The sequence below is a fragment of the Haliotis asinina genome, chromosome 8 (genome assembly GCF_037392515.1).
Source record: "Haliotis asinina isolate JCU_RB_2024 chromosome 8, JCU_Hal_asi_v2, whole genome shotgun sequence".
Lineage (NCBI taxonomy): Eukaryota > Metazoa > Mollusca > Gastropoda > Lepetellida > Haliotidae > Haliotis > Haliotis asinina.
Window position 1 is genome coordinate 23,029,723 of NC_090287.1, and position 118,545 is coordinate 23,148,267.

Sequence of the window (118,545 nt, forward strand, 5' to 3'; positions counted from 1 at the left end):
TCGCCATGGGAAATCGAACTTTGGTCTTCGGTTTTCACAAAGCTACCCCTTAGAAGGAAAACATAACACGTGTGTTGCGAATGAGTTTTAATTCGTTTTGACGGATAAATGTACAAATGAAAGGCTGTTTTCATTTAAATGACCAGTTGTACACCAATCATATATAGCAAGATCTGTAATTTCGTTTTTAATAACGAACGCTTTGAATGATTTTTTTGATATTTACAAAATGATCCAATCAACGTATTTACAAACTCTTTTCAGAAAACAGGCGTTTTCTACAGTTCAGTATCCATGACAACACCACATCTACTCCAGCCAGTAGTAACAGTCACTCAGGAAGTTGGTCACGTGACACACAAGTCCTGAAATCTTCCTGATAAATGACCTGTAAGTTCTTGGCTTCTGTTCACACTGTTTCTTTGGTTTCAAGGCTTCCATTTTCTCAGTTTCTGTTACTGAAAATATAAAAGATGAAGTTTGTGAAACACTGCAGGAACAATATACGATCTGTATGGACAAAATAGACCGAGAGCAGTCCATTAATTCAGCCCGGTGTATAGACATATCGATCTTAGACACAGAAACAGAAAACAGAAACGCAGCAACTTGAGCATGGCGTTGTTCAAGGTGTTGGTGTTCGCGCACCGGCGGGTAATTACCGCTATTTAGACAAAACATATTCCCTTTTTGACTCTTTTAATTAATGTCTTGCAAGAAAGTTGAATTCACCAGTCCACACATTCTTAACCCCGCGAACACACTTTTGAATAAACGTTGAAGCAAGCTTTCTTGTGAGATCCGCAGTCAACAACACTCTTCATACACAATGATCGTACAGTTCAGTGATTGGCATTACGGCTCCGATCTACACAACCGGTACAGGGAGCTTTCAGCAAACATATTAATATCATTAAGTGAGTAAACCTTACACTTCACCGATTGTCTTGAAAACTGAAAATGCGTGTATTTGTAGGTTCCTCTACTTACTGACAAATGGTGTATTTTTCGTCTCCTGTCGTGAATGCCACCCAGATGTAACGTGACTCATCTCTGAGGATGCAAGTTCATCGCAGTTCTCCACGGCATCATAGAACTTGGCCACCTTGGCCATGTCGATCGTCTGCTCCTGGATGATGGTGGAGTGAGACAAGGTGGACGATGGTTTGTTCCAGGGTGCCCTGATGGAGAGATGCTCGCAGTTGGTGGAAATAAACCTCACAGTAGTAGTGAGTCTCCAGCTTCAGAGCACAGGTCTGGGATACAAAATAGTTGGGATCCCGTCCCCAGGATGCATACATCACTCCTTGGTGGTAGGACAGTCGCGTCCTGGAATAACGGGAAGGTTCATTTTTTTAACCTTATCCCACAACAAACGACAACAAACATATTTTGCAAATTCACCTTAAGCCTCTCTTTTCCAATCATTAGAAAGATAAGTAAGTTAACGTTTGCCGAGAAATAATCATCTTCCGAAAAATGTTAAAGTGAAAGCATTTTGTCATATCCTCCCAAACTACTATCGCCCCTCTTAATCGGGGGTTAGGCTTCAAGGATTTGTAACATTAAAATGCTATATCTAATTGAAACTTGTCGAATTGCTTTCCCTTACCTTCTGTCTTGTGCGGGATCCCAGAAGAGGACTTTCTTGTCATCAACCACCAGCCACGACCATTCAAAGGACGAGGACACCGGAAGCTCAACACTGACCTCCCACACATCACTTTCAGAAGAGGAAGCTTTGGCAGTCAGCTGTTTCTCAAGTTTCCACCGGCCCAGTTCACGGATGGAGCCGAGGAGGGCAACGTTGACAGTGTTTCTTCTGCCTTCTTTGTCTGTAAGACATCTTTCAACATTGTCTGGTAAATGGTACAACTTGAATCCGACTTTCACCAAGTCTGGAGCCATGTTTAACTCACGGATGGTTACGTTTTGAGACCAAATAGCCAGAGTCGTATTTCTGTGACTTGACTGAAGCGCTTTGTCTCCAGGAATGCGTGTCTCTAAGGTATGATTGTGACGTCATAGAAAGGGTCACGTGACTTCAGTAGCAATGTTATGACTGTCATGACGTCATAGACAATATATTTCTTCCTCCATATTAGTACGTCGTCTTTCAATATCAGACTTCACTCTCCAACATAGCCACTCTGCCATATACACCATTAAGGGAAGTGAGGATTCGCCATACCCAACTCAGCGCATTCAACAAAGTACACGTTTTCATCCATTTCAGTTCAGAAATATCTACATCTTTACACAAACATATGTCATAAAATAGTTCATTTTCAATGAGATAATATCCTAAAATGTGAAGAACTATTTATGTGGGTACGTTTCCTTTGTTTACGAATCCACATGTAGTCATCTAAGCTTATGGAGTATACTGTACTTAAAAGTGTCAAGATATATATGTTGTCATACTTTTCATGTGTCGATGTCATTGTAGTATATAGCTTAGTAGCTACACAAAAGAGGCGGTTGGGTATCATAGGTGTGTCTTGGACCTCAGGGGAGGTGGGGTATCCTAGTGGTTAAAGCGTTCGCTCGTCACGCCAAGGAACCGGGTTCGATTCCGCGTACGGTCGGCACAACATTTGGTGTTCCCCGCCGTGTTATTACTGGCATAAAACCTCCGTAAAAGTATGCTCACTCATTTCAGGTTTGCAGTGTTTCGATGAGTGTTACCAGTCTGATGATATCTGTAATATAGTCTTCAAAAAAGTAAGGATAATGAACTTTCACTTTGAATAGGAAGTGTCAACGTTAACAAACGTTTCAAGGACCGACATCTTATGAACGCACCACTATTTCCCTCTGTTACCACCCCTAAACACAACGCATGATATGCACGTGCACAACCCAGTAGCCCCCATACACGGGAAATCACTTGCAGCATTGATTTTGACACTCATCTTGCATCACATAGTTGTTAGTGTTTGTTTCTAGTCGTTTGTTTTAAACTGAAAATAGTATACATGCAAATTACATGCCATACACCAATCATCTTTCAAAAGCGACTATTTGTTTTCACTGTTTTCAATGCAAGTAAGAAAGGAAGCTAGAAATGTCGTTCTGTGTGATTTTGCGTCAGTCATGGCGTCACGTTGCAAAGAAACTTTGACATTTCGCATGAATATCTGAATTTCCTCAATTGTATCTATTTCTAATTTCCGATATAAGATACTCCTGTCATGCAGTTTCTAAAAGTATTGTGCCAATGCAATCAATGAAACGACGAATGGATGTCTGAAAATTTGAAAAACTGCTACCCAGTGTAAAAACCGATTTTTTCTTTGTTTACATTTCAAATCCACGCAGAGCTACGAGCACAGAGTTCGTTTTCACACCCAATATCTTTCGTTTGATTTCTTCTTGACAACTGGTTTGAAAGGTCATTTTCAACAATTTTGCTTTGTCTAATATGATAGTCGATGTTATGAAGGAAACTACCCTCATTTTTAGTCTTTTATTGGCCTTCAAATTGAAAGTTGAAGAGGAAGGGCATATATGTCACTGTGGCAGCCAGAGGGTTAATCATAAAATGTGACATTCTGTTATACAAAGTTATATAAATAGTCAAATCATTGTGATCTCATGTATCAGATGACGTCAAGCACAGGTAAACTGTAGTGCAAATGGGTGGCACAGCATAGTGAAAATGATCAGTCTTCTTACGTGCGAGCGAAGCGAGCAAAGGTTGGCAACGTACTTCCCTCGGTTCGGTTCGGATATATACTGTATATAGTTCTAGTTTGATATGCGGTCATCACCATAGTTTTGCTTTCGCATTTGGACTTTTCAAATGTAACATATCCAGATGTTGTATATAGGCGATTTTGTGAACTGCCAAAGTGAGCATTTTGTACATTCACTGTAACTGATATACAAACTGCCTTTGTCACGGCGCTGTATGTGCCGGTAAATGTCGGTAATCCATTGAAGTGATGTGTAGATAATATATTTGTTTCTAAGATCTCATGAATGACACTGAGGTGCATGATCCAGTATTCAATCACCAATGCAGAATCGACTGGGGGCTTTTACAACCTTCTGGGCAGCACACATTGTTCTATAACGGATGTGGCTATCCCTAGCAGCGATGCATGCCCGAACCCGGCGTTGAACTGGGTATAGGTGAGTCTTCTGATTAGGGATCCGACGCAGTCCTTTTGCAGGGCAGCTGCCAGAGCGTTTCTCGTCAGTGGCTGATTTTGGCGTTTCCGAATATAACGTAACAGTTATTACCCATGGTGCTCAGCTGGGGACAGATCCTGAAGAGCTGGAACTTGCATTCGTCAATAAAGTTCAGTCTTCACCAGTTTCGCAGCTGCCGTTGTCGCACAGTCCTGGTTCATCTCAGTTTGGCACGTCGGCGTTGGCACGTCAACGTCTTGCCCTTGAAAAGTCGATTGGCACAGTGACCATGAATGCGGAGTCGACTGGTCACACCCTGTCTGATATCCAATGCTGTTGGCGCTTGATGACGTCACAGTGACGTATCGATTCATCAAGTGAAACCATAAGTACCGGTCCTCCTTTTAGCCAGTGATCTTCAGCATACCACTCTTTGGCCTTTCTGCAGTACTGCCAGTCTGTCGTAGACGTGTGATAAGTCTTCCGATGGTGGATTTGCAGCATCCCATGGTCCTAGCCACATGGTATTGTGTGTGTTCCATCTGTAACATACCGATTGCTGATTGCTCTCTCCCTCTGCTCTGGTGATAAACGAGGCATGTTCCTGGTTGTCAGTCGATTGACATGATGTAAGAGAATAAAGCTGGTTCGCTCTTATATCCTAATTTGATACATCTAACTATGTCCACAGTTTCAGTTTTAGTCGTGTAAAATCACAAAATACGAAATGCAAGTGCAAGTGTTCTCTGAGAATACACATGTTGTGTTCGAGAGATGTGTTTTTCACTATTTTAAAAGAGACTGACAATTATTTTGACAATTTACAGTTGTTTTATTTTGGTGGCGTTTCTTTTGACCGCTTGTTTATACTGAACAGCAAAGGAACTTAAGTTTAAAAAATGAAATCTCATGAAAGTAAAACCTTGTTTAAAACCTTGATAAAAAACAGTTTCGTTTCTTTTGTTGTTCAGTACTGATAGGTAACAAGGACACCTGGACAGGGACAGGTTAGAGATAAATGCACTGATAGGAAAGGTTTGTCCGATATATTGTTCAAGTTTGTATCGCACCTAGCACTGAAAAGGCCTGGAGGATCCGCGATGGGATTGGTTAGGAAGCAGCCAACTATGATTGCAATAAGGAAAGACTGAAAACGTATCTGACTGATCGGGCAGGTTGACGTGCTTGTCATCTTACCTAGACGGTATTGGGCGAGGTTCATGATATGGCAAAGGCAAAGTTATTGTGACACACAGGTAATAAACAGAACCAGTGTTAAATGTTTTACTGCTTCGAAGAAAAAATGATCACGTGGAAAAGTATATGTTTCAGTGCATGCATGGTAAGTTATCCATAAGAACAGCACATATGGAAATATATGTGGATTAACACGCAGTTCAAGGCAGATACTACTTTCTGAGAGAGGGGTTGTGAACAGTTCAATTTCAACGATTTTCACAAGGGCTTCAATGGTCATATACTAGACTTTCAGGACTAAATGGGGTGCGCACGCACGTACACACACCTCTGTATCCGCCTTGACACCCTGGCTCTGAAGCCAGATAAGGACATGGTAGCTTGTGGCTGCCAGAGACGAGTTGAACTAATGTTTTTCTTTTTAAATCGCTGCTGAAATAAGTTGATCTTTAGACATTTCGCAGCAATTCTAACTTATATGTCTGACGAATGTAAAATCGATCCAAAAAGTAGGTTCAAGCCATATCAGACGTCACAATTCCCAGAGCAGAGTCGCACCTAGTCTGTCGTGCAGACCCTGAAGAATAAATATCCAAGAAAGCCCACGAAAGTCTAGAAAATGTGGCAAGTCTAGATTTCCGTATCTTCAGAAAATGAAGAACGTCTCAGGGCTCCATTTCACTACATTATTTTTTTTCACTATGAACATTTTTCAGTAAAATATGTTCATTTCAGAGACTAGCTGTTAGTCTAAGTCGCACCTCTCAGTCTTTCCAAAGTCTCGCGACGATTCACCCTAATTTGTATACTCGGTTTGTCAAGACCATTATCGTGCTCTTCGACTTCAGGCTACAACATGTACAATCACATCTTAAGCTCATACACATTTCTGAAAGAGTGATAACATCAATGATAACATCAATGTATAACTCGTCCCACTCAGTGTTTTTATGTGCTGACTTTGAAAGCCCTATGTGGTTATACCAAACACTAGATAATAATGTTTTGGAAAGTTGTAAAGTGATGATTTTACTGTACGTCAGCAATGATGTCATGTTTGAGCCAGTTATATACTGGGCAAAATAAATTAGGGATATTTGTATTTTTGCGAATGATAATGTATTGATTGACGAAACAGTCATCAGCATCAACGTCAAGCACAGTTACACCACAATCATCAACATCAACGTCAAGCACAGTTACACCACAATCATCAACATCAACGTCAAGCACAGTTACACCACAATCATCAGCATCAACGTCAAGCACAGTTACACCACAATCATCAGCATCAACGTCAAGCACAGTTACACCACAATCATCAGCATCAACGTCAAGCACAGTTACACCACAATCATCAACATCAACGTCAAGCACAGTTACACCACAATCATCAACATTAACGTCAAGCACAGTTACACCGCAATCATCAACATCAACGTCAAGCACAGTTACACCACAATCATCAACATCAACGTCAAGCACAGTTACACCGCAATCATCAGCATCAACGTCAAGCACAGTGACTCAATAATCATCTGAAAGAACCTATCTATAATCATCGGCAACACCGTCAACAACAGTGACCCCACAAACATCAGCAGCAACATCAACCACAGTGACTCAACAGTCAGAAGAAACAACGTCAACCATAGTTACTCCACAGTTATTACCGACAACATCAACCAGAGTTTCTCGATAATCCTCACCTATAACGTCAGCCAAAGTAACTCCACAATCATCGACACAACCCTCACCATTGTCAGCTGAATATTATCCATCAGGAAGCGCTGCTACAACTGACAAAATCAACTCTGCCGATGTTGAGACACCAACTGTAAGGAGGAAATGTGTGAGGGAACCATCGATTAATCATGCGACCGGTGTCTATCAATCACAGACAGCCATGCACATATTTGATCTAACTTGACATATACCCACAACTGCTGTTCGAAGATAAAACAAATCTGATCTAAAAACTATCGAAATTTCATAACAATCAGCTACAAGTAAGTGTATTTGCATATTAGGTTTACACCACTTTCACTGGTCTTGATATGAATACTTGTAACCTTTTATTGCATTATTATATGTTCTAATCATTTTCGTGATTACATGCAAGCTGAGATTGGACAACTGGTAAACTGACCTTTTCAGGGATACCTCTATCAACATCAAACTACAGCTTTGGACCATTGTGTGAACTGTCCCTATACATGATATAGTGATGCAGGTCACTGTCGGGCGAATCTCACCATCCTGGTACAGTAAAGGGAAGCAACTCACATACACTGACGTCAACCCCGAAACATATGACACACTGTCCATGACCATCAAAACGTCACGTGGCCGTGTTGGACCCATCGTGCACCAGGGGATGGTGAGACGGCTGGTGAAGTTTAGTGGTTGACCAGTAGGTCAACACAGAGTGATATGCATGTGTGTGGTTGCATCGATAAGCTTCCCTTCCCATAGCAAGCTGAGTTATCACCACACGACTGTGTTTCCTGTCTACAGGCGTCCCCTTGTTTGTCCCTGGTTGTGTCGCGTAAAGAAACACTTTTGTTAAGTACTACCCTTTCTGTTGACTACATTTAGTTCACAGTGACAATACTCGTTATACATTTCCAAACTACACCGGTTTAATCAAAATCTAAATGGTGTTTGGTTGCTTTAATCGTTTTGAGTATTTATTTCGAAATCCGTTTGTTTATTTTCATCGGCATTCCAAGGTCTCCTGATCTGATTGTATGATTTGTACAAGACATATTTCGGCGTCCAATTCAAAATGTTAGAAAGATAACATAGAATAAAATAAAATATTTAGTAAATATATTTAACCTTATAATCAAATGGTTATGCCCGCTGTTCTATCCAGCCAGAAATACGTTATGACATAATTAAACACATGTTCCTACATTGTTCCTTGCTGAGTGATTTATATATACCAGTATAGCAAGGAGATAAATGTCAATATTCCCATGTTCACGAGCGGGCTGTATTTCTCCGAAAGTAGTACAATCCACACTTTCCCTGATACACATTTCAGAAAACTGATAAAACCTTAAGTCACCTCACCAAACACGATTGTATGTGTTGGACAACAGATATCACAACTAAAAGAAGTATTTTGCATCTGGGTGTCGTTGTACAAAGAGATCTTAGCGTATTGTTGGTTTTTTTAATATTATTATAGGATATTTATATAGCGCACATATCCAGACAGCTAGTACATGCTCAAGGTGCTGGTATTTCCCCCCCCCCCCCCCCTCGATCATTGGATGTTAAGCTAACGACACATTACATTATCAATCTCAACTCCTTGGGGATCATAAAACTCTTACAACCACTCATCCTTACCGGGTACCCATTCACATCCGGGTGGACAAGGACACGTTGTCACTGTACTTTGCCCAAGGTTACTGCACGTTGCTGTACCCGCAACTAGGTGTTTGTAAGTAATCATGTGGCCACCATCTGGTCATATACCAACGGATTCGTGGGTTGTTTTAAGTGCATAGGGTTATGTGAAGTATTTGACCGACTATGTGCTCTTTCAGATGCATGTGTGTGCTATTCAGATGTCCGTGTGTATTCAGTGTTTGTTTGTCTATGGTGTTTAGTTGTTTGTGTGGAGTTGTGTGATTCATGCGCTTCTGATCACAACACAGATCAGTTCATGCTTTACCACAAGTTACACTTCCTCGTAGACGACAGTCTACGTTATTCAGTCACTCTGTTTACCCGGTGAATGTCCGCCATGTTCTTTATATGGCTGTTGGTCTGTTGTGGTGCTGTCTTGTGTCAGGGCAAAGGTAAGTCCTCACGACTTCGGAAGTTGATCCCTCGGTTGTCACTGTCACTTTTATAGTTTTAGGATAATCGAAAAAATGTTTCATTATTTTAAGTGCAATGCATCAGCATTTGCCGTTGATACCAAACGTTTCTAGCATCTAAAATCCTACAGGTAAAGCACGGAATAAATATGTGATATGGGGTCAAATGCTTTTGTGAAAGAGATGGTTTGATACTAAAATGAAAACAATGAAACACAGATCATTTCAATGCTTTTTCTTATTTTAAACAAAACCCCAACACAATGAAATTTGACCAAGAAAAGGCTTGGTGGCTGCGCACAGGAATCAGAACCGTTATTTCATTGTTATATACAGTCTGTAAACAAGTGTTACAAGAGTGTGTTTTCTGTAACTTGTATTGATATTGATTAAGTGATAGTTATTATTGGATCACAATGTTTAGAGTTTTGTGTGACAGTTATTAGGGGTCACATTTCGTGTCATCGGTAATAGTATTTTAGCGACACACACTTTAAGGTAACGCTTTAGAGTTGCCTCCCTTTAGGAACACTTCTGCATATGAGCGTGTGTTTTGACTGTTGGTAAACAGTTGATCGAGGTCGATCGCGAAGGTTCCATACTTCGCTGGAATGCTCAAGAATCAGTGACTGTATATATAAACCTAAAGTGTGCTTCTCACTATATCTTATGTCATCTCTTGTTTTCCCAGAATAACCGGATTTGAGGTTTTGTTTTGGAGGGACAGGTTTTACTTTTCGTTAGTAAGACCGCTTCCCTGGTTTTACTTTTCGTTAGTAAGACCGCTTCCCAGGGGTTACTTTTCCTAACTTTACATGAACATCAACATTCAAATCATACATGAGTGTTTGACAATCAATTGAAAAATATCGATCAAGATTAAAGTCACAATACAAATAGTCCATGGGCAGACATAGCTGGCCCTCACACCCATTGACATTTGATAGCATTCACTCCTTCTTTCAACTACCCATTGCCCACAGGATGAGCAACACTGGGGTGTTTCTTGTCAGTACTGACCCAGATCAAGGTCTGGTGAATCGCACGCTGCATGTGCTCATATGTCTACACCATCACAGCCTGACATGGTCGGTCCCCCCTTGGGCTTGAACTTCCTCATGAACATTTACATTGTTTGTAACTTGACCAACCATATGACAGACAGATGATTCTAAAGACTTCAACATGTCAGTATTTAACTTGCTAGAAACTCCCATCTTGGATAAAGCATTTACCTATTCAGGATGAGATTCAGGAAGCTTAATCGAGAGAACTTAACCGCGTCTGACAAAGGCACATCCTGTAAATGCATGCATGGCTGGAAAGACATTGCAGAGAGAGGACCCTTTCAGATCAATGATACTTTGGACATCGTCTTCGTTTGTCACCAGTGCCTGTGTCCAGTAGAACAGACGCTTTCAGCTTTCAAACGAACTTCAGAAACAGAATCAACACATCAGTGTCACGTGATCGTATCACAACTTGTGCATGGGAAGTCATCCTCGATATCTCCAGGGTATACGTTCCGATAAGTCTCCACTATACCCTGGACGCATCTACGGCGTAATGGTTTGGGGAACCTCCTGCGGGAACGTGCTCTCACTTCTCGTAATTCGAGGGAAGGAAGCTAAATGCTACCGGATATCGTGACCAGGTACCTGTCAGGTATCTCGGGTATGGCCATCGAGATCACCTGTCCTCAACCTACGTATGGAAACCTCTTGTAGAAAATTTCCGTGCCTTAAAACCCCGCAGTTTTCAAGAGCTGGGTGCCATGTTGGTACAGAAATTGAGACAACATTGCTAAGAAGGGGCTTCGCGGTGCTGAACAAGCTCCAATACAGATAGCTTGTCCATGTAAAATCAGAAGTTTTAGTGTAGTGTACACCTACTTTATCCATGAGCCAAATTTATCCACTTGGAAAACACTGGGACATAAAGTCGCTATGCGAAGTTTCTTTTTTGGTAGTACATTACCGTCTCATTTTACCCACCACCGCTGTTATTGTTCTTAGTTCCCGCCCAAACATCCCCAATATGTTATCACGTTTGCTAAAATACTGAAATGCAACAGTAACGCAGAAATCAACACAACGGTGTTCGGACAGCCAGGTGTTCTAGATGCACCTGCACAAGTGCCCACCAAGTTATTGATTCATTTACCTGTGCTGGTGCTGTCTACATCCATTCTGGCTGTCCCCTTCTTTGCACTTCTCCCTCGTAACAAATAGTGAACTGTGTCAATATTTTATTGACCGTTTGTTAAACAACGTTTTTTTTATTTGTATGGTCGTAAATTCTGCATAAACGTCACGGGGGAGGTCTGGTGGGTTTTGATTGTGAGCAAGGTTTATTAGTCTTCGAATTACATTGTAATTCATCGGTCCGCTTTTGAATCAAACCGACTGCAGCTCTGATCTACCTGTGTAGGACACGGTTCGACTCACCATGTGGCTACCCAAACAAACCTGTAGATCTGTCGAACGCAGTGCAAGACTTTCGTACCGACGTCGATCCATCGCTGAACCAAACGCATCACGTATTCCCCAGGTTCCATGCCCGTGTCCTGTTACACCATTGAACACGTCGCTGGCGTTGTAGAAGTGTCGGAACAGGTCCAACGTTTGGTCGATATGCTCGAATTCCCACTTCTCTCAGATTTCTGATGATTTGGTCGAAGATTTTTCAAAGACCCCAGCCCCAGTCCTTCAGTGTCCGCTGTTTTATCAAGTCGGTGACGTAGGTGAAACACCCGGATGAATCGGTCATAAGCAGGAGTGGTCACTCTTGGTCTTCCAGTTCTGGCTTGAGCTTGAGTCGAATTGAAACGGGTATATCGATGCCAATGTATTTCTAAGCGTGCTATGTACTTTTTCTGTGTAATAGTCCTGTGGGCAAGTATGGATGCTGATATGCTGTTATGTTAGTTTAACATGATAAAAGTGATAGTATACTGGCGAGTGTTAGCGGTAAGTGATGTTTTAGCGGGTGGTACTTACGTTGTCAAAATGGAGACATTACTGACTCAATCTAAATCCCATTCAATATTTATTCATTTGTAAACACCACAGAACAGAGTGGAGCGTTTGTTAAAACAGAAGATGGTGTTATACCTAATCTGCTGAAATCGTTTTGTAGAAACCTCTTGGATAAACATTATACATAATGAAGAACGCAACTGGTGGGAGGCTCAAAGGCGATGTAAAGACAATGGAGGCATGTTGTACAGCACAGATGGCTTCCCACCAGACCTATGGTTAAGGCTACACCCAGAAACCTACTACTGGATTGGTGCCATTGAGTACACAGCCTGGCTATGGACAGGTACAGTGAGAGCAGTGTATATGTCTGCTGGCCACGTTTTGCACTGAGAGAAAAAGGATTAAAGTCAATCATTCATTTTCCTGGTCATTTGTTTTCTAGCTCTTCTTTTAAACATAATCATTGCACATGAAATACAGCATGTTGATATAGAATGCCTGGAGTAAAGCTTTACCTTCACTTGTCCAAATGCAGTAGATTACAGTCCGCTGTTCACCTACGCTGGCTTCCTTCCTCTGTGGAGTGTGGTAGGAGAACCAGAGGGAACAGTACTTGATAACTCGGTATGGAAGTGCCATCTTCATTGCCATCCAACACATTTAGTAGGCATGATGGTGAGTTGTATATAATCTCATCAGCTGTATATTAGTTCATCACTTGAAATCGATATAGAAAACTGTATGTCAGTTATACAGGTATGCTAACATACTACAGACTGAAAAGGTGATAAACACAAGGATATTTAATTTCCTGGAAGCGCCTAGCGCTGTCATCTAATAACTCTCTGTAGATAAATCATTGTAGGAGTCAAATCCGATATATCGGTTGAAGCGTTCGTTCGTCATCACGAGTCCGATGTGTGGAGCACATTTCTGGTGTCCTCTGCTGTGTATTGCCGGAGAAAAACCAAACTCGCTCTCTTAAATCCAATGGCCTCATGTCGACGTCTGATTTCTTCTTCAAGAAGCTGACACTATGTCACCAAACGCTCATATTTAAAGAATGCTCATCTACATTCCATACACGTTATGTAATGGTGAAACAATGGTGTTAAGGACAATAGCAACCCAATTACTCAGAGGATTTGGTAATTTCTAAAGATCTGAGGTTCACACTCAAAATACAATTAATGACATCAGTTTGCATTTTGTATTATGTGTAGAGACATGGTGAATTAACTGCTCAAAACTTACAGTACATTCAAGTTTGTCTTGTGTATTGATGTCAGGCAACTGTGTCGTGAACCTCCATGTTATCACAAAGTATCTTATCTGACCTTGTGTGCATACACAGGGAACCAAGTGCTACTGTCTAGGAGATTACAACACTATAAACATCAGAACACCCGAGGACACGTGTCCCGGAAACTTGGAGGAACGGTGTGGCAACATCCACGGACTGTCGGTCTACCAATCGGGTACGACTACGTGAATGTCATCCTTGCAGGTCATTAAATAATGCTTTAGCACGTTTACTGGATCGGTGTCCAAGACAGGAATAATGTAACTGGTAACTGTTATACAGTCTTGTTTCCCAGTTGCTAGTCACTACATTAAGAGAAAACATTCCGACAAGCATATTTGTATTCTGCATATCTAAAATGAACCAAAAACTTTAAATACCGAACGTAGATTTTATGTTGTTGTTGAAATTATATTGATCATTTATACATCCTGTCAGTTTTGATCGCCGTAGCATCTCCGGAAACGATATATACTAAACGCATGGGCAAAACAAAGTGAACACTTTTTTTATTTTGAATTTTTGAGAGATTTGTTCAAGTAAAATCCTTAAAGGCCGAAACGGCCCGGTCAGACGCTTACTAACCATTCTCCTTAAGGCAGCATGTTGACTGTAGAAGCACGTGGATTTGCATCCTCGATATCTCAAGGGTATACGTTCCAAAAAGTCTCCACTATACCCTGGATGCATCTAAGGGTCGGTCTGACAATTTTATTACCTCCCTTTGCTGGCTCCGCATTCTCACAGTAGACAATCGGTTAAGCCGCCGTTACAACCGACCTTGCCATTATCAACAAAGATAGTGGAAGGCTTGTTCGCAGTGCGACTCAGATTTGGGGGAAATCATACAGACAAATTGATATGTTCGAAACTGAAATATATGCAAAAACTCCTACATCATTCAGAAAACCTCTGCATGGTTTGTGTTGCCAAGTTTAATCGGTTAGAAAAATTGAAAAAGCGAAAGTTAGTTTTGATTGGTTTGCGCAGCTAACTACCTGAGTGGATTAAAAGCCAGTCAAGGGAGGTAATACATTTATCGGGAGTATACCCTGGAGATATCGATGACTTTGCGAAAAAAAGACAATGCATGCATTTCGGACATTTTGCAAAATGCTTGTCGAGAAATGGTATAAAAAGGACATACATCTCAGCTGACAGAAAACCACCGAAGCTACGCCACCGGAGTTACTAACAGCGCAAGAGAGAGAGGGCCATGGCACAGGCAAACTGTGTAGCATAGGGAATATGATAAGTCTTCTTATATGCGAGCAAGCGGGTGGGTGGTAACGTACTTCCATCGCTTCGGATCCGAAAATATTTTTCAGGTTAAAATAAACACTTCAGTCAAAATGCCAGGGAGTGACATCCTTATCCTTCCAGTTCTTGACACTATGATAGTCTCCATTCAGAATTTTAGTGCTGATTATTCAAGTAAACGTTCTGTTTGAATGTGATATTTTGCCTTTATTTCCCCCAGGAAACGTTAACTTTTATCAAAATCAAGGTGCTCACTGTGCGTATGTAAAACGTGCTGATACCGATCTCTACGTCAACACAACAGAATGCAGTAACGAAATGAAGTGTTTTTCGTGCTTTATGGGTAAGTTGAATTAATTCTCATTCGCCATTAGAATATTCTGCGTTAATGTTTGGCGTGATAGAAACCAACCTTCCTGTTAGGTTAGCGTTGCTTGTGAAAATGTACAAAATCTTATTGTCTTTTGCCCGAGGAGCCGAGGCGTAACCTCGCGGTTAAAGCGTTCGGTAAAAATATTGCTGGAATATTGCTAAAAGCGGTATAACGCTATACCCACTCACTCGGTTAATTCCTCCTAGTTCGTAATCATTTTTATTCATTCGTTCTGTGACTCTCACAGTAAAAACTCGAGACAGAGGGCAAGCTATAATCCTGGTGAAACCGGGGCTGGGCTATGCACTCCTAACGCTGCAACCATGATCAATTCATTTTCTATAGTGCTTTGTTAGATGTCTAAAGCCCTACTGTCGCACTACCGACATGTGATACACCATAAAGGCCAATGGTTCTGTCTCCAAAGTATCTCAGGGATTGGGAAAGAGAACTTTGAACATTTTCAGGATTATTAGCCATTTTCTGAATTAAGAATGGGACACTGCCTTATCAAAAGTATACTTCAAAATTGTAATGGGCCATTCCTTATCTAATGTGCAAAATACCCATGGCCCCTGCCTTTCCAAATCACTGGTATCCAAGTCAGAAAAGTGGTTGTAGAAAGCGTTGGAATGAACCATAGATGTACATGCAACAGACCTGAACAGCACTTTAAAGCACGTGCCTTTTACGTTATTTTTCTTTCATTTTATAGGCACAGCTACATCTATACAGTGTCGACCTCAGAAGTCATGGTTTGATGCCGATGATACATGCAGTTTGGTTAAACTGTATACATCTGTTCAGAGCCGACTTCTGGACTTCACAAGTACCTTCAAATCCTACTGGATTGGTTTACACAAATACCTGCACAGGCGATGGACAAGCGGTAGGGGCAATACTGGTACTGGTCATTCACATGCAGTAGGGAAACTGATTCTATTGCGAGACGTAGATGCAGTGCAACCATACTGTTTCAATCAGCTTTGGACAGGGCACTCTTCTGACTTCTGTACATGGTCATAAAGTCAGTACTTTCAAGTATCATGTTATCAATAGTCCAGTGAAAACATTATTTTCATGTCTTCAGGATCTGAACTGAACATTCATTGCAAGGCGCTAGCATTGCTGTGTGGGAAAGTAGAGTCGAACTTTATGGCGTCGAATGGTGTCTGAGAGGGGTTATCGGTATTTCGTACTGGACATCCTTTCAATGTGGAAACCGCTGGTTATATACGTAGTAACCTATAATGAGAAAATGGTTTGACTTATATAGGTAATTATGTTGCAGGTGTCCAGCAAACGGATGTTGCTGATGGTTTGGCCATGGCAATTGGTATTGATCTGTATTTCTTTCCAAAGAATGGATAATGCTGTCATAACTGATACTTTCGTTTTAGAAGAGAGCATAACGAGTAAAACACTATTCATTATCACCCGTGACACTGACTGAACAGTGAGTTAAGTTTATCTGAAAGGCTATACTATAACTGAGGATATTCTGTTCAATGCGTTTCTTAGGGGAGATGGCTTTTCACTACGGTGGGTACCAAGGGTCTTCGTCTTTACACACGTGGTGTCTCAGTGTGTACAAGCAGTGGGATGGAGGAACAAGTTTCTACTGGGGACCATGTACAGAAAACAGACGGTTCATTTGTGAATATGGTATGGTTCCTAGTTCTCTTCTTGTCTCCAGTCATCCTGGCGCTCAAGCCAGACACGCACATGGTAGCAGAAACCAGTTGAACTAATCCTTGTTTTAATCGTAACTGAAATAAGGTCATCCATATACATTTCGCAGCTATTCTAACTTATATATCTGACAAAAGTAAAACGGATCCGAAAAGTGGGGTCAAGTAATTTTAGTCAACACAATCCCTTGCGTAGAGTCGCATTCCTTGGTCTTTCCATAATCTCATGATGGGATACAAGATTCAACCTTGTATACTTGGTTTGTCAACACTCATACCATGCTCTTTAGTTGCATCCTAATCACATCTTGTGCTGATACGCATTGTACATCTGAAACAGTGATAAGGGCAACTTAGAACACATCTTCGAAGGTCCGAGGGCGATATGCTCTTTGCATAACTGGGTAATGTGCTGGACATATTGAAGTCGAGATTTAATGTCCAAACATGGACATATAATTGCAAAGAGACCCCTGATGCCGAACCCTAAATATCCGGAAACCTCGTCTTCTATTAGAAAAGTGACTGTCAATAACGGATATGCGGTTTCCGTTTCGGGACAGCACATTTTACAAACCAACTGGTGCAGTTCTTGTAGGAACTAGTTTTCTAACAAATTAGAACATTCAAAAGCTACAAAACCATGATATTATAGTGTGTTTGTGCGCTGGTTAGGTATATTTTTCAAAGGTCAGTTTTACTCTCAAAGTAATGTCCGTGACATCCAAAGACGTGTATATAAAAAGTGGGTTAACTTTGGTAGACTCAGGGTCATGATGAAAGGAGTGCATGTCACTTTCTTATGAAAGCATCTGGCATGGGATGCAATGTATTTCCCTTCACAGAAAGTGATGACATTCTTACATTCATTTACTTGAAGACGTAGGAATTCCTGTTAAATATCATCTAGATTTTGACACGGTGGAATATAATATGTGGGCTCCAGTTAAATGTATTCGGTCTCAAGCGCGTTTCAAGTTACTTGGTGTCTTTGGCCAGATTTAAATTGTCTAGTGTTGGTTATTGAATTTGGTTGAAGACTGGTTTGAACATTAATGAAACTCTAACAGGGGCCATTTTAGTTAAGGGACAAACACGTTAATACACTATTTGTGAATCCCCGCAAATTATTAAATAATCTCATTATTAACATCTTGAAAAATCAGTTGTTTGGGTGTTCTTTTTACACTCAGAAGGGAAACTGTGAAAATGTTACGCTGGCTTAGAAATACAATATTTTCTCAAACAACTTATAGACACACAGCTATTAGATTATTTCATTTACACACTACCCGTAACATAGGATTAATTAATTCTCAGCATCTCTACATGACAGAAATTGCGAAATTACTTTGCTCATTCTTTTCTATTCTTGTATTTTGGTCATAACTCGCTGACTCACTTATGACTGTCATTTGCATATTATTTAAAATAAGGGGATAAAGGGATAGCGTTTGGGTACGATCATGGCCTTGAAGATCCGCTTTAGTTTACAGCAACTGATGGTTGTCGGAAGAGTCAGCTAATGGGATCGAGAGGTCAGGCTCGCTGAGTTGGTTAACTTATGTCATCGTACCCCAACTCCGTAGCTCGATGATCATGATTTTGATTACTTGGTTGTCTTTTCCACACTCGATTGTTTACAGGCCGTCGCCATGTAGCTGGAATGTTGCTTAGTGCGGAGTTAAACAAGCAAAACTGGGGTTCGATTCTGGTAAAATAGTCATAAGTGTCATTTGTGCCATCCCAAATATATCTGTAATTAGGTAACACCAGATTACATAGCAACTCCCATGAAAATATACTGTGATTCGTTAAACATAACTTATTCATTGTGATTATTCAAATAAACATACCTGCATCGTCAGACATGGTCATAATGGCGGACCCGTTACCACCTCGGTCCTCATCATCGGCAACAACGTCAACCACAGTTTTTCCACAAGTATCAGCAACAACGTCAACCACAGTTACTCCACTAGTATCAACAACATCAACCACAGTTGCTCCACAAGTATCAGCAACAACATCAACCACAGCAACTCCACAATCATCGCTACAACCCTCACCGTCGTCAGCTGAATCTCATCCATCAGGAAGCGCTGCTACAACTGACAACATCAGCTCCGCCGACGTTGAGACACCAACTACAAGAAGGAAACATGCGAGGGAACCATCGACTAAGCATACGGTCGGTAGGTATCAAACAGAGACAGTCATGCACACGTGTTAGTTAAACTGGCACATGATTACTATTGCTGTTCGAAGTTCAACTTTTACAACAAACATGATCTTATTATGTAGCGACATTTCATAACAATCACCGACAGCAGGGGTACATGTTACATTTACGTCACAGATGATGCCAGTGTCACCTTCACTGGTCCTGATGTTAAAACGTGTAACGTTTTCTTGTAGTATACATTTTGTATCCTTTTCGCAGTTACAAACGAGCTGCGATGTATATCTGACGTATGGTTGGTGTACACGTGTATTATCTATCTCCAGAAGGGGGTTTCTGTGGACTTGGTGCACTGCTTGTTCTGACAGTCCTCGTTGTGCTCTATCTCTTGAGAAGGTACGGAGACACGTAATAGAGATAGATAAGATATACTCAATCAGTATATCCAGTACCGGAAGAGTAGTCGATGTAATATCATTCCAAACTAAAGTTTTTCCAAACGCATTGCTTGCATGGGATCTTTTGATCTATTTGACTCCATTGGAATAATTTGGTAGGAAAGGAAACAAGAATACCTCTTCCCGACTGAATTTCACATTGCCACTTCGGGTTTCAGGCAAAAGAAACTGTGTTTTAAGCAAAGAGATCGAAATCAAGCAATACCTTTCACTTCGGGCGCAGAGCACATCACCCTTGGTTTAAACACTCACGTACAAACAGAAAGTGAAGCAGATGCTGTGATAACGCACCCTGACACAACAGAGGGAACATCGGTGTCATCAACGGATCCAGAGGCGATCACCCGACCCAGTGTTCACAGTGACACCATCTGCACCTCTCAGATTGATGATGAGAATGGGTACAACGTCCTGTCAACATCAAACACCTCCAAGGTGCCAGTGTCACGTGAGGATCCTTACAAGCATCTATCAGGGCCTGACGGAGGAAGCAAGCACGAGGAAGACTACGACACAGAAAACGTTGGTCCACAGACAGAAGCAGTGACCACTGTCACACATCCACGACTGCCGGACGTATCGAGTGGTCAGATCTTTGAAGAGGAGCAGTACAATGTGCTCGGACAGCATGACTCTCCCACAACAGTTGTTGTTGTTGCAGAGGTGCATGACCACGTGGCTACGGATGAGGTGGAATATGACACTGCACGGTGGGGAAACAATGCCAGCGATGATTCTTACAGTCATATACAGACGACAACTAAACCACGTAAAAAAGATTTGTATGACGTCACAAGTAAAGTGCAGTTGGAACGACATGCTGAGGACCCAAACAACCATGATGTTAATGTTGACGACGTTAGAGGAGGCACGACCGACTACTGCAACACCGGGTATCCTCGTCCTGACAGTGGGTGTCTTGACGGACATGTGGGACGTGATGATCAGGAGAACGTCTCGAGTCTTGGACATTTCTGATGCTGGAATATATCAAGAGGGCGTATACATACGCCGTTGCATAGTGTGTGCTTGTTTTACTGAGAATCTGTTCAGCTTTATCACCTAATCTCTGTTCTTACAGCCTTTTCTGTTTCATAATGTTATGATTTTTGCTCATACCTCATGATTTTGTCATGAGATTTGTGAAGGAGTGGATGATTCAATATGGATACGCATGACATCAAATTTCTTTACATTTTTCCGTACATTTCATTATATTCAATATATTTCAAACTTGTGGATAAATAAACATAAACTTGATTTCAGATTATTGCGATGACAATGTTCAAGATGTTCCATTTGTGATTTGATACATATATATTTGATTGAATATATTTTCTAATGTAGATTTTTTTCTTCATTTCATTATATTCATTTTTGTACATTTCCAAGTGCACATATGTCTTTATAAAACGTAATAATGTCATGTTTTGTTTCTTTATATTGTTAAAAAAAGACTGTGTTCAGGATATCTTTCTGAATACTATAAAAAATTTCTAACGCTTTCATGAACTCCTGGACATCTTTGTGCATTGAACCCTGTTTACGCCAGACGGTGTGGCCAAGTGCGCTCGATAGCGGAAGTGTGACTGTTGGGGCGCTAACCTACACATAGTGATCTGAGTTGCAGGCGGGAAAGGAGAGACTGGCAGCAAATCGGTGCATCGACCAAATTCTTCACTTGTTCCGATTATCAGCCGACTGAAGGATTTGTTTCAACATGTCATCTTTACGCCCAAATCAACATTGTCTCTATTGACTTCCTTCCTGATTGTATGTGCTGGTGTGGTATTATTAGCGTTATAATGTTGACACGAAGCCTTGCTCTCCACATTCACACTCTTGTTGTCGAACGCACTTCGGAGCTACATAACCGAAGTCGGAAGACATGCAGTCAGAGCATTCGTAACTACTCGTGTCATTCCGCCAAGCCGGATGCCGTTAGAGAACGAAACTCGCCGGCAGTTCCAAAGAGTCCATGCCTGTACGTTGATGCTCCTTTGCATACGTTGTCATCGATGCCAGTGTCTGAATCACGTGACAAATGCCAGTCTCGTGGTCCAATTCCTGCCTCTCGTAGACATTCCTCATTGTATAGCCCGATTAAATATATATCTCATTTCCTTGTTTCCGAGTTACCCATTCAGCAACGTCCCAGTTTCTGTAATACACTTGGCCAGTTACAAAACTGACGGATACCGTGATCAGTTATCCACGGGGGTTGTGGTTTGATTACAATCTATCAATTATAATGTGCCAGTATGTCAGGAGTCGACTAGTACCTATGTGACTATAGGTTTATATTGGATCAAGCTGGAAAGAGTGAGTGAGTGAGTGAGTATGATATAAAGTCGCTTTTGTCAGCATCAGAAATGTGCTTCACTCATTCTACCCATGTGGGTGAATCAGGATTTTCGCATGATTGGAGATTGTGAGTGTCGCTATACATGCAGCATTCTTCGAACTTCTTGTTTGTCTGCTCCCATGACATGTTCTCGTTCAATACAAAACATCCAAATGCACTGGTATGACGATCTATCTATCTATCTAATACCTACCCATCCACACACACCCACACATACGTTATTCTCATTAAGCGCTTGTGAAAACAACGTGTATGTTACTCATCATTGAACACTCATTTAGGCAGTGTATCTACTGCCAATAGTTTTAAGAACGGTGCACAGAAGGCTTATGAAAGTTGAGACTAATTGTAAGTCTTCAGATATTTCCGTTACAGCCAGGTGCGGCAGAAATACGCTTCTCAAGTTATGACTTAAGCTTGACATAGTGATATTTAGGTTACTGTGTGGTAACTCACATAGCAACAAGGACCCCCCTTGGTCTTTGTTTCTATGTTGTCAACAAACAGCAACTGTCTGCCCGTAGCAACGTACCAGGAAGAGACAGCTATGCCTTCATTTATGACCTGGTTGTCCAACTGCAGTTTATTTTATTTTTTTCCCGGTGTGGTCCACATGCCTTACATCCATGCTACCGCATGTATACGTATGAATGAGTGAGTGAGTTCAGTTTACAGCGCTTTCGGCAATATTCCAGCAATATCACGGCGGGGAACACCAGAGCGAATGTATTTAGTTTTACGCATTCAGCAATATTCCAGCGTCATGGCGACGGCCTGTAAATAATCGAGTCTGGACCAGACACGTGATGAAAAGCATGAGCACCGATCTGCTCAACTGGGAATCGATGACGTGTCAACCAGGTCTGACCACCCATCCGGGTGCACAGTTGCCTTTTATGGGAAGCAGGAGTTGCTGATGGACTATTCTACCTTGGACGGGTCGGGGGGACACCAGAAATTGGCTTCACTCATTGTACCCGTGTATGGAATGAAACCCGGGTCTTCAGCGTGACGAGCGAACGCTTTAACCACAAGGCTACCCGGCCGCCCCTGCATGTATACGATCTGTGCTTGAGACACTGGATGTCGAGGTATCCAGTCTCGAGTAACGGGATCGAATGGTCATCCTCGCTGACGTCTTGGACACGTCATCGTATCTGGTTTGTTACACCAGCTGACCAGTGAAGATCCGGGGAAGGTCTTCAGCGATCCATGCTTGCCGTAAAAGGCAATGCTTGTCGTAAGAGGCGAATAACGGGATCCGGTGCTCATGCTCGCTGACTTGGCTGACACGTCATCGTTTCCTAACTGCGTTGATTGATGCTCACGCTGTTTATCACTGGACTGTCTGGTCCAGATTCGATTATTTACAGACCGCCGCTACAAAGATGGGATATTGTCGAGTAGGGCGTTAAAGGTCACATGCACACAAAAAATAAAAAAAACAAAAAAAACACAATTATCACTAATTCATTACATATAATATGCATTGCTGATTATGAAAAAACAAAGTTATAACCGTACAATCGCAAATACAAAGTGCAATTTTTTGTACTTGGGTCTGCTACGCTCGAAACGAAAGACCCAGGATACCGAACCAAGTAGGCGCCGGTGGGTGTGCACTCAAGTGTAACTAAATCTTTTCATTTGCTGGCTCATTTCCGATTCACTAATTAAGCCGGCTCTCTCTTTATGTCGTATAAGCTGGATGGGTGTTAATTTCATGTGGTCACTGATAGAAGTTGTGCATTGCATATTGTCATTAGCGGACAGGCAGGCTCTTTAAAGAGGCTGCTTATCACAATCAACATGTCTTTTAAGCAACGAGTTGATTATTTACTTGTGTCACAACCATGATTAGACCACTGCTAACGACTCCGGGCAGGCACACTGTTTCAAGCTCCGCGAACCTATTCATTGCGCATGCGTATAGGCGCAGCGCAACTGTCGAAACCACGATTAGTGAATCTGTTGAACTCCAAAATGGTTAACAGCGTGTCATAATGTACACACACAGCCTGTGACATTTCGTAAAACGGGAATGGGACACTATATGTGGACGAGTGATTTTCTTTTTGCGTCACTTTTTGCAACATTCCAGCGATATCACTGGAAATTGGCTGTACACACTGTGCCCACGTGGGGAATCGAACCCCAACAATAGATCAGAACCCCGATAATTTAAAATCCACGTAGCAAGAATCTTACCGTTTTCTTAACGAACACGCAAACCTGAACAAAGAATACACCTATTTAAGAAACACTTGGAGATTTGGGTGCTACCCTGTACAAAGCATTGAAGGACTATTAATCCCACCCTTTGTCCCTACTACACGCTACAACAGATAATGTTGACACCATCTTGGTAAAGACATTTCACAGAACTTAAACGAAAACCAGCCGATGCTGTATACTGCAGTATGCTTTACGTCTACTCTGGCATGTACACATCCAGTTGAGAGTGGGTTCAATACGGATAGATCATTTCGTGAGAGGCGGGTGGGTATGTTGTCCATGGCGACATCAGCATGGGGTGGCGTGATTACATTTTGTCGTTCAGGGGCCACTTGCACAAAGCGAGCATTCAGACGGCCAGAACTCCCATTTAACACTGACTTACAATACTGCAGGTGGGCACTAGTTGTCAAAACGATTCTCACCCTGGTCATGATGACACAGGTCACAGACCCAACGATTCAAGTGTCCTCATGTCTAGCTCTTTCTATGGGCATTCGCACTGTGAACACTTTTGTTGCCATGGCAGTGTTCATGTTTCCGTAATATGCACATGAAGATTGTTAGGAAATAGGGTAGGGAAATAGAATGGTATTTCAACATGGACAGGTGTAAACTGTTTGAGAGGCATTCTAGAAGTTGCTGAGATAAAGATGACAAGAATTTTTATGGATGATCAACTTCTTTATTGCAGGGTAGCGACGTTTCGGTATAGATTCTTATACCGTTTTGCTTGAAAACGGTATAAGAATCTATACCGAAACGTCGCTACCCTGCAATAAAGAAGTTGATCATCCATAAAAATTCTTGTCATCTTTATGGACAGGTGTGCTGTCTCCTTGCTGTTTTGTATCTCACATGGTTGTGTAAAACACTGTGCTGCTAGTGATGTCAATCACTGGAGTATCTGGTCCAGATTCGATTATTTACAATACTGTCATCATATTGCTGAAATTGAGTGCATTGTTAAACAACCAACCAATAAACACGGACAAATTCGCAAAAGTAAACTACAACTATTTATATCCTTATGTTAGTTATGTTAACATTTTACGTGTGCTTTCACTCCTGGACAGCCAAAGAAGCAAGTCATTTTGAAAAGAGGATTATATTCTGACAACTGGCTTATCACCAATTCTCAAAACACCAGAAACAGTGTCAACAGCCCTAATTAAGTTATATCTGTACTGGGTTACGGAACTGCTATCATCATCCATAGAAATGACTTCCCAGCATTGAAATTGAACAATGATCTGTTAGTGTATGAAATAAGGCCAGACCGACCACCTGAAACAAGCAAGATTTCGGATTGGCAGTGTACATTTACATCCAGCCAACCTGATGGTCTGGTAATTTGTTTTTAGGAAACATGTTCTATACATCTGAGTAACTTTCTTTCATCAAATCCATTTGGGTCAGGTAACATTTTGATATTAGCACCCCGGTGTCTGGCAGTGTTTTGGCTTATTCCATACACTGGATCCCTGCCATTTAAGATGATCACTTGGGTGCCTACATCCAGTTAAAGAATGGGCACTATACAGGTGTAAGGAAAACTTAGTTGATCACACAAACTTCAAGCTGATATTTATTAAGCACTGTTCAACACATTTTATGATGCATGTTTTACATAAATCATGTAAGCAATACTTTCAGTTCTATCACACACTGACAAATATACACAAATTGTTCTGTTTAATGGGTTTCTTTTGAAGCACTTAAGTGTTCAAGATGTCTGTAATATTCACATGTATTTAAAAACATGTATATCTAATACATTTGTTCACTTAATAATCAGTAATGGCTATAGTAATACACATTCATTTGTATAGCGCAGTGTGTACACCTGTGTTGTCTGTGCGCGCATTTCATGCTGATAATAATAGTTATGTAATTTACTACCCATCAAAAGTTTAGATTCACATAAAGCACTATATGTTCTGTACATATGTGTGTGTATAAATGGTTACATTGAATTATTTGGTTTGCAGATAAATTGCATGAGGATCATGCATCAACTTGCTGAAAAGCACGTACAATTATCATGCATGTGACCAGCTGCGTTTTGTTAAGTTTTGTTAAGAATTCGCTAATTTTCAAGGAGTTTCATCTTTTATTGAACTCATGACATTTTAACCATTATGAATATGTTTTACAATACATCACTTCATGTTTAAACAGTACTTTTAAACAGTATGGAATGTTTTGCAAAATCTATTTTAGAACGGTTGAGGGCTATATTTACACTTGAGTCTAAACTTTTGATGGGTAGTATAATAACCATATATTCTAACCTGTTAATAATGACAATAAGAAGGAAAAGGGAGCTCAGTTTGGAAAAGCTGTCAAACATTAACGTTTTTCTTCCTGAAGACAGTAAGAGTATTCATGATAAACCTTGCCCCACAAAAAAACACCAAGAAAACATGTATGAGAAGAAAATATCAGGGTACATTTCTCCAAGTAACCACCCTGGTTTGGAGAGTCTGTTGCGAGACATCTAGCTGATGTCTGAACAGGTGATGGCGACTCCTCTCTCGTAGAAGCTGTGGCCTGCTGCAGTCAGTGGTGTAGTGGGGTCAAAGTCCAGTGTAAACAGCAGATGCCCCCTGGTGGCATTCAGGTACACTGGCAGAGTTACCTTCCCTTTGGATGGATCCTTGCCTTCAAGTCTGTTCGAAACAAGAGGTTCACATTTATGTGTATGCTATAATTTCAGATTCTTAAGACACCAAGGTTTATACTTATTACTTTCACCATTACAGCTGCTCTGAAGAGCATTACTTTCACAACACAGTCAGTCTGATGTGAGAGGAAAGTCTGAATTGATGAAGGGCATTTTTAACTAAGCTGAAACTCACAGGTATGGGAAAACTGAAAAAAAAAACCCTGATAGAAGTGGAATTGAAACCCAGGATCATAAATTTCTGACATGCCCAAGGAACATGACTCTGCATATTGAACTGTGGTAAGTAAGCCCGTGTGATCCTAACTAACTACAAGGATGGCAAAAGGAAAATCGGTTTTCAGCTGAAAACTTAATATTACATCATCGAATGCAGGTTGATAAAATTCATACAACTGATATGTTTAAGATAAAATCAGCGGAAATCCATGGATCCGTGCAAAACTGCCATCCCTGCACCTACGGAAAGTGTGCCCAGTTACAGTAACCATAATATAAGGCACATGTATGCAGCCAGGTCCTGAAGTAGAAGCCTACCTGATCCAGCGCAGCAGAGTGAGAGGCAGCTCTGTTGAGATGGTTGATGACAGCTCCAGTTTGTTATCCTTACACACAGCTCCCTGCAGCTTGAGGCCTGCAGCAAACACGTCATAGTTACTATCATACAAACACATGGACTTGGCCAGCATATGTTGGTTGTTCATATATTATGGTGATGACAGTGAGCAAGAGTGAGTGAGTGTTTAGTTTTACACTGCGTTCAGCAATATTCCAGCTATATGGCAGCTGTCTGTAAATAATCAAGTCTGGATCAGACAAGTGATCAACAGGTTGAGTTTCCATCTGTGCAACAGGCAACCGATAACCTGTGTCAACCAAGTCAGTGAGCCTGACCATCCGATCCCATTAGTTACCTCTTAAGACAAGTATTGTCGCCTGCTGGGTTGCTGAAGACCTATTCTACCCCGGACCTTAACGGGTCTGATATTGCTACAAGTTGGGTAAAAATACACTCAGTCAATATCTATGTGTCTGTGTTCATCCACTTAAAGATAAGCCAGTGAGTTTGAATTTAACATCACACCGTTAATATTACAGCCATATAGTGATGAAAACAAGGTTATCATTTAAAAGATCTGTTGATGAAGGACAGTAAAACTAACTAGATCATCACAGATACAGTAAAGTTCACTTATAATGTACACGCTTACAACAAACAAATTCATAAGTCCCGACTGCTTTCCTATATATGGAAATGAATTCACTACCGTATACACCTAACACTGATAGTACGAATTATCTGTTACAACAAACAAATTGACAGGTCCCTCTGTGCTATTTCACGCGTTGATTGACGTGTTTACAACGAACAGCTGATCCGAATACACTCGTGTGTCATCTCACGTGTCACCAATTAGCTTGTGAAAACAAACCTCACATGGGATCACGGGGATGAATGATCGATGACAATTACATGTTTGTTGGTTTTGTCTTACTTTATTTTCTGTGCGAACATGATCTTGTCAGAACCAGTAACGTGGTGATGATTCTTGGTAATTTTCGAATATTCACGAACATTCCCCAATCGCTTAGAATGAACTTCGCTTACAATGAACTAAAAACAACAGCCCCTTTGAGTACGTTATAAATGAATATTACTGTATATATCTAAAACTAGTTATGAAATCTAAAAAATCTTAACTATAAAGGACAATACAATATATAAATTGGCTGTAGATAATGAACAACTGCCTTTCAAGCATTAACAAGGAAGACTTGTTGCTGTTGAAGATTTACTGCAGTGACATGCACAGTGCTTACCAATTGCTCCGAAGCTGCAAGCATCAAGAGCTCCAGCTTTGCCTGTTACATTCACCTGAAAAAATTTAAAATTTAGAATGAGATAGATTATTAACAAGTAGAGGTGTGAGGTATAGTATACTATCATTTGAAATAAATATATCATATCTTATCTGGGAAGTACTGGAACATTTCAGTTTTCAGAATCCTTTGTCTGTTGACACATAGTTAAAAGCATAACAATTCAATACCTATCACTGTCAATACCCTCAGCTTCTCCCTTTGATTCCCTGCTGCTGTTTGGTATGTCTAAAGCATATCAGTCAAAGCTTGACATTTCTGGATGTCTCATTCCCATCATTTAGGAATTTGAATGGGACAACTACTTACGTCGAGATACAGTTCTTCCAGGGACCATCCGTTGGCCTGGGCCACATACTGTCGTGTCGCTGTGATGTATGCCTCTGGTATGAAGAGTCCACCCAACCACACATTCAAGTTCTGAAACACCAAGTAGGACATTATGAAGGAAGACTGAGTGAGTGAAATGAGCCAAATGGCTATTTGCTTCATAAAACTATTTACGGTAATATTACCAAGCATGTTTATCATGCTTTCTGCAGTACTCCAGCTGTACAATAGCTACCTGTAATGAACCCGTTTCTACACTGACTGAAGGATGATATGCAATTAAACACAAGCCACACTCTGTAAACCAGGGAATCTACAGTTTTGCAAGCTATATGCAGACAATCTGTAAATACACAAGTCTGGATCAGACAATCCAGTGACCAGCAGCGTGACCATTTATCTAGGCAACTGGGATATGTCAACCAAGTCAATGAGCTTCACCATCCACTACTGCAGTCAGCTCTTCCACCTATATGGCGGCAGTCTGTAAATAATTGAGTCTGGACCAGACAATTCAGTGATCAACAATTGGGAACCGATCACGTGTGTCAACCAAGTCAGTGAGCCTGACCACCTGATCCCGTTAGTCTCCTCTTACGACAAGCATAGTCGCCTTTTATGGCAAGCATGAGTTGCTGAAGGCCTATTCTACCCCAGGACCTTCGCGGGTCACCTCTTACTACAAGCACAGGTTTGAAGACCAGTTCTAATCAGTATCTTCTCTGGTTAGATTACCTACAGCAAAGTTAAGTCAAGCATGAAATACTTAGGGTCTATCTTGAAAAGTCCAGGGTTTATAATGCCTCACCTGATCCCGTTAGTCGCCTCTTACGACAAGCTTAGTCGCCTTTTATGGCAAGCATGAGTTGCTGAAGGCCTATTCTACCCCAGGACCTTCGCGGGTCACCTCTTACTACAAGAACAGGTTTGAAGACCAGTTCTAATCAGTATCTTCTCTGGTTAGATTACCTACAGCAAAGTTAAGTCAAGCATGAAATACTTAGGGTCTATCCTGAAAAGTCCAGGGTTTATAATGCCTCACCATTTAGTCTTAATGGTATGATGTTACTACCAATGTCCCTGTCATTACAAGTGCCAGACCCACCTTAAGTTCCTTCGCCCCACCAGAGCTTGTGGTCTGCACAATCTTCTGCAGCTGCTTGATACGCTGACTGAAGTCTGTGATCCATTGGATGACAGTCAACCCGTTGGGGATGATGTATCGGCGCCAGGTTTCCGGGATTATACCTGCATAGCAAGGAAAGTTTCCACTACAGTCACGCAACAAAACCATACCAACAACTTTCCGCCAAGGGAATATTGAGCTGATTGAGACACTCTGGACCTGTTTGATTTGTTGAAAACGTTTATCCATAAATAGAGATTCAAAATGTATTCACTTCAAACAGACTGATCTGCCCTACTGGGTTTCTTAATTATCGTAAGTTTGCTAATCTGAGACTAGTAAATTTCAAGAAAAACCAGAGACATTTCCTAGTGGACTAACACATTTACCATGAGGCAGATTGTAGGTCTATGTAATTGTCAGGTAGACTAATCATTACCAGACTAACTAAATAAAAATTCCCTTCTCACTCACTTGTTTTCAACATGAACTTAAATACAGTACACATTCTAGTACATTTTTTAGGTTGAGCCCAATTTAGGAATTGAATTCACACTCTCCGTGTGATACATTTAATTGCCAACACAAAGCCAGTGATCTAATCAACTCCACGGGATCATTTTGCTTCAAAATGATCACTTTGTTTGCTACAGATTTTGGGTGTACCATTGCCAGTACTGTGGGTCAAATCAATGGGACTCAACCAAGAAAAGAACTAGTATTTTACCAGTAGTATAAATGTGTAACACCAAACATAACATTTCTCATAGAAAGCATCAATGTTTACTTTTGAGACTATCTCTCAATATTCGTAATCCTTATCTTTTCTCAATAAAGTGAAAAAAAACAAAACAAAAAAACCCAAAACAAAACAAAACAAAAACAAAAAATAAATAAATTAAAAATAATCCATCGAACCCACCCTCTGATAGTGTTAACTACACAATCCAAAAGACTTTTTTCCCATATGGTGATAGCATCAGATAAATTATATAAAAATGCATGGATTTTACGGCACTAATAGAAATGCTTCAGCAAACTGAACCTATGCTGTATACATGAAGAGCAACGGTACATCAACATACATACTACTGACTGCTTAGGTTTAAAAGTCCTCACTGTTAAATATTTCTCAAAATATTTCAAAAGAATAATTCCTTACCTTTGACAAGGTCAGCCATCATGGATCTGTGGTGATTGGTTGGCTTCTTCTCAGCGTTGCACACTTTCATGACATCAAGGAGATCTTGACGTACATCGTTCAGAAGGCGTGCTCCAGCATTCACTTCCCGTTCAAAGAACCGGAATAGTGGATCCTTGATGTTTTCGACTGTTCGTTTCATGGCTCCCAGAGACTGAAAGGGCAACAGGCATTGAAAGCGGAACTCCACTCATCCATGTGAAGCAGGTGGTTTAATGTATGAATGAACACATGAACACAAAACTATGTACAAGAGTCCACAATGAACAACTAATGAAACAAAGTCAAGAGAAGTTACTATGAAGGTTGTATTACAAAGAGGTTAAGTGTTATAGTCACGAACAAGTGTTAAAACATACATGCTTTACTTCATGTTGAATGTATAGAAACAGAAGAGAAGGTCTGTAAAACACAGTATCAAATATGGAGAGAAATCAATGAAATTGTTTCACATTACGAAAAAGTCTCCAAAGGTGCATACTTTTTTTAGCGGGCAATAAATATTAAGGAAATAATAAAGAATAAAATGGGTAAAAAAATAGGTAAAATAGTGCTTTCACACAAGGTTCAAGGGGATGGATAGACTGATGGAAATAGGTAGATGTAAATGGTAAGTAAAGCAGCTACTTGGATGCTAAGTGTTAGGTAATCTGACAGCTGATGAAGACACTTAGAGTGATGGCCATTGAAAAATGATTCAGATGAAATATACCACTCAAAGAAAGTCAACAACCATCTGATTCTTTCTTACTGATATCATGGCATGACAGATTAACCCGGGTAATGTGGAAGAATCTGTGCCTAGATTTTTGAAGCCCTCCTAGTGTGCAGACGATCGTAAATTTATGACCCTAGCAGAGCTTCGTAAATCTTGGCCCTGGTCTTTAACTTCCTTTACGTAGCATTGTCTGATCCTTCACTCTACATGCTTTCATATACTGTGTGGTGCATAGGGACAAAACACAAAGTTCTTCTACACTATTTCTTACAAAAGAAAAACAACAATAAATCCCAAAAGACAATTCTCTAACCAGTCCTCTTTGCAGCCTAAAGTAGCAAGTGATTTCTAGGAGTAAACACCCTGGACCTCTTCATCACCATAGCTTAGATTTGTGTCTAGTTTCCTTGGCATTACTCTCAATGAAGGTGTCCAAGAACATGGTATTGTTCTGACATGATTAACACCAGTGATTTTCACCGGAACTGAAAGACTAACTGGTTGCATTTCTTCAGGGATTCTCCTTTCCATCTTAAAGATGTTGGACAGGTTGTTTCTGCGCATACCATAAACGACGGGATGTGACAGTAGGAACGTATTTCTGTTAGTTTTATGATACAGCTATTTCCTGTTGTGCTGCTTCTAATCATTCGGCTGCCATCGTGGCAGATCCTATATATTTGGGTTATTAACAAAGAAACGCCACACAAATATTTATCGGGAAATAAACCTGGGCAAGAGTTATTTCCCCTCATCAAATTTGATTTTACTATGGCGTTTTAAGTGTAATGTTGATACCCTCCAGTAACATAATGTTCATATTTTTGATAAATCAATTGTTTGATAGTTAGTATACAAGTTCCTTAATACTTGATGAAATGATTTTTATGTTTATAAGCAATTCATAAGAACCTTCTGACTCATTTATATATATCAAGGGATTGCATGCAATGTGATTTATATATTTATATGGTTTCTATTTTCAAGCACATCTGAGAGTATAATTCTATGGGTCATGGCACTTCTAAAATGAAGCTATGGTGGTGAAAGGGTCCAGTATATTGAACAATTAAATAAAGACACGATAGACAGGTAATTGAGGATGCTCCTCAGAACCACATGTTTACCAAAAATAATCAGCTGTTTCATCTATACAGGAAGTACCTCCTGTAAACCTACAGACAATCCTCAACCAGCATCTCCAATACTATCCTGGACAAAGCAAACAATAAACCCTTTCCGTGTGAACAGGAACTGTTACCAACACTCACCGCTGCGTCTTCAGGCTGTTCGGGAAAATAATGGTTGGGGTTCATTTGTAAACAAATCAGATTTCCGTAGAGCAAGTGAGTGAGTGAGTGAGTTAAGTTTCTCGCTGCACACAGCAATATTCCAGCTATATGTCAGCGGTCTGTAAAAAATCTGGACCAGACAATCCAGTGATAGATTTCCATAGAAATTGTCTTCAGTATTTTGCTCCCTGTTCTTGCTTATGGTCACCCTCAGCTTTATTACAGCTCATGTGATGGGAAACTGTACATAATCCAGATTGGACCAGACAAATGAGGGACAATCCATTCATGTTCTGTTTATCCCAGATTAAGAAATAAAAAAAAAACTCCTAAAAACTCATCTCTTTCAACAAGCTCTCAAATGACTACTGACATTTTGTGCACCTTGAGGATATTCCACCTGGAAAGATGCTATATAAATGCTCTATTGTTATGTTTTACAGATTAAAAAGATAATATGCAGCAGAGAGGGTTCGGGTGATGCTGGCATAGTCAGACCGGTAAGACTCTTCATCAGCTCAGGGCCCTCGCCCCTTCTACATGCAGCATGGATAGCAGATAGGGAAAGCGATGCCTTATCGAAACCACCAAGAACTTTCCGAATATGAAAGCTCTGCAACACTGCAGCTTTCTGCATTAAACAGCATCGGAAGAGCTGTGCTGCCGGTGGAGAACAGGGACACTGTACTGATCTGCGCCAAGAAATCATGAGGTACCAAACCAAGGGCACAGAGAACAATAGGGAGCCTGATGACAGTGCATTATCTTCATCATTGTTATTACTGTCAATGTCACTTATGAATGTTGGGGCCATAAATCACATCCTGTCTCTCTGTTCACATGATGTGACAAGTTGACTCCGATGTGAACGCAGGATGATTACCAGTGTCACCCAGAATCCACAAGGAGACGTACAGAAGAATATGCTGGTGAGTATGAACTGGTCTCCTAAGATGCGAGATTAGGAACGACTATGTGAAACAGCCTGTAACATCTACTGAGTTAGTCACCATACTTGAGAGAATTAGTACAGAGCATGTTAGGGAAAGACATATTTAGGATTAAACAATCCATCGGCTGCACACATAGTCTGTAGTGAAGCATTAGTCTGCATTTATGTTCAATCGATATCAACAATTGTTATCTCAGTGTACGTGAATTACTAACAACACTGAAAACAAGTGCAAATACTTTCAGAAATACAAGATGTAGGTACAATGGTATATTTTATGTTCAAAGACATCAATATTGTAGCTATATGGGAAATGGTCTGTGGTTTGTAAGAAATAGTCTTGTCATGACAATTCAGTGACTGACATGAGCATTCTCTACACAATCAAGATATGATGGTAGGCATCAACAAATTCATCGAGCCTGACCAATAACCGCCTATTACAACAAGCATGGGTCAAAGATTCCTATCTGCATAGGTGGTGACATCAGTGTTGATTGCTCATTACTTGAGAGCAACATATCGGTCTTGTTGTCTTAGACTGACCTGAGGCACAAGCTTGAGCCAGGTTCCCACAGACTGGTGAAGGGTTCTCATCCAGGCAGGGCGTCCATCGGCCATTCTGTGACCCTCATGATCATCGGTTGGGGCACCAATCACATCATCTTCCTCCAACAGCTGCATTTTCATCAGCTTGGCAATCATGTCACCTCCTGTAATAGTGAATGAAGTGTGGTTTACTTGTAGCAGACGTGATTAGCAGAAACACTTCTGTGCTTCTCATCATTTGAAAACATTGAGTAAGTATGTGTTTGGTTTAATCATACTTTGAGGTGTTTCATTTGTAACTTCACGTTAATGAGAATTCAAGTTAGTGAATGTTGTTTCATATTCCTTTATTTCAGTCATACTTGGAATGTGCACTTTGAAAAAATCCCCCCCAAGCCCCAATAGGTGTGTGGGACGTATTCTGCACAAAGGGTTACTAGTTTAAGTATCAAGGGCCATATATCATCATCCCTATTCACCCAAAGGAATTATTTATCATTAGTTGGTTACCCATGAAAAGAAAGACTTTTATCATATTTTGAATCATTATTCCCTCACTGCAGTTAGCTTATTGTTAGTGTATCTGAAGGGCATGTGGACAAGCCTTGATACTGTCCGTCCTTGCTTACCTCTAGTTGTCAGAAGCACCTTCTCTGCATTGTTGGGCAGCCCCAACCATGATGGCGTCTGCCTCTCCTCCATGTTGTTCACAAACTGGACAAACTGTTCCCGTCTACAAGAGATAACACAGAAGGTAAAGATTAAAGTTCATGTTATAATAAAGGGCAAATGGGAAGGACCAAATTTATGGAGGAAACATCAAACAGTAACATCTCATCATATACAGTGAACATAAATTGAAACACTTGGCTGCCTCAATCAATTATTGTCCTCTTATGCTCCACGGAATGCCTGTTTCTCCACAAAGCAATCCATCTGATTTATCTCTTTATTTCACAAATCCCTGCACAGGGTGGCCTTTCAGGGCAATCTCAAAGTCACAGTGATCCGTGTCCGAGTACGGCTGAAAAGTAAAGGCTTTCATATTATGACATTAAGAGAACTTACCTGACTCCATCTGGCATTGAGATATTCTTCCCCTCGACACCATCGACATTAGTAACAAGCTTGTAGTCACCCTCAAAACTCTTGGGGGTGAACAGCTTGTCTACAAACGTGCTCAGGAGACGCTGGATGTAGGAGATAGAAAGTACATAAATTAAAATACCTTAGAGTTGATGTCTGAATTAAAGCAGTTAAAATGGAGCTAGGCTGCCTACCTTTAGAATTCAGCATCAGATTACCAGTATGTCACAGTATCTTATTATGTAATTTGTGAAACTTTGTTTCCAAAACACTGGTAATACAATGACCTGTCATGTCAGGCTACTGCTGGGTTATCAAGTGTGCCTAAGGCCAACTGGTTAGCCTCTAAAGTTTGATTTAAGTTACAGAAACCCAGTACGTCTGCTACAACAAACTATTACATGTACAGAACTGATGATTACCATACTACACAGGATCTAGGGTCTAAAGTTATACTAGAAATTGAAACCGGACTGTTTCTCTTCAAGTGCAAGTCCACATTCGTATACAACATGTCACAGATGGTGAACACTTTACCTGGTCAAAGTCATTATCAATCTTTCCACCATAGATACACTGGGACAGTAGAGTCTTGATGGCATCCCAGGGGACTTTCTCCGGGGGCAGGTTGGTACGACCCTGACAAAGACAATAAATATATGATGGGTATTTTCTTTCGAACATCCACATATAGACTTACCAAACAGACAATATTTTGTTAGATTCAAGAGTCATTGAGAGAGCACCCCTTCTATGTTGCATTAAACAACACAAACTATATCATAGTGTTAGTTTGATGGAGGAGGCAAGTCTCAGATGATGAGTGACTGGTTTTTTGTTGGTTTCAATGATATTAAGGCTCATATGGAGACTTCAACCTGGGACTTTGGCATGAGGAAAACCACCAGGCTATCCCAGTGTCAGCTTGCTATGGGAATAAAGCGAAAGGTAGTGCCTCTTATGTTTACCACTTTTGTGAAACCTGCAAGCACGGGATTGTGCTGACAATCCAATAAACTAAAGAGGGCAAATAAGGAAAACATCTCTACAAAACAAACTACAGGGCTCACTTGGACAAAGCAGTCTTAGTGCTACAATGATTGTAACTCCCCTTCTTCAACATAGGCTTAAGATAGTTGTAGTGCGAAGATCGCTTTGTGCAAGCTCATTAGACAACCCCCAAAGCAGTATACCAGAATAGGACCACATACCAGAGCAACAGAGTCGATCCAGACATCCAGCATGTCACAGGCAACCTTCAGGTCAGACTCTGTGAACTCATACTTCTTGGCCCAGCCGAGTGGAGTGTAGCGCATCCGTTCCTGTACGATGGCATGGAACCAGGCCAGGAGGAAGTACAACCGTGCTCTCTCATTGGGTTCCTGAAGTGCATAACATGTACGCAAAAATAACACAAGCAACTAGTTTCCTGAGGTCTTTTGTTGTTTGGCAAACAAGAATAGTTTCAGAGTATTGACCAAAGACAAACTTGCTAAAAGATATTTTACATGTATTACAAACACACGTTTATACTTTTGATTTGCATTCTCACATTTTCACAACTGATTACCTGGTATTATCAAAGAGATGGATAAAGAGGTGTTCATGTTTTCCATGGCTACAGAATGTTTGATTTGCTTACCAAGAAATATTAAGTGTAAATGTTCAGGGTTTGTGAACTATAGTTATTTTCAATGTTCAAGCAGAAATCTGACAGTGGACAACACCATTTTGTCAAGCAGCCAGCTTTGCACAATGATGCTATGTTAATGAAATATTTTGAATAGAGAAAATTGACATATACAAAGGTTAATATATTAAAGGTTGCAACATAACTGTGGTTGATGATGACACTCACCCTGCACATCCTGGATGTAGGTACTGTGCTGAATGTCCGGGTGAGGTTGGCAGCGACACCTGGTGGGGGCTCAAACACAAACACACGACCTGCTCGCAACAGGTTGGAGGGAAGCTGCAACAGGAAACACACGAAATAAGTCACAGTACTGTGTTACTACTCAGTGCATAATGCTGCTCACAATACAGTAGTTGAATCTGGACAAAATAGGGAGGAAAATTATTGGCAAAAAGTTATGAAAGAATCTATTAAATAGAGACTATTATACAAGAACGTGTATGGAAACGTGTCAGAGTTCCCACATTTCCATAGGGACATTAACATGTTCTTACACGTGTTCTGTAATATCAGCATGTCATTGTCACACTTTCTTTGGTTCACATTGTTTCCAAATCCTGGCATCTTGGCATCAACAGTCAAGACATCACCATAGCTAGTATATAACTAGTGGTTGGGTGTAAGGGCAGCATTGGCCATAATGACACAATGAGCCTGGTGACATTGTCAGCACTTCATGCTCAGCAGCATGGACCAGCTCCTCCCTGTATCCCTACAGCTGTATACATTTCAGTGTACCTTTGGGTTGATCTCCATGGTGAGGAAGAGCCTGAAGCTGGGATGAGGCGTGAGATTGTGGAGCTTCTTCTCCAGCTGAACCAGCCACTGTGGAGCCAGGTGGACGTTCTTCAGCATCACCCATCTACCAGACTTGCTGGATGAGTTGATAACCTTCTCAGCCTGGGTGAAACCTTCAGCAGATCCTGGGAACACAAAAGTGACATTGTTGGATTCTTTTCAGCATCATATAGACACTGTTCAGGTCAACCTGTTAGAAATGCTGAAAGCAGACAAGTAATAGCCTTTCATCTCAATGGCACATTAAAAGGAGGTAATCGTTTACTATTATTATTACTATGAGCAAAATATCAAATTGATATCATATCATACTTATAAGCAATATTTTACAGTTCCAAGAAATGGGTCTGAAAATGCATGTTGCATTCAGTGCAGTATCTAGTGCAGGGGGCAGCTTACCAATAGCAATGGATGTCAATGGTTTGTTCAGCTCTGCTGCCAGATCATCAACTCGACTGCTGGCATCATAACCCGTAACAGAGCACATCAGGACTGGAGTGCTGGCCTTGATCTGATCAGACAAAACACAGGAATTAGTACATTTGAACAAATACACACAATCATATACAGTCAAGCACCGTTGAGTTCAACTCTGATAACTCAGTTGTCTCACAATTAGGAAGGACTCACTGTTTCGACTCAACACTACTGATAACTGATTAAAATTTTGAATCAAAATATACAGAGAATCCAATGTGAGTTTTATGTAATCACATGACTAGCATGCAATTGTTGAGTTGTTTCAAAATTGCCCTTCCCCAAGCTACCGAGGAGCAGGATGCCTACACAAGATTATTCAAGATGGACACAGTAAGAGGAGCTGTATTATGTGTGATTGTGATCCCTGTGAATACAAATGGAAAAATAAAAAAAATAAATACATGTGAAATTTACTTTTTGTTTTTATTTTTTTCATGGTGATATGTGACGATATGCCCTAGTTGGATGTGTCCTATTTGGATAACTTGACATTTTTCTTGGTTCCATGAATATCAAGACAACAGTGCTCAACTGTATAAACATCAGAATATTATTTTTAAGAAACACTGGACAACGGTTTCCTCTGTACCTCGGAAGGAAAAGGAGATAAAAAAAATAACATATTTGTCAGGATAAGAATGAAACATCCATAATTATATTCTGTCATTAGACTACAAGTATCCAAAGAATCTATCAAGATGTCAAGTCTTGCAGCTTTCAAAATAAAAATAGAAAACCACCTATCATATGGTGCAGTTATTCTTGATTCTGTGACTGCTGATTAAGGAACACAACATACCACATTCTCCACAATCTCTCCTAGGTTAAGTTCCTTTTCTCCACAGTGGACAAATTCTGATGTTAGTGTTGTCTCCACAAACACCCGGGCCATGGCAGTCAATCTGTCTGGTCGCAGGGACTGGATCACTAGGAGGCCATGTACAGCCTTTCCAATAGGACCTGCAAATGGAATGGGAACTTGAAGTTTTTTATGTGTATTTCTCAATACCAAAATTTAGCTATATTTAATCTAATATTCAACAAGACACTGTTGTTACTATGAACAGCGACCGACACTGCCAAAGTATGCGGACAAATAACATCCAGTTGTGGTCACTGAAGGTCTTCACTTTGATACAGGAAATTTTATTATCATAGGATACTTATACAGTGCACAGATCCAGGCAACTAGTGCTTGCTCAAGGTGCTTCCCTCAATCATTGGATGTCAATATCAACGACTCATTGTAGTAGCAATCTCAACTCCCTTGGGAGTGTACAATTTAATGCCTTTCTCATCCAAACAAGGTAAATCTGTTCTCTTATGGGGAAACATTAACAATCAGGACTGACTGGCATAAGATGAACATAAGAGACTGTGCGTGTATGCCTGTTTGTGAGAATCTGGGTTAGAGGTGAGTTTATAGTTCTAGTCTTACATCGCTTTAAGCAATATTCCAGTAATATCACAACCAGGGACAACAGATATGGGCTTCACATATTGTATCCATGTGAGGAATCAAACCTTGGTTGTTGGCGATGAGCAAACACTTTAACTACTAGGCTACCCTGCCCCTATAGTGCTCACTGACAGTATACAGACTGATGATCAGCCATTGTTTCCTCCTCTATGGCTAGACACTGCAGAGTGCAACAAGTACAATCTGTATAGACAGCACTTAGAAGTACTGGCACTTACTGAGGGCCTTTTCTTCACTCCACAGCTGGGGCACATCTGTTTCTGGAGTAGCACTTTCCATCCATTTCTTCACATCCTGAGTAAGACAAAAGCAAAACGCTTTCACAAAAGTAAGAAATTTCTATTGAACTCTGTTATGCACATTCAAAATATTTCTGAATGTAAAAAGACACAAATATTGAATGAAATGAACTTTGCACATATAAACAAACCCATACAACTTCAAATGAGAAGCAACTCTGCTGACTTACTGCATTTCCATCCACGGCCTTGACAATGTTCCTGAAGGCTGGGAGCTTGCTCAGACGAACCAAGGACGCTTGCTACAAGGAAATGTATTTGAATTAATATAAAAACAATTCTCCCATACCATGAAATATACTTTCATGGTCAATAGATAAATAGACATCACATGAATGACATCTTTAGTAAATGTTCAGTAAAGTCGAGAAATGATCAAGTCAGTGATGAACTTTTTAAGTGACATTTTAGAAGGTGAGAAGTACAATATATATCAACTTTAAAGATAACAACTTTTTCCATTGCATGAATGCGATGCCTTGACACGGATTCTTGACAACGGCATAAGAATATGCATCACAACTCACGAAAAGGTAATTTTTATTATAAAATTGATATTTTACACTTATCCTGACTCTGGATCAAGTTGTTATCTATAAAGTTTGTCCATATGATAGATATTTAGCCTTATGGCAAATATGACAGGAAGTCTATTTACTAGGAAAGATATGTCTGAAATATGCTTTGTATCAAGTGATACAGCATCAAGGTATCAGTAAGTCATGTCAGGATCAACATTCACCTGTGAGGGGGATAAACCAGCAATGGCTGCTGCAGGTTTCTCAGTGAGGACACCCTCCTGGCTTCTCAGGAAGTGATTGAACTCCTCTGTGTATGTCGACTCTCTGAGGCAGAAAATACTTTTTGTACAAACATATCAGTTGTCAGACCTGTTGAGGTTTAGTTAGAACTGATCTTCAGTAACTCAGGCGACTAATGGGATCAGGTGGTCAGGTTTGCTGAGTTGGTTGACATATGTTACCGGTTCCCAATTGCACAGAACAATGATCATGCTGTTGATCACTGGACTGTCTGGTCCAGACTCGATTATTTACAGACCGAGGCCATATAGCTGGAATATTGCTGAGTGTGGCGTAAAACTAAACTCAGTTATCAATCCATTAACTACTGTACTAAACATTTGGGAGAGTAACAAAGAAACTCAAAAACATTATGCACAGTCCTTATTTTCTAGTTAAATAATATGCAGCATTTGAGTGTGAGTTTTGACATTCCAACAATGTTTCTGGAAGTAAGCAGCCAGTTCATTCACTTACGGTTTTTATTACTTATTGGGAATTATAACAAGCAGTGAGCCATAAACTTGGAAGAAAGAAATACTGAGAGCAGTTCAGCAGCAGCAGAGAACATACCCGACAAGGCCTTGCAAGTGGATGCGGCAGAGCTGGATAGCGAAGGTGATCCTATCCTCATGAATCATGCCACGCCCAACACGGCTGTAAGTTTCCTGGTAGGAAAATACACAACCTTAACACAATTTTGTCAGACTGACAAGTCATTGTTCTTATTCAACACAGCAATTGCTTAGCTGCATCCTGTTATGCAATATGTACGTATTTGGAGGCTATAAATTTAGACCAAAATATTACATAAGGAACTGTTAATTGGTTCATTTTAATTATTATATCACGGTTTCAAGAGCTACATTTCTTATCTTTAAGCTCATTGACTTGACTTTTGTCAAATTAATGCATGTCTAACTTAGAAAAACATTTTAGGTTTATCAGCACAGCCAGATCTTGTCACAATCTTACTCTGAACAAGTCAGCTGTGATGATGGACAGTCTGGCTGCGTAGTCCTTCTGGTTCTTGAGTGCAGCACAGTTGAGAGTTGCATGGAAAATCTCCAGGAAGAATTGCAGTGAGTAACCATACAGGAAGTGAACCTGAAAGGATGAATATATGACATACTAATACTTCTATGACAGATATTAATACAACCACTCGCACTGTGTAAGTCAGTGCACCCACTTACTTTAAACCACAGAAAATCAGCTCAGTGAAACAAGCCTTTAACCCAGCTATTTAACCAGATTGTCAAGTCAGAATCTACTTCTAGCATCTACATGACAGTAAGTGAGTGATTGAGAATGGTTTTATGCCACTCTTAGCAATGTTTCAGTAATATCATGGCGGGGGACACCAGAAATAGGCTTCACACATTGTACTGGGTTCTTGACATGACGAGCAAATGCTTTAACCACTAGTTCACCCTACCAGAGTAACAGAAGCCTATATTCCCACCACACTGAGAGCCAGAGAGACCAGTAGTCATACAGACCATCCTCTCTACCCACTGTGACCCAGACAGACCATTCTCTCCAAACCAAAATGACCTAGAGAGACCAGCATCCCGCACCTGTTGGAGAGCCTCCAGTGTGAAGTAGATGCTGCTACAGGACTGGGCCAGGGGCACGTACTGCTGGGACACAGTCTCGACCTCTGCCATCACGATGTCTGTCTCCTCCACCTTACGAGCAACCTCGGCCGCCTCGGTCTTCAGAGTCTCCAGGTTACTGAGGATGCTGTCATCATCCAGGATCTTGCCCTTGGCATCATTCAGGGACTGGAGGAGAGACTTCTCCAGCTGTCTCAGTCTCAGCTGGAACTCACCTGACAAAACAACCATGTTTTAAGCTCTATGTACTGACTAAAATCATTTGGTTGGTGAAAATCCAATCTAACAGCTGACACCAGCCCCTAAATCAGATAACTGAGGACATTCTTTCTCAGATAGGTATACATGAATGTGGATAGAGAGTACACATAAGGACAATAGGTAGTTCCAATGAATCTATGGCATCCCAAAAGTGACATATCAAGCATTCAAAATGTCCTTACCTTGCAGTTTGAGAAGGTCAGATCTCTTCTCATCAACATCTGGTCTCTCAGCCTTCAACACCTGGAATAAAATGAATGATCTCATGGTTTTAGCAATATTAGCAATATCACAGTGAGGACAGTGGCTTAAGTGTACTGCTTTCACCAGAAAAACTCTCCAAAGCCCCTAAATGAAGACGTATTCACTTAACATCCATCTAAAATGAATAGATCCCTTAACATCCATCTAAAATGAATAGATCAAATTGCATTTGATGAGGAAAACGTATGTTCAATACCTCTCAGGTTGTCATGATTTTCTTTTTGAACATTCATGCGAAGTAATGTTGTTCAACTTCTTAATTATATATATTTGAATACAGCAAGTCAAAATAACCTATAACTCCAATTAAGCTACCGAGCCATCATATTAATAATGTCAACTGTATAAACAGGCACTTCCAAACATTTATTGAATTTACACAACTCTAAGGGATCGTGATCAATCCCTGCACATGGTAAATAACTATATTTAATTTGTGTTACATTTTTAAAACATGTAAAAACTTCATGAAGTTCTTCTGACCTGGTTGAGACACTGGCTCTGCAGACTGCTACGGGTGACAGTGAAGTTGACGAAGGTGACTCTGGAGCAGATGTCAGGGGGGAACTCCACCTGATAATCAGACATATCTGTTAATGGACCTCACCAACAGACCACTGGATTGTAACACAAACTCAACTCACTTATGTCTACAAATTTGCTCTTAGACAAACAGAATAACATATTTATAACCTGGTACATGAATATGTTCACATTATTACAAGGCATGTATGAAGAATGCCAGAATACTTCACAGGCAATTAATGTGGTGTACCATGTTTTTAACAATGCAATGTGAAGCATTCCAACTAGAAATGACTATAGGTGTACAGCACATTTCCAAAGCCGATCTTGTCTTTAATCTGAATTTCATACCATGTTTTCAGTTCAAGATAGAACTACAATCAGTGGCCACATTGTAAGGTTTCTACTGTAAGGTTTGTTGGTTTGTTGTTTAACGTCACATTCATCACAACACAATCTGGAACAGGCAATCCAGGGATTGATATCATTTATACTGATGTATGCAGATGGGATGTGACAACATGCATAAGTGAAATCACAAAACCTGACCATCAGTTCCTTTCCAATCCCCTTGGGTGCTTTCTACAACTTGCTTAGCTTCTGGGGTACAAATTTTGTTGCAGACCAGTTAGTATATAACATGTGAAAACAGTCTATTGTAGTACAGTTTGGATTCATGCTGTCTTCTGAAACAATAACAGCTTGTCTCCCTTGTACCCTGTACTCACATTAGGATCCCTGGTAGAAAGGAAGATGGTGAAGGATGGCGACAGATCTATGTCCTGGTCTCCCAAAGTGATCAACACACGGCCACCTGTCCTCCGCAGTTCTCGGTTCAACACAGGGTTCAATATCGGGTCGTAGCTTTCTACATCCTAGAAAATACAGATGAAAGAATAAGTAACTGTTACTTCGATACTAAAGCCCCTTGATAGTAAAGGCCAAATCATTAACTAACTTTCAACATTCCTGACTGATTTAGTGTGATCCGTGGTTTTAAGTGCACAACAAATAACCTTCAAATGGGGCAAAAAGTTTAGAGAGACTTCTTCACACTTCCGGTTTACAACTTTAGTGAAACTTGTAAGTATGTACAGGGAGGTAACAGTAGCTGTTAATAGGGGCAATTATTTGAAGAGTAATTTTCAGTTCCTCAGGCCTCCATAGCACCATTGATGCCAATACAAATGCTCTTCTACCTTTTCCTACCTAGATATGTTCAGTCTATTCAGTAACTATACATGACAGCTTTAGTCCCAGTTTTCCGTGTGACATACCTGCACCAGTAGTGGGTTACCAAATCTCAATGCACTCTCCAAGTTCTTCCTAAAGGCATCGTCCAAGAAGCTGTAATGACAAGAAGCTTCATCAAACTGCTGTAACATCAATGTCTGAGTGTGTGAGTAAGTTGAGTTTTACGCCACACTCAGCAATATTCCAGCTATATAGCGGCGGTCTGTAAATAATCGACTCTGGAACAGACAATCCAGTGATCAACATGAGCATTGATCTGCACAATTGGGAACTGATGACCAGTGTCAACAAAGTCAGCGATTGACTACCTGATCCCATTGGTTGCCTCTACATCAAATCCTTAAGTTTTAAAGAACAAAACTGCTGACATGTGACAGTGAACATGAAGAGAGAATGTATCAATTTTGATACAAAAAGAGCAGAAACAATTAGCTCTCAAGCAATGAATGAGTGAGTTTAGTTCAATGCCACATTCAGCAACATACCAGCTACATGTATAAGGCAGCGGTCTGTAAATAATCAAGTCTGGACCAGAAAATCCAGTGATAAACCGCATGAGCAGTGATCTATGTAACTGGGATACAATAAGGTGTCAACCAAGTCAGTGTTTCTGAATTTTAGAAATGGAATCACCTTATTTAAAAGAGTACTTCCAGCTAGTAGGCTAGTGAAACTTGTTCAGTGACCACTCACCTTGTCTTGGTGATCTTCCTTTCCCTGTACTCGTTCATGATGAACTCTGTGGCCTGGCCGGATGGGTCAATGATGAGCGGGTATCTGTTGAAACGCTTCAACATGATGGCGTTCTCCGTACATAGGTCATCCGTTGGCAGGGAGTTGGCCTGCCATCTCAGTCTCTCATCAGCATTAGACAGGTACTACACAGGAATAAGTGGGAAAACATTATACATTGAGATAATGTACCCCTCCACTAATTATCTGCAGTGCTTCAATCCACACCAAACTACTCTAATCTTGAAAACCTTATACCTAAACACATTGTACCACAATACAGTCTATAACAACTAGAAAGACAGGATAAGTTGTGAGTTCGACAATTCACAATGTGTCAGACCTAAGACATCTATCACTGTGACAAACCTATGAATCTGGTAGATAAATTAAGTTATCAGTGAGACTCAAACTCATAAACAGCAGATCCTGATACGACCCTCGGGGATGCAACCAATGTATACAACACAGACTTCTAAACCACATAAAATCTATTCAAGAGAACAAAGCATGAAATTAAATGCATCTGAAATCACAATTACAGGTACTTATCTCATACCAAGTGAGAGTTTACACTGTTTTCATCATACACTTATTTCATCACTCTCAGTTTCTATGGTTACCTCAGTTCTGGCCAAGTCATTCCTGAAGAGGATGTTGGCCTTCTGTAGATGTGTGCACCACGATGTGAACAGGTTGTGTCTCATAGACTGGTCAAAGTAACCTGGAACAACAGCAGTATAGCTTATTCACCTCACTAACGAGGGAGCTAGTTAAGTGCATTGATGAATGGTGAATATGCTAATCCATCTCCAAAACAGCAGATCCAGCATGTCTAAGGGGAATGACTCTAGAAAATGGCAGAGATCACTAGGTAACCTACTTGCACAATAATCGTCATGAATTGAGAAGTCAGAATCTCTTGCGACAATCTGATCCATGGATGCGCTAAGGAACAAATATCATGCAGACTTCACATAAAATTGCTTCAGCTCACCTCCATATGCCATGAAAGCAGAGGACAGGAGAACATCTCCGATGATGGTTGCTATCTGGTTCTTGAAAGTCTCGCTACCTGCCTCCCATCGCTGCTTCTCACTGCTAAGGCTGTTCAGCAGAGCAACAGATCTTTCAACCTGAAATGGAGGCAAGTTAGTATAAAATGTACATGGTATACTGGAATCTGCTGAAAGTACAATAGCTTTGCACCCTCCTCTGCTTTCAACACAAAATGAAAATCTCAAATAACGCAGGGTGTAATCTTTCATCTTTCAGGAAAACTGCAAAACTTGTCTAGAAACCATGACTGACAATTCTGGCCTCTCAACCCTGTCAAACATACCACAAAGTGAAACCTGTGACCACATTGCTGAACATTCCTACAAATATTACAAGTCACTAAATACTTGAGAAGCTAACACCGAAACCATTTACCACTTTCAAAAATCTGTGAGTTAAGACTATCCTTAGCCTACCTACAGTTGTAAAGAAAGTCTAAATCACAGAAAGAGTGGGGTGAAATGTTTATTGGGTCATACAAATCTTCAAACATATATGACCTGTGAAGGTCCCGGGGTAGAATAGGCCTTCAGCAACCCATGCTTGCCATAGAAGGCGACTCAGCTTGTCGTAAGAGGCGACTAACGGGATCGGGTGGTCAGGCTCGCTGACTTGGTTGACACATGTCATCGGTTCCCAATTGCGTAGATCGATGCTCATGTTGTTGATCACTGGATTGTCTGGTCCAGACTCGATTATTTACAGACCGCCGCTATATAGCTGGAATATTGCTGAGAGCGGCGTAAAACTCAACCCACTCACTCACTCAAACATATATTGTGATGTACATGCACTGGCAGTGGCCTTTTATGTTATTAAGATGCGTTGAAAATGTCTTTGCTACATATGCCAACATTATAGTGATTGCAGCTGCCACATTAAGGTGTCTGAATCACTAAGAAGATTTGTAACTCTCAGTTGCACCCTGGCGATGCATAAGGGTGCAAGCTGGCATCTGCTTCTACTAATCAGATTTGATAGTCCCAGCTTTCTGAAATAGCATGTGGAGGATTAACATGGATGCTCCAACTAGACCCTTCATACCACCATCAAGTGTTATCACACGTATTACCTTACCTCACACATAAATGTTGCTTTCTGATTAGTGGAGCATTCTATTATTTTCAATGTATCCAACTTCCAAGAAAGTAATATTTTCTCATTTGGTACTTCGTGGTAGTAATTCTTCATCTCGAATAACATTAAATCATAACTGGTTACCAATGTTTTGAGAATGCAAATCGATAAAAGGGAGATAACTCTAAATCTGTTTTTCTTGTCTGCAACATCTAGCAATGGCTACAAAACAATTTGTACACGTGCCTCAAACACTTCAAAATTAACATTGAGGTGTTTGGTAAGATAAATTTGGGGCTCATGGGTTGAAATACCCTCAATATTTGTTTATATTCCCTCTAGAATGACTTGTACTTACCTTGGCTTCGACAGCAGCGAGGTCTGCTTTAATGGCCTGAGCCTGACTGATGAGCATGGCGTACTCCTCCTTGTACTTGGAGATGCTGCCCTCAAGTTCGATGATGAGCTTGTTCACCTCCTCGCCCTTCATACGGTTCTCCTTGGCCTGGTCCTCCAGAGCCTGCAGCTCGTTCCTCAGTGGCTCCACACGCTTCAACATCTCTGCATAGTTGATCTGAAACAGTGGCACTGATACATAAGGCAGTCACTATTAGCTTGCAAACTGTAAGACTATGCAATAAACAGCTACTCACATGAAGATTTGGATTCAGTTCCTAGATGGGAAGAACATATCATACCCATCTGTGAGTTCAATCCTTGAAATTGCTGGAATTTTGCTAAAGGCAGCATAAACCTATACAGTCCAAATGGGATGTGGTACCCAAGTAGGAAATCTCAGTGTCATATGTACAAGACTACCCCATAGCACACTGATGCCTACAACAGTATAGGAAAAAAGAAGAGAGAAGTCAAATACTTCAAATTTTTTAAACCATGGATAGTAATCTAAATATTTTGCATCCAAGTGTAGTCTATTACTCACCCATTGAAGACACCATTATTTAATAACTTTACAATGTTGTTACACATTGTGTAATAACATCACATGCTGCGATACATATGAGGTCAAAGGGGTTTACAGCTATGCCAATGCTAACATCTGTCACCAGAGTACTAGACCTTGCTGGACACACAGAAAGCTGAGGGTCATCACACTCACTGAATTCTTAGGAGATAAAGACTTTTCTCAATATTATTTTGCTAATGTTGGGTGAGTAACAAACAAAATACTACACAATGTCCTGTGTAATACCTTATTTATGAAACTAGTGAAACACGTTATTACAAGGGGCATTGTTTAATGTTCTCTCTGTACACAATCATTGTACAGTCAACCTGATAAGCACTGCTGCTGTTCAGTATCTCACACACGTACCTGAGCAATGGCCCACTTCACCATAGGTCCACAGGCCAAGCTGGCTCTGTTGATCTTCTCATAGTTGTATTCAGGGTTGGCCAGGTACTTGGACTTCATCTTGTTGCGGATGTCATCTCTACAAGCAAACAGTATATCATACTGGGGTAAAAGTGTCTGACAATGGCACAAAATATTCTACCAACTAAAGAAAATACTACTCAGCATAATCGTTTCTTGTTACTTTTGTCATGAAGGACACATGGAGTAATGGAAGAATAGCAAACAGTATATCATACTGGGGTAAAAGTGTCTGACAATGGCACAAAATATTCTACCAACTAAAGAAAATACTACTCAGCATAATCGTTTCTTGTTACTTTTGTCATGAAGGACACATGGAGTAATGGAAGAATCACTCCCGCTATACTGTTAATTGATTTTGAAGGGAAACCTTTAGGAATGAATTTCTGTGATAATGTTAAATGTTACACAAAATAACTAAAGAGGTTACTGCAACATACTGCACTGTCCTTACGAGTCGGTTGTATGAAACTGAGGAATTCACATACTTGGGCTTCCAGAATGTGTGATTTGATACCAAGTGTAATGCCATATTGCTTACATTGTTGAACTTATTTTCTTATTCTGGATTCTTATGTACAGTTTTACAAAACATTTTAAAAAACAAGGTAAATACAAATACTCTGGATTATCACATTACTAAATTCATATGATACTGAAATACATATAACATTGTATTTATACTGTTATTGCTGAGTAGTTCGAGCACTGATAGGTTTTGTTTTTTTGTCCAAAGGAGCATCACTTGAAATGGAACATTGTTGACACTGCTGCACTTTATCTACCCATGTTTAGATGTCATTCTGTAAGTACAGTTATACGGAACTTTCAGGAAAATAATAGTGGCATACCCAAATGGGCTTCACATGTACCAAAGAACTAGATCAAATTAAAGTCTTCAGCATCAGAAGCCAAGGCTTACAACTATGCTATTACATTATCATTGATAAATGTGAACAGTTTTGTCAACATGTTCTACTTTCATCGCCTTGATACCTGAAATCGCAGAAAGAAAATTCTCACCACACACAACAGCAACCAAGATTCCAGTCAAGAAGAGAGTGAAACTAAGCACCATGATATTCTGTCCACATGGGAATGGAAATATCGTGAGAATCATCTTGTTACACTCAACCAAGGTGATGGATATAAATGCCTTGACAATTTTCCAACCCCTACTATATCATGGTCACCTTTTATCTCATTAGTAATTTGAGGTGCCAAAACCGTAAACATCTGCAGCAGATTTCACATAATAGTGGGGAGAATAAGCAAGTAAAACTGGGCCAAATGAAAAAGCTTTGCCTAATTGATCATCCAACAAATAAACATCCAACAAATAATTTGAGCCGAATCTTTCTTCCATTTTGAGAAATTCCCATTTATTCAAAAGGAGGTGTTTTGGCACACATCAGTAGAATACATCTTAGCATGTCTTAGTTTCAGCTTCTTCTCATCAGGTTTCTTGTTTCAACTTACGAGATGTCATCAGTTTTCATGTTGACAATATTTGTGATAAAGCTGTCCTTCATGACCACAGCTCGGATAGCTTTCCAGTCAGTCGTGTTCTCGCCCAGCAACAAACAAATACCCTCCAAGGCAAGCTTAACAACTGGGGGTGGGTTGCCCATTGACCTAATCTCCACCAAGTGCTGCTTCTTGATCGATTTCACAGCTACACGCAGCATGGCAAAGGAACATGGCCATTAGCGAAAGGAAATCATTGAGGAAAAACAGGTGAAGACAGTAGGGGACGTCAGTTTGTACACATATGTAGACACTAAGTAGCTGCTGCTGAATGTCAGGAACATTGAATCAGCAGCAAATAGTGCAACCAATCAACGCCAGCCACCCCCCTCCAAATTTCCAAAAATGTTCTGATCAGAAGCTAAAATTATAATGGCAGATCAGTATTTAAAGGAAAAATTTTCAGACAAAATCGGGAAATATTTGTACAAGATTAAAACAGATTTCTTATCAGCAAACCAGGTGGTGGAAAGTCTATTTTCAAAACAAGTTCTTGTGGAATCTACTGATTTGTAAAACTGAGCTTGACAACCTGGATCTGTCTTCATCGGTTTTCCATATCATTACAATTCAATGCACTCCTTCAACAAGTAACTTACGCCATATCATCTGTGTTGAAGTTTACTACAGTTGATATGAAATTATCTCGCATCAAAATGCTCCTCTGTGCTTTCCAGTCGAGTTCTCCCTCTCCCAATAGAACACAAATGGATTCAACAGCCAACTTGACAGCTGCAGGGGGGTTAGCCAGGGATCGGACCTCAACAAGGTGCTGTTTCTTAATGGATTTCACCGCTGAACGGAAATAAGGAGGGAAGGAATGCAACAAAATGGTAGAAAAGCAGGTGAGCTACAACAATAATTACACGAACGATGCTCCTTGTACAGGATTCAGCCACACATTCAGCCCACTAGTCTTTTAACACAGCAAAACCTTAAAGGGCATGACTCTACATATCAACAGCAGTTTTCAAAGGACTATAGGACTATATTGCTGATCTGTTGAATCTAAACTTTGTGCAATATTTTCAGTTTAAGATAGAGATACAATCAGTAGCCACGGGAAAATATTTCTATTACAAGATGTTCAGGTGATGTTTATAAAGATCACTTACAGACTGGCACTGTAGTTGGCCAGGGGCACTTAATACAGTAATTATTATTATATTCTTTTGTCAAGAAAGATGAATAAGAGTCTGACAAATCTTGAACTTCCTGTGTAAAATTTCACGACTTCTACAAGGAGCATTGTTGAAGACTACAACTTCACCAAACCGAAGATGACAGTTAAGAAATAGTATGTACAATGAAAAGAATATGAACAACCATTTCAAAATGATTAAAATACTAGAAAACAAATTCAATCTACTACATACCCCACAGAAAAGCAACACTATGACACACACATAGCACACTCTCAGCACTAAACCTGTTTTTGAGAAGTGCATTTCTTGTCTTATGCCATAGCCTTGTAGAACATCATTGTACTTAAACTAGAGTCATTTTAAGAAGACAAAGAAATAACGTTAAATTAAGAAATAGCTATGATATAATTTCACTACCACTTTCCTTCTCAAAACCTGATGTTTTGTTCATCAAATTCGTATTTTCTTAATAGAGTAATGTTCAAGCTATCAGCTATTCTATTATGACATCGACAAGGCTAGACCACTCCACACACATCACAATACACATGCATAAGCCCTGGGAGGTGAGTGATAACGGTTTTATCCACCCAGCACCTAGTTACAAGGAAAGGTTGTGAGGTTGAGTATATACCAGGGAATATGTAACTTATCAAGCCCCACATCCAGACTGGATCAACACTATCTTGTTAAGGAAGGAAGGATGTAAATTTTTATTTAAATACTTGGAACAATTAACATGAAATCCCTAACCTCAGTCTAATCAAAGTAGGAACAGCACAGGCAAGAAGTCTTCTTTATTCAAAATATACATATTTGTCTTCACACTGACAGCACAAACCCCAGTTACATTACCCAAAAAGGAAGAAATAAGGATGTTAGAAATTAGGACTGACTTACCTTGCTGGGCCTCAATCACAGCAGGTTCCACCTGGGCCAGATCTTGTTTCACGGAAGTCTTCTTCTCGTTGATGTTCTTGGTCTGCACTATGAGAGCCTGTTGGATCTCCTGCGAGGTCACCTTCTTCCGCTCTGCCTCCTGCTGGTCTTTCACCTATTAGAACATCTCAGTATCAGCCTATCAGTACTATAGTGAGGGGAAACTGGGTTTTAATGGTGCATTGAAGATTACTCTAATTTCATAGCAACATCAAGCACATCGCAGGGTAATAAGTTATAGCTTTTAATGTCGTCTAGCAAGATGAGGACAGGGACTGATCTATTGCTATGCCCAGATGCCAGATTTTTGTATGAATAATGATTGCTATGGGAAATAAATAACCTAGGCAAATGGAATAAGATCCAGAATGAACTGGAGCTCAAGCATTACATAATTTGTTTCGACCAGACATAAAGGTGGTCACATAACATGAGCAGTAATAACAATCTAGAGGCAGCAGAATGAACCAGGTCCTTTATTCACAACAATTTGATGCAATGTGACATGCACTTTATGGCAGACACAAGCAATACTTACCATCTGTTTGAGTTTGGCATTGGCTGCAGTGTTCTTCTCCTCTAGCTCAATACGCTTGATGGACAGAGACTTCTGCAGTTCCTCCACCTGGTCCACGGTCTCACGGATCTTCTGGAGACCCACATTGAGATGCAGCTGCTGCTCCTCCAGGTCAGACCGCTTCTCCTGGTACAGCTTGGCCTGCAGTTACATGGGGTACTCGAGTCAGCAGTATTACTTCACATTGTAGCTTAGTCAAACAGGATCAGGATACCAATGCTTGAGAATGTAGGCAACATTCCATGATGATGGGATGAGATGACAATAAGCCAGGTGAAGCACCTGTATCAAGTTACCTCTGATGACTAGCATGTGTTATCAAGGACCTAGAAAACTAGGATGGAGGTACTCACAAAGTGGTTTATGAAATCCAAGTAGTGTCGTGGTGTGATGGCCATGACTCTGCCACCTCTCTTGGCCAGTCTTGAGTTGGCCTGGTGCAATGAGTTGTGGACGAAGCAGAATGAGTTGACGACTGAATCACGATGGGATGGAGGCTGTGGCAGCTCCTCACAGGCCCAGGGCATTAGGTTTGGAGGCACATACTGAAGACAGATGGAACAGAATTCATGATGATAACAGTTTTAACTCAGATGCAATTATAGATCACATCAAAATACACACTCAACACAGGGACGAAATATCAAGATCACGAGGTGACTATTTTTCAAAATTGATGACATAGTGACCGATACTGTATTTATTTTGACAGGAAAAACAAATGATAAAATGACAGATACAGGCTTTTCTTAGTCTTGGATGATTACATTTTGCAGAGTAAAGGAGGATGATCATGAATGGGTTTGACTGAACATGAAGATAGCTTCAAAAATGTTATTTAATGTAGAGTTCAGTTGTGACATTTTTGTTCTGACATTTTCTATTGGTGAGATATCAACAACAGCAGGTGGTGGGATATTTACTATACACGAGGCAACTCACATTTGCCTTTTCAAGGTCAATCTTGTTTGTGAATTCCCGTCCAACTTGGAAGAGCGCACCATTGGACCAGTCACCAAACCAGTTCAAGACACATCTGAAGACAGTAATTGCAATATTTGAAATACAGAAGAAAACTAGGCAGCCAAAATAGACAGTACATGGCTAATATTCTTGGAGAGGGATAAATAAATGAGGGCTTGATGTTTTTTCACCCTGCTTTGTCGAGTATTTCAGTTATATCACAGGGTGTCAGTGTCTTATGAGAGGAAATCCCATAGTAATGCATGTCTTAGACATTTACTATTATGTTGAAACCCTTCAGCATAAATATGGCACTGACAAAAGTAATTTCAAAACCAGGAGGAATTTAAGACAACTGGTTCAGCCAGAGGGATGAGGACAATCCTCAGAATCCCAAAGGTTTGTTTCAACAATGCACTCAACACTGTTCCAACTATATAGCGGTTGCCTGTAAATAACCCGAGTCTAGAACAGACAATCCAGTGATTGACAACCAGTCACTAATCCTCCCAAATGGGACACGATGACATGTTTTCACCATGTCTATGAGTCTGACCAGACCATCAAGTCGGTCGCCACTTAACACAAGCATGGGTCTTATCCAGATCTTCAGAGGAACCCCAGATGAGATGGAATGAGTGTCTGCAAGCAGCAGTGTTACCTGTTGAAGAGTGCAGGTGAAGTGGAGGCTCTGTCCTTCAGTCCTTCTGATGACGGGTTCATGGTGAACACAACATGGAGGTTCTTCATCACCTAGAGATACAGAGGGAAACTTTGGATCAGACTGAATGGAGGTGAATGGTCTCATTGGCAACATTACATATGTTATCAAAGACTGAAACATAACCATGCCTAAACAAGTTAGTCTTTGAGAACACTGGGCCTAATGCCTAATCATACAACATGGGGCGCGGTGGGAAAGCTGACTAAAGCGCCACGCTAGTGATCCAGCGAGGCTGAGGTGTCGGGATCCGAGCCCACCTGTGACAGGGTGTAAAAACCTTTAAGTGCAGACTCCTTCCGTGTTGTCACAATATCTGACACATTTCCTCACCTGCTGTGTGAACCACTTGTAGAGCTCCTCGGAGGAGTCGAGCATCATTCCTTCCCTCTGGGCGCCCTCCTTGCACTGGGTCATGAGTGTGGTGTACTCATCTCCCTCGAACAGACCAGGGACCTCACCGTTGGCCAGGAGGGTATTCATCCTCTCCAAGAAGCTGGAGTCCAGCACATTTGACTCATCCATGATGAAGCATATTTTCTCATCCTGGTGGGAAAAAAGGACATGCAGCATCAGGTTAATAGATGTAAAAGAATGAGTGACTGAGTGAGTTTAGTTTCATGACGTTTTTAGCAATATTCAAGCAATATCACAGTCGGGGATACCAGAAACGGGCTTCAACCATTGTACCCATGTAGGGAATTGAACCCAGGTCTTTGGCGTGATCTGCGAATGCCCTAACCACTAGGTTACCCCACCGTCCCTGACGTAGAAGCAGATAAAATATACTCGTACATCAATATAACCAATTTCGTTGGGATAAAAACATAATCCTACAAAATAATCTATAATACTACAAATAGAAACAGAGTAACCCATGTCAAATCAAAATATACAGCAAATTCTTGTGATTCGTGAAAGTCTACTATTCAGACAAATAATGCAGGAACATATGTAACTTGATCATTTCTAAGCAAATGTCACCACCTAAAATTTGATTTCTTTGAAAGGTGGTGTCATTTATCACAAAAACAGGTGCCAGACTATGTCCACTCTGGTCCAAACTAGTCATTCATTATCGTATGGGCTACAAACTGCATCAAGAACTGAGTATACTTAAAATATTTAATTAAATTCAATCAAAATTCCTCATGTTTCATACCTTGCATCCTGATCTTCGGAGGCAGATTCTGAGATCTTCATCAAAGTCGAACGCTGTGTACTTGTTGTGAACCTTGATCTGGTACACGGATAAACCATTCATCCAGGCTACGAATCTAGACAGTGTTGTCTTCCCTGCTCCACTCACACCTATGAGCAGCAGGTGACCTTGTGGCTGACGGAAGATTCGGTCGATTCGGAGAACATGATCAAGGACTTCATCAAACAGAACCAGTGGCACATCCAGCTCCTCCTCGTAGAATATCTGCAAGACAATGGGTGAACATTCTTACTGCCACTCAATACTGCGTCCATTACCCAGTTGCACTTGATATCTTAATGCTAACACAGTTTCATATGCATGTCAGAAGTAGTGATGATTATCCTTATGCTATGACTGCTTTGTAGAACGCTACAGTTCCAATCTAATATAATCTGGTCTTGAGTTTTCCATGATCACAATCAGAGGGAGTGCATTATTCCTTCACAAATTTTAATTTTAGAACACGATAGTGACTGATGTTTTTTAAAGAAAACATGAGCTGTCAATAAAACGTTTGATAAAATCACTTTCTCTAATACATTGCGGTAATGATGCACATTAAACCTATCTTCCTTTCCTACCACACCATTCCATCTTTGCACTGACCTTGAGTCGAGCCTTGGTGTATTCACGAAGAGCCTCTCTGTCAACTGGTACATAGTCCTTGGACAGCCAGTTGCTGAAGAGGATGGGACGTCCAATTGCCTCTTCGCGGTTGATGTTGGGAAAGTGTTTCAGAGCTACAGCATCTACATTCTGGTCTGTCCAGAGTCTCTCTTCATCCTCGATCAATCTGGGAATATTTCACAACAACCTTCAGATATTGTCAATAATTGGAACATCAGCACGGAAATGACTTTTTAATGATGACTTAGGGATAATTTTTCAGCATAAAAAGGAAGAATACTTGAGGTTCTTGTTACTATCAATAAGTATCTTGATATACCATAGAGAGTCATTCACTAACTGAACACCAGTTTCATATACCATGTACAAATCAACTAAATACATTGTACATCTAAGGTTGCGTCGGAACCTCTCCCCTTTACTAAATGCCCCAGTTTGTAATACTTCAGTAGCTTTGTGGTCCTAGTACATGGAAATATCCGTTAATCCCTCTTAACGACACACAGCAATATGGCGGCGATATTTAAATAATCAAGTCTGGACCAGACAATCCAGAGCATTTATCTACACCTCTGGCTACAATGAGATGTGGCAGTGAGATTGACCACATGATCCCGTTTGGGTTCCTGAAGATCAATCCTAACCCAGATCTTCACGGGACATATTGATTTGCAATTTGAAAGGGGAACTGTGACAAATTGTGAAGGATGCTGCAGCATTTGTGTGTTTGAATAAGGGTTTCTGTGATAATCAATACCTGTCTTGGAAGAGTCTGAGGGCTTCATGGGCCCAGATCCGCACCAGTCCTTCCACGCCAAGGGTCTCCAGTGGTCTCAGTGCCTCACAGATACCTCGTACCCATCGGGTCATTTCACGAGGACTGTACACATAGTGGGGCTGCATGTCTTGAGTGAATCTCTCCTGCAAATACAACACAACCATAAACACTTTGACAGGAACATGGTCAGTTTTCTACTATTAGATGTTTCAACATTCTATTCTTTGGGGTATTTTTTTATCTATTCAGGTAACACAAAACTGATTTTCACAAAGTGTACACGTACATCTCACATATCTGGTTATAGCTACAGAAAGTTGTGTACAGTTGAACCCCGTTTACTCAGACCCCACATATCCTGAAACCCCTTTTACCGCACAAGTATGTGATTTCGTTCTTAATCTATCGGAAGGCATTTGGTGTGAATTGATTAATTAGCCATCAAAACACTAGTGATGCATGTCACTCATTAGGATTTGGAGCGTGTGAAAACATCTCATCAGTAACGAAAACACATGTTAAGGAGGATTAAGGTAAACTAATCATACTAATTGTACTGTAATTGTACACTTATGAATCAACCCCTGCTATCTGTCATGATGCAAGTTAAAAATAGCCTCCCACATGATCTAAGTCATGTGATCCCGTCCGGAAGTTTACTTTCTGCAGACAGCATAAGTTTGACACAATGTCATATATTTTTAGAGCATTTAAAATTAAAAAAAAAGAATATGCAATTGGCAAAATAGAAACTTTTTGTCATTGAATTATGTTTTTCATCTAACTTACCATCTGAAGCTCCACATGATTACATCCGAGACAACCTGACAAATGGTAACCTGTGTTCCGCTTTCCATGTATTATCAGTACACTTATATGTTATGATGATTCACTGTTATTACTATTGACTGTTGATTTACTGATATACATACATGAACATTTTTTGCTTTCACTTAATTTTCACAATTTGCTTGTTTGATCCAGTTAACTGGAAGTCTCGTTATCATGGACAATTTTCGAGTGAAACTAAAACATCCGGATAAACGGGGTTTGACTGTATATTTATTATTCAAAGTTAATGCTAAAGAGCCTTAAAGTCTTTAACAATGATCACTTGTAGAAATCACTTTTATATTTTAAGATATTAATGTAGGAAGGGTCAACTAAGGAAGTCTGAAAAGAGGAAAGACTTGTTGTGGCTTCTGGACTTAAACAATGGCAGCAACACTGATGCTCATCCTACAGTCCTAACCCAACTACCCATCACACAAAGTATCATAAGGACAAGCATCATACCGGTGATGGTACGATATCAATATAGTGACTAGTGGAAAATGACTTTAATTTCTTTAGTTTATTTTGGAATTCCAATTTTGTTACTGGAATAAAGAGAAATACCTAGGATACATATCTGCTGCACACTATACATTAGCCATACTAGGCACTGGTGCATGTTGTACTCCATTAAATCCTCTTAAACTGCTCACCTGGGACATCATGTAGAACTCAACCATGGCGTTGGTGAGGGGATCAGCATATGGCTTCAAGCTGGGTACCAGTCGTAGCATGGCTCGATTGAAGGTTCCATAGATCTGCTTCAGTGACGTCTCACCAGGGTAGTCGACATACACGACTGGCACATGACGCAGGAATCTAACAAACAGAAGTTCAATGAAATTTTTGTTATCAACACTCGACAGTAAAGCAATATTACATACAGAACCTTGATAAGGTTAAACGAGTTTGATCCTTAAATAAACATTTCCTTCATTTTTCTTAAAGAATGTATGAGAAAGCTGAAGCTGGTAGTCCTTAATTACACGAGAAGTTCTGCAGTTACACTACAGTAGTTCAGAATCAAAACTGAACAGTCTGCAGATATAATCCAACAGTGTATCCACCTGTGTGATAGAGGCTTTCTCCCTGGATCAGTGGGAGGGTTGCAAGCACCAACAAACTGGATCCTTTCAAACTTGACCCATGTCTGATCAGATGTTCGGAAGAAGCCTCCATGTTCCATCATTTGGCGGAGGAAGGAAATGACACGCTGGGTACCTGAGAAAACAACAATCCTGGCGTGACTCTTCCATGTACACTATATAATACCTAATGACAGCCTGATACATTACTGTAGCAAGCAAATATTGCAATTTGTCCATAACATAGGTATAGTTGTAAATTGCACAGAAAATATATTATATACATAAAACACTGAGAAAAAGTAAGGCTTATAAGTTAGCGTAAGTGCAAGTGATGCTATTTGCCTGCTATGTGCACTAGGGAGTTTTACCAATCAATATACAGTAGCTGATAGGAACCCATGTTATTTCTCCTGGTGTTTTAAGGAGACACAAGATAAAACATTTCAGGCTCAAGGATCGAGTGATACGGAAATATTTAGTCAGGTAAAGATGCTGGTCATTATCTACTTGGGCAGAAGTGAACAGCAACTGTACCATATTTGTCCATATCTGGCAAGTTGATTTCATCACAGAAGAGAACAAGCCACTTGTTGAGCTGTACAGGTGATAAGACAACACCATTGGGTGTACGACGGAATTCACAGTAATGGTCGAATGTCTTCAGCAGAAGTTCTGGGGTTGTAGCACTGGAGAAGTTCAGACCAACAACCTGGACATCCAACATGTTCATCGTTAAATCACAGCAAAAATACAAGACTGGCGGATATTCCATTAACACAGTTTCATATTTGTTTCCTCCTGAAATGCCTCCATTTTTCACCAGATATATAATCATACAATATGGACAAAAAGTCAGGGAAAATGTTCATATGTAAAGGTTTGCTATGGAATATGTTACTTTTGTACCGTTACATACATATTCTAAATAATTAACACAATAATTATGACCTAATGAACTCTTGGAACAAACAACGTTGGTAATAAACGAACTGATTCTAGAGTTCCAACTCATTCTTTTTCATCAACTCGAAATTTCTGAAACTAATCCACAGCGTCCTTGAAGTTAATTTGTTCAATATTGTTCAATGTTGTCAAGGAACAAAACAAATAATGCAAGAAACAAACATGTATATCCGCACATATCAGTAAATCTTACTTACCTCCATGTCCGGCAGCGCTCTAAGGGCACTGAACAAGGTCATGGTCTTTCCAGAGCCTGGAGGCCCACACAGCACCAGAGGCTTGTGTTCAGCTAGCCATGTGTACAGCAAGCTCTCATGACGCACAGTGTCAATGGTTGGGATGACCACGTCAGGTGCTGCAACCTTGTGAGTCTCCACTTCAACTTGGGGCACCTTCGATTGCCAGGGAACCCACTCTCCTCCAATACTGACCTGAACCAAACAATCCAAGCAATTTAGTCATATGAACATCAGGCAAACATGAGTGCCTTGCGAAAGGTGTCAACATAACATGTTATATTTGGGATTACACTCAGCAAGTGTATTTAATTGTGGGGTGCAATATCATCCTGGATTCAAAAACACTCTTCGTATCTTCCAGCTAGGTGTCTCAATGTAAGATTGTGGATTTGAATCCCAAATATGATGTACTTTAAGGACAAAATAATGTGTCTTCAGGGTGACAAAAGATAACATAACTATGACAATCAAAAAACAAGAAAATTGTTTGAAAAATCATAATGATCACCTTAATGCAACAGATCAGAGAGACACTCTCAAGGTTATTAAATATTATTGTCCAAGGAGACAGTGACAATTTATATCAACATTTGCCTTGATTACTTTTACAATGAAAGCCACATACCTCAAAATCTATGATGGATCCTGTAGTTGGGGGCAGAGGGATGGTGGTGATTCCTCTGATGAAGTCCCCGAGGTCTTGTCTCATCTTGATCCTGCCGTCCCCAGACATGGACCACAGAAGACTGTACACCAGGTACTTGGACAGGTAGTGCTCAAGCTGCTCCGACTAGAGGACACATCAACAGGAAACAATGTACAGCGAGACCCTTAACATCCAGAGACATTTGTTTTGAGTAAATGTATCCGGATATCTGGATTTTGTCATACAGATTTTGTTGTTGAAACGGTAGTGAGCATACATTTCCTGGTTAAAATCTCTTCCAAAACAGCATGGTCGTTTTGATTTGCCAATTACAATTCATTCAGGATCAGTTTTGTCCTACTTATCACCAACAACACCCTGCTGGTCAGTCTTTACTCCGGATTAGCAGACCTTGTCTCTTGTCAATACACATGGCCACTCGCGCTTCACTTCACAAAATCAGTAGTAGATCAAAGCTTCGTGTGGATAAGTGAGTAAATTTTCTGTGGATTTAGCGGGTTCGTTTGTAAAATTTACCGTCTGTAAATGTTACAAAAAATCTCTTTTTATGTAAGAGATTGGGTTTTATAGGAGGATTGAACAGAAGGTGAGGTTTATGGATATTTGAAGTCCAGGTATCTGAGGTCTCACAGTAAAACTTTGTTTAATCCAGCTCATCATCCCAAAATGTATGTCTGACCAAAAGCTACTGTGTTTAAATGAGGTTCTGTTCCATTATTCAAGAAGGAAACTTAAATAAGCAGCCGGGCAAAGAAAATTATGTTTGATGGAGGCTAGATTTGAAACATGAAAGTAATTGTTTTTAGATGATGTTTTTGATAGAGTTGTGATTCAGACCTTAAATTTACAATGTTCCTGGACATGTCCTCAGCCTTGAATCATTTTTGTAGAATTTTTCGTAAAAGCCAGTTTTGTAAGTGTGTAACTTTTCTGCTCTGGGTTTTAGTTACTAGCTTTTATATGTTATCCATCTAATCAAGTGAAATGGAATGGTGTGAAACATTTGTTTCAATTAATAGTCCATCTAAATAACAGCAGCCAGTAAAAATGTCTTTGATGTAGTCACAAATGGAGTGTGGGGCTAATTCTAACACAGTGACCTAAAATGTAATGGCATATCAATGACCATGGAAGCCTAGTAATAGAATTCATGAAACAGTGAAATTTGTGAAAATTGCAGTCATGTATCTTTCAGCTTAGTTAGGCGGACCATTGACACGTTTTTCTGATGTTCTTACAGTTTGTGGAAGAGCTCACCTGCATGGGGAAGTCAGCATGGTTGTGGTTGTAGGCAAGGACGTTGCGGACGCCCTGATTCAGCATGGAGAACAGAGAGTTGAGGGCACGGAGACGGGTGAAGTCCATGATGTGATCCAGCTTCACAGCGTGTTCCAGGCAGCGGCTGACGAGACCATCGGAGGAGAAGTAGGGCTGGAAAATGGATGCTGCATCGTGCTGGACCTGGATACATGTAAAGTTACAGGATTAGGGAAGTAAACTGATGATGCAAAACAAATTCATCTGCATCGTGCTGGACCTGGATACATGTAAAGTTACAGGATTAGGGAAGTAAACTGATGATGCAAAACAAATTCATCTGCATCGTGCTGGACCTGGATACATGTAAAGTTACAGGATTAGGGAAGTAAATTGATGATGCAAAACAAATTCATCTGCATAGCTGCTGACTACCTGTTACACTACACATACTAGTTTAGGGGTAGCTGCAGCTTAATAATGAGTGAGGGAGGAGAGCTTTAGGCCGCTTTTAAAAATATTTCAGCAGTACCAAGTTGAACATCAGAAGTTCGCTTCTCACACTGAACCCATGTGGTTAAGATTAAATCCAAGATCTCTGACAAGCTAACACTAAAACCACTGGGCTACCCATATATTCTTGTGTAGCAGCAAGGTTGTCAATAAAGTTCAGGAAAGCATTAATGTAATCATAGTTTCCACAATTCTAGATATAAAGACAAGAGTCATCAGAAGATGACATATCCAACCGCCCTCCCCGGCCCCTCTATGTTTGAAAGGACAAATCATCTGACAGTTACTTATTATGTTTTTAGACAAAGTTTGAATTGTTTCCATGGATTTAATGAAAAATATAAATGCCATATATCTGTTATCAGAAAATGTCACCATTTCAAGATCTGTCTCATATCTGCCAAGGTGTTTTGAAAGATATGAAATGGTTTTCAAGTTGTATTCCAGAAACAAAGTTCAAAACGTGTCCATGGAAACCGAGAAAATAATAAATCACAAAAATTCGCTAAATATCAAAAGGCACCACTTTGGGGTCTGCCACACATATCTACCATGTTTTACAGACAGATATTAAAAAGTTTTTTGAGTTCTGCTCTGGAAACGAAACACCTCTCACTTTTGAGTGTAAGTCTGAAATGTTTCCATGGAAACCGAGAAAATAATAAATCACAAAAATCTGTAAATACCAAAAGGCACCACTTTGGGGTCTGCCACACATATCTACCATGTTTTACAGACAGATATTAAAAAGTTTTTGAGTTCTGCTCTGGAAACGAAGTCCATCCCTCCATTAGACTAACACCAAAATGTTCCATGGAAAAACAAAAAAAATTAAAATGCCAAAAGTCTGCAAATAGCAAAAGGCACAACTGTAGGTTGAGATTATTATATCTATCAAGTTTGGTCTAAAAATATTGAACGGTTTCTGAGGTATGCTCCGGAAACAAAATGATTATGGACGGACGGACAGACAAGGCGTCGACCATATCTCCCCGCATTACATGCCGGAGGATAAAAAGGGAGAGGAGAATACAAAAGATGATCAATTACTGCTAGTTTTGGCTGCTGTAAGTTACCTGCATGTTTGGTGACAGTGTGTCATCTTTCTCCCCTAGTCTGGACTTATAGGGATCCTCGTCGGACTCCTCGACAGGGACACAGCGCAGTTCTTGCAAGAAGTTTTCATAGATCATTTCTGTGGCCAGAACATCCTCACTGAACCACACCATACCACATCGACTGACAGTGGCCAGAGTGGCATACTTCAAGTCTTGGACTTCAAACATTATTCTCACCTGAAGAGAGGTAAGGCTGTTTTTAATGTATTTGCATGTCATGAGCAAGTGAGCAGTTAAACATTGCTTTGTTACAATCTCAGCAGTGTATCCACCTGGGAAGACGGATGAAAGTGTTGCAGTTTGTCAAAGGTGAGGAACATGATACATATATTTTATCAAATTCATAGAAATATGCTGATTGTTTTTTTTACTGTTATAGGAGCATACCGAAAATGTAAGCTGAATGAAAGGTGTTGAGATGATGCTCCTAAAATTATATATATCACAGGTGTACATAGCACTATTTCATTTATATCACAGCATGTCAGTTTAACAATATTTCATGCATATATTACACTTTTCAACAATAATATTGGCAAACACATGATCATAGGTAAGCAACTGACAGATCAGTCATTCTAAGATAAATGTGGGGTTAAAACCCATGCACAGCAGATCTTGGTAGAGACATCTGCATGGTGAGTGAGAGAGTTTAGTTTCAGTCCACAGTTAGCAATCTCCCAACTACATGGAGGTGTCTGTAAATAATCTAGTCTGGACCAGACAGTCCAGCAAACATCATGAGAATGGATCTACACAAATGGGATATGATGACATGCGCCAAAAAAGTCAGAAAGCCTGACACCCCAATCCCGTTATTTGCCCGTATGACAAGCATGGGTTACTGAAGATCAGTGCTAATAAAAATCTTCACTGGTCAAACCTGCAAGGTGAATGTGGGTCAACTTAAACCACTAGGCCATCAGTGTCATGAAGAAAGCATAGCAGGGAACATGTCATATGAGACAATCTTGTTGTTATCTCGACTTGTTGCAGCGCATACATTTAGTTCTACACTTACATTTGGTGGGATGCCAAGACGTTCACCATTAGGCAGTGTCAGAAGTTTATTGTCATCCAGCACAGAGTTGAGATTCTCTACCCATTCAGGGTCCACATCACCATCAAAGATGATCCACTGACGTTTTGCTAGTTCTCCACGAACATTGTCGATGATCCTGGAAAATATTCCTGGTCATAAGATGCGAACATCTAACAAAAGTGGGAAATGATTCAAGCTTGTACATTTGAGTGAGTGAGTGATACACTGCTCTTAGCAATATCCCAGCAATATCCCAAATGGGTTCACCAGAAATGGGCTTCTCACATTGTGCCCATGCCATGGGGAATTGAACCTGTTACTGTTACAATATTATCATTCTACTTACTTTCTGAGTATGTGAGTGAAGAGACCATCTGTCCATTCTCTGGTGTTGGGGTCAAGGTTACCATACAGGGCATCTTTGGAGATGGACTACAAACAACAAACATGGTCACATGTGCTCTATTTATTGAAGGTATATCAATTCATGTTAGTTAAACTGACTGTTAAGCTGTTTACTTGTAAACAGTATTCCCCGATTTGCCCCATACATCACTGGAGAATCAAGAATCGGATGTCTATCTGCACAAAGGTCTTATATGCGAAACAGAACTGAATGTTTATTGTAAAACACTAACAGTTAGCCACACACCTGCAAGACTATGACTTGTGCACATTATGGTATCATTTGTGTCACAAAAAGTTATGATATGAAATCCACGGAAAATTTGCATCCTTATATAAGGACTAACAACATTTTGTTCACTGGTCCATGATGTGAACGACAGAAAAGTCTTATGATGATATGTTGTATCTGTAAAACCTTTGAGTTGGTTAGGAAGGTCTTACTTACAACACAATTCCAATCTAATGGGAATTTAATATTTGTCAATAAACGAAAAAAAATTGGAATTCTGTCAGTGAGTGGTGTTCACTCACCTTAGGATCAATGACATGGGATACTCCTTCTGACCCCTCTATTCTCTCCAGAGCCTTTAGCAGGACATGCCAGGCTGTCGACTTGCCGCTGCCACTGGGTCCGACCATCATCAGACCGTGGTGGAGCTGGGTGATCTGGTACAGCTGTAGAACCTACAACAGGGGGACTCGCATTTCAGTGTTCTCTTCAAAATACTGTTGGTGCTTCAAATCAGTTAAGAGAAACTCAAACGTGCAGATTTTGTCCAGCCAGTCAAAGCAGAACAATTCATTCTTATAATGGATATTTTCAAACCATGTAGTTTGCTGTGTGTTGGCTTGCAAATCATAAAATTATGACTTGTAGCCAGTCTAAGCATATTTCTATCAGTCTGAGCATATCAACAGTCTAAGCAGTCAACCAACATATGGCCTTGCACTGATATACAGAGTTTGAAACTAATGTCTGCTGAGAGACCTAATTTGCATATTTAACAGATTGTAATATGAAAGTTTTGCTGGCTTATCAATTTCAATAGCTGTTATAAACCAGATTACACTGATTTACATATTTTACTGAAGTTTAAGGGCTATTTATTGTATCATTTTTATCAGCCAATGTGTTCAGAAAGTTGTCTCATGAAAAGCCTCTAAGACTGTTGGTAAGTTACTAACCTTGTCCACCCACTGAGCTCCCAGTTCGTCGTTCTCACCATACGTCAGGTACATTTCCTGACACACCTTCTTGATCTCCTGTCGGAGAGTCTCCATCTCATTGGGTGTGTACATCACACCAGGGAACACATCCGACAACAGAGAGTTGAGCAGTGGGATGTCCTCGGCCACAAGTTTGGGCACCATTGTCTCCATTACACTCTGAATCAGGATCTACAACAAACACAACTCATTATCATTTATCTCATATCTAGTGGTGGTCTGTGGTCTTGTGCTTTGACCTCAGGTCTCAAATCTGGTGAAATTAAGCAAAATTGGTCACAGAATCCTTGGATGGGTGATCAAGTTTGGAGACATCACTTAGGAGTATCTAGGACTTTGGTCCTGCCCCACAATGAAGGATACGTGTCACTTGTTCAAAATTGCCTCTGCCTCTGTGCAGACAATGGGCACCTACTGGGATAAGTCATATGACTATTAACCTTCTAAAGCATTACAGGCCACTTGTCTTATCTGAGGCAATAATGTCCATTATTTTGTATAAGCCAACATTATGCCCAAATGGCATGAAGATCAGCACTACATAACTGGCCTTGTTACATTAATATCTCATTTGGAAGATTGAACTAAAATTCTTAGCAACAAATTCCCAAAAGTTTGAAATTGCAATGTATCACTTCTCATTATCTTGTTATTTGGCTATCAAACTTGAAAAATTCTTCAAATTTCCCACAGACCACCACTACTGCTAGCCATTTGAACAAGTAAGGGAGTAACTTATACAAGGTATTAATACACAGACAAATTACATAATGTTCACACAAACCTCTTGTTCTGGTAGATTTTCAGCGATGGACGTTTCATCTACTGGCTCGCCCCTCTCTGTGAGTCCCTCCTTGACTCGCTGTATCCTCTCTCGCTTCACGTTACCAGCACTCACCAGCACGCTCTTCAGGGCTCGCAAGCCAAAGTCATAGTGAGACTGGGGTGACAGCTGCTCATCACAGAGTCTACATGAACAAATATAGTGCATTACATGAAAATGAAGTGGAGAGGACAAGAAGTGAATTCTCATAAAAAAAGGTGTTTACAAGGATTATTTGTCATACAGATTGAGGTTCTACAGGAAAATAAGCGGTCTCTTGAAGCTTGATAGCATAATATGATAATAATGCCAGTGTTCATGAAGAGCTCCTGATGGTCAGACAAATCCAGCAGATTCATTGATGGTGCAATGGAAGTCTACAATCTGTCACCTCCCATGTATATTTCACAATGACTTTGACTGAAGTTGTCTCATGTGACATGTCACTTTTGTTTGCTGTTCCTAAATTTTACACTTGTTGATAACTGCAATGCCAACACGTCTTTAACATTTATTCTATGGGTCCTGCCAGACATCAGAAACTTCCAAGACTCAATGTCCTGTTACTTTGAAACACCATTCCTGAGCACTGACACACTGCTGACATGGATGAATACTGACATTTTATTGAGTCAATGTACCCTATCCATTAAGCCTGTTCATGTACAAGTGACATGTGTCTAATTCCTACACATGAAGTGTATAAAATTATGTCCTTACTTGAAAAATGGTACAATCTTGCTGGCCAGTTTCTCAGCCTGTCTGAAGCCTTGAGAGTACAACATGACCTGGGCGATCAACTGGCGGTCTGGCTTGGTCATGGCCAAGCTTCGGAACAGTTTCTTCAAGTTGTCTGGCAGGTTGGATCTGCCAGCGTATCCTGGGTTCATGGTGATGAATATGGCCATGTCTGGGTTCACCTTTACTTGCTTGCCGATGATCTCCACAATAATCTGAGTAGCTGAGGACAGGAGGGTTTAACCTAATCAGAGTTTGTTCTGTTGGTAAATGTGACTTACATATTGGTTATATGTAACTTTGTAGCTAATCATTCAATAACCCTAATCAAGTCCTAGTGTTAAAGGTATCTCTTGGGTGAACAGTCAGTGAGTATGGTCTCACACCACTTTTAGCAATATTCTGGCATGATCACGGAAATGGACAACAGAAATAGACTTCACACATTGTAATCATGTGGAAATGAACCTGGGTCTTCAGTGTCATAAGTGACATCTTCAACCATTAGGCTACCCAGTCACCCCATTTTGGGTGAACAGAAATTTGATTCCATGTACCTTCAACAGTTAGTTCAGGTTTGCCTTTACTCCACTAAAATGTAAAGGGAGGTAACTTTTCAACAATTCAAACATTCTGTCCAAGTAATACAATCTGTGCCTTACTTACAAAGTGTAATACCAAGTATACTGTGTTACATTTCATTTACATATTGAATTAGGAAATGAATTGAGCACCTTTGTCGCTCCTCTTCTCAGGCGAGTTGAGTTCTTTGAGTGCCTCCTGTATTGTCTGGATCTGCTGGGACACAGCTGACAACATCCTCTCCTCCAATCGATTGAACTCATCAAAGCAGCCCCATGCTCCCACTTGGCACAGACCAACAAAGATACGTCCCATAGCCTGAAAAATAACATATTCCAAAGGTAGATCTGTGCATTGTAGGAGTGGTTCCAATTACTTGAGTATCCCTCCTGTATTGTACGGAGGTTAGGTTAAACAGTACTCGGAGAAGTATTTCAGTCATATATAGAAAACTTCATGGTGATCAACTTTTATTTTAAAAATGGCGAGGTTTCAGGAGAGATTCTTATACTATTTTGAGCACAATAAGCTTGGAAATAGCATAAGAATCTATGCCGACATGTATTGTGAAAATAAAGAAGTTAATCACCCACAAAGTTTCTCATTTCTGTGATATGAATATCTATTGACCCCAAACACAATTTGTATCAGTACACAATTACTTGATGGTATTATGACCAATAATCACTTTACACCACCATTCACTGTACCTGGAAGTCGAAGGTTTCATCACAGTTGAAGACCAACACAAATCTTCCAAGCTGGTTTCCTAGAGCTTTCACAGACTCAGTCTTTCCAGTACCAGCAGGACCTGTAGAGATGAACACCAGTTAGCACTTAGTAACACCAAGAACTATACAAATAAATTACAGGTTGATGACACCTACAAGACATTCTTCATGTACAATAAAGTACTTGACAATACATACAGATCATGCTCATTTATAACTCTAAACAAGTGAAGCACTCCGATGAAAATGCTTGGTGTTGGATTGTTGACCTTGCTTGCTCAGAATTCACTTTAAGTTTCATGTTGTCTTCATACAGTTATGGGTTTCATTACAATAACCAAGCTGCAAACCTTGAAATATTTTACCACATGCCATCTTGTTTTCCAGCAACAAGTTCATATATTACACCTCACAGGTTAAAACATCAATCAGTGTGATTTAGTTTACTTCCTGTCTAGACTGACATTATTTTGTCACTATTACAGATTAACAGACAGCAGTATGAAATTTTGAACAGAGGCAAATCATTATTATTTATCCACTGACCAAATGGTGATCCTCCCAGTCTGGCCTCAAGGGCTTGTGTCATGGTTAGGTAACATCTGTCTGTCAGTGGCGTCTGGACAAGCTTGTCCTGGACCCCAAGGTACTCAAAGCCGTAGTTGAACTTGGCGTTTGCCATCTGAATGGACAGTTGCTGCAGCACATCAGAGTTCTTGGGATCAAAGTAGAATCTCATCTGACACAACCAGTCAAAGGACTTGGGCGAGCAGACGTTGTTTTTCACCAGCATACGGGTGATGTCTCTCTGATGAACCAGTTCTGTGATCTGTAGAAAGGCAGTCAAACTGTATAACTGTACAGAAGGAATACAGTAGATTTGTTGATCAACATCGTGTCGGCAGCCAATTTGTTAAGGGAAATAAAGGTAATGAAATGTTATGATAGTCATATGACCTCAGACTTGTAGGTGCACACATCAGACTGTATCACCCAAAACAACCTACAAGGAATTACAGATTGTCCACTAGATGTGACAATAACTAGTAATAACACAAAGCCATTATTTTTTCAAGAAGCAGACAGTTTCAAGTAGGTTATTCCGTATACTATCCACTGACCTTATGCAAAATAGTGAAATGAATAACATTTGAAACATCAACCCCACACAAAACCTCACTGAAGGCACAAAACCACAGTTCAGGTTAAGTAATGTCACAATGTTGCAATGTCAAGAACAACGTATGATGGCATGCTATTTTCTTCAGCAATGAGCAAGTGAGTTTATTTTTACGCCACACTCAGCAACATTCCAGCTATTTCGCAGCAGTCTGAAAATAACTGGTTATGGACAAGACAATCCGGGATCAACACTGATCTATGCAACTGGGATACGATGCCATGTGTCAACCCAGTTAGCGAGCCTGACCACCTGATCCTGTCAGTTGCCTCTTATGACAGGCATAGGTTGCTGAAGATCAATTCTAACCCACACCTTCATGGGTCCTCAGCAGTGAAGAGCAGTGACTATGGATGTGACTATCAATGAAAACAAATGAAGACCAACCAAACTCTCCAGCTTCTTCCTTCTGACAGGGGGCTGTTCGCACAGGACACAGTCAGCCAGTACGTTGAGAGTCGACTCCACATTGGCCAACACTTCCTTCACAGGGCCAATGTCAGACTTGGAAGCTGTCTGTAGAGCGTTTTCCACACTCTCTGACCATGAGATCTGGGCTGACAGCACGATCAGTTGGGCCTGGGAGAAAAGGAGACATGTCAATAATTTTGTTAATTACTGCTGACTTGGCAAAATTCAAGCACAATGGCATCAATCAGTAAATCAGACTGGACTTGACAATCCATTGATTCACATGAGCACTGACTCATGACATGCAACATTACTAGGGGTGAAATGATTCACCCAGACCTCGATTCAGTTTTTGATATTGGACAATTTATTTGATTATTTTTTATTCTATACTATTTTATATTTTCTCCATACAAGATCATATTTCATTTAACTCTCCCAGTCAGCATTAGTTGCATGAAATCCAATGTCAACTTGGCGATGTCTACTAACAATTGTCATTGTTAACCAATCACGTTCTGCCTTATTCCAGTCCTCAAAACTGTTGAGTTGCGACAAAATTACTTTCTGGCTGTGTGGAAGTAACTTTAATAGGTAAATCAAATACTGAATTGAAACAGTGAAAAGGTAATCAAACATCAAAACTAACTTGTCAGATTCTATTTCTAAATTCCTATCAATAAATCAAAAGCCACAGGACCATATTTTTCTCCATGGCATGATTAAGGACTGAAATCTTACATGTGAGTAAACTAAACTGAACGTTGCAGGGAGGGAGCATAAAATTGTGCTTATTCTTGCTAGGCAAGATATAGTGATCACAAATTGAAAGAATATCAAATTCAAAAATATACCTACCTGGTACTTATCCACCCACTGCAGGTATTTCTCTGGGTCAATCTTGCCAGACTTGAAGGCACCAACGTCGCCCACAGAGGCAGCCAGGTTCTTGGCAAGGGTCACTCTCATTTCCTTCTCGGTCAAAGTCAACCACTCATTGATCTTAGGGTGGGCAGCGATGGACACCGGGGTGACAAATACAACCTGGAACATGAGTTGGATACAACATCACTTTCAACTTGGAAAGCACATGGAGAAACCAGTCATTAGCTAATATATACTGAGGGAAAAAAATAAGGGACCATATGAACATTTGTGCTTTCAGGTGATCCCTTATTTTTTGATTCAGTATATCCAGTGTTCATTTGTACATCGTGAAAGACAAATCCTTTAAAAATGAGTGTTCTAAAATACTGAAAAAAAACTTTAGTGAGTTTGGTTTTATGCCACACTCAGCAATTTTCCAGCTATATGGCAGCGGTCTGTAAATAATCGAGTGATCCAGTGATCAAAAACATGATCATTGATCTTCGCAATTGGGAACTGATGACATATGTCAACCATGTCAGCAAGTCTGACCACCTGATCCTGTTAGTCGCCTCTTACGATAAGCATAGTTGCCCTTTATAGCAAGCATGGGTTGTTGAAGGCCTTTTCTACCACAGGACCTTTACCATATATTAGTACATATGGTCCCACAGCATTGTCAGCACATACCAATCCTGAAGCATTTCTATTATTGTTGGTCTTGGAACATTGGTTTGTTAATAGCTCATGGCATACACACTAGAACTTTGGAAACACTGAACAGTGACTATGGTTAGTTTAATAATGTACAAACTGTGCTAATCTGCCATCAAGAGTTTTCAGCAATCAGTTTGTCACTGAGAGGCTGTACCTCATGCCCAACCTCTTGACAACCAACTTAGAATTCATCGGCCAAAACCTGCTGTCACAGAAATGCTTTCAGTATGATTATACGACTTACATCTTCTCCCTCTTTGGATGTGAGACCAATAACTTGTGAGTCATCCTCGTTCAGTATGATGGATGCAACACCAGCAAACATCTTCTTGAAGTGTTTCTGCAGCCTTGGGATATTCTTGCTGTTACCGATGATCTCCAACAGGTCTTCATCACCAACAAAGTAGAACCTGCAAGTAAAAAAGATCTTAAAATACAGAGAATTATATGGTATTATATGGCAGGAAATGGTAAACCTCACTTCTTGTGTTTGCTGGTGTGGATATCTTACTTGGTTCAGACACATCAATGCACCTAAATTTGCGTGACATCAAACACCATGAAACATTAGCAAAAACCTATCAATACCATTGACTATGGAATAAGGGTACTTGGAAGTACACTGCCTGGAACACCATGGACGTGATAATGAAGTGATGTCACCCCATAATCTGACCTTGGGAATGAGGCTCTCTCCCTTTCCAGGTATTCTCCCAGAGCTTTCTGTATCTTCTGCAGCATGTCTGCCAGTCGCTCCAACTGCCGTTGTACGTTCGCGATGTTCAGGACATCCATCACCAGCGGTGACCTGGCTACCTTTTTCATCAGGGCGAGGAACTCTGTGCTGACACTGCAACAGAGATTAATTATTTGTCATGTATTCATTAAAACTGTATTCATAGTAAAGAGAAAAGGAACAAACAGCAAAATCTGAGATTCAGGTTAAGATATTCATGTTTCAGAACATGATATGATGCTTAAACAGAGACACAAACAAGTCCAACAGGTGACCCCACCCAAAGTGAGCTGCTATTCAATACATTGTATAGACTGACTGTGCTGCTATCAGTGTACATCATTTCTCAACACAAGAAAAATCTGATCACTATACATTGTATACCATACATTATCTTGCAGTTCTAGTTGTGGAGTACCAGATCCATGTGAACATATGCAATTTTAAGGCAGTTGTAGTGTACAGTCATTATATGAAATGGGGTGAAGCATGAGGAGCAAGTCAAAATAAGACTTGAAAATGTCTTTCTGCTGAGAAAGTATGATTGAATGTTCCAGCAGAAAAAAATGTAAAACTTTTGATATACAATATTAAATATCAGGAAAAAAAACCTTGAAGTAATTGTGATGTTTCATCATTGTCACCTGGACCTCTTATGAATATAACTGAGGGGTAATACACCTGATACACCTGCAGTTCAAGAAAGTCTACAGAAGACGGTCTTGACACTCACCCCTGGAATCGGGAGGTTTCCACTGGGAGCAGGTGCTTTATGTCAGCACTGCCGGTGAAGATACCCTCCAGGTACACCCAGCGTCTCTGGACATCAATCCACACATCAAACAGTCCATTGATGCGGTTCAGTTTGTCCTCCCAGGCGAGAGCATCCTCCTCAAATTGCTGAAAGATGCCATGACATACTAGTAACCCTATACATACACAATAAACAGTTATAGCATCTTTAAATACAATTTTTAAAGTATCTACTCAGTGAGTGAGTGAGTGAGTTTAGTTTTACGCCGCACTCAGCAATATTACAGCTATATGGTGGTGGTTTGTAAATACTCAAGTCTGGACCAGACAATCCAGTGATCAACACAAGAGCATCGATCTGCACAATTGGCAATCGATGACATGTGTCAACCAAGTCAGCGAGCCTGACTACCCGACCCTGTTAGTTGCGTCTTACAACAAGCACAGTCACCTTTCATGGCAAGCATGGGTTGCTGAAGGCCTATTCTACTCCGGGACCTTCATGGGTCATATCTACTAAGAGCACTGTGCATCTGGCAGAAGATGATAATGATCTTTGACTAACAGAGGGTTTACAGGTTACTACTGCATGTGACTAAGTCCTAATTAACAAGACAAGAAAGTATACCATTTCCCCTATAAAAGTAAATAACTGTCTGGACCATTGTCCTATGCAAACATGATATGACATGCATCAGCCAAGGCAGCAGGTCTGAGCACCTCATCCCATTAGTCACCTACCATAAGCATGAGTAGCTGAAATCCATTTCTGACCTGCCCTCCTTTCACAAAACACCAAGGTGATTGTAAATCACTAAGATAACCATAGTGCAATGTTACAGAATCGGAGCTAAGGTTAACCTCAGAGAAGGCTGCTTCATGAAAGGAACCCTTGAACATTAAATGTCTATTTAATCAGTCAAGGAATTGGGTAAAAATACCAAATCAATTATGACTGTACATACCTTGAAGTACGGGGAGAGTTTCATGGCAGTGACACTGTTGATATGTTCCTTGACCTTGGTGAAGAGGTCGTCCCAACCTCGGATGAGGCGACACTTGTTCTGGTAGTTGATGAGATCCAGTTCATAGCTCCTCCAAACCTCACTCACCTGTATGATACAAGGTTGGGATGGTACAGGCTTTCAATTACACTTTCTTAAACATAACCTCAATTAAATGCATGCATAGATTTATGTCTGGGCTAACATGATGGAGGGGTTTACATAGAAAACAGTCCTCGTATAATCCTTCAGTAACTATATGAACTTTGTGTATGCTCCACAGGCTAGATTTACTGACTCATAATGCTTGTGAGAAGTAATTGCTGAGATGTAAAGAAAAGGTGTTGTCAAGTTTATATTGGTGACATCGTCCAAATGTTTGTAAGAGGCTTGGTGTTTGTAGAACACCACCATGCAGGGGATTTTGAGAGAATATTCATCTCATTACTGTCTGAAGTAAGTCTGTTCCAAAGATTTATTTTTCATGTGAACAAAACTCAACGATACACAAGTTTAACTGAAGGAATGTGCCAAAAACTGTAACTCTCACCTGTTTCAAGAATTCTTCAAGGGCCATCTCTCCCTGGGCTACAATAATGATGTCACGGACAATTGACTCATGCTTCTGTAGATCAATATCCCAAACATGTCCAAGCGTCAACTCGGAGAGCACCCAGTTCACATTCAGTCGTTTCATCAGCTGCTTCCAGTGACGTTCCTTCAGGGCCTCAGACTTCAACTCCACGATGAGCACATTCACCTGACAAAAGAGATGAAACAGTTACGCATAATGTAAATATGTCACTACCTCCATATTTTCATCTGAAGGTACGTAACTTCATTCTACATGTTGGACTTCTCTACTAACCTTGGCATAGCTCTGTAGAGTTCTCTTCACATGTTCATAAGATCCATATGCTCTGAGCCGAGCTGGCAGTTCTTTCATTTGGTTCAAAAGTGTGTCCAAAGATTGACGCAGCTGAAAACAAAAATACATGTAAGTATGGTGCCCCAATATTTCAGCCATATGACAGTGGTCTGAACCCGACTATCTTCTCATCAACATTTTGAGCATCAATCTACATATCAACCAAGGTAGTGAGCTAAACTAGTCGATCCCTGTAGTTGCCTTTTGCAACAAACATGGGCTGGTGTACATCAGTTCTAACATAGGTTCACAGCTTTTGGGAAGAGATCATTGGGGTGACATTTAAATCTCTATACTCCTAGGCCAAATGTAGAGATATCATGAAAATCAGGTAATATGATACACCTAGCCTTATCACCCATACTTCATATCTTGACCATGTTGAACACCAGTGCTTGTCACCACACATTAGACAATGTGATCAATTCTCAAGCAGTTTGTTTATGAACATGTGGACACTGTTTTAACAGTGGACTGAACCCAGTTAGTTTTTAGTAACCTGATACCTCCTGTAGCTAGTTCCACATCAACAAGAATTTTTGGAGGGTGGGAGGTGTCATACTAATTACTGAATAACACGTTTACTGCTGCTGAGAGATCCTAAAAGATAGGGGCTTTTCTAACATTTGGCCTAGGACTATCTACATTGTAAATGTAACAGGCACGTATACAATCCAATGACAAAATGTGAAACAAAGGTGGACACAGAGGACATATATGAGTGGGTGAGTGGGTGAGTTTAGTTTTACATCGCACTTAGCAATATTCCAGCTATATGGCGACGGTCTGTAAATAATCGAGTCTGGACCAGACAATCCAGTGATCAACAACATGAGCATCGATCTGCGCAATGGGGAACCGATGACATGTGTCAACCAAGTCATAGTCTGACCACCCGATCCCGTTAGTCGCCTCTTACGACAAGCATAGTCACTGGACATATCTGAAGCCAAAATGATGCAAGTGAGAAACAGCATACTGACACTTTTCCTGTGACACCATATCTCTTCTAAAATGTTTGTAACTTAAATTGTCTGACAGAAACGTGATTTTATCTCAGTTCCTTACCTTTCTTGGAGCTACAGACAGCCATGGCTTCTCCTTCAGTTCGTCTATCTGCTCCCAGATTTTGGCCAACTCAGACCACACCCCCTTCAGGTCCTGCAACTCCTCCAGGGCAACCTGAACACGCTCCTGGCTGGGACTGATATGACCTGAAAACAGATAAAATGTCTTTATCACTGCTTTTCAGTATTCTCAATTTCAGCACTGTTAGTTTTTGTCACGAAGAGTATTCTTGGAAGTTGACGATATCTTGGCAATGATAGTTTGGCAATGAACTCACAGAACAATACTAAAACTGGGAATTCAACACATCATGATAGTCCTACAGTAACCTTGTCAGGAGACAATCACACACCTGGTTCAGCTAGCTCAAGAGCTTCCTTAGCTCGGGCTACATTGTCCCTCTCTTCCTTCAAACGGGAGAACTTTCCTTCGAAGATAGTGAGGGCCTTCAGAGCAGAATCGGGTCTCAGTTCACCCTGAACAAACAAAACAGAGGTAGAGTTTTGTGTACTTTCAATGCAAAGAACAAGGTATATAAACTGAAGATGTGAGCCGAGAAAGTTTTACATGAACTTACTTCCATGCTGTAAATATCAGAATAATTACTGTATAATGGCACCCTTTTCAAAGAAAGTAGGTTTAGCTTGGTGACCTTATTTGTATATCAAGATCATTGGATTCTTTTAATGCTTCGACACCAGTATCCATCATACAATCTAAAATAAAATGAAGCTTATAATCACCAGAAAGAAGAGCATTAATGTTGCATGTTCTGTATTTTCTATTCGTGAACTACCCATGACGGGTCTGTAAATTTTCTCTCAATGTACTTCAAATGACTCACTCACAAAATGAAGCTAAAGAGTTAAGTTAAGCTTGTTTTTCCTCTAGTTCTAGCCCTACATGTACACTGACCTCTACAGGCTTCTCCTTCTCCCAGTCAGTGAGCATGTCGCTAGTGCGGCTTTCCACCAGCTTGTCCTCAGAAACAATCTTCATCTGTAGACTGGCCACCTGGGTCTGGATGGAGGAGTCCTTGCGCTTCATGATGTCACTGAACGCTCCCCACTCACCCTCGATGTTGTCGATGTACAGCCAATTGGAGGGGAACTGGAAACGCTGTCGTTCCAGGATACGCTGGCCCTCTTTGTACATCTGAAAGCGACAAAGATAAATTGTCATACGGGTCTACATATTTGCATGTTCCAATGATCTCAAAGGTAAATGGAGATTGGCTGTGAATGTTATTAACAAGCCCATATGGATCACAGGGCCCTGTGCTTCAAAGTGATTGTAGCGCCACAATCGCTTTGAGGATTGATAGTAAGAATTGATCTCTACTTACCTTTGCTGGTCACGAGGAGCGATTAATGAATTACAAGGTCTGGGTCTGTGCACTGGCTACTGAGATTTAATGACACCCTGACTGCATAGAATAACACTTGTAGTATTAATCACTGGATTTTCTTGTCCAGACTTGATTATTTTCGGGTCATCCACAAAAGCCATGATCCAGGTGTTATTTTTTATTACTGTAGGATACTTATATACTGCACCTATCCAGGTGGCTAGTGCATGTTCAAGGTGCTGGAGATACAGTATGATGTCAGCAGATTGTGACTTACCTCGACCTGCTTTTCCCAGGAGTTCACCTTGCGTTTCAGAGACTGGACGTGAGTGATAAGACCAACAGCATCCGATGTGTTGGCGGTGTCGATGGACTGTTGTTCCAGGTCTGAGCGAGACTGTAAAAAAAATGAAGACCATTTCAGTTAGTCTTTAGTAACTAACAATGACACATCTTGTCCAAATCAAATCTGTGGAAGTAAACTATGGACAAAATCTCAATGATCACAATTTCTTCATTAATTTCACATATCAAGACGTTTCAGACCAACATACTAAAGAGTAACCGAATGAGGGTTTGAATGACCTGAACTGATTAACCCTTTAACAGCGTATCTATTAAAACATACTGACTAAAGGATGAACTATGTCCTGTATGTTTCACTGAACAACATTTATGGAGAAAAGGTATCTTTTCTGACAAAAGAAACTGCCAAGATCCACAACAATACCTTTGAGACAACTGTGTGGAACTCTGCCATCTCATTACCAAGCATAGAACCGAACTTGCTGAGCACCTCCTTGTGCCAGGAGTCATACTTGAGTGTCACCTTCGACTGCACCTGGAGCAGACAAGGAGAAAAACTCAAGAACCTAGGCATTATGATACTGTAGAAGTGTGATCTGAGAGGTTTACTGACAGTCAGTACCCACATCATGTGGAGATAAACCGAGGTGTAAACTGAGTCAGAAAATGGAGAAGTGGACATCAGCTTAAGGTTCCTGTGATGTAGAGTCATGTCACAACAAAGTTGTAAATGATAATGTGAACATTTCCATGTTGGTTTAATTTGAGTCACACATTGCCACTAGATTTAGACACCAATGACGATTAGTTAAAAAATTCTATGAATGCTACAAATTAGTGTAGTCTTATCATTTTTCACAGACAATCCAATTTCCTGCTACCTATTATTTTTCAGTGAACAATTCTCTACTGATAACTGGGATCTGAGGGCATGATACTCTGGTTTGTTACTTACCTTCCCGAACTGGACAACAATTGGTCCAATTTCCTTTGCAGTTTCAGACGTGTCAAAGGTCTTGCGAGACGATCTGCAATGCAAGTGCCAATACTCATTTAGCACAGATTTAGAGATGTCATGGATATTGTAATTATATGCCGGACACAAGACAACGTTTATTGACTGTTCAAAGTGACATACTTGATTTCTTCCAATGTGGACATCCACAGCTTGAGGTTGTTTCCTAGACGACCGTACAGGACATCTGGGTTCAGATCCCAGAGAGACTGGTATCTCAGCCACACCTGCAATTTAAGTTGTGATCCTGCTTTTAGCAACATTCCAGATTAGTGCAGGTGACACAACATGGAAAACAACAGCAGATGACATTGGTTTGCAGTGATATTATAACCTTACACAAATTGAAACAGCAACATTGTCACAACACATGCTCGATCATTCATCTACATGATATTTGATGTTAAAACCAGGAATGTAACAAGGCAAAAACTAATCAAGGGAGCAAGTTCAGTTGTGTTAGAGTGAGTGAGCCACTTTTAGCAATATTCCAGCATGAGAAATGGGCTCCACACATTGTACGAACGTGGGAATCAAACCCAGGTCTTTGTTATGATGAGTGAACGCTTTAACCACTGGGCTATCCTTCTGTTGTCAATGATGACCATGTAAACCACTGTTTAACAGCTTGATGATCATCTATAACATCAGCGAAGAATGTCCCAGTCAGATCTCATGTAACCTGATATGCCTTGTCAACTCCTCAAGCAAGCGTGTGATACTGAGACCGCATTCTGGCACCAGATCTGACATGTTAAAGGTTGAAGTGATATACACATGGACTCACATTGACATATCCCTGGAAGTCTTGCACGACTTTGTTGATGGCGGAGTAGGCCTCCTCCAGGATCAGGGAGCCACCAGGCAGCTTGGTCAACACGTTCCTGTATGTGGAGTCCGCGTCAGACTCGATGCCCAGGCCGACCTGCAGGAACCAACAGTTTGTCACTACACAGATGGGATTCAGTAATGACACCTCTTTGCATTGTTAATACTGATCTTTGGACACCAAAGCAGTTTTCAAGGAAGGACATTTTCTTATTATGCTGCATGATTATTGTAAATTAGTTACAGTATATATCAAGCATTACATACAAATAAAAATAACATCAGTTTGCAACTAGTATTTGGTCAAAAACATTTTCTTGAAGATGCTTTTAGTTTTCACAAGTTTGGAATGCTGTTTCCAAGTTTTTAAAACCTAATACAGCATATTATGCAATCAATTTTAAAAAAAAAGAACAGCGGCTTAACCTGGTATCTTGAGTGTTGCAGACGAGGCAGACTTGTCACAATTGCCTCCCAGCCAAACAGTTCTTGCATGATGTTGAAGCGGGCATCTTCGATTGGTGGGCTGACGTAGATCAGTTGGTTGGTGATTCTCAGCTCATGAACCAGTCGCTGAAAAGTGTGGCAAGTGAAACATTATGCATATGGAAACAACTTACACTTGTCAGAGGGGTACAAAAAGTATGTGACCCTGACAATCAGTTGTCACACTTCCAGTTTAGTGGAAGCTACAGTATCTGGAGGGCTTATATCAATGATTTTGTGTGCTGACAATGATTTGCCTGAGTGTTGGTTGGATTCCGAGATGGGACTCCACCCCATCCCCACCTCTACCCCAACTCCCACACGCCAAAATTATGTACTTCACAGAGACAGTGTATTCCAAAACACAACACGTTGAACATGAAACTATTAAGGAAATACATCTTGAGTACATAGCTCAAATGATTAGGATAAAACAGAATTTAAACATTTTGTGAGAGCATATTGATGAATACGAGGGCCAGCAATAATCCAGCAATAAAGCATTAAATTTTCAACTCAGGACCAGAACGAAAGTAAATATCATCATATGTTGGACGCACTGGCCAAGTAACAAAATGAAAATTTAAATAAAGGGACTAATTTGTGACACAAAGTTGGCATGTGAACTACATACTGGTGAGCTGGCGTACAAGCTTATTCCACTATGAGGCTGAAAAGACCAAAACTGAGTAGAATCTACCACTAACTATGTATATGGATAAGAATGACAGCATTGTAAGACCTACTGACCTTGATATTGGGTTCTCCCCCTGATTTGTGGGCCGGCTGTTTGGGCTCGTCTGTGTCCATTGAGTGGTCCACAGCATCTTCTTCCTTGGTGTCTTCCAGCAGACAATGTGTCCAGGCCTTCAGACCAGCCTCCAGGCGACCAGCCAACTTGTTCTCAACCTGATGTCAAGGACAGTAGGAATTATCAATATGCAGAGCATTCTACAAATGACTTAATGTCAGAAATATTTGGATAATTAACCTCAGACAAGTGATGATTCATGATTTGAACAATGGTAACATGCCAGTTGTGTAGCTGATGTCTCATACATGCATATTGTCTTCGTGGGCTTTGAACATGATCACAGTGTTTGCAATACTTTAATTTGACAGTGTCTGCAATACTTTAATTATTTACTGGAGGCCACAAAGGCCTTCAAATATTTGAAACTGCCAGCCAATATACAATAACAATTGACACAGGGCCTCCAGGCCTGAGATTATTTCGAATGCTGATCACAAATCAAACTTGACCTAAACACCTTTCTGACAGTATGACATGAACACTGGAAGTTGTATTCCATCAGATGCGGAATTATTTCAGGAACATGAAATTACTGAATCTATATCACCATTAAAGCCTATGGGACTGACTCACCTCCTCATCCATCTTGGCAACCCACTGTGGCAGGTTGGAGTAGGAGTGCAGACTCAGGTTGTCAACAGCTTTCTGGATACGGTTCAGGATCTCGCGGAACGTGCTGGCATTGTAACTGCAGGTCTCCAGCGCCTTGACTTCAACCTCAATCTCCTCCTCCATAGCGAGCAGGTCATCCACCTGCAAAGACAATTAACATACAGAACACAGGTCATACACATGGACAGACAGTGTTAACATACAAGACACAGATGAGATACCTGACAGACAGGGTTAACATACAGAACACAGGTCATACCGATGGACAGACAGGGTTAAAATATCAGACTCAGGTGATATGCCTGGACAGACAGGGTTAACATACATGACAGAAAATGCAAGCCATGTAAGTCAAACTAACTTCAGAGAAAAACAATGTTCAATTGTTTCAGATGGAATAATTTCTGGAGAGTGCTCTTGCTTACATAAAAGGTGTAGCTGAAGAAGGTTAGAAGTGGACTTTCAGTTATTCCCACCCAGACAACCTACTCCCACATTTAAACCTTACAAATGAATTACAACAACGTTACTTGTACCCACCTTTTCCTGGAAGTTGAAGACTGTGTCGGCAAGTCTCTGTACATATGGGTCCAGCTTGTACGACTCCCACACCAGACTGCAGCCCTGGGTACAAATATGTACTAGTCAGGCTAACCACAAGTATCTACATATGCTCAGCGACAATAAACATTGGTTCTTTGGCATGAGATACAATTCCTTCAGTGGTTCAAAGCTGTTAAATAAGGTGTTAATAAAGTGTTTTTCATCTCAAAGCTGTATGCAAACAGAACGCACAAAGAGAAATGTGGCAAACATGTTCTGATGTTCCTAATATTTCTTCTACTTATCAACCTTTGCTGCTGGTTTGAGTTCCTAAATTATGTCAGCTTCAACAGCAGCGGCTTACCATATGATGATCGCACCTTAAGACCCATAACACTGTGTAATACCTGTCTAGAGTGATGCATTGTAACTACAGTCATCAATTGTCTGATAAACCTTCAACTCACCTCAGCAATCAAGTTCTGCACCTCCTTCCTGAGCCCGGCTACCAGCAGTGTGATGGATGGCTTCACCTCGATCTGTAAACATCAAGCAGTTGATGAAATAATTATCTCATTCAAAGAAAGAAGGCAGGGACATGGCATTACATTCTTCCCACTTTAAAGGCACGATTGTAAAGATCACATGCAATGTGAAGAATGGACATCGAAAAAGATAGTCTGATGAGATGAATGCCTATTCAAACCTTAAGTTGTTTTCAGTTAAGGGTTTCAATTTTGGGGTTAGGAATCAGTAATATATTACTGATGCATTATTATATTATTCCTGTATTACCTTGTCCAGTGTCCTCTCATACGTCCTGACACTCTCAATGAGGGAAATGGCGAAGGGGTAGAGCTGGTTGGCCTGATGAGCTTTGTTCACAATGGCTAGTGGCACACGGAATCCAAGCCAACGAAGATTACGCACCTAGAAAACAAAACATTTCATACAGGCTTCAGATGCAGCTGGAATATTGTTGTTTTTTTCATGCAACTGGTACATGATACTTTGGTCAATTTGATCTGGTAAGAATCCCAAGACAAAAGAAGTTGCTGGATGAAACTGATAAAAGGAATTGTCAAAGACAAAAGCAAAACAATATACCTCTTTGGACAGCTGTATAATCTCTGGCTGGAAATTGACAGTGAGTTTCAGGACATTACCCTTGACAGCCAGTCTGGTGCTGAGAATACCGAACACTCGTCCAGTCACATTCAGTTGTCGGTTTTGAACCTGTTGGTTAAGTAAAACACCAAACAACAAGCTTAGTAAAACACTGATCAAAAGGGGATGTCACACCTTTCACTGAATCTTCAAGTAACTCAGATGTGAAGTCAAACTTCACAGACAAGAGCTCATTATAAGTTTTATGATTAACGAAGTCGAAATTCTTTGATTTTCAAAGAAAGGTTATGAGGCTGCAGGGACTGACACTTGACCGAAAATGATCTTGGGAAAAATTATATGCATAAACAAAACACGGTGAAATTTTAATAATGTCACCAGAGGCACTGATCATCGCTTATACCCACCTTCCTTGTCCACTCGTCAAAGACATCCTGAGTGCTGAGCTTCTGTCTGAAGCTGTCTCCGTCACTTTTCAGTTTCTGACCCTCAACATGGCTCTCCCAGCCTTTCCCTAGGACATCCTCAACTCGTCGCATGTATGCGTTCAGCTGACGCTCAATCTAAAATAATCATGAACAATGTAAGAATCGGAAAGAAGTGAAATAAGAAATACAATACAGAAATGTGAAAAAAGTTTAGGAAAGTCGTATTTCCCCTCATATATTTATAACTTCTGCACTTGAGTATTATGCTATGAACCTTATTCTAGGTCTCAGCAAATGTTATGCACCATGGAAGTTTAATTCTGTTGTTGATTCTTTATTTTGCAACACTGACATATATTATGAATTGTTTGTGCTTTAGGAAATCAAGAATGCAATAATCACTGCCATCATACTCCTACTCATCCTCGATATCTCCAGGGTATACATTCCGATAAGTCTCCACTATACCCTGGACGCACCTACGGCTCTGCCCGATAAATGTATTACCCCCCTTGGCTGTCTTTTTATCCAATCAGGTGTCTACACTGGGAAGTTGAGTGAACCAATCACTTTCGGTTTTTAAATTATCTAACTGATTAAACTTGGCAACACAAACCATGCAGAGGTTCACTGGAAGAGGTAGAAGGAGTTCTTGTATATGTTGTTTTAAAGTTTCTGACCTGTCAATTTGTTTGTATGATTTCCCTAAAATCTGAGTCGCACTGCGAGCAAACCTTTGCAGTTGCGACCGCTACTTTTGTTGACACTGGCAAGCTTGGTTATGACGGCAGCCTAGCTGATTGGCTACTGCGAGATTACAGAGCCAGCAAAGGGAGGTAATAAAGTTATCGTGCCGACCTGTACCCCACAGGGTATAGTGGGGACTTATCGGAACGTATACCCTGAAGGTATCGAGGATGACTCCTGCATAAAACATATGAAGCACTTACTTGTCTGGCCCAGATGATAGATCCTGATACTGGAGGCAGATCCCTTACTTTACTCATTCTGCAAGCCTTGCTTTGGCCATACTGGACCTGAAGTAATACAAATGATGTCAAAGCTTTTACTCATTCTGTTTCAGCTGCTAACAGACTAATGATTTCACATATTTCATATATCACATCAATTAATATCAATTATCTATCAACCAGATGATGTCACAAAGGTCATCCTATAATAATTTTACACAATTAAGACCAACCTTGAACTTCTCATGAAGTGATTCAATGTCATCCTTCACCCTCTGAATCAGCTGGGTCTGGTACTCTCTGATGGCACCTCGGATGTGAGGTCTTACAAACAATGCATTGAAACGGGAGAAGATGCGGAACATCTCATTGGCATTTCTGGCAGTACCAAGTTGATCCCTCAGACGTGCTGTGATCCTCGTCTCAACACGGTCAATCCTCTCATCATACCTATTCATTACGAACCATAACAAACGATCAGTTTTGTATATTCTCTCAAATTCTATTTCATGATACTTTTCATACCTAAACCATGTAGGCATGAAGATACATTTCTTTCAGTCATCAACAGCACAGTAAAACTTACAGAAAAAACGGACAGCACTGATAATAGTTCTTGAATATTTCATGCCAAGTACACTGCGACTCATTTAGTGAATGAGAGAAAGTGCAAAAACAATTCTCAGGAGGGCTTTGACATGTAATGCTGCTGCAACTATAGGAGAGCACTGAGTAAACTACAAGCATGTTCTATAAGAAGGTAAGAAGCTACAGTATCCTGACCTCTTGATGGCAGCCTCCCAGGCATCTGTCCCCTCCTTGGTCACCTCAAGGACATCTACCTCCTTCACATTCTCGTATGCAAGGTTCACTTCCTGTATGAGGACAAAAATGAGGTGGAAACGGACATTTACACTTTTTGTCTTTCATCATGTTAAACAGATCTAAATGTTAACTTTGACTAAGACTTTTAACATGTTTGCACATTAAATGCAACATGGCCACAAACCTTAAATTCAAGTCATAACTCATAACATTTGTTTCTGGAGAGATGACACATTAATTAAAATAATAAGAAAGAAACCGGTCTCCTTTTAGCTTCATGTGAGTTGTATATTTTGGTTGTTTGAGTGAAAAACAACATATTCAAGTCCTAGTAATTCTAGAAATTCAGTACTGACTTGATCTTTAAACACACAAAAAGCAAATCGAAAATGGATACCAAGCCCTTGGATGAAATGGGATGTCAGTCTTGAAATGCTTTTCCTTATCCAGAAGCTTACCTCAATTGCATTCGCATCTGCAGCCTCATCTACCACTGGCTCAGCCTTTGGTTCAGGTTCCTCGGCCATTGGCGTTCCAGCTCGGCCCTTGGCAGTTGAAGGCCGCAGAACACGCATGATCACCTGACGCAGTTGTTCGTGCTGGCGTCGGAATCTAAAATTGCAGATGGAACTTACTTATTCTCTAGTCTCATTGAACATGCTTTCATTTCATAATTTCAGGACAAAAAATCTTTGTGAAAATAGATTTGAAAAGTGAACTTTACACCTTTTACTGTATTCATGAACTCAATAAACTCACACGATCAACTTAAATTTGTCATAAGAAAAGTGCTTCTGTTTCAAGCAACACAAGATTGTTATCATTCCATGTCTGAAAACAATTTGATATGTGGTCATTTTGCCGAATCCCGTCTTTGGAAATTTAGAGTGACCATTCGGATCTTTTTGATGTCTTATCTTTAAAAGGTGAGCAAGGATTTATCTGCTTCATGTTATTCCTGTGAATCAACTAACAACCGATGACAAAACAACCATTGTCCTCACTTCCTCATATGATCCAATCTAGCCTGCAGTCTCTTGTGTGCTGGGTTGACCCTCCACACCATCCTCAGGTGCTCCTCTCTCTTCTTCTTCACCAGGTCTCGCAACATCCCCTGAAGCTTGTCGTACTCGTCATCCCATGTTCCGAACACATCAAAACATGCACTCAGCACCTGCACATACATGTAACAATAATGAACCAAATTAAAGAATTTTAAAGCAATTCAGATACTCAGACTAGCATATGAATGGAAGCAAAAGTCAAAAACACTTCTAAATGCAATATTCAGTATAAAATGTAATTTGTCCACTAAAGGGTTGCAAGTCCTTAACAAGATCCGTTAAACTAGAATTGATACATTTTGGAATATTATAATAATTATTCTAATAAAACAAAATTAAATGTATCTGTGACAGAAGTCATGTTTGAGAAGAAACATCTTACCTTCTCAAACTCATCATACGGAATGTGCATTAGCCTGCGTGTTCCGAGGACCTGAAATAACAGGTAGCAAACTCTTTACATTTTCACTGAAAACACATAGATCTTAATTATATTTCAGAACAAACACCACATGTCAATCAAAAGGCAACAGTCGAAAAAGCCTGACCTTGAGCAGCTGTGAGCTAAGATCCCTGGAGATGGCCTCCACCAGCCTGAGGGCTCTCTGGATTGGGTATTTGGTAGGTCGGATCTTCCTCAGATGGAGGAATATGCCTTGTAGAGCTGTCCTAATTCGGTCCAGCTCTGTGGCGGACAGTAGGTCATTGATGGGGAAGTCCTTCATCAGTTGGTTGTAGTCATTGACTGTGGCCATTGCCTGCTTTAGACCTGCACAGAAAGTTTAGTTGGGAGTTTGCTGTCTTTAATGGATCGGTTCCTACCAGAGTAAGATGAGAGTTGTCCAGATGTGTATGTCTCTTTTATGCAAAATTCAACCATATTCCATCTATGCAACCGTGTTCTGACTTTTATCAATTCAGTAAGAGCCCCAGTCTACCCCATCCTGTTAGTCATGCCTTACAACAAACAAGGCTTTGCTGGTTAAAAATTCTAAGGTGAATCTTCATATTTGCATGTGTGTATGCATAAGTGATCAAGGTAAAATGTGAGAGAAGACAACTCAACACAAGTCTTGTCAGTCATGTTTTAGGATATGGTGGACCTTACAAATCACTTGTGTTCGGTCATTACTGACAATGTGTTTAATAAGTTTAACAATCTGTGACAAGGAAACATAAAATGGTCACTACATACCAGTGTCGGAGTCAAAGCTGACTGTGGCATGAAATCTCTTGCCATGCTTAAGGATGTCAAGTGTGAGAACCACTTCAAGACTCTCACGCTTCTCCTGAATCCTCAGCAGTGCCCTCTCTAGGTTCAGCCAAAAACTAATCTCCTGAAGCGCAGTTCCTGAGGCAGGGTCACGATCTAGCTTGGTTACCTAAACATAAAAGCAATACCATCAATATATGTAAATGGGTAAACATACCATCTACAAGAAAACAGCATATTCCATGTGACTGTACTTAATCTGCTACAACATAAAGGCTAACCACTAAATAGTACTGAGTTCAGTTTTACACCATTTCTAGCATTATTTCTGCAATATCAAAGCGTGGACACTAAAAACAGGGTTCACCCGACGTACCCATGTGGAGAATTGAACCCAGGTCTGCAGCGTGGCGAGCAAACACTTTGCCCATTAGGCAAGTCAACCAGCCCTAACTACAATATGGCCGCCTACCTTCTGAATCTCTCTGATCCATCTGTTGACACCACTCTGGAGACTGTTGAGGAACTGCGCATCTTCAACCTTGTCCCCAAAGTCTTCCACCTTAGCCTTGCGGCTCTCGTCACTACACTTCTTGATGATACCCGACACAGTGGGGTTGACTGGCAGCGTAATCTCAGGAATGTCAATGTTCTGCTGAAGATGAAGCAGTCCCATCTCCAGTTCTGCAATCTTTTTCTCCACAGTAGGGGCCATCTTATCACCATCCCTTAAGCAAAATCACAATGAGAGTGAGTCTCAGAATCTATTTTAACAATAACATAATGTCTCAAGCTTGAATACAAATATCTTTCTTTGCTGTTTTGGTGGGGTGGGGGTGATTTCAGCAAATTTAAGGAGTGTCTGGCTCAGACAAACCAGTGATTGACTTGAACATCAAATCTGGATACAATGGCACACACCAACCAAGTAAATCTGAGAACCAATCCAAACCCGGATCATCACAGGCCTTGACTAGGAAATCGCAAACTACCAGAGTGCAGAGTTCTGTAGACACTGACAATTCAGTGAAACCAATGTGATACTAATGAGTAATGTGATTTCAGATTTCAAACCTTGAAAGAAGTTTCCTTGCAGTTAGACAAAACTGTTCAGCAAATGTAATCAGAGCTCCAGATAAGCTGCGTAATTAAGTATAATACATAGTAGAAAAGTTGAAATATGCAAGAAAAATAAATACCAGCGTATGAGAAAACCCAATAATATTTATGCCTACGTTATGTCAAAATCACAAAATGTATTTACCAAATACATCAAAATCATGTTGCATATTGATTATTGTATTCACTAAAACCATCGAAACAAACATTACGGTTTTCCATCTCAAAATTTTCGCAATAAAGGGAATCTTGAATAACTGATATTACATTTACTATGTGCAACACATATAGAATACCAGTCATGGTTTGTTAACCCTTCACTGTTTGGCTCATCTATAAATAGCTAGCAATGAAATAGCTGTTGTCTGTCTACATTTAACATAAACAATTGATAATGTCGAGAGAGCATGGTCAAAAGCTTAAACACACTAAAATTAGCATATCTAGTTTTTCACTATACAAGCAGAACTAATTCATCAGAGGACTGCTAGATGAATAACTAATAGGCAAGCCCTGCATTTCACAGTCACTTTCAATTGACGGTCATATCTTAAACGAACTTGTAACGTTAGCTCTTCATGGTGCCTAAACAGATGTAGACTGTGGCACATGATATTTCTTACAGCACAAGTGGATAAAGCTGTAGTAGCTATTAGCTATAATTTAGCATTATTTGGTATTTATCTTTAACCTTAAGGATCTTGTATTATCTCTATTGTTAAATGAAAACATGCTGCACCTCCTAAACATGTTATTTGAGATAAATACCTCGATATTAAAAATATGGTGGGTATAACAAATATAGATACCCACTTGAAAACAGAAATGCCCGCTAAGTTTCACATGTATGGGTATCTTACTCACATGGCCAAAAGCTTATCTGGAGCTCTGTGTAAAGTTAGCCAAATCAGAAAAGGTCTTCTACAAGATCTCACCTTTCAGCTTTTCCAGTCTCCTTGATGTAGGACTTAAAGTAAGGGCCCACGGCATTGGCCACATATGCATGAAGCGTCTCATAAGGGGATCCCTCACTGAAGTTCATCAGACGAAGCTGAGACGGAAAACCCTTGTCGGCTTCCACCACTGGTCCACGCTTCAGCATCACCACACTGATAAACAATATTGTTTATTTTACACTAACTGGCAAAAACATATCCCAAAACATGTACTGCTATGTTAATAATGAAAGGAATTCAAGAATTTACCTTTCGAATGAAAATAGTGTAACCATAGCAACAACAACCTGACCATATGAAAGATACTTTACAAAATGATATAGATACTGATGATCCTAATCATTGCTAACCATCCTAACACTATTAAAATGAAACTTTTTGAGTCATTTTGTGGCTTTTGTCCCATAAAATATTCATTGTAAAAAGTGAACAGTGAACATTTACCCCTTGGGCTGTCCGTATGTCCCTAAGTCACTGAGCATGACTACCTGATCCACTTGGAGGTCTCTTATAGACAAAAGTGATAGTTGCTGGGTATCCAGAATCCCCACTGGGCAGTAACACTTTTACATCAAGCTAATCAAGTAATGTTCGCATTTTACCTGCTCATCTTCGAGCTGCTGAAGCGAACATCATTGGTGATGATGTATGAAGCATTGCTCTCACTCTCTCCTTCACCTCCACCTTCTGGGACTTCCTCCTCTGTAAGAAGAAGACATCTATATTGTAAGTATGGCCATCTTAGCACTAAGTTGACCATAAATCCCGTAACTGCACTGCTGAGATCCTTGTGTTGAGCACCACACATACTGATATTTGTTTTTTGAATACAAAATGGTTGTCACTTTAGGTTTAACCTCAGGTTAATGGTTAAAGACAGCTAAAGGTAAAGAGGTAATGATTTCTAAGTTTTTATGTTTGTGCTCTACTATCATTTTAGTCCAATTGCCAATGGCAAAAAACAGGAGATATTCATGAAATTAAAAAGAAACTGGTTACATCTGAATTGTGTAACATAATAGCTGTTCAGTAATGGCATTTAAGTTGTAAAATGAGCTGTATATTAATGCCATGATTATTTAGATTCATAACAGTCTCATTGTTTCTCAGCCTTATGCTATAAATGTACAACTGAACAGAAATGTATTGTGGACAAATCCTATTGTGATACTTTACTTTATTTGCAAAAGAACAATACTGAGCATTGTTAGTGTGCAAGGAACAAGGCAAATGATAACACTGAATGTTTCAAATGTTATCTTATAACCTGTGTCCTGAATGTTACTACCTGTCACTTATCTGATAAATATTAGATATGACAGCAGGTATCTCAACAGGCTTATAGGATTGCTTCGTGATCGCATTTTCAACATGAGCATAACATGTTAATTACATATGCTTCATTAAGTACATTTGATAAATACATCCAAAAATCTACCCCACAATTCTACATGTAATGATAGTTATTGCCAGATAGTTATTGCCAGTATTGCCAGTGAGTTTAGTTTTACGTCGCACACAGCAATATTCCAGCCATATGGCGCCGGTCTGTAAATAATCAAGTCTGGACCAGATAATCCAGTGACCAACAACATGAACCTTGATCTGCGCAACTGGGAACTGATGACATGTGTCAACCAAGTCAGTGAGTCTGACCACCTGATCCTGCTAGTCACCTCCCACGACAAGCACAGTTGCCTTGTATCATCAATCACGGATTGATCAGTTTTGTTGTTTTCTTTATAAAAGGACCAGCAATTAGTAAAGTTTGTTTTAATTCTGTCAAACTCTTGTATGATTACTCAGTTGATCTTTGGTCTGACAATTTGTAAATGTGCAGGCTTAACTTCAGGTATTGGTGACATGGCAAAGGCTGATACTTCTGGTTTCGAGTTTGGTTTGACTGTGCTTAACAACATTTCACATATATAATGTCGTAACAGATTCATGTGGGAAAACCAGTCAAGGAGACGCAGGTTTTTGACATTTACCACTCATATGAAACAAATTGTCACATACAGTACAAAACAGAAAACAATAAAAATGCTTGACCATAGATTTCTTGATCACCTGAGAGACACAGCCAATTGTTGTACATTCAACACTAACCCCCTTGAAATAACTGAAATTTGTTAACATGGACACCTATTACCCGTGAAGGTCCGGGGTAGAATAGGTGTTCAGCAACCCATGCTTGCCATAAAAAGCAACTATGCTTGTTGTAAGAGGTGACTAACCTTATTGGGTGGTCAGGTTGACCCATGATCACTGGACTGTCTGGTCCAGACTCGATTATTTACAGACCACCACCATATAGCTGGAATATTGCTGAGTGCGGCATAAAACTAAACTCATTCACTCACTGGAAACCTATTATTACAGGATTCAGTAATTTCACTCGACATGAAAATTTAGGTGTCATAATACTTTGGGGGGAGGGGGGGGTTCATAGGCATTTGATTTTGCATCTGAAGTGGTATTAACAATCTCTGATAAATAATATTGACATCTGTTTGCCTTTTAGACAACGAAACTCTAGGATTTCCACTGTGGATAAAACTTCTCACAACAGCGACTGGGCTTCAGCCCTACTGATTAAACTGCTTGTGCACTCCGATCTCGCACATACTCCTCCAATATAGCGCAAGCAATGCAACTGAAATCACCAGAAAGTCAAATTCAACTCATTTTCACTGTATGTTTTGTATGTGTGCATGCAGAAATAAAATCCTGACAATCTCTGATAAATAATATTGACATCTGTTTGCCTTTTAGACAACGAAACTCTAGGATTTCCACTGTGGATAAAACTTCTCACAACAGCGACTGGGCTTCAGCCCTACTGATTAAACTGCTTGTGCACTCCGATCTCGCACATACTCCTCCAATATAGCGCAAGCAATGCAACTGAAATCACCAGAAAGTCAAATTCAACTCATTTTCACTGTATGTTTTGTATGTGTGCATGCAGAAATAAAATCCTGAATCATTTAAAATTTATTGTTTTGTCATAAGCTGCTGTTTTAAAGTAGCTTTTTAAAATTAAGATCATAATCTGTGTCCAAAACACGCTCGCAAAATATTGTTTGTGTGTTTTTTTGCGTGACAAACACGGGTTTCTATGTCAATGCAAACACTGAGTATCAACTGCAATTGTCTTAAAATATTTTGAAAACTTACAGTTATGATGGCAATGCAGGAAGTAAACTTGGAGCTGAATAGCTGTGACATGATTATTTTCCATTAAACAAAATTGTAAAATAATTGGGTGCAGTTTTAATTGTTCTGCTGCAGTGCTGCATTACTATCAACTCCAAACCAAACATTCTCTGCCAGTCCTTTATCATATATTCAGAGACAATGATTTTAATGTATCCTAGTGTTGGGGTGAGTGAGTTTAGTTTTACGCTGCACTCAGCAATATCAGCTATATGGTGGCAGTCTGGGAATAATCGAGTCTGGACCAGACAAGTCTGCACAATGGGGAACTGATGACATGTCTCAACCAAGTCTACAAGCCTGACCACCCGATCCCGTTAGTCGCCTCTTACAACAAGCATAGTCGCCCTTTACGGCAAGCATGGTTTGCAGAAGGCCTGTTCTACCCTGGGACCTTCACGGGTTACCTAGTGTTGGGGATTTTCGACAATGTAAACAAAAACTTAAGATATAATTTGAAGTATTTACTTTACTGACCTTGAGTGATAAAGCATACATTCATTTATTTCACGCAAAAATATCAAGTGGTTAGTACAAATATAGTATTAATGAAACTGAAGCTGCTTGCCACATCTCGGTATTTCGTAAGTGTTTTCAACAATGAGCTGTACTTTTCCCTCTGCACTGCGAGAGAGTGATATGATCATGTGGCTTACTATCTATATATTGCCTGTCACTAGCAAAGGACTGATGTTGCTGAACTTTGCTTGCTACATTTTTCTTATACAGGCAACCGATTTTGCATCATAAGTGGTATTAACAATCTTTGGGAAAATGTTATTGTAGTTTGTTTGCTTTTTATATAACCTAACTTTCGGATTTCAATTATCATGAAAACTTCATGACAGCATAATCCCTACCGATGAAGAGTTAGAGATGTTATTGTCAAAATTACCTGATTATGATTATGTTTCGACATAATGAAACTATTGTGTTCCAAACCTTTATCTACTGGAGAAATTTTAAAAATGGAATTTGTTTTAAAAAAAGAAATCTGAGAGAACAAAACTTGCTCTCTTTGTGAATATTGACTGATGCTGATATGAGCTGATGGGAATAATGGAAATGTCGCTGCGCGTCTTAACTTGTCAAAGGTGACTTTTTGAGTAGTTTGCAGTTTTTGTAATGTCTGTTTTCTCTGGGGCAAAAAATAAAGACAAAATTGAGAACTGTCAGTTTTCAATTTTGTCAGTATCATCTGCATGGTAATCTGTTGAGTCAATAAAACGGAAATAGAAATTCAAGTCTATTCAAAGGTTAGTGATTGAGTGTTGGCATTAAGGATATGTTTAAACAAAATAAAATCTGCACTTTTTATGGGCTGACCTGTAATGTTATCAATTCACATCATAGCCAGGATTATTTTTATTCAATTCTCATCATTTTTGAAACAGGCCCCCCTAAGTAATTGAAGTAATCACAGCAAATTTGAAGGAATTGCATCTCAAACGTAAACAAGTGCAGCCACTCGTGAAACTTTAGTGGTTATAACATAAATACAACTGCCCTATCGGAAGCAATGTCGGTAATACTTGAAACACGATCGGCCATCTTCGGAGATTTCTCGGCTCCGTTCTGTGATTTGTTGGTCATGTCCTGAAACTCACATGTATTGTGTAAACATGGCATTACTGTAAGGAGCACCCGCATTGGTGAGTTTTGCTTTTAGTTCCTACTTTTTCATTTATAAAATTATCCACCGGTGTTGAATGTGTTTATGTATGAGGTGTTGTCAGAGCTATAGAATATTTATTATTATAAATCTCCGAAGATGGCAGAGTGTGTTTCAAGTATTACCGACAGTGCTTCCGACTGGGGCGTGGTATTTATGTTATTACCGCTAAACTACCTATATCGCTGCAGTTGTTTACATTTGAGATGCCACTCCTTCAAATTTGCTGTCATTGCTTCAATTACTAAGGGGGGCTCTGCGAAATTTCATGCAAGCACACTAATGGTCAGGTGACATCCCCCATGTTTGGGTCTAATCTTTCAAGGTATTTGATATTTGTCACATCTAAAATGTAAAATATTTACTTTCAGTTATCTTAACTTCCATTACCAGTTGCTTTTGGGATATGTCAATGAGTGAAAAACTACGGGAGTATAAGTCAAGCTATCCTTGCAAGCACTAGTCAGGTGGTGGCAATTGGTACACTGTAATAACTAGTCGGTAACCAGTATCTATAAATCTGTCTGTCTGTCTGAATGTCTGTCTGTATTAATTGATGCAGAACGATTGATGCAGTTGATAAAAAGGCGCAGACATGTATTGAATACCAAGGTGCAACAGTTTGTATTGATCATACAGCCTTGCTTGAAATATCAGCAGACAGGAGGCAGTCCATAAATTATCATAATGAGTCATAGTCACATCGAGGTCGTGGCGAGGTATGCTGCAGTGTCGTTTTAAACATGCCTTACCTTTAATTGCAACTCTTTGCACCAACAGAGCTGGTGTCTGAACATCGCTGAGGAACTTCTTGATGGTCTCAATGTTGTTTTTGTCTTGGACAGCTTTCTGGAGTGAGCGCAAATCTGGGTCATCATCCTCCAGCAAAACTGGCACCACGCGTCGTATGTAGGTGACAAATGTTGATATGTCGGCCACTGACTGGACCGACTGGGGTTCACCCTCAGCCGTCTCAGCCATCTTCAGCTCTGTATTCACCTGCACCTGCGAAAATGATAGTCGTCTTCCTCTCGAGTGATCTTCGCCAAACTCGACTGGGTGTCGGCGGAGGAAGATTATCTCATTTCCGGTATAAAGAACATTCAGAGTCGTCTCCCTTTGAAAGCGTTCGCTGGATTTTCACGAGCAAATAAATATCTTACACGACTTGCGTGGCATGTGGATCTTGTGTAAAAGACCACACAAAACATATTGTATATTTCTTTGACTTCAACACGTTTTCCTAAACCATGTTTTCCTGAACTTTCCCGCTATTATGTAATCTCCAAGTTTAAGGCGCCTACTTTGTGAAAATCCAGGCACTTAAGTTGGCAACTTCATAGTGACACACCAACACGATTACAACCCAAGAATTGTCTGATTCCATCAGAATATGTACGTCTAGTTATGGCGAAAGGAGTCACAGTCTTACTAAGACTTTCTAAATGCTAAACAACAGTGTATAACACACAAAACAGTTTGCTAACGACACAACGTATAGGCATTCTGTTTATAATGTTCACATCTAAGAAAAACACACGATATAATGAAACAAATGCAGATTTTTCAAATGCCTTAAAATCAGCTTGGTTAATCCTTCGAATGACCGTATTTTACTTCTATGTAAAGTTACTCACAACCTCTCAATTATTTTTATTATGTGTTTGACATTCAGTAGAAAGTATCTTATTTAAGTTGTATTTTGAAAATAAATACCCTTACAAGAGATTACTCAGTACTTAAAGGTCATTTGTGGCTTAGATGTAAAACGTTTTCCATTTTAAAAAAATACAACTTTGTTTTGTTTTTTTTCCCACAACAGGCGATTCTCGAGATGTACATGTATTTAGACATCTTTGAAAATATGTCCGGGGATCGGATTTCATTTCTACATGTGCAGGTTTTTAAACAAGTTGCTCTGTTGTTACCTGAAATAACCGAAGAAGAGAAGAGATATAGCTGAAAATCACAGTACTCGACAATACATAAGTGGGTTGATGCGTGTGGCCCCCTCCCAGTGTGTCAGGTGGGTTGATGCGTGTGGCCCTCTCCCAGCGTGTGAACTAGTGACCCAGGAATGTCGGGGTGCTGGCCAGGGTAACGTACAACAACTACAGTTTAGGCACATACAACAATCCCATTAGTTTCGTTGGTTGCTTTGTTGTTTAACGCCGCCCTCGACAATATTCCAACTTTATGACATCGGTTTAGACGTGGCAATGCAGAACACGATCTCGTCACGTTCAAGATGTGAGTGGCGGGCTACCAAACCTTTGATACTCGTGCATATAAAACAATATGACAGTGGTGCAAAATGGTCGGGGATGCTGGAACTGCTGGGTTATTAAATTGCCAGTTAATTTCATGAAAACTACCCTTGTGATGGTATAAGTAGTAGCCACCGCCATTAGTAGCCACCGCTGCAAGCGTAAATCAGTTACCACTGCCCCATATCTGGTGTCCCCAGCCGTGATACTGCAGGAGCGGCGCTAAAAGCGGCGTAAAATTAAACTCACTCACTCTGTTACCACTGCAAGGTGGCAACACACAGCTGCCGCTGTTTGGCAACAACCGTGCTACTGCATAGTCTGAAGCAGCTACCACTGCCTTGTCCAGAGAGCAGGGTCCACACCAGACTGTCTCATGTTTCTGAAGGACATATATCCTCTTTTGCGAATCGACCCGTGAAGGTACCGGGGTAGAATAGGCCTTCAGCAACCCATGCTTGCCATAAAAGGTGACTATGCGTGTCGTAAGGGGCGACTAACGTTGATCACTGGGTTGTCGATTATTTACAGACCGCCTCCATATAGGTGGAATATTGCTGAGTGCGGCGTGAAATTAAACCCACTCACTCACTCTTTTGCAAATCTTTTTTTTTTCATTCCTAAAGTTCTTAACAAAGCAAGTTTAGATTTCCCTATTCATGATGAATCTGCACATCACCGGCACTCCTTTCCTTTGTAAATGGGTTTGTTTGTTACCATCAAAATCGTATATTTTCAGAGACTAAACGTTAGTCATTGGTCACACCTGCAACTACCACATACCTTCCAAATATGACCTAGCCGTGGTTAGACAACTACTGCTGCAGGAAACAGTATATATGGCAGTTTAACAATTTTACGATTCCACTGCTTTCCTCCAAAATTTGCTTACGCGCCACAAGAACTTTCAGTCACTACAGACAATAATAAACGAAATCAAGAGTTGTGTTTGTTTTGTTTAAAGCCACACTCTGTAATATTCCAGTAACACCAGTGGTCTTCATTTAATCGAATCTGGACCAAACAGTCCAGTGATCAACAACATGAGTATCGATCTGCGCCTTTGGAATACGATGACACGTGTCAACTAAGCTAGCGAGCCTGAACAGCAGTCTCGTTGATTCTCTTGTTGCTGTAGATCAATTCCGACCCGATTCTTCACGACTGATTATGTAAATGAGAGGTGAACCGCATTACCATACCTACATGGTATGGTGATATTCAACGTCCTTTAAAATTCAGCTATTAACGTGATAAATATGGATGGACATTTCCTGGGTCCGCACAGGACCAGCTGTATGCATTTAGCATTTGAACACTGTCGGCATCGACGGGAAATAAAGGGATTGGAAAAGGTAAGTAGAAATTACTTGTTTAGAGTGAAAAGATTGCATTGAGGTTAGGCAGTTGGTGTGCACAGACGGAATGATAACAACCCATTGCTAGTACCTTGGTATTTATTCAGATGTTTGATGTTTAACGCCGCACAAGTCCAGCTATATGTAAATAATCTAGTCTGGACCAGAAAATTCAGTGATCAGCATCATGAGGATTGTTCTACGCTATTGGGATACGACCACACGTGCAAACAAAGCGATCGATCTTGACAACCCGATCCCGTTAGTTGCCTCTTTCAACAAGCATGGTTTACTGAAAATCAGTTCTAATGGTTGCATTTGCACAAAGGAATATCTTGGAGCAAGTACCGCTGGACGGGAATCATTGATAGTGTGGGGTTGCCTCCCCCATGACTGTACACTAGACCCAGTGAGGATCAGATATAATCTGAATGGACAAGGGTACATCAATAGTCAGTGAAGAGGATCAGGGATGTTACTGCATTTACCTGAGGTTACACCAGATCATGGTGCTGTGCTTGGTTATTCATACTAAGGCGAATTCTTGAGAAATGTTAACGTCACGTGACCATCACGTTTCGCAGTGTTTGCTTGTCAGAATGAACTAGTTCTTCGTTCTTTTCACGTTTAGATTTGACATTTAATTATATCTTGGGGTCAGTTTATCCAGGTATGAAGTTGAACAATGAGTTTGGGAAACGTTCCTTGGCTATTACAACATACTGACACTATGAAAAACAGGCAGTGTTGCCACACTTACTTCAGTGTGTATACATACTACAAACAAAAAATATATGGGAACACCTTAAATTTGGACACTCGTGTATAAACTTAAACGTGGTGAGGTCATTTATACTCTAAGATAAATGCAACTTCTTGTGTGGTGAATAATCACTTCGAACGTGTTCGAACTTGCGGTGAAGCAAGTGGTTCAATATTCGCTGAGTCTGAGTGAAATGAAATATTGTCAAAAACAGTGAAAAACAAGGGTGCTGAAACACACCAGCACCATGTTTGATTCAAACGCTCATACACAACGGCCTTATGTATGTGGAGGACTTCACAGCTTGTGGCAACTGGGCACTGGCAGTTGTGAATCGGTTCCCAAGGGCTTAGAGCACAACACATCGGTCATCTGCCCATGTAGTTTAAAGAGTCCATTAAGCATACCCAAATATTAAGGTGTAGTATTTATTGGTGAAAGGTTGCTGCTCACCTCGGACCATTAGCTTTAGAGAAGACGTCTATTCCGTTGACCATGTCCAAGGACCACAAGGGCCATAACTCTGTAAAGTATCTATCAGACATGAGGACGGCTAAGCACAAAAAACACTGAAACTTTAGTTGGGGGTCTTTTATTGGAGATTTGAATTGATTTCAACACCTTCAAAATGAAACCAAAATCCCAGAAATTAACAGAAAATTCTCATGTCTGATCAAAACTCCACTTGAGTCAAACTCAAAATAACTCTCCATAATAACAGACTGATTTGTTGTTCAACACTGGATTCTGCAATATTCCGGCCAAGGCAGCATTCTGTCCAAGTTTGGACCTGGTAATCCTCTTATCAAGAGCATGAGTATTGACCTGTGCAACTCGGATTGACTCACATCAAGGGTTTGAGAGCCTGACCACCCACAAGTCACCTCTCACAAGCAGGGGTTGGTGAAGCGCAATACTATCACAGATCTTTATGGGTTAAAAATATATATTCTTAAAAAAAAGTAGAGGAACTTCATTTTTTCAATTCACAATGAAAAATATTTAGGAGATTTATTGGAGTCAGTGTTGATATGATATTATTGAATGTTTTGAGAGTGCATCACCACTTGCACTTCCTTACAACCATAGTTATTTTGAATGTGGTCGCTTTTGAAAGATGATTGGTGTATGGCATGCAAACTTTACATGTACATGATTTTCATTTTAAAACAAATGACTAGAAACAAATACTAACAAATGTGTGATGCAAGATGAATGTCAAAATTAATGTTCTAAGTGATATCTCGACCTTCTTGAAAAAACGGCAAAATAAAGAAAGGGACCCCATGCATGTGTATGTGGTAACTGTGTCATGTTTAGGGGTGGTAATAGAGGGAAATGGTGGTGCATTCATAAGATATATGTCTGTCCTTGAAATGTTTGTTAACGTTTTCACTTCCTATCCATACCGAAGTTCACGTTCCCCTACTTTTTTTTGAAGAGTATATAGAGAAAGACAGGCTTCAGTGTTTAGTTTTGAACTTGACTAATAACCATTTCCACAAATGACGCATGCATCAGAATATCTACTTTGTAAACACATTCCCCTGATACTTAATTTGATGTGCAAAAATGGTGAATTTGCAAGGAAAATTGTGTCCAGGGACATGGATGTTCCCCCGCTGAGTGTGCTCTGGGGATCAGTAAGTTAAAAAAACATTTATGTTGCTATTGAGATGCACACCTTTCGAGTCCCAATGAAACGTGTATAAGCTTAATAAATTCTGTTGAGCAGTTTTTGTGGAGAAGTGGATGGACTCAATCCAAAAATTTCACTATCATGAAAGAGAAATTTCACAAAATTTAATCTTATTCAATCGAAATTTAATCTAAGATCAAATGTCTCTAAACATACAAAAAAAAAAAAATTATATATTAAATACAGAAACAACATATGAGATGCACACCTTCAGAGTCTCTATAAAAGACATGTAACCTCTATGAGGTTTGTGCAGTGATTTTGAGAAGTGGATACAGCACATTCCTTTGTCTGAGACCAACAGGATGAATAGAACCAAATTCAACTTAGTTCAAACATCTGTAGATGTGACAAAATTAAGAAACTGGATGAACAAGGTATAATATGCACAACTTAAGAGTCCCAATGAAACACACGTACAATCCCCATCAATTCAGTTGAGCAACTTTTATATATATAAACACTATATATTCAGAAAGAACTAAAAAAAATATTTATGTAAGTTAAAACATTAAAATTGGAAACATAAATAAAAACACAAAATGTCCCTAAAAAACCCAGACAACTAAGAAAAAAAATAAAAATAAAAGATGCACACCTAGAGTTCCAAGAAAGCCACATAGCGTTTCTTTTAGAGAAGTGGATAGAGTACAATCCCTGTTTAGTATGGACAGACACAGAGGGTAAGTTTTTTGGCAGGGGCATAAAAAAATTCATAAAGGTGTTTCGTTTGTCTTCTATTAAAACCTTGACAAAAAGCTGGAACTGCACTACTCCAGTAGTTCAGTGTATAATCAAAGTGACCTATGAAGTAGCCAACTGGGAAGAATGCCACTGAAAATCCTTCTTCCTGTCCCTGATGCCTATGCATTGGGTATGAAAGGGTGGCCTCATGGCTGAATCAGCCGCCTGTTCCCAAAGATCTCCAATGCAGACAAAAACAACACAAAATATTTCAAGTTATCATTTAATAGTTTTCATTTTACAACAAACAGGACAATTATGACAATGCTATACAAAAAGTGACATTCACTAAGTCAGGGAATAACATAGTCATCATGTCACCTCACCTCACAATCTTCCAAATGCCATAGCAGGGTGGAAATAACTTCAAACCTGCCAGTGTGCTCCGGTACAGTGGCACTTGAAAACCACTTGAGTTGATAATTCTTCCACTATTCCGGCCTATTTTCTTGTTGATTTTTAAAATTACCCAAACCCATAATTAACATTTGTAAGTTAACTGGGCACCGGTATAACGTGACATACAAATTTGCTTGCCCAACAGAAAAATTCACAGGATTGGGACATCGGGCTATGGGTTATTTCCACACCTGCACAGTACCACACCACTAATTGTAAAATCTTTTTCCAAGCACTGGACACTTGTAAAAAACACCTCCATATGGCTTGAAAGGTTGAAGATTCAGATTACAGACAACTCCAAAACCCATTACAATTTTTTCACACAAATTTTCTCAGGGTGAGGACGACATGGTAAAGAATTTGTAAAGGTAAAGTTCTGTCATAATAATCCCAACATAGAATAGTACAGATGTATCAAGTGCATTGACATATATGAGATTTCAAAATGGAGAAAATAAAATTCAACCAACTTCAGTGAAATGTCAACACAGTGAACATTTACATGGACCCATTTCACAGCAGTCATGAGAGACTGGTAATAAATATTAATAAACCTGATCAGGGTAACTTACTGTCCCTATACTTACGTGACCTTCAGGCGGGTGATATGAAGGTCATGCCACTCAAGGATCCAGCATCAACACTGCCCCATGAAAAAGCAAAACTAACAGCTAAAATGTGTTACATTTATAATAATAATTGTAAAGTTGGCAAAACACTTCAGAGTAAAAGGCCAATTTTATTCTCATTCAGAGAAAACAAAAATAATTAAAGTAATCTCATAGTGGAATGTTCCTTGGCCATCTTTCTGACCAATTTATCATGAATGATTCTTTGAGCATGCTGAATGTAATTGCTTTTCTTTGTTATCTTCATCAGGTTATTTAGCGATTGAGTGATGTTTGGCCAACATTACTGTACAAAATGTGAAACTAATAAGTTAACAATTTTACATAATGCCATTATTTGGCAAACATATTTTCCCATTGCAGTCCATTATGGCATCTCTTCTGCTCAGTCTTGAAAGGGTTAAGTTGTCTGTCACTTCAACTGCAATGTTCAACATGTAACCAGTAACACATTTATGAAAATGTTATCACGGTTACCATACTGGTTATCAGTGCAGTCTTTGCACATTCCTGCAAAGAATAGAGAGCAACTAGCAAATTCGTACCATAATACAATGTCTTAACTTACTCTTACCTTGCAAAAGTGAATAAGTAAAATATATCTCATAAAATACTAACCATTGGTAACTGTGAAACTAAAGACAATGGGATCATCGCTTCTCAACCAAAGGTCATTCACTACTGACCTCCCTGAAACAGAAAACAGAGAATATGGTTATTATCTCATCAACTGAATCAAGTGAGGGCTGGGAGAGGGGCAAATATCTCTAAGAGGCAATGTTTTATCATGTTGTATGGTCTATTTACCAAATGGCTAAAATACAACCATGTTTCATTCTACATTGTCTCAAACGGTAGTTAATTCATTCCCATGATCATAACAGCATTATGATATTGTAGTCACTGCCATATTAAAATCGTGATCACATGAGCATTTACTCAGTACAATGAGTCAAAGAAAATTACATGTAGATCATACAAAAGAGGTGTTTTTTGTACTTGGAAATATAAACTCTTGAAAACTTATGTGTAATTGTTCTTGAACTACAGAAGTATGGGCAGGGACAGGGAAAAATCAGAACACACAACAAATAAATCATATATCTGGTTCAAAGACAACAGCCCATTTCCAACATAACATACACATCATGGAGGATCATGTGCTAATTAATTGAATACATGGTATATTACAAGCATTTCCTGAAACAGCATGACATCTAGTGTCAAAGCATCTCAACACGTTTTGTGTTACCATGGTTACACTATGTGGTCAGAATAAACACAAAATTACTGTTATTTCTCAATACTGATTCATTGGAATCTTTAATACCCTAGCCACATAGCATTCTTTTTCGTTTTTGTAGTTTGAAATTGGCTGTTCTCTTCTGACTAGAAGTAAAATCTAATGTTACAGAAACCGACCATTCATGTCTTATACTACACCGTCAGTCCTGAAGTATTGCAACTTCATGTCTAGAGATTGGTCTAGCATTGAAGGCTGGAAAGGTAAACAATATTGTTTAGTTTATGACCAGAACATCTTGACATAAACATAAAAAAAATTAAGTGATTTGTCATAAGCATTGTCATACATAATACTTTACAAACCTATTCAACCAGGATTACACATATAACAATACTGCATAACAAACCACTTAATCACAAGGCATAAGTAATATTTACATAAGATTGAAAATATCCCCATCAAACTAAGGCTGAAACAATTCACTAACATTACAACAATTCATAATTTCAGAGGCATTACATCAGAATACTTGTTCCATAGTGTACTGCTTCAGCCCTAAATATAATCCGAACTGTACATACAAAATGGTATGACATAATGACAATGATATTCATTCTAAATCGGTAGACGGTCGGACGTAACTGTGATCATCCAAGAATCTTGTTGTGGATGCCATTTTGCTGCAGGCTGGACAGAACTCAAGCGAAACTTGCTTCCCAGACACATGAAGGCACACTCCAGCACTAGTCTGCTGGTTTGAGTTGAGAACATCTTGGTCAGTCTTGGCTGTGCTGTTGCTATTGACCTCCTTCTTTACACTTGGACTGGACTCTGAATCACTTGTAAGCTGGACATTACCATTTGTGTTTTCCTTCTCCAAACACAACTTCTTATCTTGGCTCAACACACCTTCTGACTCAAACACACACTTACGCTTTGATTTACGAAGCCGGGACTTGCAGTTTTCAATTGACTTCCCACTCGATGTCAAGGTTGAACATGCATCAGATACCGGTTTCCTCATGTTGGCCCAAGATGATTTCAATGTGACATCAGCTGTATTTTGTATGTTCTGCAATAAGGCTGATATGGTCGACTGATTAGCAATAACACTTTGCAGATACTTTACTTGCTCATTCAGTTTCTCTACACTGTCACTTTGGCAAGACACTTTCATCTTAAGCGCTGCATTCTCTTCTTTAAGTTGTGCTACTTCTTTCTCGATATTTTCAATGTACCTCTTCCTTTTTTGTCTATTTTCTCTTGCGGCAACAGCGTTTTTATTCATGGATTTGGGTTCCTTTTGAGCGATGACAGTATATACGAGTTCTCGGCTTTTGGTAGCCTTGGTCGTAATAGGTTTGTCTTCTCTGGATTCACTCTTCCCTGTCGTGTGCATTGGACTGTTGTGGACAAGGTTCATTGAAACATCACTGTCATGACAATCTAAATTTAGATTATCAAGGCACTCGTGCCGTTGACCTGGGAGCGAACCCTCCCCAACCCGATTGGGGCGTTTCGAGTTCCTGCAAAGATAGCCGGTAAGATCATCCATATCATCGCTAAGCAGACTTTCTGCAATATCTATACTGTTACTGCTTGATCCATTTGAATTTGAACCCAGCAACTCCGACAACAAGTCGATATCTTCGTCACATCGTTGAAGCGACAAAACGGGGCTAAGAGATCCCGCCATCATGCTTTATGTCGCACTGTGGTTGAAGGGGTGTTTCACTCAAATTCCGTCCAGATATCTTTGCAATCAGGATATTTCAGGTCGACCAAACACCCTACGAACAACTGACCATGGCAACAAAGCACAACTGTCCACGAATCATTCGTACTGTGACAATAAATCGCTCAACCTGAGGTTTGTGCACTGCACAGAACTCCAACTAAAATGGCGGCTGATGTCACGTGATACATGTCCCGATTGCACGGTTTCCAAAGTTACTTCCCCTGAGGTTAAGTTCGGACACGATACACTCTACCAATATTTCTCAATTACATTTGAATAAAGGTTTCAGTTCAGTATAGTTCTTTATTACTGTACACATTCGATATTATTGTAAATAAGAGACAGATGACACCCATTTTATTTTTGTAAATAAAATATTATTTGTTTTGAACGTCCTTGGAATTCACGTTGAAAAAAATCATGTACTCCTCTACTGAACGAATGTTCCGTTTACATTTACATTTGGTCTTCAGCTGACCGCTTTCACACAATGGCCGATCATAACAACTCCCTTTCTTTGCATTGCAGGGGAGAATAAAAAATCAGTACTTTACTGACCAGCCGTTACACAAAGACACTATTGATAGTATATCGCACACATCAGTTTCCATTCAGAAACACCACCAACAATTGGTTTGCCAATGCGTTACGATTAACCACAGATTTCCTATTCACAGGATACTAAAAACTAATAAAAATAGGACGGGGCTGTACATCCTGTTCATTACCTGTGATGTAATTCGACGAGAAACTGCTGTATCACGGAAACGAAATAAATGTAGTTGTTCACATAATGAAACTGCAAATGCTTGTAGGCAAAGATATTAACGTCGTGTCGCATGACCATATACAAGTACACCTAACATCCATCGAAACACCCGGGGTAGAATAGGCCTTCAGCAACCCATGCTTGCCATAAAAGGTGACTATGCTTGTCGTAAGAGGCGACTAACGGGATCGGGTGGTCAGACTAGCTGACTTGGTTGACACATGTCATCGGTTCCCAATTGCGCAGATCGATGCTCATGTTGTTGGTCTCTGGATTGTCTGGTCCAGACTCGATTATTTACAGACCGCCGCCATATAGCTGGAATATTGCTGAGTGTGGCGTAAAACTAAACTCACTCACTCACTCACTCCATCGAAACACAAACCATCCTTTTAATGTTTGTATCCCTTTGCCAGCCTCAGCGAGCAACAGAAAACCCGACCTCTCCAACCTACGTTCCCGTCATTGAAAATCCCAGCAGCTCATACAAAAGGACCCACCTACTCCTCGAAAAAGGTAAATTGCCAATTTAGTCCGCTTCTCCCCCTCCAACCACCCCCTCCCCCCTCCGAAAGTATACCAAACAACAAGACCTCCTCCTCCCAGACAGAGAGATGACAGACAAGCAGCCAAGTGAAACACGCAATAGACGATCCTTATCAGTCGGCTCATACGACAAGCAGCTGATACTGTCAATGCCTCTTTGTTCATAAGTGCGCTCACGTTCCCTCGTCCAGGACTGTAGTTTCCATAGTCAGCAAAAAGACCTAAGCAAAACCTAAGAAATAGAGTTAACATCAGGCTCATCACACACAGGCACGCTACATACAACTAATTAAGTGTTTATTGTCTAATGTTTCAGATCTGAATTACAGCAGTTAACTGCTTTTAACAATGCGTTACATATTAAACACTTATCGCTACAACATTGGATACACAATTACAATGTTATCTAGCAAATGTTCTGCAAGTTAAGCATATGACCCATACGACACAAATGAGATGTAACTTTGGCTGTCTCCCCCTGAAGTTACAATATTGTATAGATACTAGTCTGCCGTACGGACCCTGAAGCAAATGTATCCAAGAAAGCCCATGCACTTCTAGAAAATGTGGCAAGATTTAGGAAAATGAAGAGAGTGTCAAGGCTCCATTTCATTATATTATTTTCTTTACTATGAACTTTTCTCAGTAAAATATGTTCATTTAGAAACTAGTTGCTAGTCTATAGAGATAGATGAACGCGACTTGTTGGATGCTTGAAGCGTCCGTAAAAGTAGGTTTTGATGTCACTGTAGTGTACATGCGTATTGTAGACTCATGCTTAGTCTCTGGATATAATTTTGAAAGAAACAAATATACCTATTTAGATGGTAAAGAAATCCTTGTGAGATCTAGACTTGCTTCATTTAGGGCTTTTCTCACTGCAATGAGGGCAAGACAGTTGGGAAAATAATGTATTTCAGAGACTGCGAGGCGTACTTACCATATTTACACAAATCTCTTAAGCAACAACCAGGGATAATTTACACCTGTACATATTCTCCCTGCAACAACTTATTCTTTTAACCTTTTTTATGTAGATACAACTGATTAGAATACGGTTCCCAGTACCTGACTTGCGTCATGAGTCTGTGTTGATCGTTTATCTAGACTTGCTATAGGGATGAAATTACTACACATCTACCATTCAGCTTAGTTTTGGAATCATTCTATTTCGTCGCGTTTGACTGGCATTTTACTTAAGGCTACTTTGCTTTTGGGACATGTCTTAAACGTTTTACTACTTTTGATTTCAGTACACGTGACTCATTCCTTTTTCTGATTATTTCCCTCACATTAGAAGTCTCCCACGTGTATACAATCAACATTATTTCGCACACTGATAAACATTGATCGAGCAAATACACTGAGTTCACTGAAAACAACTTTGCAGATTCTGATATCTTTCGGTATACACTTACCGAAACAATTCATAAAAATTCCAATTCAACCTATAAAGTTGAAGTAAAACGCGATGAAAAAAGCCCGCGAAATCGGAGTTAAAAGGATTCACTAATTTTCCCCCAGCACTGGGGAAAAATGGTTTCAACAGCTATGCTGAACTAACAAACAAACAATCAAACAAACAAAAAACCCAAACAAACAAAAAATAACCAACAAGTAAAAAAAAACAAAAAAACCCCAAACCATAACAAAACAAAGCAAAACATAAAAAAACAAAATAGACCATGTTGATTGTGATAAGCAGACTTTGTCACAGAGCAAATTCTATGTCTGGTTTGTTGACACTTAAAGAGGCACCGATGCGGAGCGATTTCCGTGGACTGGTTGTTGCTTTTGTTATTGTTTTTCTCCCGTGAGTACAAGGATGTTATCCCAGAATTCGTGGCTGGTTCGTGACCTTTGATGCGCAGCCCGTATGCGCAACTGTGAGTTTAATTATACGTCTTTATATTTTCTCTCATAACCCTAATTAGTTTATTGTCATATTTGTATGATTTTAAAAATTAATAAAAGAACACACGGTCTGCTTATACTTATAGTAAATTTCTAACATGACTGTAACATTTAAACATTGTATAGACTGCCAGTGTGGATCCTATTTCACACACGCCCTATACGCGATCTAGTGTGTGTTTTCTGATTATATATAGATTCTGCTGAATGCTACAACAAATGATTAAAAACAAAATGCAGAGAATGAATTTAAAACAGACTAATATTATAGCATGTATAGGGAGGATGTTCTTACATTCAAACTTTATGACAGGGTGTATTCAGTATAGATTAGTACATCTACACACACTGCCTTATGACAAATCAGCTGTAGAAGATAAAAGTAATTAATCAATCAGTTTGTTATTGGTAAATCCTTTGATCGATGTTTGGTCTTGTAAGTCAGCTGATAAACCCTTACATGCACATATTACATGCACATTACTGGTGTCACCACTAATTAAACCTTATAAATTCATTACCTTACCACGAAGTGAATGATGACAAATAACACGTTTAGGTTTATACCATCAAACGCGAGTTACAGCAAGGAAGATGTAATCTCTGTGTCGCATGCAGCCTGAAAACACTTTTGCACCGAAACTGTTTTGAGGATACCAACGAAACTTCGGTGTTACATAAGGAACACACACAGGCATTTGCTGTGTACTTGGGTAAATAGGTGTAATCAGTTTTTTTACGTAAGAAAATGTTCAAATTTCTCTACCAATGGCAAAGTCGTTGTTTTTAGTTTACGAATTCAAATAATAAATGAACTGTGTGTTGTTATTATGACAGATAATAAACCAGGGTAGCTACCATAGCTACCAAAATGTACGTATGATTTTTGCTATGACAACTGGGCCAACCCTCAAACCTATCTAAATATCAAACTTTGCAACCTTTCGGACTTATATGAAACAAATGACTTGCTACGTGGCTGTAGACATCATATTTCCACATGACATGATTAAATATCGAGGTAAAAATCACAGAAATAGGATCAAATTTGATCAGTCAGTATACCACCCAGGCAACAGAAAAAAAACTACACTGCTGCGATATTTTGTTACAGTCAGACAAGGAATACCATGCATATTTTTTTATAATGGCATATGATGGGCATCCGGCCTCCTGACTGTGAAGGTGAAGAAATTATGCTAATGTGGACAGTCCCTTTGTCCGTCACGGTCGAGGAAGCGGGCGCTGACCACTTTGCATTTTGGTTTCGTAATTAGACCGTTGGCGAAAAACATTATTCGCTCCGCATCAGTGCCCCTTTAAATGTCTGCCTGCCTGTCTGCTAATGACAATATGCAAAGTACAACTTTAATTATTGGCCACATGCAATTTGAAATCAACACCTTCCGTGTTTATAAGTTATGAACAAAGGTTCAGCTAAGCGTATCGGCAAGTGAACAAGTTGCCAATGGCACGGTCGTTACACATGAGTGCACTCCCACCGACTCTGACGGCATTCGTTATCGCGGCTGCTTCGTTTCCAGGGAGGTAAAGTACGGAATACTTCACTTTTTGATTTGCGATTATATGCTTCTAATATTCTTTATTTGTTTTTTCACAATCACCGATGAATTTTATATATCACGAACAACTAATAACTGTGTTTTAATTGTGTTTGATTTTTTGGTTGCATGTGGTCGTTAATGTATTTGTGTTGAAGAATAAGCATTTTCAAAATCGCGCGAGGATGTCGGTAACGCAGGGTGAGGGATGATGGTAACGACGAAGAATATTGCGTTACTGTCGTTAGGTTTCTTATACCCGTTTTCACGGGTATAATCAATTGCGCGAGAGTGCTGTTTAACGGGCGCTACCCGGGGACTGCTGGGCGCTTTCTAATGAGCGCGCTGCTGTATCCTTAGCCCCTGGGCACCCCCTTTCTAGATCCTTAGCCCTTGGGCACCCCCTTCTAGATCCTTAGTCCTTGGGCACCTTTGGTGCGAGTATATCCATCCGAAAAAAAATCGGAAAAAGTGCGCCCGGTAAAGTGCACTACTCCCTGTTGGTAACGGACGTTAACAGCATCACCTTACCTACAGTGTCATTGATGAGATTATTGATCTGTGTTTATGTACTCGTAACAGGTCGAACATGGAACGCTGTAAATCATGGCTGCCGCTTGTGGTTGTAAGGGTGTTGCTGTTTCAACTAACGACGTGTAAGAAACCCAACATCTTGCTACTCATAGCTGACGACCTAGGTATTGGGGACATCGGTTGCTTTGGTAACACGACCCTGAACACCCCCAACATCGACAGTATAGCCCGCGACGGGGCGCTGTTGTCTCAACACTTGACTGCTGCGAGTCTCTGCTCCCCTAGTCGCGCGGCGCTTCTAACCGGGAGGTACCCCGCCAGGTCAGGTGAGCTTGGTAGAACAAGGATTTACTTGGAGTATGGGATCGTTCATAATTTAGGGCTATGGGGGTAATGATAATTTTTATGGAGCTGCATGCACAATGTGACACGACGTCGTGATTGATTCCCCACATGGGTTCTATATGTGAAGACCATTTTTGGTCACCCCCGCCATGATATTGCTGGAATATTACAAAAAGCAGCATAAGTACTATAGTTACTCACTCCAGTCGTCATAAAAGAAACAGAGTTGCGTTTCTTTAATGTTCAGTATACTTCTAAAGAAGCTGCTAATTCTAAAATATTCGTGCATGTGTTTCTGGTTAGAGTGAATTAGTCATTTTAGGTTTACGCCGATTTACAATATTCCAGCAGTATCACGATGGGGTGCACCAGAAGTGGTCTTCACACGCTGTAACCATGTGGGGAACCGAACCCGGGCCTTCTGCGTCACAAGCGATTCCTTTCACCACAAGGCTACCCCGCCACCCGGTTCCTGTTTAGTGAAAGAGACCAAGCAGACCTACCTCCTTTAGGTCTACAAGTGGCGCTATATATCGCATTATTGACGAGCCCTGTCACGGCGAATGTCAATATGCATTTGAATAGTTGATTTTTTTTGTCAAAACGACATATTGCATGAACTTGCACCCCTTCCTCTCTAAATATTGAAACGTACAACAATGTGTAAAAAGACTTAGCAAATCCCACGACCTTCACGTCATGACGAGTCAACAGGTTCCCATCTCCCCAAACATAGCGAATTATGCAAATGTAAAAGGTCACCGATATCAACTCTATCAATGGCACGCTGTGTGACCTCTTGTCACATGAAAGAAACGTTGAGACGTCCCTCAAATACGAAGTCATCATGTAGTTCTCTATATATAAGTCATGTTTTTTTCTTTTGAAAACATTGATCCCGCTAATTATTGTTTTGTCGGACTGTACACCACTGATTCATGAATGGAATATTAACGCCATGTGCATTGGCTTGTTTCAGGCATGGCTCCGAAAAGTATTGTCCGAGTGAGTATCTTCAACGCAAGCCCATACGGCCTCCCAACATCAGAAATAACCTTTGCCAAGTTGGCCAAGCAGGCGGGTTACAAAACAGGACTGATAGGGAAATGGCACCAAGGATGGAGCAAGGACAGCCTCAACGACTTTCATCATCACCCACTGAACCATGGCTTTGACTACTTCTACGGTATTCCATTGACGAATATTAAAGACTTTGGGGACGATGGAGACAGAGTAATGTTCAGTTTCCTGTCCAATGCACTGCAACGTTTTGTCTCGTTGATACTGGTGATATCAGCCAGTCTCATATGCTTATGCACAGTCGGTTATATCGGCAAAGTGTCATGTTCGCTGTTAGTCTTCATCTCTGTCATCCTGCTCGGGTCGGTCTACCTTATTATGGATAATTTGAAGCTGCTTAACAGCACTATCTACCGAAACTTTGACTTGGTTGAACAACCAATTGACCTTGAAACTCAGATGGCAAAAGAAGTTGCCGAAGGCCAAGAATTCCTTCAAGCCAGACGAGATGACCAAGAACCGTTTCTGTTGGTTATGTCTTGGGTGCATGTGCACGTCTATCTCGCTCCTAGGCAACGGTTTCTGGGGAAAAGTAAACACGGGAAGTACGGGGATTCGGTTGAAGAACTGGACTGGGCTGTTGGCGAGATGCTGAGTTCGCTACAACAGCTGGGCTTCGCTGACAACACATTGGTGTACTTCACGTCTGACAACGGCGGCCATCTTGAAGAGCGAAACATCAGAGGGGAGTTAGAAGGTGGATATAACGGCATTTACAAAGGTGAGATTACAGTTGTTGTGGAAATTGGTAACCTGACATTTGGAGTATTTGTACAATGTTGTAGTGTTTGAAACGTGTTGTAGGCGGCAAAGGACATGGAGCTGTGGATGGAGGTATTCGAGTACCCACAGTTATAAAATGGCCAGGGCGAATCCCTGCAGGATCAAGCTTCAGCGAACCAACATCACAGATGGACGTACTCCCAACTCTCGCCAACGCCATGGGGGTCCAAGTCCCCTCCGATAGACGGATCGATGGCCACGATATGATGCCCCTCCTAAGTGGTCAGACCAGCGTCTCCTCATACGAGTTTATGTTTCATTACTGCGGCTCTGAAGTTCACGCTGTCAGATACAGACCAAGGGGAGGTAAGGCGCTGTACGTGGGCGAGATCGCCTTGTTATTCACATTCGAGGATATTCCAACAACGACGAGAGCTTTGTGAAACGGGGCCCTGGACTCTGGACAAACTAGTCCTTGATATTATGAGCAATAAGTTTTGTTCAGCATATTACAGAGTTCTGACACATAATTATTTACTCAGTTGAATGTATTTGTAGTAAATGAAACAAAATGGAAATGTATTCTTTGATTCTTTGGAATCTGTTAAATCACACGTTATGCCTTTCCTACAATGCGAGTCATATTTGTTTCAAGTAGAAACGTGACTATTGTTTTTTTTCACAGTTAGGAACCATGCAGTACGTTGACTGACTGAAGTGTAGTCACCAAGTAATATTTGTCTGTCATTTGTTTCAGGTACAATCATCTGGAAGTTGACTCTTAAAGAACCGAACTATCTCCCTGGCCTCCAAGTGTGTGAGTTCGTGTGTAACTGTGCTCACGCCATTACTCTTGAGCCCCCTCAGTTGTATGACATGACGTCAGATCCGGGCGAGAAACGACCAATGCATGCCACGGACCACCCGGAAGTTTACAAGAAGATTATGCACGCCCTCGAGGAGCACCTGCAGAACGTTGACCCCGTACCCAACCAATACACGTGGAGGAACCTCATGTGGAGGCCCTGGCTGCAGATGTGCTGCAACAACAACTACCCTTCCTGTACATGTGAGGACGAAAAGTTCAAGGGAAAATTCTAAATCTGTCAGTCAAGACACAAGCTGTAATTTTCTTATGTGCAATTTGACGACGTGGTCGACTGACTGGTTTGTCGATAGGGTTAGTCTTCGATTTGAGTCTTCTTTAAATGATTAAAAACCTCAAACGAATATCCATGTAAGGAGTTGGAAGCACAGAGTCTTCAAGTTATATATCATATACGCTTATCAATGAATTATTCATAAAAAACTGCATATGTATTGGCATGCTGGGATCAGCTTTTGAACCTTGTGGTATTTTGCTCAATATAGAAAAGTGGTGCTGAGAGCCTTGAAAGAGGACTCATACGATATTGGAGTTAGAGGAATGAAAGAGTTAGTTTTACGCTGCTTTTATCGCAATATTTTTTCCCTTTTCCAGTAACGCTTGGGTGGACATCAGAAATTGGCTTCACACATTATACCCATGAGGGGAATCGAGGTCTTCCGCGTGACGAGCGAACGCCCAAATCACTGAGGCTACCCCACCGCCCGCCCGGGAGTAAGAGCTAGGTACTGCTGCTAGGTAGTCACTGCTTCACCTGACCTTTCGGGCGCTGGGTAATCTAATGGTCAAAGCCTTCACTCGTAACGCCAAATGCCCTGCTCGATTCTCCACACTGGTACAACGTACGAAGCCCTTTTTGTAGTGTCCCTCACAGCTGTATTGTTAGATTATTACTAAAATCATGCTAGTATTCATCCATCTGTATCGTCATATAGGCATCAAGTATCCTGGGGCTTTATCATTATGGAATTTGTTTCGATATCTGATACAAGATGTCTATTGCTTTTTCTGTTGCATTTTCACAGAGGAAGAACCTGAAAATATTCTGTTTGATAGTCACCCTATATGTTGGTGGTTTTGGTTCTGTAAACATACGCAGCAAAATAATCAGTTTCCAATGGTGCTCAGAGTTCATTATTGCGACATTTTGCTTCAACCCGGAAACTGTGGAACTAGAGGAGTGAGTGAGTGAGTGAGTTTAGTTTTACGTCGCACTCAGGAATATTCCAGCAATATGGCGGCGGTCTGTAAATAATCGAGTCTGGACCAGACAATCCAGTGATCAACAACATGAGCAACGATCTGCGGAAACCGATGGGAACCGATGACATGTGTCAACCAAGTCTGCGAGCCTGACCACCCGATCCTGTTAATCGCCTTTTATGGCAAGAATGGGTTGCTGAAGGCCTATTCTACCCCGGGACCTTCACGGGTCAGTACGTAGAGGAACATTAAACAGTTTCCTCTGACCAATACATATATAGTACCATGCAGCAATACCCACCCACCCACACACCCACCCACACCCACACACACACACCCACCCCCACACCCCCCCCCCCCCCACACACACAATGATTCAGAGAGATATCTTTCAAATACTTTCATATATTTTATATCTCTATTTACACGGTAACACGTTCCCATAATCTTCTCAGGATGATGCTTTGTTTCTAATCTACATTGTTATTGGCTTTGTATCCAAACAAGATTTAATAAAGAAACCCTAGAGGAAATCTGTTCCCATGGATTCATTTACATTACAAGAACGTTATAAAGGCATGATATGACATCAAAATAAAATAAAAAAAAATGAAATGAATGTACAGAAAAAGTGACAAATTGAAAGAAAAGATCTATTTTTGTCTTATTACCATTCTGTATTGTGTATATCGCGATAAACCATCAATTATTAGGAAAAAACGTAGCTTCTCATTGTATTTTTGTAACTAAACAAAATGATTTCTATTTACTCGAATGGGAATTCAGTGCATTCCCATTGTCGTCTTGCTGTTGACCGTATGAATAAGACATTGGTAAAGTTTATTGTCTTTAAAATTAGATTTCAAGTGCCAAAGATTCTAAAACTACGTATTTTGTCCTTCGTCAGATTACCTAATGCAGTCATGTATTCAATTATTATATAGTGATGTATTTCAGGGGTGTAGTGTTGGGTAAATGCATTTTAATATATGACTTTTGCACAATATATTTAGAAATGTAATTCATGATCACACGGGGAAGAAAAGGACATCATTCCAGCAATATACTCTATGATAATACAGTGACGTATTTTAGGGGTGTAGTGTTAGGAAAATACACAGAGGTAGATGTGACAAATTAATATGTGACTTTTGCAAAATTTATTTAGAAATGTGAGTCATGATCATACGAGATAGAAGAATAACATTCACGTCAGCATATAACGTCAATGTCTGCCACAGTGGATGTTTTAAGGCTCTGTATGTGAAAATATATATAAAAAAGCGAACAGTTTTCCTCGGCTGGCTGGCGACACTTAGGTAGAGGTAGAAGCAGATAGTTGAATGAATGGTCAATGTAAGGGACACTAGTTTGTCAACTCTCGCCCCTTTCCGTAAAATGTAAAGAGACTCGGCTTCTTCCGGAATGACATGATCTGGTCAGGAATGAGCTTGATGGGATCAAGCATCGTCGGATTTTGTTGTGGTGGAAGGCCACCGTGAACAGTATTTCACGGCTTGATAACATCGAGTGTAGTTTGATAGCCTTGTTAAACCGACGTCAGAGGAAGAAATGAGTAAGATAATAGATTTAAAGTAGTTTTCCTTTTACTGCGAAACATGTAGTAATTATA

General features: G+C 40.2%; 4 protein-coding genes and 1 pseudogene across 4 annotated transcripts; 2 read left to right on the plus strand and 3 right to left on the minus strand.

Moving 5' to 3' along the window:
* Window positions 1–309: 309 nt before the first annotated feature.
* On the minus strand, window positions 310–1,908 carry LOC137293462 (uncharacterized; annotated as a pseudogene).
* Window positions 1,909–9,117: 7,209 nt separating this feature from the next.
* LOC137294665 (uncharacterized) lies at window positions 9,118–20,844 on the plus strand. The gene is made up of 11 exons (XM_067825734.1): window positions 9,118–9,149; window positions 12,309–12,494; window positions 12,687–12,826; window positions 13,506–13,629; window positions 14,935–15,057; window positions 15,803–15,976; window positions 16,379–16,423; window positions 16,609–16,752; window positions 18,647–18,973; window positions 19,287–19,356; window positions 19,577–20,844. The coding sequence occupies exons 2-11, from the start codon at window positions 12,389–12,391 to the stop codon at window positions 20,394–20,396; spliced, it is 2,073 nt and encodes a 690-aa protein (XP_067681835.1). The 5' UTR covers window positions 9,118–9,149; window positions 12,309–12,388; the 3' UTR covers window positions 20,397–20,844.
* A 4,744-nt stretch (window positions 20,845–25,588) lies between these two features.
* Window positions 25,589–97,576, minus strand: LOC137294572 (cytoplasmic dynein 1 heavy chain 1-like). The gene is made up of 92 exons (XM_067825616.1): window positions 97,257–97,576; window positions 92,216–92,315; window positions 91,593–91,766; window positions 90,011–90,266; window positions 89,521–89,707; window positions 88,874–89,094; window positions 88,708–88,758; window positions 88,266–88,435; window positions 87,720–87,873; window positions 87,220–87,311; window positions 86,670–86,886; window positions 86,416–86,502; window positions 85,445–85,600; window positions 85,017–85,145; window positions 84,705–84,839; window positions 84,377–84,448; window positions 83,907–83,990; window positions 83,328–83,507; window positions 82,691–82,849; window positions 81,881–82,027; window positions 81,414–81,551; window positions 80,750–80,853; window positions 80,567–80,639; window positions 80,036–80,146; window positions 79,583–79,702; window positions 78,873–79,112; window positions 78,310–78,433; window positions 77,958–78,103; window positions 76,830–76,940; window positions 76,512–76,721; window positions 75,923–76,069; window positions 74,938–75,104; window positions 74,145–74,318; window positions 73,713–73,878; window positions 72,743–72,928; window positions 71,861–72,052; window positions 70,840–71,122; window positions 70,273–70,373; window positions 69,715–69,880; window positions 68,963–69,203; window positions 68,204–68,387; window positions 67,378–67,590; window positions 66,724–66,876; window positions 66,131–66,216; window positions 65,764–65,920; window positions 64,701–64,919; window positions 63,112–63,315; window positions 61,813–61,977; window positions 61,146–61,379; window positions 60,520–60,694; window positions 59,965–60,118; window positions 59,551–59,716; window positions 58,043–58,206; window positions 57,265–57,451; window positions 56,617–56,880; window positions 55,788–56,000; window positions 55,395–55,486; window positions 54,713–54,806; window positions 54,124–54,315; window positions 53,732–53,911; window positions 53,155–53,308; window positions 51,709–51,904; window positions 49,520–49,637; window positions 48,542–48,757; window positions 47,045–47,183; window positions 46,671–46,771; window positions 46,009–46,193; window positions 45,339–45,408; window positions 44,790–44,936; window positions 44,020–44,109; window positions 43,455–43,515; window positions 42,973–43,226; window positions 42,368–42,499; window positions 41,966–42,060; window positions 41,335–41,437; window positions 40,763–40,834; window positions 40,512–40,587; window positions 39,613–39,773; window positions 38,733–38,844; window positions 38,274–38,458; window positions 37,698–37,811; window positions 37,051–37,221; window positions 36,377–36,478; window positions 35,822–35,943; window positions 35,383–35,486; window positions 34,751–34,917; window positions 31,204–31,396; window positions 30,021–30,163; window positions 28,895–29,005; window positions 28,526–28,580; window positions 27,242–27,338; window positions 25,589–26,690 (listed from the first exon to the last, which is right to left on the minus strand). Exons 1-92 carry the CDS (start codon window positions 97,483–97,485, stop codon window positions 26,519–26,521), a joined length of 13,914 nt encoding a protein of 4,637 aa, XP_067681717.1. The 5' UTR covers window positions 97,486–97,576; the 3' UTR covers window positions 25,589–26,518.
* A 5,968-nt stretch (window positions 97,577–103,544) lies between these two features.
* LOC137293943 (probable basic-leucine zipper transcription factor D) lies at window positions 103,545–107,527 on the minus strand. Its single transcript, XM_067824828.1, has 4 exons — window positions 106,255–107,527; window positions 105,789–105,864; window positions 104,985–105,056; window positions 103,545–104,380 (listed from the first exon to the last, which is right to left on the minus strand). Exons 1-2 carry the CDS (start codon window positions 107,309–107,311, stop codon window positions 105,812–105,814), a joined length of 1,110 nt encoding a protein of 369 aa, XP_067680929.1. The 5' UTR covers window positions 107,312–107,527; the 3' UTR covers window positions 103,545–104,380; window positions 104,985–105,056; window positions 105,789–105,811.
* Window positions 107,080–116,832, plus strand: LOC137293942 (steryl-sulfatase-like). Its single transcript, XM_067824826.1, has 6 exons — window positions 107,080–107,153; window positions 108,536–108,635; window positions 112,724–113,001; window positions 114,000–114,821; window positions 114,905–115,189; window positions 115,581–116,832. The coding sequence occupies exons 3-6, from the start codon at window positions 112,731–112,733 to the stop codon at window positions 115,922–115,924; spliced, it is 1,722 nt and encodes a 573-aa protein (XP_067680927.1). The 5' UTR covers window positions 107,080–107,153; window positions 108,536–108,635; window positions 112,724–112,730; the 3' UTR covers window positions 115,925–116,832.
* The last annotated feature ends 1,713 nt before the right edge of the window (window positions 116,833–118,545 follow it).

Bases quoted from the DNA above. Each gene is read 5' to 3' on its own strand.
- LOC137294665 (XM_067825734.1), top strand. From the start codon at position 12,389: ATGTTGTACAGCACAGATGGCTTCCCACCAGACCTATGGTTAAGGCTA. The intron at 18,974-19,286 runs GTAGGTATCAAA...ATCTATCTCCAG, and splicing joins ATCGACTAAGCATACGGTCG to AAGGGGGTTTCTGTGGACTT. The intron at 19,357-19,576 runs GTACGGAGACAC...TTCGGGTTTCAG, and splicing joins GTGCTCTATCTCTTGAGAAG to GCAAAAGAAACTGTGTTTTA.
- LOC137294572 (XM_067825616.1), bottom strand. From the start codon at position 97,485: ATGGCTGAGACGGCTGAGGGTGAACCCCAGTCGGTCCAGTCAGTGGCC. The intron at 78,434-78,872 runs GTCAGTGTACAT...TTGTTTGTTCAG, and splicing joins AGAAGGAGAAGCCTGTAGAG to GGTGAACTGAGACCCGATTC. The intron at 35,944-36,376 runs GTAAAGTGTTCA...TCCTACATCCAG, and splicing joins TTGATAATGACTTTGACCAG to CGTCTCCTGAGCACGTTTGT.
- LOC137293943 (XM_067824828.1), bottom strand. From the start codon at position 107,311: ATGATGGCGGGATCTCTTAGCCCCGTTTTGTCGCTTCAACGATGTGAC. The intron at 105,865-106,254 runs GTTACGTCCGAC...TTACCTTTCCAG, and splicing joins AAGATTCTTGGATGATCACA to CCTTCAATGCTAGACCAATC.
- LOC137293942 (XM_067824826.1), top strand. From the start codon at position 112,731: ATGGAACGCTGTAAATCATGGCTGCCGCTTGTGGTTGTAAGGGTGTTG. The intron at 113,002-113,999 runs GTGAGCTTGGTA...GGCTTGTTTCAG, and splicing joins GAGGTACCCCGCCAGGTCAG to GCATGGCTCCGAAAAGTATT. The intron at 115,190-115,580 runs GTAAGGCGCTGT...CATTTGTTTCAG, and splicing joins CAGATACAGACCAAGGGGAG to GTACAATCATCTGGAAGTTG.